The sequence below is a fragment of the Mustela putorius genome, unplaced genomic scaffold (genome assembly GCF_011764305.1).
Source record: "Mustela putorius furo isolate JIRA1106 unplaced genomic scaffold, ASM1176430v1.1 tig00003899_pilon_pilon_pilon, whole genome shotgun sequence".
Taxonomy (NCBI): domain Eukaryota; kingdom Metazoa; phylum Chordata; class Mammalia; order Carnivora; family Mustelidae; genus Mustela; species Mustela putorius.
Window position 1 is genome coordinate 1348832 of NW_025422048.1, and position 133945 is coordinate 1482776.

At 57.8% G+C, this 133945-nt stretch overlaps 7 protein-coding genes across 21 annotated transcripts in view; 3 read left to right on the forward strand and 4 right to left on the reverse strand.

The window, feature by feature from the left end:
* Positions 1 to 7885: 7885 nt before the first annotated feature.
* PDZD4 (PDZ domain containing 4) lies at positions 7886 to 35566 on the forward strand. Of its 3 annotated transcripts, none has more exons than XM_045067986.1 (8): positions 7886 to 8390; positions 29241 to 29494; positions 30469 to 30559; positions 31008 to 31106; positions 31964 to 32026; positions 32406 to 32507; positions 32772 to 32882; positions 33019 to 35566. In XM_045067986.1, the coding sequence occupies exons 1-8, from the start codon at positions 8331 to 8333 to the stop codon at positions 34534 to 34536; spliced, it is 2298 nt and encodes a 765-aa protein (XP_044923921.1). In that variant the 5' UTR covers positions 7886 to 8330; the 3' UTR covers positions 34537 to 35566. The 3 variants fall into 3 exon arrangements, with proteins under 3 accessions (XP_044923921.1, XP_044923922.1, XP_044923923.1); XM_045067987.1 differs by having other exon boundaries at positions 29241 to 29476; XM_045067988.1 differs by lacking the exons at positions 29241 to 29494; positions 30469 to 30559 and having other exon boundaries at positions 7890 to 8390.
* A 1945-nt stretch (positions 35567 to 37511) lies between these two features.
* On the reverse strand, positions 37512 to 41376 carry SSR4 (signal sequence receptor subunit 4). Of its 2 annotated transcripts, none has more exons than XM_004780668.3 (6): positions 41224 to 41376; positions 39216 to 39334; positions 38436 to 38510; positions 38186 to 38275; positions 37849 to 37914; positions 37512 to 37681 (listed from the first exon to the last, which is right to left on the reverse strand). In XM_004780668.3, exons 1-6 carry the CDS (start codon positions 41288 to 41290, stop codon positions 37577 to 37579), a joined length of 522 nt encoding a protein of 173 aa, XP_004780725.1. In that variant the 5' UTR covers positions 41291 to 41376; the 3' UTR covers positions 37512 to 37576. The 2 variants fall into 2 exon arrangements, with proteins under 2 accessions (XP_004780725.1, XP_004780726.1); XM_004780669.3 differs by having other exon boundaries at positions 39216 to 39331; positions 41224 to 41373.
* Positions 41377 to 41580: 204 nt separating this feature from the next.
* Positions 41581 to 50906, forward strand: IDH3G (isocitrate dehydrogenase (NAD(+)) 3 non-catalytic subunit gamma). 2 transcript variants are annotated; one of them, XM_004780671.3, is made up of 13 exons: positions 41581 to 41738; positions 45472 to 45576; positions 45913 to 45924; positions 46117 to 46214; positions 46666 to 46778; positions 47991 to 48051; positions 48149 to 48281; positions 48420 to 48553; positions 48873 to 48975; positions 49065 to 49211; positions 50161 to 50255; positions 50338 to 50398; positions 50707 to 50906. In XM_004780671.3, exons 1-13 carry the CDS (start codon positions 41658 to 41660, stop codon positions 50806 to 50808), a joined length of 1245 nt encoding a protein of 414 aa, XP_004780728.1. In that variant the 5' UTR covers positions 41581 to 41657; the 3' UTR covers positions 50809 to 50906. The 2 variants fall into 2 exon arrangements, with proteins under 2 accessions (XP_004780728.1, XP_004780729.1); XM_004780672.3 differs by having other exon boundaries at positions 41582 to 41738; positions 45538 to 45576.
* Positions 50907 to 50947: 41 nt separating this feature from the next.
* On the reverse strand, positions 50948 to 55618 carry SRPK3 (SRSF protein kinase 3). 2 transcript variants are annotated; one of them, XM_045067989.1, is made up of 15 exons: positions 55545 to 55618; positions 55326 to 55456; positions 55058 to 55166; positions 54838 to 54925; positions 54557 to 54644; positions 54071 to 54177; positions 53826 to 53991; positions 53696 to 53721; positions 52888 to 53017; positions 52527 to 52766; positions 52312 to 52412; positions 51831 to 51938; positions 51693 to 51762; positions 51520 to 51612; positions 50948 to 51378 (listed from the first exon to the last, which is right to left on the reverse strand). In XM_045067989.1, the coding sequence occupies exons 1-15, from the start codon at positions 55601 to 55603 to the stop codon at positions 51194 to 51196; spliced, it is 1701 nt and encodes a 566-aa protein (XP_044923924.1). In that variant the 5' UTR covers positions 55604 to 55618; the 3' UTR covers positions 50948 to 51193. The 2 variants fall into 2 exon arrangements, with proteins under 2 accessions (XP_044923924.1, XP_044923925.1); XM_045067990.1 differs by lacking the exon at positions 51831 to 51938.
* A 1483-nt stretch (positions 55619 to 57101) lies between these two features.
* Positions 57102 to 72926, reverse strand: PLXNB3 (plexin B3). 8 transcript variants are annotated; one of them, XM_045067978.1, is made up of 36 exons: positions 72805 to 72926; positions 71228 to 71310; positions 68750 to 69797; positions 68174 to 68353; positions 67407 to 67535; positions 67218 to 67318; positions 66597 to 66726; positions 66257 to 66413; positions 66053 to 66161; positions 65859 to 65973; positions 65634 to 65759; positions 65439 to 65555; positions 65069 to 65162; positions 64816 to 64985; positions 64473 to 64624; positions 64070 to 64175; positions 63385 to 63515; positions 62974 to 63150; positions 62670 to 62865; positions 62279 to 62518; positions 62000 to 62161; positions 61755 to 61906; positions 61496 to 61596; positions 61178 to 61416; positions 60888 to 61066; positions 60618 to 60684; positions 60104 to 60431; positions 59790 to 59893; positions 59610 to 59703; positions 59103 to 59281; positions 58758 to 58918; positions 58399 to 58546; positions 58138 to 58202; positions 57987 to 58062; positions 57802 to 57876; positions 57102 to 57520 (listed from the first exon to the last, which is right to left on the reverse strand). In XM_045067978.1, the coding sequence occupies exons 3-36, from the start codon at positions 69782 to 69784 to the stop codon at positions 57416 to 57418; spliced, it is 5700 nt and encodes a 1899-aa protein (XP_044923913.1). In that variant the 5' UTR covers positions 69785 to 69797; positions 71228 to 71310; positions 72805 to 72926; the 3' UTR covers positions 57102 to 57415. The 8 variants fall into 8 exon arrangements, with proteins under 8 accessions (XP_044923913.1, XP_044923914.1, XP_044923915.1 ...); XM_045067979.1 differs by having other exon boundaries at positions 61193 to 61416; positions 71228 to 71331; positions 72805 to 72925; XM_045067980.1 differs by having other exon boundaries at positions 57815 to 57876; positions 71228 to 71331; positions 72805 to 72925.
* Positions 72927 to 89797: 16871 nt separating this feature from the next.
* On the reverse strand, positions 89798 to 107497 carry ABCD1 (ATP binding cassette subfamily D member 1). 2 transcript variants are annotated; one of them, XM_004780661.3, is made up of 11 exons: positions 106154 to 107497; positions 103264 to 103444; positions 97795 to 97937; positions 97531 to 97699; positions 97067 to 97161; positions 94143 to 94288; positions 93566 to 93711; positions 92267 to 92413; positions 91484 to 91568; positions 91145 to 91270; positions 89798 to 90997 (listed from the first exon to the last, which is right to left on the reverse strand). In XM_004780661.3, exons 1-11 carry the CDS (start codon positions 107051 to 107053, stop codon positions 90787 to 90789), a joined length of 2349 nt encoding a protein of 782 aa, XP_004780718.1. In that variant the 5' UTR covers positions 107054 to 107497; the 3' UTR covers positions 89798 to 90786. The 2 variants fall into 2 exon arrangements, with proteins under 2 accessions (XP_004780718.1, XP_004780719.1); XM_004780662.3 differs by lacking the exon at positions 92267 to 92413 and having other exon boundaries at positions 106154 to 107495.
* Positions 107498 to 107819: 322 nt separating this feature from the next.
* The window catches only part of BCAP31 (B cell receptor associated protein 31), a 28901-nt gene continuing 2775 nt past the window's right edge, over positions 107820 to 133945 (forward strand). Inside the window, exons 1-5 of one of the 2 annotated variants that reach the window (XM_004780666.3) lie at positions 107820 to 107926; positions 108925 to 109060; positions 110823 to 110923; positions 116190 to 116337; positions 133311 to 133446. In XM_004780666.3, the coding sequence (XP_004780723.1) occupies positions 108969 to 109060; positions 110823 to 110923; positions 116190 to 116337; positions 133311 to 133446 (477 nt within the window). In that variant the 5' untranslated portion in view covers positions 107820 to 107926; positions 108925 to 108968. Of the gene's footprint in view, positions 107927 to 107968; positions 108050 to 108924; positions 109061 to 110822; positions 110924 to 116189; positions 116338 to 133310; positions 133447 to 133945 lie in introns of those variants that run through there. The other variant, XM_013050109.2, reaches the window with a different exon arrangement.

A 133945-nucleotide genomic window follows, 5' to 3' on the forward strand; every position in this document is an offset into this window, starting at 1 on the left:
CACTCGTTCTGATAAATAAATAGATACAATCCTTTAAAAAATTTAAAAAATATATATGAGGTTCTGATCCATACTACAATATGTTGCCAACATTATTGAGAGAAATCAGTTATAAAATGACAAATACTACATAAGTCCTCCTAAATGAAACATCTAGAATGGGCAAAGTCACACAGACAGAAAGTAGGTAAAGATTGCCAGGGGTTGGAGGAGGGGAATGGGGAGCCAGCGCTGAATGGAAACAGACTTAAGGGGTGATGAAAAGGTTTTGGAAATAATGGCAAGAGTCATTAAGAATGTACTTAATGCGTCCGAATTGTGCTTAAAAGTGGTGAAAATGGCAAATATTTTCTTATACATATTCTATGGCAATTTTGAACAAGCAAGAGAATGATAAATCTTAATCCAGGCTATTGGTCCCTGTGGTTACGTGCCAGGGCCAGCTGGTAATTTCTCGGGTGTTTTTCATTTCGTTTTGGTTTTTCTTTTAATGATTTTATTTATTTATTTGACACAGACAGAGATCACAAGTAGGCAAAGCAACAGGCAGAGAGAGAAGGGGAAGCAGGCTCCCCACTGAGCAGAGAGAGCCTGACATGGGGCTCGATCCCAGGACCCTGAGATCATGACCTGAGCTGAAGGCAGAGGCTTAACCCACTGAGGCCCCCAGGCGCTCCTATTTCACAGGCATGAATTAGCTTATTTTAAAAATAAACAAAATGTAAGTGGGCCTTGAATGGACAAATTTTATGGGTAGTGGATAATCTGATGCTCTGCATTTGTATTAAAAAAAAAAAAACTGGAAAAGGAAACACCCATGTTCCCAGGAGCCAAGGTAAGTTCTCCTACAGAGCACGAGAAGCGCCCTGGGTCTTGCGTTTGCTTGCTTCATGCCATCAACAGGGCTTTCAGTGTGGCCAAATGGAACAGCAGGAACAGTCCCTTACACATGCTGTCAACTGAGCTTTGACAGAGGAGCAAAGGCAGTTCAGTGGAGAAAGGGGCAATTTGTTCAACAAATGGTGTGGGAACACCTTGGGCATCCACATGCAACTAAATGAATCTGCACATGGACCTCACACACTTCACAGAAATTAACTCAAAATAGATCATAGACCGAAACATAGAACACGAAACTATAAAATCTCAGAAGATGATAACCTAGGGGAAAGCCTAAATGACCTTGGGTTTGGCGACGACTTCCTTGGACACAAAGTTTCTGGTGCAGTTGCTGGTGCCTTTGGAGTGGGCAAACTCAACATTTAAAGAAAGGTTGGGGGGCGCCTGGGTGGCTCAGTGGTTAAAGCCTCTGCCTTCGGCTCAGGTCATGATCCCAGGGTTCTGGGATCGAGCCCCGCATGGGGCTCTCTGCTCAGCAGGGAGCCTGCTTCCCCCCTCTCTCTCTCTGCCTGCCTCTCTGCCTACTTGTGATCTCTCTCTGTCAAATAAATAAATAAATAAAATCTTTAAAAATAAAAAAAAAATAAAGAAAGGTTGGACAGAGTTTCTGGGCCACGGTCCGGCCTCAGCTTCCCTGAGAGATTCCTTCCGGGGAAGCCAGTGAGGAAGGTCGTGAGTGACTAGTGGGAAACAGGGCTCCCCAGATGGGCATCTGGCATGGTGGGGATGTGGACCAGCAGCCACATCCAGGGGAAAAATAAAAGAGTGAGCTCCTGACCTCTTCGCACAATCAAGGCTGGGGTGAAGTGGAAGCCTTCCATAGGGCGGTGCAGTGTCCTCAGGAGATCCAAGCTTCAGGGCATGGACGGAAGGCAGCACAGGGTCGTGACAGGACCAGCCAGATAAGAACCCAGGTGAAGCCCACCTTGGCATTTGTCTTCAGGCTAAACAATGCTACAATGGCCATGACAGTCGCGGTGGAGACAGCCCTCCTGCTATGCTGGAGTGGCCCGCAGTCTCTTCCTCCTTGCTGAACTCTGATCAAAGTAGCTACCCCTGGATCGACTGACTGTCTCTTGAGGTCTTCCTCCCCCACACTCTGGGAAGGCTTTGTATTTGTTAGGATTTTCTTTTCTTTTCTTTTTTTTTCCCCAAAGATTTTATTTACTTATTTGATAGACAAAGATCACAAGTAGGCAGAGAAACAGGCAGAGAAAGAGGGGGAAGCAGGCTCCCTGCTGAGCAGAGAGCCTGATGTGGGGCTCGATCCCAGGACCCTGAGATCATGACCTGAGCCGAAGGCAGAGGCTTTAACCCACTGAGCCACCCAGGCGCCCTCCAGAGATTTTGTTTATTTACTTGACAGAGAGACAAACAACAAGAGAGGGAGAGAGAGAACAGAAGCATGGGGAGTCGGAGAGGGAGAAGCAGGCTTCCCGCTGAGCAGGGAGCCAGACGCGGGGCTCCATCCCAGCACCCCTGGATCATGACCTGAGCAGAAGGCAGAGGCCCAACCACTGAGCCACCCAGGCGCCCCTTTTTTCTTTTTTTTTTTTTTTAAAGATTTATTTATTTATTTGACAGACAGAGATTACAAGCAGGCAGAGAGGCAGGCAGAGAGAGAGGGGGAAGCGTGTTTCCTGCTGAGCATAGAGCCAGATGTGGGGCTCGATCCCAGGACCCCGGGATCATGACCTGACCTGAACGCAGAGGCTTTAACCTGCTGAGCCACCCAGGCGCCCCTTTTCTTTTCTTTTTAATTGAAGTATTTTTATTTGATGTATAATGAGTTAGCATTAAGGTAGGTATCTTGGATATCTGCAGCTAAGGTAGGTCTCTTTGATGACCTTTTCAAGGAAGTTCACATAATCCAACTTAATGAAGCCCGTGTTCTTTTTGTACTGATGGAGACAGTGGGGGCAAACATTGAGGCCGTTTTTCCAGATCAGATTTCCTCAGACGGTTCCAATAGCGTTGCTAGTGACCCATCTTGCTCTCGGAGGCAAAGAAGAAAAGGGCTGTTAGGACTTTTTTTTTTTTTTTTTTTTTGATTTTCTGATTGCAAAAAGAAACAGACATTAACTCAGGCAAGAAAAGGGGTGTATTTGGCATGATGTTGAGTAGATCACTGAAATGGTGGCTTGTTTGATCGAGCAGGTCTTGGGATGCACAGGCATGACCTGTTTTGCGCAGGGCCCAGAGCAAGGAAGTGTCCCGCCGAAGGACAGGGCTGCTGTGCCAGCGCTCAGCCGTCAGAGCCTAACAGGGCTGACCTGAAGGCGGGCGGGGATCTGTCCATGGTAGATAACGATGCTGTGAAGAGTCCGTGGGAAGCCTCTATAGAAGGATCCAAGCACAGACTGGTGAGGGTCTGGAGCAAGGCCGGAGTCCTGCAGCAGAGCTCCTTACTATTCAAAAAGCAGCTGCCGTCACGCTGCTGGGCTTTGGTGCAGACGTGGAAGCCCACCACGGGACATCCAGTACCCATGTGACTGGAGTTGCCCATCATGAGCTAAGTATTGGCAGACTCACCAAGTCATGTGGCCAGGCAGGCACAGAAGCAAGATAGTGAAGATGGCACCTTCAGGACCAGGCCCATCTGGAATCAGAAAGAGGCTTAAGTCAGGTTCGAGGACCGGTAGTCCAGACCCCAGGTCACCTGGCTCCATGGTGCTGGTTCTCCCCCTCAACTAGCTCATACCTGTGGACTCCTGAGCGGTGCGAGAGGGAGTCATTGCGACTGACCAAGGATAGGGAAACGCTTAGACCTGGCTCATTGGTGGGTCATGTTATTACATTGGTACTAGTAAAAACAGACTGTTGCCTAGCTCCAGTCCCGCTCAGGGTGATGACCGAGAAATCCTCCCAGTGAGCAGCACACTTGGTTTTCCCCTTGGTGGAGAGAGATAAATGGCCTGAGATACAGATGTCCATGAAAAATGACTTGGAAGATTGGTCAGGGACCCAGGAGGCATCAGATTGGAAGGTCAGTAAAAAACGTTCTGTACCCAGTGCCAGTGTGTGTGTGGTGGGAGGTTTCTAGAGCACCAAGCGATTCCTGTCCACCATGCAGTGTCCGAAAATTTAGCTCGATTCTGTGTAGCATTTGTCCTTTTAAGACCTCACCCCACCTCAGACACCAGTCTCAAATCCAGGTCGTTTCTTGTTTTTTTTTTTGTTTTGTTTTGTCTTTAAGATTTTATACATTTATTTGACACAGAGAAAGAAAGCACATGAGCAGGGGAAGAGGCAGAGGGAGAAGGAGAAACAGTCTCCCTGCTGAACAAGGAGCCCGACTTGGGCTCCATCCTAGGACCCCGAGACCATGATTAGAGCCAAAGGCAGATGCCCCACCGACTCAGTCACCCAGGCACCCCTCAAATTCAGGTTTTTGCTTGTACCTCTTACCAACTGGCTATAAATCAGAGGTTCCCAAGACCCCCTCTGTGGGTTGGATTATGTGCGGGAGCAGCTGAAAGGATGCAGAGACACTAGATCTTTGATTTATTATAACTCGGGAACAGCCTGATTGACAATGCATGGGGGAAAGGCACAGAGCTTCCATGTTCTTTCCAGGCACGCCACTCTCCCGTACCTCCAACCCAGGTCTCCAAACCCTGTTCTTTTTGGGTATTACAGGAGGCTTCATTACAAAGGCATGCTTTTTAAAAAAGATTGTGTTTACTTATTTGAGAGAGAGAGAGTGAGCCAGAGAGCGGGGCACAGGAGCAGAGGCAGAGGGAGAGGGAGAAGCACACTCCCCACTGAGCTGGGAGCCTGCCACGGGCCTCAATCCCAGGACCCCACAATCGGGAGCTGAGCAGAAGGCAGATGCTTAAGGACAGCCCCCCAGGTGCGCTCATGAAGGCATGACTAGTCAGCTCACTGGCCATGGGCCATCGATTCCACCTTCGGTCCCTCCTCCCTCTGTGGATGTCAGGAAAGGAGAACTGAAAGTTCCAACATTCTAATTATTCGTTTGGTTCTCCAGGCAACCAGCCCCCATCCTGAGGTGTGCTCCCAAAGTCACCTCATTCACATAACAAAAGACACGTTTATTGCTCTCCTCACAGGAAATTCCAAGCATTTCAGGAGCTCTGGGCCAAAAAACAGGGACAAAGACCAAATATATACATTTTTTCATTATAAATCACAATGCTACAGTCAGAGACCAGAAGTTTTGGAAAGGTGCGTGGACACATCTAATGTGCCTAGGGCGGTGCATAAAAAGGGTACGTGGATTCCTGTGTCTCTGCCAGGGGCTCCCAGCAAAATGGCAACTCCACCTCAACCTCCCCGCAAAGAGAGGGAACCCCGCGGTGGGGCCCAGCCGGCTTCTCCCCACAACGGCAACGGGTCCGTGAAGGCAGTGGTCTTGGTGCAAGGGCTGGAGGTTCTGCACGGCCCGGAAGGAAGAGTTTCTTCCACCAAGGATGATCTCGATACTGCCGCTACTGAATGCCTAACCGACCCAGCAGAGATCAATGCTGAGCAATTGGTATGATGCCCGTTTCTCAAAAGGACCAGCCAGCCATTTGGTAGCAGGAAGGTTACATCAGGATTCCTTCCACGCTGTGGGGGTGGGGGGGCAAATTAGTTACACTTAGGATGCGGATTTGCCTTCTCTATGTGCAGCATCTTTGCGAGCAATCCATCCGAGGGCGCACACAGCCCCTGCTGGACTGACATGCTGTGCCACACACTACTTCAGGGCGAGAGACTCACGGTGAAGTGTTCTGTTGAACTTGAAAGAGAAGTTAGCATCTGGCCCACCTAGGCTCCTTGTGCCCGTGGACCATCCAGCCAAGAAAAGATTGTTATACTGATGGGGCAGTTGACCCGGGGGGGACATCAGGAGTGGCACTGCTGCTCTCTAAGGACAGCAAAAAGAATGCCTGCAACGGAGAGCATTCGATCGGGTGTCTTTGTGTTTCGTAAACAGACACACAACTGTGGCCTGACAAGGAAGGTTGAGACCTATGTGGGATGAAGACACAGTTGAAGCCTTCCGGAAAAACACCCAGACCAGTGATGCTTTCCAGGGACAAGGGAAATTCAGAACTGGTGATGGAGGTATAGTCGATCGTAAAATGGCCACGGAGTCCCTACCATTCGCGTGTTCGAAGACATTTACATTCCTATGCTATATGACTTTGTCACTCCTCCCATCAAGAAGTGGTCTATACAGTCCTTGAATCTGGACTTTGCTTTGTGAGGTGAGTAGAACGATGTCCTCCAAAATGTTCAAGTCCCAATCTCTGGTATCTGTGAATGCGATCTTATTTGGAATTAGACTCCTTGCAGACGTAATCATGTCAAGAGGAGGTCATGCTGGAGGAGGGTCAGCCCTAAGTCCAGTGGTCCGTGTCCTTATAGAACAAAGGAAAATTGGAAACACAGAGGAGACACAAGGGGAAGGCCATGTGAGGATCTGCAAACACTGGAGAGACATGGGAAGAGCCAAGGAACAGCAGAGATTGCTGGGAGCCACCAAGAACCTAGGAAGAGGTAAAGACCGATCCTCCCCCAGAGCCTTCAGAGGGAGCATGGACCTACCAACACCTTGATTTTGGACGTGGAACTTCCATAACTGTGGAAAAGCACGTTTCTGTTGTTTTAAGCCACCAGGTTTGTGGTCCTTCAGTGTGGCAGTACCTTCTTTGGGTTTGGGGTAGACAATTCTGAGATGCTCTCTATCCAGCTCCCAGCAAGGTCAAGTCTCAGCAGCTCCGAGTGCCCACCAGCTTGAGAATGTACCCTTGAACTGGCTTTCATCCCGAGACCACTGTCCAGCACAAGGAACCTATACACCAGCCCTTGTCTCAAGGTCTGCTTTTCCACTCATCTCTTCTGCAGACTGGGAGCAGGCCCACTGTTCCTGATTCCCAGCCTCTCACCCAGCAGTCAGGGAGGGGAAGGGCTTTGGAGGGGCCTTCCCCAACCGCCGCTGTCTAATTAAACAGCTCCTAGTGGTTAATGATTCGTCATTTGCCAAAGCATGGAAATGAAGCGTGCGGCAATTTAATCAAGCGAACTTCAGCCGGGGGTGGGGGGGTGGGGGGGGCTGGGCTCAGCAATTCTCCCGGGCACCCCATGGGAAACCAGCTCTCAGTCTGATGCTGCTTTCCAGGCACAGGCCTTCCCTCTCCAGGCCTGTCTGAGAGGAGAGGACAGGCTGTGGGGGAGAAGGAGATGGAGGGAACTTCAAAGCGGGGTGCCTGAGCGTGGGCTGGGGCTGAGACACAGGTAGGCAGCAGACCCAGGTGGGTCAGCCCTGCACATGCGCAAGGGTCCCAGGGCACCCCAAGCCATGTGGCGTGGCGGGCTCTCCACCACCTCTTCTTTTTATCTTATTTTAACAAAGGTGTCCGTTTAAACGACAGCGGGGGAACGGCCGAGTCGAAGGGGAGAAGCAGTTATTAAAGGGAAGTCGGAGGGAGGGGCAGAGGTAGTCGGGCTGCAGCGTGGAGGCCCTGGGAACCGGGCTGAGACCGCGACCCCCTCCCGAGGCCCCGAGCTCTCTGGGGGATCCCGGGGGACGCTTTTCTAAACCGGACCCCTGCCTCCTGGGCCCGCAGAGCCTAGGCGGCACGTCCAGAGCGGAGAGCCAGGAGACTCGACGCCGGCGGGAGCGGGGCGCCAGGCCCCCCACCGCCCCAGCCGAGGCCCCGCCCCCCGCTCTCCGCGCCCGCTCCCGCGGCCCCCGCAGCTCGCGCTTGCACCCCGCCCAGCTCCCCTCCCCCGCGCGCGTGCGCCCCGTCCCCGCGCCCCTCCCCCCCACCCCCGCCGCCGCCGCGGGCGCGCGCGCGTGCCCGTCGTCCCGGGCGGGAGCCGGAGACTGCGGGGCCGACTGCGGGCCAGAGAGCGGGCGCCGGGAGCGCCGGGAGCGCGGCCGGGCGAGGCGGGAGCGTGGGCGCGGGCCTGGCCGCGGGCGGGGGCCGCCGCCGCGCCGCCGCCCCCCAGTCGGCGGGCCGGGCCGCGGCGCCGAGCGCGAGGGCCGGGCTCCCGGGGCCGATGGCCATGGGTGGGAGCCGGAGGCGGCAGCGGCAGCGGCAGCGGCAGCGGCGGGCCCCGCAGGCGGGGAGGCGCGCGGCCCACGGCCCCTGACGGCCCCCGGCGGCCCGGCGCGCCCCCGCGCCTCCTGGGGGGTCGTCGCCCAGCAACGCCCGGCGCGCCCGCCCATCCCCCGCTGCCCTTTTTCTCCCGGCCGGTGTGAGGGAGCATGCCCGCGCCCGGCCTCAGGCTGCCCAGTTAACCCGAGGGGCGTGGAGCGGCCCCTCCCTCGGGGGCGTCCCCCCTCCCCCGCTGAGCGGCCCGCCCCCTGCGCTAGGGTATGGCCCCCGGCCCCGGCCCGGGACCCGAGGTCCCGCGCTCCGGCCAGTGAAAGGCGTTTTCCCGTTCCCGCCCTCCTCCCCTCGCTGGCCAGCACCATGGGATGTAATATGTGCGTGGTTCAGAAACCGGAGGAGCAGTACAAAGTGATGCTTCAGGTAGGGGCCGCTGGGGCGGGGGGGGGGGGCGTGGGTGCCACCTGGGAAAGCAGCGGGCGGCAAACCTGGGAGGGCTGACGGGCTCGGAAACGAACGGTAGGGAGCCATTCCCGCCCTCGATTTCTGGGGCTGCTGGGTGTTGGCGCTCCGTGGGAACCAGTCACAGACGCGGGAAGCTGCGTGGGGATGGGGTGCAGGGCGCATCCCTTGGGCGCCCGGCGTAGGTGGGGACGTGGATCCTGGGTGCAGATCGGTCTGGCTCGGGAAGTTGGGCTCGGCCTGCTCCGGCGCGCTTGCACCCCGGGCCCGGGAGTCCGGAGGCGCGGTGCTGCCGGCGCCGGCGCGGGATGGAGGTTGCATAGCAACGGGCTTCGTTCCCTGCACACGCTCGCGGGGCTGGACCCAGGGCGGGGGAGGGAGAGGGGCCCCCGCGGCGCGGGGGGCGGCCAAATCGTGGCCCCCGAGGACCAGGGGCGCAGGAGCGCGCGGGCGGTCTGGGGCCGGGAAGGTTATCCCGGCCCCCACTCTCCGCTCCGGCCTTGCCCAGATGGCGGGCTCCCAGACTGGGGTGCCGCGGGCTCACCGAGCGGAGGGCGATCTGCAGGCAGCGGTGCCCGGCTCGCTCTCTGCCCTGCAGGGCCTCGGGTCCGGGGCCGCGGGGGGGCGTGGACCGAGAAGTGCTCGGCGGGGCCGGAGGGGATACGCCCGGCCGCGGTCTCGGAACCCAAGCCCAGCCCGGTGGCCCGGAGCGGGGCTTCCTTGCTTGTGCGTGGCGTGACTTCGTGAGTGCGTGCTTGTGCCCCGTCTGTGTGTGCGCGGAGGCTCCTCTGGCCTCGCGTGTGTGTACTTTCTGTGTGCGCTCAGAGAGGTGTCTAGGGAAATGTCCCGCATGGTGTGGCCTCAGACGCCCCCGGGGCTAAGTGGAGGGAGTTCCAGGTCGGAGGGAGTCGGGATCCAGGGGCAGACCCAGCGCGGACAGGTATGCACTTCGATCCGGGTTTATGGGTCAGGACTGGGGAGCGGGCGCTGGTCGGTGCGGTGTTGGCTGGGGGAATAGGGTCTCCTTAGAAGAATGGGGGAACTCCTGTAAGCATCCGCGGGGGCGCGGTGTGTGTGGGGGTGGGGGAGGCATCGGAGGCCGCGGGAGCCCTGCTCCGGGGCTGTGAGCCCGGTTCTGGTCCCGGTGAGCGGGAGGCGGCGGGAGGGCGACTCGTGCTCTGCCCTGGCCGCGCGGCTCGGCTCCTCTCCGAGGCCCTGGCTCCCCGGGCGCGCGCGGCCCTCCGCTTTGCCCGCTCGCTACCCCTCGCCTTTCTTCCCATTTTCTCCGTCCGCCCCCGGGCTATGCCTCTCGTCCTGTTCCCGGCCATTGTCATTGCCCGCTCGTGGAATCGGGCTCGGTAATAACTCGCGCTGGGACCGGAAGGCGGCCCCTCGGAATCCCACCGGCGGGCACCGGGGCTGCGCTGGGTGGTGGGTGACGCCGTGGGATCCCACCCTCGCTCCTTCCTTTCTTGGAATTATTTCACCAAATGGCAAGCGATTCCAAAGCTCTTGGCTCTTGACTAACTCAGAGAGGGATTGAGGCCGTATTTCGTGTAAGACCGATCTCACGGGGGTGCGTGGAACAAGAAGGGCCACCTGCGCCGCCCTGCAGGCTGGAGACGAGCGGCAGTGGACGGGGCAGCGCGAGGTGACCCTTCGGGCTCCCCCTGGCAGTGACGGAGGGGAGGCTGCCGCAGGGGGGCAGGCACCGCCGTCTGGGAGGCTCCGTGTTGGGGGAGGGCTTGCGATGGACCTGGGCAGGAAAGTTCGGAGCCGGGCTTTCCTGGAGAGAGCGCTCCAGGCCGTCGGGAGAGAAGTCCCCAGAGGAGGGGCCCGAGCCGCCAGCGGCCCTTTGCCATTTCCTGGTCGGGGTTGCAGCCGTCGCAGGCCGGTCTCTGGGGGCACTGCCCCCTTTTAAAGCTCCTGAGGAAGTTTGGGCAGAATCAGACCCTGGATGCGCTTTTAAAAGAGGAATGACCCTTTAAAAATGAAGGAGCCGCCTCGAGGCGGGGCGGGGAGCTGGGTGGCTCGGCCTCTTACTAACACCGACCCTCCATTTTGGCTCCGGTCCTGATCTCAGGCGGGTGAGATGGAGCCCCAGCCTGGGCTCGTGTGCTGGGTGTGCAGTCTGCTTAAGATTCTCTCTCTCTCCCCCCCTCTAAAATAAATAAGTAAACAAAATAAAATTAAAGGGAGACAAAAGAAGATCGAATAAAAAGGAGCTGGAAAGCAGGGGAAACCATTGGTAGGCCCCGACGACCCTGTTGCTGGGGCTGGAGGCCCAGGCACAGCACGGAGAGCATTTGCAGGCCCCGTCCAGTCCTCTCAGAGCAGAAGGAAGCTTCTGTCCCAACAGACCAGTCAGAGCCCTTGCTTGGCTCCCGTACTCCCCTAAACCCTGGGGAGTAGTGTCGGTGGTGCTGACACTAGCGTCCGTGGTGCTTCTCCCTGTCCTGTCTTTGCCTGCCTGTGGCCTCTGCACCCGGCAAGAGTGAGGGACCTGGGCGGGGCCGGCGCAGCCCAGAGGGACGCTCGCGCGGGCCTGCACCGCTTGCCCCGGTGCTTCCATGTGCCTTCCATCCCCCAGCCCCCAGCTTGAGAACCCAAAGTTGTCTCTTCTAGCCTCGACTTCCAGGCCCTTTTCTCGTGGTGGCTCGCAGGCATGAGACTGGCTGCAGCTTTACTGAGCCTGCCCTGAGGAAGTGTGCGGTTGCTGGTCGTGATATGTTGGGAGCTGTGCAGCCATCCTGCTGTCTCCTCCCAGAACAGTCATAGCTCCGGAAAGAAAGCCCGTCTTTAGCAGTCCGGTTTCCCCTAACACCTCTCAGCCCTTGGCAACCACTCACCTTTTTATGGATTTGCCGGTTCCAGACATTTCATCTTAATGAACCTTATGAACCATACAATATGTGATTTTTTTTTTATGTGTGGCTTCTTCCATTTATCATGTTTTCTTTCAAAATTTTTTTTAAAGATTTTATTTATTTATTTGACAGAGAGAAATCACAAGTAGATGGAGAGGCAGGCAGAGAGAGAGAGAGGGAAGCAGGCTCCCTGCTGAGCAGAGAGCCCGATGCGGGACTCGATCCCAGGACCCTGAGATCATGACCTGAGCCGAAGGCAGCGGCTTAACCCACTGAGCCACCCAGGCGCCCTAAAAAAAATATTTTTTAAGTAATCTCTACCTCCAACGTGGGGCTCAAATCAAGATTTCCGCACTCTTCCGACTAAGCCCTACCCAGGCACCCGCTGGATTTCTTTCTAGTGCTGAATTATATACCCCATCGCATCACTGTGCCGCATGGGGTGGATGGACACTGGGGTTGCTTCTACCTTTTCCCAGTTGTGAATAATGCTGTTGTGAACATGGATATACAAATATCTGAGTCCCTGCTTTTATTTTATTTTATTTTTTAAAAGATTTTATTTATTTATTTGACAGACAGAGAACACAAGTAGGCAGAGAGGCAGGCAGAGAGAGGGGGAAGCAGGCTCCTCGCCTAGCAGAGAGCCCGATTCAGGACTTGATCCCAGAACCCTGGGATCATGACCTGAGCCAAAGGCAGAGGCTTTAACCCACTGAGCCACCCATGCGCCCCCTTTTTTTTATTTTTTAAAAGATTTTATTTTTAAGTCCTCTCTGCACGCTCCCTGGGGCTTAAACCCACAGCCCTGAGATCAGAAGTCACAGGCTCCACCTACTAGGCCAGCCAGGCGCCCTCAGTCCCTGCTGTGAATTCTCTTGGGACTGCTGGATCGGATGATAATTCTGTTTCATTGTTTGAGGAGCTGTTGATCTCTTTTCGGTGGGGGCTGAGCCATTTTACATTCCTACCAGGAAAGTAAGAGGGTTCCACTTTTTCCATATTCCCCCAACGCATGTTTTTTAGACAGCGAGAGAGGGAGCACAAGCAGGGGGAGTGGAAGAAGAAGAAGCAGGCTTCCCATTGAGCAGGGAGCCCCCAGCTGGGCTCCATCCCAGGACCCTGGCAGCCACTTAACGACAGACCTGACAGACCCCCCAGATGCCGCAGCGTGTTTCCCATTGTGGTCCTCCTGCTTTGCATGAGGGGTACCGCGGTTTTGATGTGAAGTTCCCGAGTCTTTTGTGTGTCTTTTCTGGAGAAATGTCGATTTGGATGCCAGTGCCACTCTGCTTTTACTATAGCTTTGTAAGTTAATCTTAGTTTTTAAATTTTTAAAAAGATTTATCTATTTGAGAGCGAGAGAGCCTGCACGAGCAGGGCGGGGGGCAGGAGAGGGAAAAAGAGTGTGAAGGAGATTCCTAGGTCAGGACCTGGGTCAGGGGCTCCATCTCATGGCCCTGAGATCATGACCTGAGCCAAAACCAAGAGTCCAGTATTACAACCAACTGAGCCACCCAGGAGCCCCTGTAAGTAAAATTTAAAATCAGGAAGTGTAAGTCCTCCCAATTTTGTACTTTTCGCCATTGTTCTGGTTATTTGGGGTTATGTTAAGTTTCTTTTTTTAAAAAAAGATTTTATTTTATTTTACTTTATTTATTTGACAGAAAGAGAGAGAGAGAGATCCATTACAAGCAGGCGGCAGGGGTGGGGGGAAGCAGGCTCCCCGCCAAGCAGAGAGCCCGATTTGGGGCTCGATTCGAGGATGCTGGGATTATGACCTGAGCCAAAGGCAGAGGCTTAACCCACTGAGCCACCCAGGCGCCCCGGTTAAGTTTCTATATGAAGTGTAGGATCAGCTTGCCAGTTTCTAAAAAGAAGGCAGCTGCAGTTTTGTCAGAATTGAATTTGTGCATTGGTTTGGGCGGAGTATTAACCCATGAACATAGGATGTCTTTCCACATGGGTCTTCCGTTTCTTTAAATGATGTTTTGCATTTTTGTTACATTTACTGCTGATTGTTTTATTCTATCTGATGCTATTGTGGGTTGAATTGTTTTCCTTTTCATTATTTTTTAAAGGTTTTTAAAATTAGATTTTATTTATTTATTTGACATTTATAGAGAGAGTCCACGCACAAGTGGGGGGAGCAGCAGAGGGAGAGGGAGAAGCAGGCTCCCGGCTGAGCAGGGAGCTGGATACGGGACTCCATCTCAGGACTCTGGGACCATGACCTGAGCTGAAGACAGTCGCTTAACCACCTGAGCCAGCCACCCAGGTGCCCCTAAAGATTTTTAAAAGTTCATTTATTTAACCAATCTGTCCACCCACCATGGGGCTCGAACTCACCACCCTGAGATCAAGAGCAGCGTGCTCTTCTGACCGAGCCAGCCAGGAATTTTTTTTTAAAAGATTTATTTATTTATTTGAGAGGAGAGGGAGAGCAGACAGACCCTGTCCTGAGCGGGGAGCCCAACTTGGGGCTCGATCCCAGGACCCTGAGATCATGACCTGAGCCGAAATGTCCTGGGGGGCTGTCCAGGGGGCTGTTTTCTGAACTTACTTTTCATCTTTCTCATTGCTACTGAGTAGAAATGCGGTTGATTTTTGTATATTGATCCTCTGTGCTGCAACCTCACTCAACTCATTTATAACGCTCATCGTTTCTTAGTGGATTCTGGAGGATCTCGAATGTGTGGGATTATGTCAAGGGCAAACTTGGATACTTTTCCCTCTGCCATTCCAACCCGGATACCTGTTCTTTCTCGTTCTTGCCCACTTGGTCTGGCTAGAATCTCCCGCAGGATGTTGAGTAGAAGGGCTGAGAGCAGGTGTTTTTGCCTTGCTGCTGATCAAAGAGGGAAGCTTCCAGACTTCCACCAGTGACTTACAACTTGCTGTAGGTTTCTCATAAATGCTCTTTATCAAGTCAGGGAAGTTCCCTTTTATTCGTAGTTTGGGTGTTTTTATGACGAAGTGTCATAGGACGTCCACTGTGTTCTGAGCCCCTCCTGGGTTTGGGCCCTTTATCCCCCTGCCCCCGCCAGCCCCACCTCTGTCTGTCCCGCTGGGGTGTCATGGGTTGTCCCCAGGCATGCACTGGGGTGGGGGAGGGGGTGCCACAACAATGAACTCTGGAGAGGTAGAAAGGTCCTGGGGGATGGGCGGTCTTGCAAGGTGCCTCAGGAAAAGGCGGGAACCAGATTCCGGAGCGTGGAAGGTGTGGAGAAAGCAGCAGCGGCGCCAAGGGCACGAGGCCTGCTGAGACCCCTTCCTGGTGCTCTTGCTGGCTGGGGGCCCGCTGTCCTTCCGTGGGGCACCTTGACCCCTTTGTCGTGAATCTAATCACACCCCACTCTGTTTGGGCTTCTCTCTGCCCCTTTGTCTTTTCCCCTGCCACCCCAGCCTTCTAGATCTTGGCATCCTCCCCCGCTACTCCATACCATCACATGCTTGCTGACAGGCCCCGTGCCTGGGAGACCTATGTGACAAAGGAAACTGGCCTCGGGCCTGCCGCCCCCATTCCCTGCGGGGCCGTCCAGACTTCCGCTCTTTCAGCCGAGTGAGTCAGGACCACCACCGGCTCCCCTCTGTCCACCTTGGGAGAGGCCACAGCCCTGCAGGTCTCCTTGTGAGCACCCCCCCCCCCCGCTGTGCCAGCCCTCAGTCCCCACGTGGAGGAGCCACAGACCCTCCCCCTCCCTCTACACCCCCCCTCCGGGCCTTTTTGTGATGGGGGAACAAAGAGGCAACAGTTGGGGAAAGCAGGGCAGAGAGCAGGGCAGCGGGCAGGGCAGCGGGCAGGGCAGCGGGCAGGGCAGCGGGCCCACAGCTGTCCCCTTCCTCCATCTTCCTCCCTCCTTGGTGGCGGCTCTTCTCCCCCTGACACGCTCCCTGCCCCTGAGTCGGGGCTTCCTGTGAGCAGGATTTGTGGGTTGCTGCTGAGGGTAGCAGGCCCTCTGGAAGCAACTGGAGAGGGCACGACCGCGGCGCTGAATTCCAGTAGCCGTCATCTGCTCGGGTTCACCATGTTTTCCATTGTCGCAACATTTTAAAATGCCCTTCCTTACCTCAGTTCCAAGGACTGCCTGAGCCATGGAGCTAGGAAGTTCTAGAGAATGCAAACTAACCTACAGTGATTGAAGACAGACGGCATTTTGCAGGGATGGGCAGAAAGAAGCATGGGTGGAAGCGAGGGGCGACAGAGGCATGGGGCTTCGCAAGGAAATGGTCACTATCGCGGCTGTGACGGTGGTGTCACAGGTGTAATTTACAGAACTGTAAAGCGTAATGCTCTGAATACGTGAATCCGATTACATGGCAACTATACCTTAGTAAGCCCTTAAAAACAAGAAATACGTGTAACACACACATACCAAAGGAAAAACACATGAGTGTACTTAACCCAACATGGGGCCCTAGTGGGGTTGGGGGTTCTTTCCTTGTTTCTGCTTCAGGGTCCCCGCAGGGAAGACAGTACCAGGTGGGAGGAAACAGTGCCTGCCACCCGCGGTCATGGCCATGGGGAAATCCGGCAGCCTTTTCTCCTAGGCCCTGGGTCCGCTGGGATCTCCTTTGGCTAGAGGGTCGAGTTGCGCCATCAGGCCATGTGGTGGGTGGTTTAGGCGGGGCAGATGGATGGAGACAGCCTTACTCGTGGCCAGGACACAGCCAATGTCCGGCGACAGAAGGACGTTCAGTAGTATTCTGAGGGTTTGTGTCATGTGAAAGAAAGGAGAGGAAACCCTCCGAGAGAGAGCCCCCAGCTGTGAAGTGGAAGGCCCGAGATTAGTGAGGACGAGGGACATCTGCACGTCTGCGAAGCAGGGCTCAGGGGCTGCTGTGCGGAGCAGCCTGCTTCTTGCCCACGCTGGCTTGGAGCAGTGGAAATGAGGAAGATCACATAGACAGTATCATTCCGGGGCGCCTGGGGGACTCAGTTGGCTGAGCTACTACTGCTTTTGGCTCAGGTCACGATCCAGGAGTCCCACGATCAAGTCCCGAATTGGGCTCCCTGCTTGGCGGGGAGTCTGCTTCTCCCTCTGACCTGTCTGCTCTCATGCTCTCTCTCTCTCTCTCTCAAATTACAAAAAAAAAGATGGGCGCCTGGGGGGCTCAGTAGTTGAGCCTCTGCCTTCGGGTCCTGGGATCAAGCCCTGAATCAGGCTCCCTGCTCAGTCAGCAGCCTGCTTCTCCCTCTGCTAGCTACTCCCCCTGCTTCTGTTCCCTCTCTGGCTGTGTGTGTCTCTGTCAAATAAATAAATAAATAAATAATATTAAAAATAAGAAAAGACTATCATTCTGGTGACTGCTGGCCTTGGAGAGGTCAGGTCAGCCCAGAGGTGGGTGGTGGATGTTTTTAGTTGTTGTGAGCTTACACCTGAAGGTTGATCCTTTTTTTTTTTTAAGGTTTTATTTATTTATTTATTTGACAGAGAAGAGCTAGTAGGGGGAGTGGCAGAGGGAGAAGGAGAAGCAGGCCCCAGCTAAGCTGGAAGCCTGAGGTGTTCTGGGGTTGAATGCCACGCAGTGCTCCACCCCCCCCCCCACCCTGGGATCATGACCTGAGCCAAGGGCAGGTGCCCAATCTGCTGAGCCACCCAGATGTTCCCCCGCAAGGTTGTTCTTGATGATAACCTCAAGAATTGTTTTTCTTTTTCTTTCTTTTTTTTAATTTTAACTTTAATTTTTTAAAGATTTTATTTATTTGTCAGAGAGAGAGTACACACAAGCAGGCAGAGAGGCAGGCAGAGAGAGAGGAGGAAGCAGGCTCCCTGATGAGCAGGGAGCCCAATGCGGGACTCGATCCCAGGACCCCAGGATCATGACCTGAGCCGAAGGCAGCGGCTCAACCCACTGAGCCACCTAGGCGTCCCTTTTTTTTTTTTTCTTAAAGATTTTATTTATTTGACAGAGAGAGATCACAAGTAGGCAGGGAGGCAGGCAGAGAGAGGGGGAAGTAGGCTCCCTGCTGAGCAGAGACCCAACGTGGGGCTCCATCCCAGGACTCTGAGATCATGACCTGAGCCGAAGGCAGAGGCTTTAACCCTCTGAGCCACCCAGGCACCCCTGCTTTGCTTTTTCACACAGGCCATCTGGGTTACCCTCCCTTCCCAGCCACTCTTCCCAGGCAGGACCCAGAGGCGCCCTGAGAGGCCTGCTTCACCTAGAATTGGGGGCAGGGCAAGTGGATCAGATTTCAGTAGACCCTGGGTGGGCCCCACCCCCCACTCAGCAGCTTTGGGGAGATAAGGACTAAGAGGGGAGAGACCCTTTGAGTCACTTGTCTAGTGTCTGAATCCCATTCAGGTCTGGGTGTCCTTCTTGGTTCCTTGAGTGCATGACCCCAGACCTAGGCCCTTGCTAAAATGTAGAACGGGAGGAGGCCAAGGGCCTGAGAGTGCATTTCTCGCAAGCTTCCAGGCCACGTCCATTGCTGCTGGTCCTTGGACCAGCCTCACTAAGAGCAAGGAGCTCAGGAAGGAGCTTGGGGGAACATCAGTGAAGCCCTGGATCACGTCAGCATCCCCCAGGGGGAGGCAAGGCCTCACCTGGGACCTACCAAATCCATTTCCAGGGGCTACTGCCCCACTGAGGTTCCCAAGGGACATACTGTGTTCCAGATAAGCAAGGCTCCTTTTCCATCACGCACATCCTCACCAACACGCACACAGCTCCCTGAGGCACCTGGACATACACACCCAAATGGCTAAAAAGGCTTTTGAGACGAAGGCCTCCCATGCTTCCTTTTCTTTCTCCTGCCCCTGCGCAAGAAGTGGCGGCCACAGTTAGGGGGTTGGATGGGCTGGTTTGTCCAGGCAGCCACGATTGGGGGCGTGCATTTGCTGGGCCAGTCACGTGATGTTGGAATGTACTGCCCAGCTAGATTCTTCCAGATAAAGACATTTCATAGCCACTGACACTATTCATTTAGGCAAGGATCCTCCTCAAATGGTAAAACCATTACTTAAAGGGTGTCAGGGTACAGGATGGTCACAGGGTCTCAAGGAGTTACCCCGGTACCTTGTAAATTAGGAAGGGGAAAGGAGAGACCTGGCAGCCGTGATTTTGACCATGTGACTGAAGCAAATTAAGAGTCCCCAGCAGTGGGACGGCCTCATCCTAGTGCCTCCTGATGCTGTTGGTCTGGAAGGGGCAGGACCCAGCAATTTGTCAGAGCAGTTAAGCTGAATCTAGTGAGGGCAGATCCAGACTCAGGCATTGTACAAGGCAGCTGCCCCAAACCTCTTCCGAGGTCAATGCCATGAAAGTTAAAAAAAGAAAAAGTGGATAGATTATTCTAGATTAAAGGATACTAGACACATAACACTAAATGTAATGTGTGTGGTTCTTGACTCTATCCTGGGTCCAGAAACCCGAACAAACGAGCTGTAAGGGCCTTAGGGGTACATTGTGGAGATGTGGGGGTGGCTGATGATGGTGGTTCTCCTGGAATGGGAGTATGGCGCTGGCATCTTGCTTGCAAAATCGTGTGTGTAGAAAGAGGAGAGCGGCGTGGGAGTGCGCACTCTGCGGGAGAGCTGCCTCCAGGGAATGTAGGGTTGCAAAGTCCCTGTGGGTTGACCATTTTCAAAATCCAGAGTTGGGAAAACAGGAGCGAGGACTTGTGCTGGGCCATTGTAAACAGGAGTGCACAGAGTCTGCCCTTGGCTCAGGCTTCCCTTCTCTGCTTTCTCTGTCCCTCCTGGTCTGTTGGTTTGGGGGTCGGCGGAACAGTTGTCTGAGGCCAGGACATACCTGTTAGCAGCGCTGAGAGCCACCCAAGGGCGCACTGATTTACCCCAAGTTGCAGAAGGCAACTTCCGGTTTCTGTTGTCTCCTTGACTGTCCCTCCCTCCATCCGCAGAGTGGGGTTAGGAGGGTCCTAACGTAGCCCCACTAGGACATTTATGTAGGTAGCCCCCTACTCCCCTTTCGCAGGCTTCCCTGGGGTCGCGGCCCCGCCCGGCCGGGCTCCTGCCGGGGCGCCTTGCCCGCGCCGTGCTCCCCGCCCTCCCGGAGATCCCGCAGCACAGCCGCCCCGCACAGCGCCCGTGGAGCCCCGCACAGCTGCGCCAGCCTGCCCAGGTCGGGGCCCGGAGGCTTGCGGCAGCCGAGGGTGGGAGCAGGAGACCATCGCCGGCCCGGCTTGCGCCGCCCTCTTTGTCTGCGGCTTCCGACTGGGGCGGGAGGGGGGGCGGGGCTACTGCGCCGGGGCCCCGCCCTCCGCCGCCCGGGGCGCCACCGCCTCTCAGTCGGGAGGCGGGGCGGGGCGGGGCAGAGCACCTTACTCCCAGGCCGCTGGCCCTGGCTGTGTTGCGACCTGCGACCGGTCACCCGGCTTCCCGCAGAGCTCTCGCCCCCGCCCCGCCTCCCCACCGTGTCCCCTCGTTGCCCCTGTGTCTCCCTCACCTGCCGCTGGTGATTCTTCTCTTCCTCTGTGTTCCCTGCGCTTAACCCATGTCCCCCAAGGCTGCGCGGCTGCAGTTTCCCCCCATCGCGCTCTTTGGCCTGAGGGCTCCCTCTTGTAAACCTCCCTTCAGCCTGCAGACCGCCCGGGTCTTGTCTCTCCTGGTAAAACCCAAAGGCAGCCCCCAGCCACTGGGACCCGATTTTCTGCCAAAGTTCCCAAAGGCTGTGTCTGTACAGACCAAGCTTCTCACTCCGCCCAGCGGTGGTCCACCCCTTAACAGGCCAGTCCACCCCTTAACAGGCCAGTCCACCCCTTAGCAGGCCAGTCTGGCTGCTGGGCCAGCCGTTCCCTCCCCCTCCATGCCGTCTTGTTCAGCTTTCCTCCTTAGCTTCTCTCTGGCTGGCTGTAAACTCTGGGTCTCTCTCTTCAACTGCTAAATGGAAGCGTCCCTCATGATCGTCCGCGGGCCTCTTCTGTCGACATTCAATCCCCCGTCATCTCCTCCATCTCATGCTTTCCTATATAACGTATTTTTATTTTAAAGTAATCTCTGGGCCCAACCTGGGGCTCAAACCCACAACCCTGACATTAACGACTGTGTCCCATCTCAGGCCTTTGTTTTTTTTCTTCTAGAGATTTTATTTAATTATGTGAGAGAGCACACAAGTAGGGAGAAGCAGGCTCGCCACAGAGCAGTGACTGGATGCAAGGCTTGATCCCAGGACCCTGGATCATGACTTGAGCTGAAGGCAGCCGCTTATCCAACTGACCGACCCAGGAGCCTTTTTATTTATTTATTTATTTATCTTCGAGAGAAAAGTGGAGGCAGAAGAAGTGGGAGAGCGCCCCCCACCCCATCTCATGATTCGGGACACATGTAGGAGGAACAGGCCATCGAGGATGTTTGCATGTCTCAGGAACTTCACATCTGAGAAAAACTTTCCATTGATAAAACATGCCCATTTTCCCTGTCCCCCAATAATAACCCTCATCTTCATGGTCTCTGCGGAGCTACGTGGCACTCTTCTATTTTGACTGCAGGAAAGGCTGGGACATCAGATTTGCCATCGGTGCCATATGCATGGGTGCCAAATACATTCGCAGTGTTGTACAACCATCGCCACTATTATTTCTAGAACATGTTCATCACCCCAAAATGGAACTTCATTAAACAAGCACTCCCCATTCTCCCTTCCCCTAGCCCCTGGCACCCACTCCTGTACTTTCTGTCCCTACGGATTTGTCGTTGCGGAATCACACAGGTGGCCTTTGCAGTCGGCCTTCGTTCACTCGTCAGGCCGTCGTCCCTTTCTGCGGGGCATAAGCCACCTTGCGGGTGTTACCACGTTGCATTGATCCATCGGTGGGCGGACATCGAGGTGGCTTCCAAGTGTCGGTGGTTACGGACAGTGCCGCTATGAACAGCTGTCTGCGCCTTTCCGTGTGGATGCCTGTTTTCTAGACTTCTCCACAGCCACTGTCCCGTTTTCCATCCCCCCCAGCGCATCAACACCTGTCTTCCCCTTCACCCCAGCCATCCTAGTAGACGTGAGTGGGGATCTCGCTGTGCTTTTGACATGCGCTTTCCTGATGGAGAGCAAGGCCAGGCATCTACTCTGTGCTTGTCAGGCATCCTTCCTCCCTTCGGGTCCCCTTCTCCACCGCCACCTCTGTCCCAGGCCAAGCCACCATGATCTCCGGTCTGGGCTGCTGTGGTTGCCTGTGGCTCCTTCCCCCACCTCCGCTTGGTCCCCTCCTCTGCTGGGGCCACAGGGGGCCGCTCCTGTGTGCGCCCGGCACTCTCCAGAGAGCACCAAGGGCTTAGCTCTGGCAGGAGCGTTCTTCAAAGTCCCTACCGTGGCTGGCTCCTTGCCGTCATTCAGGTCTTAGGTCAGGCATCCCCAGGGACGCTGTCCCCTGCACACTCCATCTAAAGCAGGCCCCACCTGAGCTTTTTCTACAGCGGAACTCAGGGCTCTGCGTGCGGTCCCAGACGGCCTCACTGGCTTGTTCCTCGCCTGGGTTCTCTGAGCACAGGGATCACGTCTGTCTGCTTCATGGCTGTTCTTTCTGTTCTTCCAGTGCTCGGCTGGAGAAGGAGCATGTGCCCTCTCCCTTCCAGTGGTTCCCTGCTGTCCGGGGACACGGAGAGTCCCTTGTGCACCCAGGACCCCTGTGGGGCCCTCATCCCCTGGACTCCCTGCCAGGGACAGCTTTGCCCCTCCCCCTCCCACCTTGGCACCAGGTTCGAAGCAGTCTGCCTCCCTGCTTCCCTGCTTCCGAGGCTCATTCTCCACTATTCTCCACTGTCCCTCCGCTCCCTGGAGAAGCCGCATGAGGGACCTCACAGGTCTGTTCTAGAACTTCGTTGTCTTCAGTCGCCTGGAATGAGAGAGACAAGTGGGTAGTGGCCCACTTGCCCATATCCATCCCCACTGTAGTCTCTGACATCCCCCCTCACCTTCTTTGCTCACTCCCAACACCCCTGATTGCTAGAAAGTTCTTCTACCATTGGAGCTCCCTCCCCACCCTCCTTTAGAACCTGGGTTGAGGTATGTCCCTGCCTTAGCTTGTATCTTGTCTCCACCCACTACCTGATCTGCTGCCCTTTGCCTGTCCACCCCCTGGTGGGAAGGGGTCCGCTGTGACCTGGCTTGCATCAAGGGGCTGGGGTGGGCCTTGTGCGTGGGTTGGCCACAAGCTTCTTCTGAAGGCAGACCTGGGGGCCTGCCTGCTCTGCCTCCCTGCCTTGTTGGCTGGTGCTTATGGAGTCAGTGCTCCCCCAGCCCCAGGGGCCTCCTGTCCTCTTCTGCTCAGACACTGGGGCCCACAGGACACCTTCTGTAAATCCCACCTTAGAGGGAGGCAGTAGGGGCCGGCCCGCGGGGTGCTGCGCCGGGGGAATGGGGAGGGTGTCTGCTCGGTCCTGCTCCCCAGGGCCTGAGACCCATTAAGGCTCACTGGGGGGCCCTTTGGTCAAGCCTGGCCCCTAGGGTGGGCGTGGGGCATGTCCCTCGCGATCACCTCCTCTACGGGGTGGGTGCTGGGATTCATCCCCCTCACCTAGAACCCTCAGCCCCCTCCCCGGGCCTCCTTCATTCCCTCTGGGATTTCAGGCTCCTTTTTGGGGACACCCCAGCAGGAAATGGAAGGCAGTAGAGGGAGAAAGCAGTGCTTCTCCTGAGCCGCCTCAGATCAGGTGTGGATGTGGAATGTGATGTGACTTCATTAGTGCTGCTCGTTTTGCCGGCACCCAGGGCCCTGAGCCCAGAAGACGCATTCCCAGCCTGAGCTGTCCTGGGGCTCGGAGCACACACCCATCCCCTGCCACAGAGCCTGAGAACGACTCCGAATATATCGGGCCAGATTGCTTTTGTGTGTTTTCTCTATGATCATAAAGGTGATGTTCATTGGAGAAAATACTAGAAAGAACAAGAGAAAAGAGAAGTCACCTGTAAATACTATCTCCCGTGAATTTCCTCCTATTCTTTAAAGAAAGTATTGTGTTAAACACATATGTGAATATATGTAACATATGCCCAGACCCATGCTCCCAGAACTGGGGTCGCCCTGCTCTAAGCAGGTCTTTTGCTTAATATTTTATCGTGAGAATTTTCCAGCAATAATGTTTTTTTTATTTTGCAGTTCATAAACATTTATTGTATTTTCAAAAAACAGTACAGGAGAAAAGGGGGGGGAAATCTCAGATTTCCTTCCCACAACGATTTTATACATTCTTTCCCAGCCTTTTTATTTTGTATGGTAATCAACCTAGTTCACATGTCATTTTATATCTTTTTAAAAAAGATTTCTTTGTTGGGGCGCCTGGACGGCCCAGTCAGTGAAGTGTCTGGCTCTCAGTTTCAGTTCAGGTCTTGATCTCAGGGTCGTGAGATGGAGCCCTGCATGGGGCTCTCCAGTCAGTGCAGTCTGTTTGAGTTTCTCTTTTCCTATCCCTCCGCCCCTCCTGCTTGTGTTAACTTGCTGGCTCACTCTCTCAAAAATAAAGAAATAAATCTTTAAAAATTTATTTATTTGGGGTGCCTGGGTGGCTCAGTGTTGGTTAAAGCCTCTGCCTTCTACTTAGGTCATGATCTCAGGGTCCTGGGATCGAGCCCCGCATCGGGCTCTCTGCTCAGCAGGGAGCCTGCTTTCTCCTCTCTGCCTCTCTGCCTACCTGTGATCTCTATCTGTCAAATAAATAAAATCTTTTTAAAAATTTTATTTATTTGTTTGAGGGGTAGGAGGCGCAGAGGGCGAGTCCCTGAGATCACAACCTGAGCAAAACCAAGAGTTCAACACTTCACCCACTGAGCCACCTAGGCGCCCCATTATATCTTTTTTGAGAAACAGGCATGTTACTGGAAGACTGTGGTAGGGCAGCTGTGTGCTTTAATTAGGTAGACACTCAGTGCTTAAGATAGTTGTGAAGTTGTCGGCCTTAAAAATAGTGCCGGTACCTGACTGAGTTAAATGTAGGAGTGTAGGGCTCAGCATTTCTACTCCTACACGTCGTACAGCCCAGAGATTAGAAAACAGGGTCTCAAACGCTTGCACACGAATACTCAGATATTCACGGTGCCACGAAGTGGGAACAATCCAGTGTCTATTGACAGATGAATGGGTAAACAAAATGTGGTCCTTCCATATAAAGGAATATTCTGGCATATAATGGAATGTTATTCGGCCATAAAAGGAATGAAGTACTAATGCTTACTGCAATATGGACTAGCCTAGAAAATGTGTTAAGGAACATCTATTACTTAGAGCAAATTTAGTGGATTGAAGGGGGTCCGGACGGAGAGTGCCTGACTAGGTGACGCGGCCAGCCAGGATCAGGGTTCGGAGGTGGCCACTGCGATAGGGCCCCGGGGCGGCCCCGCTGGCAAGGTGCTCCGGTACCTGCAGACCTAGGGCCCTGGGTGCTCTGCTGGTGCATAGACCGGGAACCAGGCCACGCCCCCCAGGGCCATGTGAGGGCCACCCGGGCCACTCTGAGCAAAGGGGTGCCTTGAGGCTTGGGTCCCCTCTCCCCACAGTGGAAGTGAAGCGGCTTCCTGCCCAGCTGGGATTGGATTAGAGCTGTGGGTTTCAGGTCAACCCACTCGGGCCCATCCGGGCAGCAGGATCGGGCAGCAGGAAATGGATCCGGGCATGGAGAGCTCCTCTGAGTAGCGAGCATGACGTCTGCCTCAGGGTGAGGCGGTGCTTGAGGTTTTGCTTGCTATGAAGCCAGCAGGATCGGCTGCCGAAAGATGGTTCCAGCTAAGGCAGGGTAATGCCTGGCACATGGGACGTGGCGGGGGGACATTTCAGGTGGGCTTCAGGCGTATGTGGAGTGTTGGAAGACACAGTGGATGTCTTCTGGAATGTTCCAAAGAAGAGAGGTTTGTACTTGAGAAGGCAACATCTTCTAATAATGAGAGTTTCTGACAATGGGCATGGCCAGCAGGTAGTGCGGTCCCTGAAGTGGAAATGACCCTTCCCACTGCGACCCTCATTCTGGATTTCTTCTGGCTGTGTGGCTCATGTATGACCTCACGGGTCTCTCGATCGAGCACCCTGTCTCACTGGGGCTGTGCTGTCAGTGGGGAGTCTGCCAAGAGAGTCTAAAAATTTTTGATATAAAAAATTAAAAAAAAAAAAGAAAAAGCAAAAGCAGGTGCCCTGGCCTGGTGGGAGAGACAGACCCAGAAGCAGAGTGGAGGCCCCTTTGGAAGCTTGGGTGGGGCCCCTGGGGCCTGGCTTCCGCTCTGAGCTGGGGATGAGCCTTTGAGCTCTGCTGGGCCCTCTCGGGCCTGAGGAGCCTGAGGAAAAGGAGCGAGGCCCGGGCCAGGCTGCTGGCCGCACTCACGCGTGCGCCGCACTCTCTCCCCGGGGGGGTCAGCTGAGCCCGCCGCAGCCCCTCAGCGGGTGTCTGCTCCGCAGCCAGGGTGACTCTGGGCACCGGCGGACACACGTGGGGACCTGTCCTTGAGTGGGTGGAGGGGACAGGAGGGGACAGGAAGGCATGAGCAGCTGCTGAGGCAGGGAAGAAGGGTGCATGGGGGGGACGGAGGAGAGGGAGGGATCCAGGCGGACGCGGGGGGGGGGGGCAGGGGAGGGAGGGGAAGAAAGGGCCGTCCAGGAGGAGAACGGGCGACCCCCACACAGGGTCGCGGCTGCTGTTGCCACAAGGGTTCCGCCCACCCTACACAGGCCACCGCCCTGCAGATGCAGCCCCTCCTGTCCTGTGCTGGACGCGGTTCTTGGTGTTGGCAGGTCACTTTCTCCCGCCGCTCCGGCCACCCGGGCCTCCAGCGTACTCCGTCCCCCTCCAAGTAGGGGACTGGCCTCCCCTGCCCCTGGCTGTCCCCGTCCCTGTCCGGCCCCCCCACCCCCGTGCGACCGTCCTGAAACATTTCTCAAGTAACGAAAGGTATCGCGCGTCCTCCTGGCATCGGGGCGTACCGCCTCCAGCCTGGGTCTCCGTCTCAGTGGCCTCAACATTTATCCCTTAAGGAGGCAGATTTGAAGCCGCCTGACCCCAAGCCTGTCCTTCCCTCGCCTGAGGGCTAGTGAGGTGGTGGGGCTCCTCTGTGAGTGCGGGCTTTTCTACTGTCACTGTCGTCTGTTTTCTTAGGGTTTTGTTGGAATTCTTTACGGAGTATTTTGGATAATCTTTTATCAGTTCTATGCATTGTAAGGATCCTCTCTTAGCCGGTCATTTCACTGTGTTTCTGTCATTTGTTTGGAAGTTTTACCATTTAGCATAGTCAGATGTGTGTCTTCCATTCCTGCTGGCCCGTGTCCATCTTAAGAATTCTCTGTCGCAGCATCGCGGACATTGCCCCTCACGTCCAAGGTAGGCAGTTTCGCTTTGTCCTTTTAGGACTTTGGTCCATTTTGGATCATGGCTAACGGGGTCTTGGAGGCATTAGGGGAGGGCGGTGGAGAGCAGGAAGGAAATTGGTCTCAGATGTCTTCCTCCCAGGGGGCCCCTGGGGACATTTGCATGTGACTGGGGAGTCGCAGGGCGTGGAAGGGCAAGCTATCCTGGGTTCAGACAGGTTGAGGCTGGAGCAGCCCCCCCCCCCCCCTCCGTGGTCTTTTTGGAACTCATGGTGGGAGGACAGGCACAGGTGTTTGCAGAGCACTTGGTCGGTACTGTGGGCCTGGCCGCAGGCCGCTTTGCTCATCCCCGCGCAACCCCCCCCCCCACGCCCCAGCTTCCCCACCTTGTCTGGAGCCCACACCCAGTCTGGGAGGGGCTTGTTTCTAACTTGTCAGGACCCGTCTCTGCCTCACTCCTCTTCCTTAGCTCAGGAGCACCCACTGACGGAGGAAGAGGAGAGAGGAAGCTGAAGGCGCGTGGGTCAAGGGGAAGCTGCTGGGTGCCCCAGGCCTCACTGTGATGACCTCACCTCTATGGGCACCCATCCTCCTCCTCCTCCTCCTCCTCCTGTCCCAGCCCAACCAGCACTCTCCTCCTCACTGTCTGGACCCAGTTTCCATAGCAACGGGGTTGCAGGTGAACCAGTGGATTCAAGGGAGAAAGACCTTCCTGCATTTCTCAGTGTCCCTTGTGGCCCTCACTTGTGGCCCTGCTCGGGGCACACCTAGCCTTTGACAGCCCAGCCCTTACACATTTTAGGGAAGCCCTTGACTTAAGGGCAGTGGGGAGCTGGCTTATGTCCAGGACCAAAAGCCCTCGTTCGAAGCTGTGGCCGATTTCCGTGGCGTCACTCAGCCCGGGAAGAGACACACAGGCACACGCCAGACACACTAGGCACCGGTCACGCTAACGGTGCTAACAGGAGAGTGTAGTAGAACTAGAAAGTCCTGAGCTTGGAGTACTTACTGCCTTTGTTGTTGTTTTCTTTAAGATTTTATTTATTTATTTGACAGAGAGAGAGATCAAGAGTAGGCAGAGGCAGGCAGAGGGCGGGTAGTAGGCTCCCCGCTGAGCAGAGAGCCCGAGGCAGGACTCGACCCCAGGACCCTGGGATCATGACCTGAGCCAAAGGCAAAGGCTTAACCCACTGAGCCACCCAGCTGCGCCTGCCTTTGTTTTTAATATAATTCGTTCCATTGTAAGATTATTGATGATGGCTGTGTTTAATAGCTGGCTCGCAGATTTCCCGACAGCTTCACACCCAGCCCTGCTAGGGTCTTTGAGGACATGCTTGATGTTTCCTCTGTTCACAGCCTTTCCGGCGCTGCCCTGCCCACAGTTTCCCGAATTTCTCCCGTGCCCCCTGCCCCCCACACTGTGGTCTCTCCGGTGGTATTGACCACATTCTCGCACTTACCTTTAGTTGGCAACTAGTAACTTCTTGGCAGATTTCTGTGTTCTTCTTATGGTTTTCTGTATTTTTCAAATGTTCTACAATGAACCTGTGTTTCTTGCCTAAGTACACCAGATTGGTTAAAAAAAAAAAAAATGTTTTCTGACCAGGGAAAGTTTGTGGAGCCGGGAAACATCAATACTGAGCTTCTTATCTACAAGGACAGAAGGAAGTAGTGGATAGGTAATTGTTTGCTTTTCTGACATGACCGTGACCCCGGAATGACATCCAGGCGTTGGTCTGTTCCATAGCAGCCGGGAGATGCTCTTTCGCAGTCGGACGGGGCGTGTCTCTGCAGAGCTCCCATCCCCGAGACCCCCAGAGACGCAGATGGCACTGTGGGAATTCGGAGACTGGGACAACCTGGCCACGGTGCCCAAGTGCGGCCCCTGTCCCCTCATCCTGCACTCCTCGTGCTGACTGGTGGGGACTCTGCTTCCGCCTGCAAACACGCCTCCCTTTCTCCCTTCCCCTGAGGCCGGCCAGGTGCCCCCTGCTCAGGGAGCCTTCCCCGGAGGCTTCTCCCCAGCTCCTGCCACTCTGCAGCCCAGCTTGTGACCTTGACTCACTCACTCCCTTCGGTTTGCTGGACTTCGGTTTCCTCAAGGGCACAATGGGGCGTTGGGGTCAGGGTCTAGGGGAGACACATTGGGCGCCCAAGAAATGGCAGTTGTCTTACGAGGATCACTTGATTGGCACCTCCCTTAGGTTGTCTTGGCATGTGAGGGGGCTCTGTGGGGGTCACCCTTTGTCTTCAGTGATTCTGTCATTGGCTTGAGGACAGATCCTGTCCTTGACGTCTGCGTGCTCTTTTTGACCCTCCTGCCTGAACCTAGTTATGGACTGACTCCACTGGGAGAGGAGTCCAGGTCTTCCTCCAGCCCTGATGTCAGATGAGCACGACAGAAGTGCTGTCGTTGCCAAGGGGGCCTCGCTGCGGGTCTCCTAGAAGCTAGCTCTGGCCTCTGTGCTGCCTGGAGGAGAAGCAGGTCCTCAGGAGCACTGAGGACCGAAGCCTGGGGGGGCTCCTGCTGGATGACGTTCTAGGGTGGGGGTGGAGTCCTGGGGGCTCCCTCAGGCCCAGGCAGCACCATGTAGGGGTAGGGCTGAGATGTGGGGCTCCCCCGGGCATGAGGGTGGAGAGCGCACTTGGCCATGGAGAGCCGAGCGGGCAGGTTCTCACGGGGGCGTGTCTCTGCTGCAGGTGAACGGGAAGGAGCTCTCCAAGCTGTCTCAGGAGCAAACCCTGGAGGCCCTCCGCTCCTCCAAGGAGCCTCTAGTGATCCAGGTGCTGAGACGCAGCCCCCGCCTCCGGGGGGACAGCTCATGCCATGACCTGCAGCTGGTGGACAGTGGCACTCAGACCGACATCACCTTTGAGCATATCATGGCGCTGGGCAAGCTGCGCCCGCCCACCCCGCCCATGGTCATCCTGGAGCCGTACGTCCTATCTGAGCTGTGAGTCGCCCTCAGGAGGGCCCCGGGCCCTGCCTCCAGAGAGGGCATGCCACCCAGAGGCTACGTCGCCGCAGCTCTGGGCGTGGCAGGGAGACCCTGCCTGGCCTGCCCTCTTGGGCAGGAAGCAGGCTGCTTGGCCTCCAGAGCCGACTGGGACGTCCAAGGGCTCAGCAGTCTGTAGGCGTCTGCGGCCTCAGGCTGGACAGCAGCCGGTGCAGGGACCGGGGAGGCTTCACACACAGGCTCCCTTTGGTATCTCCCCTCCCCCTCCCGGGACCTTGCTCCTGGAAGGTTGGGGGCCTCCGCTCCTCCTCCTCCACCTGTCTTCTCTGCCGTCCATCGTCTTCTGCCTCTCAAGCATCCTTCCTTGAATCTTCTCACATCCTTATCTGTCCCATACTTTCCCTGCTCTGAACTTCCTCCATCTCTTCGGCTTCTTTCTGGCCCCTTCAGAAGAAGGGCATCTCATCCAGGCCGGGTGGCTCATTCCGCTAATCTAAACCCGTGCCTCAGGGCGGGGGTCCCGGGATGCCCTCCTCTGCAGAGAGTGAGGCCCCTGGCCGCTGGCAGCCGCGCTTAGCCTTTGGGGCAAGGAGGGCTGCCCCTGGAGGTAGAGTGGGTCCTCCTCTACTCCCTAGCAGTCCTCTGGGGCCTGGATAACTCCTGGGGGCGTTGCATGGGCGGGACCAGTGCCGGGGTGGGGTGGGTGACACCTGCAATTTGGAGAAGTGGGTACCCTGCCGGCTGGGCTGGGCGACAGGGCGGGATGGAGTGGGGAGAGCGAGGCATGCCCTTGTCCTCTGTGCAGAGCCCTGCACACTCCCGTTCAAGAAGCATTCCTGGTCTTTGCATGGATGCATGTAGCTCAGAACGAGGGGCTCCATGCTGAGCTCAGTGGGAGCGGCCAGCCCAGGAGCTGGGGCTAGGGCACTAGAGGAGCAGATGGCTGGCCTGACCTCACTTCTCCTGGGCAGCCCCCCCATCAACCATGAGTATTATGACCCGGCGGAGTTCATGGAGGGCGGCCCGCAGGAGGCAGACCGCATGGACGAGCTGGAGTATGAGGTGAGCCAGCTTCAGGAGCCGGCCCCGGGACGGCTGTCCGCAGCCCAGCTCAGGCCTGGCTCCCCTTGTCCCCAGCGGCCAAGATGCACGGCTGCCTACTCCGGCTCACGGGCCAAGGCGGGTCAGATCGGGCTGAGTCGGGGAGGGGCGTGGGCGAGGTCCCTTAGTCAGTCTGTGTCAGTGAGTCTGTGTCCCACGCATGTCTGTGATCTGTGTGTCCCGTGCGTCTCGCGTGTGTCTCGGGCATTTCCTGGCAGGGGAGACCGCGGCACACGTGCGCCACTTGGGATGGTAAGAGAGACCCTCTAAGCTGGAGGCTGGAAACTTGCTTCCGGTGGCGAGCTGCCGGGGTTGGGGCTGGGCCGCGGCTGCCACCCGCTAGCATGCCTCCGTGCTCACCGGTTTTGGGGGCTTTCTCCCTTTGCTTCCCCCGCGCCCGCTGTGGCAGGAGGTGGAGCTGTATAAGACCAGCCACCGGGACAAGCTCGGCCTGATGGTGTGCTACCGCACGGACGAGGAGGAGGACCTGGGCATCTATGTTGGAGAGGTACGGCGGCGGGGCGTGGGGGCGGGCCCTCTAGGAGGTGGTGGGGCTCCAGGCCTCCTCCTCAGGCGCCGGACCCCCAGGCTGCACTTGGCACCCGCAGTGGGGAGGGCGGGGCATCGTGGTGGCAGGTGACACGGCAGCCCCATGAAGAGTGCCCACACCACCCCGATCCCTGTGGCATTTCCATGCGGTGCGGGGCTCTAAGGCAGCCCGCAATGCCCTGGCTGCCAGGGGCGGCGCCTGCTCAGTATCATGGGGCACGTGTTCGGCCCCCGCCATCCTCCCCTGGAGACTCGGACTGGGAGCGAGGCTGAGGTCTGGGCCTGGCTTTGCTCTTCTTCCCACAGCCCGCAGCCAGCGCCCCCTGGAACTCATAGGGTTGTTCTTCCCCACCTGTCCTTGGTGGACATGGTGCATCCAGCCGCCCGCATTCTTGTTAAGTCAACCTTTGCATGGATACCTTCCTGCCCATTGAGCCCCAGAGCTGGTGTGGGTGGGGCCAAGTGCGGGGAAGTGTTCAGCTTCCTGCACTTGCATTGCCTGCATTTGCCCGGCCTCTGGCGTGGAAAAGAACAGGTTTCCACGCACGAGAGTCTACGAGAGACCGCTGGGGGCCTGGGCCTGGGCCTGGGGAGCTTTTAGCTGGCTCGTGCTGGGGAGAGGTGACTAGCCCAAGACCCACTGTTTTGTCCCTGCCTCCTGGAGCTCGGAAGCTTCCAGTCTGAGCTGAAGAGGGAGCAAGCCAGGAGATTGTAGTTTGGCTTCAGAACCCCCTCCCCAAGGTGAGGCTGCCCCTTGCTCCCAAAAGGGAACCCGAGTGAAGGATGCCAGGTCCCCATGATGCATCTGCCTTGCAGGTGAACCCCAATAGCATCGCAGCTAAAGACGGCCGAATCCGCGAGGGGGACCGTATCATCCAGGTGAGTGGGTGCGTGCGGGCGGTGCGGGCAGGCCTGACCATGGCCCCGATGCCCTGGCCGCCCACTGACCTCTCCCTAGCCAGTCCCAGCTCTCTCCTGCCAAGAGCCTCGCCCGATGGCTAGACATCCTGCTGTGCCTGAAACCGGGGCTGGGTCTTCTCTCTCTCCGGTCCGGCTGCCTTGGGAGATCTGCTGGCATCGAGTGTCTGTGCTGCTCTGGCACGAGGACCCCTTCCTCTCCCTGGGCACCTTCTACTTCATTTCCATCCTGTCAGAGCTCAAGAGCCTTTCCTAACCCAGGACGCTCCACTAGGGTAGGGCCTGCCCCAGAGCCAGCCCTGGCATTCTGTGTGATGGTCCCTTGGCTTGTTGCATGCAGATCAACGGTGTGGACGTCCAGAACCGGGAGGAGGCGGTGGCCATTCTGAGCCAGGAGGAGAACACCAACATTTCCCTGCTGGTGGCCCGGCCCGAGAGCCAGGTGTGTGTGCACCCGGCAGGGCCCTCCGGGACCCCTGGCATCGGGCTTTCTGTGGGGGCTGCTGATGGAGGGTGGGGCGTGTCTTTGGGGCCCATTTCCCCTTCCGGCCTCTGATGACCAAGTGTGCTGCGGCTGCCCTCTCGCCTGGGTTCATTCAACCTCCCTGAGACCAGGAGACCGGGTATGGTACTTAAAGGCAACCACTGGGGTTGTGTCCTGGGCGGTCCTTAAAGCAGTGGGGACAGCAAAGTTCTGTGTCTGCAGCTGGCAAAGCGGTGGAAGGACAGTGACCGGGATGACTTTCTGGATGAATTTGGCTCTGAGCACGAGGGGGACCTGCGTGCACGGAAGCTGAGATCCCCCCCTGCCCAGCAGGTGAGGAAGGAGGCAGGGCGGGTGGGGGGGCCAGGGGGCTGGGGCATGTGGTAGATGGGCTGGACCCGAAGGCCCTTCTGACCCCAAGCCTGGCCGGCGGGACCCATACCAAGTGGGACTCCTCTTTCTGCCCCAGCTCGGCCATGAAATGGAGAAAGGGGTCCCCGATGTGGGCACGGGTCTGAGCAACAGCCAGGAGCTGGACAGCGGTGTGGGCCGCACTGATGAGAGCACCCGCACCGAGGAGAGCTCCGAGCACGACCTTCTGGGGGACGAGCCCGCCAGTGCCGCCAACACCCCTGGTGCCCTGCGTAAGAGCCGGGACCTGCACTTCAGCATGGACTCGCTGCTGGCAGAGGGGGCGGGGCTGGGCGGAGGCGACGTCCCCGGCCTCACCGACGAGGAGTACGAGCGCTACCGGGAGCTGCTGGAGATCAAGGGCCATCTGGAGAATGGCAACCAGCCGGGCCTGCTCTTCCCCCGTGCTGCGGGTGGCAATAGCGCCCTGGACGTGAACCGCAACGAGAGCCTGGGCCACGAGATGGCCATGCTGGAGGAGGAGCTGCGGCACCTGGAGTTCAAGTGCCGGAACATCCTGCGGGCGCAGAAGATGCAGCAGCTGCGGGAGCGCTGCATGAAGGCCTGGTTGCTGGAGGAGGAGAGTCTCTACGACCTGGCTGCCGGGGAGCCCAAGAAGCACGAGCTGTCAGACATCTCCGAGCTGCCCGAGAAGTCGGACAAGGACAGCACCAGCGCCTACAACACTGGGGAGAGCTGCCGCAGCACCCCACTGCTCGCCGAGCCCTCGCCGGAGAGCCCCCTGCGGCGGGCTGCTGCCGGCAACTCCAACTTGAACCGGACCCCTTCCGGCCCCGTGGTCAGCGCCCACCCCAAGGCACCCCCCCTGCAGGGGAGCCCCGCCAAGTTCCGCTCTCTTTCCCGGGATCCCGAGGTGGGCAGGAGACAGCACGCGGAGGAGCGTGTCCGCCGAAGCCCCAAGACGGGCGCGACCCTGGAGCGCGTGGGTCCCGAAGGCAGCCCATACCTGTCTCGGCGCCACCGCGGCCAGGGCCAGGAGGCCGAGCACTACCACAGCTGCGTACAGCTGGCCCCGCCGCGCAGCCTGGAGGAGCTGGGCCAGGGCCCCCTGAGTCTGGCTGCAGGCCCTCGCGTGGGCGGGGCCGCAGTGGCCCCCGAAGCACCCCGCATGGAGTGGAAGGTCAAGGTGCGCAGCGACGGGACCCGCTATGTGGCCAAGCGGCCCGTGCGCGATCGCCTCCTCAAAGCTCGGGCCCTGAAGATCCGCGAGGAGCGCAGCGGCATGACCACGGACGACGACGCGGTGAGCGAGATGAAGATGGGCCGCTACTGGAGCAAGGAGGAGCGGAAGCAGCACCTGATCCGGGCGCGGGAGCAGCGGAAGCGGCGCGAGTTCATGATGCAGAGCCGGCTGGAATGCCTGAGGGAGCAGCAGAACGGCGACAGCAAGGCTGAGCTCAACATCATCGCCTTGAGCCACCGCAAAACCATGAAGAAGCGGAACAAGAAGATCCTGGATAACTGGATCACCATCCAGGAGATGCTGGCCCACGGCACACGCTCTGCTGATGGCAAGCGGGTCTACAACCCTCTGCTCTCCGTCACCACCGTCTGAGCCCCGCCGCACTCCGGGGCGGGCCCCCCGACCCAGCCCAGGTCCAGTGAGCCTCCCAAGACACCCATTCCCTGCTCTCCCTTAGAATCTAGTGTGTGTCCGTGCGTGCGCACAGGACTTTGTGACCAGAGAGAAACCCCCAGGAGAAGGGACGCTTCTCTCTGTCGGCTACTTCCTGCTCTCCGAGTTTGGTGACCGCGTCAACAGTAGGCATGGTGCAGGGGCAGGCCTGTCCCAGGCCCCCCTTCAGCTTCGTGTGGGCCATTTGTGCGCAACACAGGCCCAGGCACATATACGCACGCACACGCGCACCCCCCAGAGCTCTCAGCGTGGGTGCTTGGGGACAGGAAAAGTCCAGCTAGAAATCAGAGGTCAAGAGGACTGTCCTAAGCACAAGAGAATGCCGGGCTTTGAAGCTGTGTACAGTCTCGCCCCTGCCGGAGGCCTTGGTTATTTGTAGACAAAGGCACCCCTGAGTTTTGTGGGTTTGTTTTTTCCCCCTTTTCTGTGCTTGCCAATTGTTGTCTTTTTGTTTTGTGGACCTGCTGGGGTGGGGGGCTGGCAGCTCCTTCAGGCAGCCTGATGAAAGTGGAACCCCCAGTGATGGCTGGGAAGGAGGTGGGGGGGGAGGAGGAGAGGGAGGGCTGGGGCAGGGGGAGGGAGAGGGAGGGGGAGGGTAGGAGAATAGGAAGCAGCTTTCTTGGGCATCTCCGCCCTTGAGGTGTGGGGATGGGGAGCCTCCGATGTGGCTTGTGTGGCCGGCCCTGGGGGCCACTTACTTCCCCGATGACCTAGGGAGAGCTAAGGCATAAGCAGCTGGGGAAGGTTTTGGTGACAAGACCCATGGTGAGCTGCGGGAGAGGCCTGGACCCGAGCGCCGGGCCCTGCGGGCTGGGCTGACTGGGGACCCGCTCTGTACCCCGCTGCCAAGTGTGTAACTCGGAGAGCCTCAGCTGGAGGCAAACAGGCCGCCCTCCCCCACCCCGCATCGGCATTGAGAGAATAAAGCAAAGCTGCCTTTCTAAGGTGACTCTTGGCCTCTCTGTGTTCATTCTCACGGGCTGGAGAAGAAGAGATGCCAGTTGTGGTGGGGTGGGAGGGCTGGGGTCAGTTCAAAGCTCTGCATCTGTGCTTTCTCTATCACTGCGGAGCAGCGGGGTCTTCTCAAGTCCATCTTGTGCTCTGAGAGGAGGTGTTGACCGTCACCGGGATCGTTTCACAAGAGTGAGGTCACAGAGTGATGGTCAGAGGCAGGCCCTGCCATCAGTGCTCAACCAGGTCTCTGCCATGTGGAGGACAACGCTGGTCTAGTGGAACCCTTGAGAAGCGGGTTCTGCCCTCCTCCGCCACTTAGCAGATGCCCTGTGGTTTGCTGCACTGCATGGAACCTCGAGCATTTGGCTGCAAACGGTGGGGCATCTGCTAAGTGCCAGGAAGCACGCTAAGTGCTGGGTGGGGCCCTGGGGTGTGTGCGCGTGCAGCGCCCCCTGGGGTGGGCAGTACAGCAGCGGAGGAGCGGTCTCCTGACACGCCACTGGAGCCAGCGAGGATGCGTGAAGATTCCACCGGGAAACATCAGCATAGTCCTGTTGCTGATCTCCCTAATTTGCAGTGATTGGCATGAGTGAGAAATCAGAGCGAGTGTTCCAGAAGCCAGCTGCTCTGCAGGGAAGGCTGGGCCCTGAGGGCTGGCCCCATCTGTGAACTGTTGTCTGAGCAGCCGGGAGGGAAGGCCCAGCACATTGCAAGGCAGCCCTGGAACACCAGCAAGCCGGAAGGCAGGAAAGCGCTTGGTGGTGAGGGGCACATGGGAGCTCAAGGGGCTGGGGCTCGTCCTGGAGCCATCGGCTGCCTCTGCCCTCCGGGGACCCTGGAGTCCAGCACTGGGCACATCTCTTCCTCTGGAGAGGACACCTGGGCCCCAAGCGGGCCCTGTGGGGACAGATGGGGATCCAAGGACTCAGTCCCTACTGCAGGAAACTGGCTGGAGATCAGTTGGAGACCGAGGCTAACCCGTCTCTGGGTGACTTTGTGGGCACTAGGGGCACTCCAACCTTGCCCTGGGAGAGAGGGGAGCGCTGGAGGCCCAGTGCTGGATGCGGGCCCGTCAGCCGGTGTCCCTTGCCCTGCAGAAGCCAACACTGGGAGAGGAGGTACCAGCAAGGCCGGCGACCCTCAGCTGCTGCTGCCCTGGAACAATGACTTCATGTTGAGCACAACCAAGAGCCACTCGGCCAACGGCTGCCACTGTCCACCCTGCCTGCCCTGCAGACCGTTGGCAGGACGTGGGGACCCACCGCCTTTCACTTCTTGGCAGTGAGGGGTAGCAGCAGGCAGCCCTTGAACTCCCACCGTGGGTCTTTCTCTGAAACCCAGAAAGCCCACCCACTAGTAGTCCCAGCCTGGTCTGATCCTCAGGGGACTGACCGCAAGTCTCTGGCTGGAGCCCCGGCCTCGGCAGTCAGGAGCCAGCTCTTCTGAGGGTCTCCCCGGGCTGACCAGTCTTTACATCCCCCCCCCCACGTCCAGAGGAGTGAGGGACAAGGCACAGGGAGAGGCTGGTGTTCCCCAGTCTGGAGGAGGTCCCCAGGCAGGGCCAGGTCACTAGCCACCCTCTTGGCGCAGGACGGGGCGACAGAGCAGGAGCGAGGCCGAAACTGGAAGAGGGTGGCAGCTGGCTCCTCAGAGGTGGGGGGGGCATGTCATCTTGCCCATGTCTGTGCCTGGGGCAGTCATCTCTGTCTGCTGATAGGACGGCCACCCGGAGAAGATCATACAGCTGGGAGGACAGAAGGCAGACACGGCGGGGCGGGGAGCAGCAGGCAGGGAAGGCTGAACCGGGGGCCAAGGAAGGAGAACCTGTGATGGCAGAGCGTGGAGCAAACACTAACCCTACACTGCCCGGTGGGTATGGGCACCGGCCCCCCGGCTCTGCCCGTGCGCAGAGGCAGGACAGTGCGAGTCAGGAGCCCACGTCCTGAATGCCGGTCAGAGCCAGCAACTGTTTATTGAAAGTAGCCACAGCCCCGGGGTGCCGCCTTCAGGCCTGGATGTGACTCTTGGCACTGAAGGCCAGGTAGTAGATCACCAGGCCGATGGCAGCAGCCAACACCTCGGTAGAGACCCAGGGCCCGTTCCAGGTGCCCTGCAAGAAAGGAGACCGGAATCAGGTCGGGGGAGAGCCGGTGGGAAGCCAGCCAGTCCAAGTCCCTCTCCCTCCAGGGTGCGCGGCGCTGGCCAACTGTGGCTTCATCCCTTCCCTCGGAAAGGGCAAGGCTTGCTGAGCCCGGGCGGGGTCTCCGGCGCACTCACCCGGTGGTCCACACGGACTGTGAACAGGGGCGGGATGACGGAAATATCCTCATTATTTCTCTGAGCCTGCAAAGGGAAGGCTGGGGTGGCGGGTCCTGCCGGGTAGGGTAGGGCGGGGGTTGGGCAGGCAGGAACATTGGCCTGGGTCATGGGAGAGGAGAACCAGGCGAGAGAGGAGCACGGGAAATGCCCACCCGGCCGATTTGCTCCCCGAACTCGAGGTCCCTATTGGCCTGGAGCCACGGTGAGGGGGGCTGCAGGGCAGAAGCAGCTGTGAAGTGGGGCACGCCCCCCCCTCCCGGAGGCCAGGGCAGGGCTGCAGGAGGCCGACCCTCACCTTCCTCAGGAGGCTGTAGGACTCCTCATCGAAGAATCTGACCTCGTAGGTGCCTGCGCGGGCGCTCTTGTGGTCTACGCTCCAGGACACCTGGGTTGGGGACGTTCGGCCCTGGCTGGAGCTGACAGTGCCCCCCACCAGCCGGCCACGCCACAGCACCTCAGTGCTCCTCCACTGGGCCACCCCCAGGGCTTCGGAGTCCTAGTGAGCGGGTGACCTCCACTCAAACGGCAACCGCAGCATCCCTTACCTGATAGCGTCCCACGTCCTGGCCCCGGGTGACAGGAAACTGCTTTCCACTGACATCAGCATAAAGAGCCATGTTCTGGGAGAGGGGACAAAGACAGTCACCTTCCCCACTCTCTGGCGGCCAGCAGAAGCCCCACTGTGCTGCCCACAGGGACTGTGGTGTGTCTGCAGGGGGTATGACGGGAGAACCAGGGCCATGCCATGAAGCCATCGATGCGGTCACTGCCTCTCTGCGTGTCTCCCCATGTCGGGGGAGGCACATCCCCCCTGTGGCCTAGCCTCCCTAACCCACAGCAAGCCCGTTAACTGTGGATAGAGACAGGTTGACTCAAGTGTAGTCATTATGCCTCTGAGCCCAGAAGCGGGCACTGGGGTCCAGGGTTATCCAATGAGCCGCCCATGGAGTGTTGCAGTCACACCAGAAAGGCCACACCATGGCAGACAACAACCAGAGAAGGGACACAGGAGCCCTGGGGCTACAGCCCTGCTGTTTCTCACTTCGTTATACACTCTCACCAGGCACAGCAAGACGTCTGCTCATGGTTTCGCACCCAGGCAGAGCAGACTAAGAAAATGTTTGTGTAACACCTGCTTTAAATGGTCTGGCCTGGCTGTATCCTGAGCTCGCTCTCCTACACCCATCCGTTGGAACCCTCGCTCTCCCTCCGCCTGCGTGGGTAGGTGGGTCTGACCCCATCAACTGCCAGTGAGAAACGGCTGCCCCAGGCTCGCTGCCTACTTCCTGCCCCAGCACTTCCTGGCTGAACCCCTGCTGCCTCACCTGGACCCTGTTCTTGCACGTCAGGGAGATCTCTACGATGAAAACAGTCTCAGTGGAAATGACAGCATCCGAGGTGGTGTAGTAGGAAGGGGTGATCTGGGGTTCCACGCAGGCCTCTGCTGTGGGGAGGAGGTAGAAAGGTCTACGCAAAGCCTAACTTGTGTGTGCTGGGCTAGGGGGCAGAAGGGGCCACCCAGACCCACTTCCCAGACCTTGTCAGTTGACATACAGGGCCCTTTGCAACCTGTCAGGTGGGGAGGTGGGAGACGGATCCAAATGCTTAGTCAGAAATGCAGTGGTAAGGGGAGGCAAGGCGGCATGGCCGTGAAGGAAGGCTGGGGAGGTGGATAGAAAGGCTCTGTATAGGTGAACCTAAATGTGAGCGCAAAAGAAGAGCAGGGGAGACGGAGGGAGAGAGAGACACAAAGAGTGCGCGCGCTTATTGGGGGGAGGGGCAGCAGCAACGGGAGGAGTTCACTGCACAACTGCTACCTCTGCCCGGACGTGCAACGGGGAAGCCATGCAATGATTTGGGGCTGCAGGCTGCCCTGGACAGTTGACAGAAGGCACCCTCTGCAGGCACCAAGCATAGCGCTGCTTGCAACGCATGAGGCCTTGAGATGAAGGGTCTCTGCCTCCAGCCGCAGCTGAGAGAAAGCCAAGACCGGACCCAGTGTTGCCCAAGGAAAGGAAATCAGCACATCTTGTCCCCTTTAACAGGGCTGTCTGGACAGAAAGGATGCTGCTTCAGCCACCTCCACACTGCTGAAGACCTAACTTGTACAGGTTATAGGAAGCGCACTGCCTAAATCATAGGGTGCCAAGCAGATGCTACCAGTGGAAAGTTCTCTGGCAGCTGCTCTCCGAATGTGTCCTGGCACAGCCATGTGTTAGACTGAGACAGAGAAGCTTTGGGTCTGGGCAGCAGGAGGAAGCAGCCTGGGAACATCTGTGGGGGCTGGTTCTCAGGAGTCACATCTGTGTCCCACTAAGCTTGGCCATTGTCCTATGGACCCTGTGGCGCACCAAAGGATTTTACTGCCAGGTTTGTCCTTTCCAGACCTCAGTGGCTACACTGTGGCTAATTCCCAAAGGGCAGGTGAAAAGGATGCAGGCAAGAAACCCAGTTAGGCTGACGCGACACTCCAGGCACCAGGGGCTCTGAACTGAGCAAGGCAGGTAAAGTGAATGTACATATGGGATCCCGGACCCAGTCCAGGCACCCCAAGCCTAGCGCTGTTCTGGCAAGGACCTCCTCCTAAACACACTTCTAGACTCCAGTTTGAGCTCAACCCTGCCACCAGGTGTTAAGAATCTCGCAAGAATGCTCACTATCTGACTGTGGTTCAGCTCTCCTGAAAAGCCCCTTAATAATACCCCAGGGCCTCAGGGAAAAGGTGAACAGTCCGGCCTGGCACCCAAGCCCTCCCCTGCTCCCAACCCGTTTCACCCTCCAACCCGCCCCCCCCCCCGCCTCTTCTTCTGCTCTTGTCTAACTTGCCGGAGCTCATGGTCCCTCTGCTTGGCACAACCCTGCTTCCCCCGTTCATTTACAGCTCCCTGCCTGGGGAGGCCCGGTCCCACCTCGGCGGGTCAGGTGCCTGCTCTCCCACCAGCCTAGTTTCTCACTCCTATCACCCCGAGCTGCACAGTTTTGCTCTTGTCCGACCCCCCTCCTCGTCCTCCGGGACTGGGAGCTCCGGAAGGGGAGCAGGGACGGGTGTCACTCTCCCTGCTGGAGCTGGGAAGCGGGCGCACAGGACAGACTCTGGGGCTCTTCCTCGCGGGAGTTGTCAGAGAAAAGCTTCGGCTGTTTCTCCCAGCAGCTGCTGGGTAAACGTGTGTGGTGCGGGAGCGCGTGGTGGCCTCGGCCGCCGCGCCCCGAGGCCACCTGCCTCTCGGAGAAAGAAGGCCCAGAACCCTGCTTCGCCCGCACCCCTCCTCCCCCCACGCACCACCAGTCGTGGGAGAGAGGCTCGCCAGAAACGAGCTCCGGCCAGGCCGCTACCTGAGCAGCAGGAGAGGCTGGACAGCAGGAGTAGCGCCAGGGCGCCGAAAGATGCCAGCGCCGCCATTGCCTCTTCTCTGCCGAGGGAAAAAGAGAGCGACTCCCCTGAACATGAGGGGCAGAGGAGGAAGCGCGACGCGTAAGCAGCAGTGGCAGCCAATCAGGCGCCGGCGGGCCGGGCGGGCCTGTGACGTCGCTGGCGGCACTGACGTGTCCCCTCCCCAGACCAGTGGCCCAGGTGGCCGCCCCATCAAGATGGCGGCGGCGGCGGCGGCGGCGGCGCTCTCCGCGCCGGAAAAGGGCTTGGGAACCGGCGCGGCCGTGCGCGTGCGCACTGCCGGGTCCGTGCCCACTTCCGGCAGTTCCCACCCTGCCCAACTCTCGCGAGAGCGGTGTCTGCGTTTCTGGACGTGCGGCTGCTCTCACTTTCCGTCATGGCGCTGAAGGTGGCAGCGGTCGTCGGTGGCGCTGCAAAGGCAGTGCTCAGACCTGCCCTCCTTTGCCGTCCTTGGGAGGTGAGAAGGGGCAGTGGGCAGCGGGACAGCCGCAGCGCTCGCTGGGCCGGTCCGGAGACAGCAGGCTTGCGGAGCGTCTTGGAGCCCGATTGGCTGTGGGCCCCTCGAGGGGCGGAGAGTGGGCTACGCGCCGGAGTTGATTGGCTCCCTCCGCTGTCAGTGAAGGGCTTAGCTAAAGTTGACTCTCGTCCGACTTCCCCAGGGGTCTGCATCTTGAGCGGGTGGGGGGAGCTACGGACCGGCGTGGTGAGTGGGCAGCAGCGGGCCCAGTGTCACCTCCCTAGTGTCATTGTGAGAGCCCTTCTGAGGCGGTCACGTGTCCCGGCCCTCCTCGTTCTTGCCGCCTTTGGATTCTGGTTCCCAGCCCCCATTCGTCCTCGGGTTTTTCTATGGCGGACCGCTTTGTCACTTACCCCAGTAGAGCTGGAGAACCAGTTCGCCAGTACCCCCGATACCACACCCCAGCCCCAGAGGTTTTTATAGCCCAGATGCCTTTTCCTTGCTGCCTTCTGGAATGGGACAGTGCTTGATTTCCTGAGACTGGTGAGGTGGGAGGCCGTGGGGACCATGCTTTCTCAGTTCTCCGTTCAGGATCTTGGTTATTCGGGTCTCATTCCTCTTTCTTTACACACTTAAGCGAGAATAACTTAGTCCCTGGGTGGATGGGAAGCCATCCGAAGCATTAGAGAGCAGGGACTTGCTCTAGGAGTCAAGAGGTATGACCTCCAGGTCTGGCTTCCCGGACTGATCCACAGTATGTCCACCCTCCTGTTCTGGGCTCCAGTTTCCCCTCTGTCTTAAAGGATCTAGCCAACCCTGACCTTCCAGAAACCTGTGACTTTGCTGACACTACTTGTAGACGCATCTGATATGCTTCTGCCTGACTCCTTAGGAAGTGTACACTGTGACAGCTTACGCTTTATGAAATTCTCATTTCTCCGAGCATGCTGATCAGGAACTTGCCAGAGGCCCGGCGGCTCTCGTGGGGTCTCGGTGAAGACATTTGTCTCCTCCCTAACCTCTTCCATGTGTGCTTGTGTCCATGTCGGGGTGGGGATGGGCGCAGAGGACATTTGGTAGCTGGGCAGTGCTTTGCCCTGAGACTGGGTGTCCTGGATATGGGAAGCTTTGGAGATGGACCCCAGATCTTTGGTCCCTATGGAAAAACATGTGGAAAAACATGCAGCCATCATTGGCACTTGACCTAACAGAACACGCTGACGAAAGAAGCCTCACTAAGGTTTGGAGTGTGTGAATCCTTTGGCAGGAACACGTACCACTGTGGACTCCTTTCTTTCTGTGGTACTATCAAAGGATGACTGACAGTCTACCCTCCTGCTTAAGGAATAAGCAGTAGGCCTGTGTGTGTAACCCACCCTGCTTTAAACTGGGCTTTGATGGGTGGCTTCACAGAGCAGCCTAGGTGTGAGGCAGAACCTTTGTAACCCCGTGAAGGAAGAACGTGCCTGTGTCTGTCCAGAGCAAGGTAGGGAAGTAAGTAAGTCTCTGGGTCTTTGAGTAAAGCCTGAAGAAACATCTCGCACAGGGACTGGGTGGTGGAGAGGTTTAGCTCAGGTGATGATGTGTTCCGAGGGAAGGGTTAGGGGTGGGTGCCCAGATACAGAGCTAGTGCAGGCGGTCACCACCACGGCCGAGGTACTTGCTTAGGGCCAGTGGACTCCCAGGAGGAACTACTCCTCGGAGCTGTAGGGGTCTACCCAGGATCAAATACTGGCGTAAGGAGCTGGTGGGACCAGGGGTGGTGTGTGGGTGGGTGTGCCTTGCTGGGGACCAAATGGTTTGCTTCCTCCTCCCAGCAGCCACATAAAGTGCGTATCTCGATTCTGTGGGTTTTTTACGTGAGGACAAGAAGCTTAGCAAGCTTAAGCTGTTTGCTACCAGAAATAGTGGATGGTGGATTTGGACTGAGGCCTCCCTGGCCCCCAAACCCACCATCCCTTCCTCCATTTTCCTTTGTGCTCACTAATGCGGGAAATGTTTCTTATGTCTAAGCTCTGGACCAGAGATCCTGCCGGGTTTCGCGATGACAGTAAGGAGCTGGACAGACAAGGCTGCCACTCTCAAGAGTTTAGGGTGGGAGAGGAAGCAAGGCAGGTACTAGGGTCAGCCTAAGGAGCTTGTGGATGGTGGGGAGGGAGTAGGTAGGGCTTTGGGAGCCCAGGGGGACCCACAGCTCAGCCTTTAAGGCAACACAGAAGGCTTCCTGGAAGAAGGCCAGTGGAAGTCTCCGTCCACAAGTTGTACCAAGGACCGACAAATAAGATGAATCCAGATACTGACAAGTGCTGGACAGAAAAATAGGAAAGCCACGAGTGGGTGGGCCTGTCGCCGTGGATCCAGGGGCCACATGGATGAGCTGAAACCTGGAGACTTTTGTCCTAGTGGTCAGCCCTCCCCACCCCCCACCCCCTGGCTTGGGCAGGTGACCGGCACACCAGTGCTGCCTGAGCTTGTGCGGGCTGGTGCCTCATGAGTACCAGCCACGGAGACCCCTAGCGGGTGGTCATTCTCTGTCTAGACTTCTAGGAGGAAGGTGTGGCTCTTCGCCAAACAGCTGCGGTGACGGTGCTCTTGGCCAGAGCACTCTGTACCGTCCCGGTAGGCAAGTGGCAGGGCATCTCCAAGGGACAAAAAGGACCTTGGCTCTGTCCCTTCCTCTTTGGGTTGAAGGACACCTGGGTGTGTTCCCAGGTGGGGCATAGCAGGGAGGAAACTGTGAGGACCTGCAGCCCCACTGCAGTGGCGCCTCAGACACAGGCTTTTACCTCCGGGATAGCGTGGGGGCTCTGGATGGATCACTTCTCAATGCCGGTCCCCTTTGGCTCGAACAGCTTTTACTCTGGAGCTGTCAGACGTGGCTTTGGTGTGGCCAAATGTGGTTGTTTCTGAGTCGGGGTTGGGGGATACTCATCTCCCATGCAGGGCACAAGGCACTTTTGCAGTAACTCATGAAAGCCTTCCAAGAGATCGGTGCCTGTTTCTCTTTTTAAAATGGTTGGATTTTCTGTGCCTCGTTTGCTTCGGGCTTGTGCTTCCAGAGGGCCGTTCCCCGCCATGCCAGCAGTGACTGCCTCTGAGTGGGCAGGGACCTGGGGGCTATCGTCTTCTTCTGATCTCCATGTTAGGACTGTATGCTGCTTTTGCAATAAGGAAAAAAGATTTAGAAAACGATAAAATGATTGTCGTGATGGCCCTGTGGTTTGTTATGATGGACTTCTCTGTTGTGCCACGTTCACTGTGTTAAAAACTTTTACATAATCGCAAGTTAGTTATAAAAGTTATACCTCAGAGCAGGAATAATTGCTGAAAAAGAATCAGACAACAGGGGCGCCTGGGTGGCTCAGTGGGTTAAAGCCTCTGCTTTCAGCTCAGGTCATGATCTCAGGGTCCTGGGATCGAGCCCCGCATCGGGCTCTCTGCTCCGCAGGGAGCCTGCTTCCTCCTCTCTCTCTCTCTGCCTGCCTCTCTGCCTACTTGAGATCTCTGTCTGTCAAATAAATAAATAAAATCTTTAAAAAAAAAGAATCAAACAACAAAGAAGGGGGAGGGAGACGAATGCTTCTTCAGCTGCTGACTTGCCGCCGCCCTGCATGGTGCTCTGACTGACTGCGCACTGTGTGCTCCTCCCCACGTGGTGCTGTATGGTGGCCATGAGGGGATGACACGTGGGACCGGTCTGAGTACGGTGGGAATGGTCCCTCTCCCCTGCCAGGACTTCAGCTGGCCTTTGCCGGATGGGCTGGACAGCAGCCGTCGGCATCTGGGTTCTCTTTGCCAGGTTCTCAGTGCCCATGAGGCCCCCCGGAGGAGCATCTCAGTAAGTACCTGCCCAAGCGTCGTGTCCGCGTGTCTGCGGGTGCTTACACGTGTGTCAGCACTGTCGGCGTGTGTAGCCTGTAGGTGTGTGTGTGTGTGAGCATGTGTGTGTGCAGAGGCGCGTATGTTTGTGTATATGCGTGTGCGCTGTGCCTTTGTTGCCTGGCCCCCCGCGTCCTGCCCTCTGCGGCACGGTCTCCAGGGATGGCCCTCCCCTGCTCCTTACCCGAGCTGTACTGCACGCTGTCCCCAGGGACAAGGCCCCGTTCCCTGGGCGCGGCCTTGTCCCTCCAACCTTGGCTGACAGGTGTCTTCTTCCTTCCCGTTCCCCCTCTAGCAACAAACAATTGTGAGTATTCTTCTCATCTGCCTATTAGGTTTTGGGGCTTTTAGTTGCTTTGGGAGTGACCCAAGTCCAGGCACGGGTGGGGATGGCTGCTGGGCTCCTGACAGGGGTGGGGTGGGGGGGTGCTGCGGTAAGGTACCCCGAGCTGGCCTCTCGTGGCCTGCCGAGCCCATGTGCACTCTCCCCTCCTTCCAGCCTCCGTCGGCGAAGTATGGTGGACGGCACACGGTCACCATGATCCCGGGCGATGGCATAGGGCCAGAGCTCATGTTGCACGTCAAGTCTGTGTTCAGGTACACAGCCCCTCGGCCCACTTCCTGTACCCCTAGGGGAGGTTGGACCCCAGGCCCACCCTGGGGGGGGGGCGGTTTGAGAACTGTGCCAAGAGGGGCAGGAAGCCCAGAAGCCCGCTGGTTGGGGCTTTGCCTGAGCACCCAGTGCGCCAGCGGCAGGAGGGTCGTAAGCCCAGGCGTTGCATCCCAGTGCCTGGGATCCTGCCAGACTGGCCTGGGCGAGGGGAAGGTGCTGCCGGTCCTGCTAACTGTCGTAGAGTTCAAGTACCCGCCCCGTTAGTTGGCGCCGGTGGTCCCAGTCTCCTGTCAGTCAGACCCAGGTCAGGGTGGGCAGCAGCAGTGGGGGGGCCTCTGCACCCCGTGGTCCGTCTGGGCTTCCTAGAGGCCCCTAGAGGCACCCCTTCCATGGGGGATGCCTGGGGCCAGCCACTCTGACCCAGTTCTGCCACAGGCATGCGTGTGTGCCGGTGGACTTTGAAGAGGTGCACGTGAGTTCCAGTGCTGATGAGGAGGACGTCCGCAACGCCATCATGGCCATCCGGCGGAACCGCGTGGCCCTGAAGGGTGCGTCCGGGGGCCCAGAACGGGACACCGTACTTGATTCCTTTCCCTTCCAACCAACACTTGTCCCTGGGGCCGCCCAACTCTGACTTCAGGCCTTTTCTGGGTAGGGAGGACCCTTGTGCTTAGAGAGTGAACAGAAGCTTCTGGGGTCCTGTGTGTGCTGCGATTCTGAGATTTTGGTGGCAGTAGGCTGTGTGGGAGCCTGTTCAGTAAAGGGCTTCCTCCCACTGCCTTCTCTCCTGGGGCAGCCCTCTCTGCTGGGATCACCTTTGACTCTCAGAACCTTTTTCACGAACCAGACGTCACAGAGATGTCGCAGTTTTAGCCGTCTGCCTGCTGCCTTGGCTCCAGCCAGCACAGTTGTGGGTGTCACGGAAGGAATTCTAGCCCTTCCTGAGTTTGCCTTGGTTTTATATTACCCACTGTCTCTGAGCAGAGCTGACCCCAGCTAGAGCCCGAGGCACTGGCAGGCAAGAGGAGGAGCAGCCGTGGCAGCTGCAAGGTGCCCGAGGCGCACTGGGCTAAGGCGGTGTGGGCAGGGTGTGACTCGGAGGGGCGATGGCCCCGGTGGGCCTGGAGATAGGCCTGCTCTACTTGGCACCCTTGGACGGACCACCTTTTCCCAGTGACTGCTGGCCCCCGCTGTTCCTGTTCTTTTTGCCCTGGGTCCAGGCGGCCCACACCTGCCCCCGAGCCAGGGCTCATGTGGTACCTCGACGTGAGGCCTAACAGTGACACTGGCCAAGGTCACATTGCTGGCGCCAGCCTGGCTGGCCTGCCCGTTAGCAAGCAGGAGTCGTCACTTTGCATCCAGCCAGACCCTGATCTTACCATTTCCTGCCCAGGGGCTGGCACGCTCTCCTGGCCGGCTGCCAGCCCTTGTTCATTCATTTGTTCGCTCGGTCAGTCCGTCCATCAGTCAGTATCTGTCAAGTGCCTGCTACGTGCCAGGCGCTGTTCCAGGTCCTCGGAAGCCATCAGGGAAGCCAACGCGCTTGCACCACCGCCCCCATCCCTGCCCTCACGGGGCTTACAGTGGAAGCTACACTCAGCCACTCGGCCACCCTATGAGGCCTTTCTGCTATGGGAAGCCATCTTGTCCCCGGGTCGGAACCGCCTTCCACACGCGTTTTCCTTGCTCAAGAAGGGGAACATGGTGGCACGGCTGAGCCTGGGGTCCCCTTTCCAGCCTGTCTTTTTTCTGTCTTGCAGGCAACATTGAAACCAATCACAACCTGCCTCCGTCTCACAAATCCCGAAACAACATCCTTCGGTGAGCAGCCGGGGCACGGCGTCGGCGCTCCGTGCAGGCGGGGCGCGCTGGCAGCGGCAGCGGCATTGACCGGCTCCTCTTCTCTCTGTGTCCCCAGCACCAGCCTGGACCTCTACGCCAATGTCATCCACTGTAAGAGCCTGCCAGGAGTGGTGACCCGTCACAGGGACATAGATATCCTCATCGTCCGGGAAAACACAGAGGGCGAGTACAGCAGCCTAGAACATGAGGTGGGTGAGATCCAGACTGTCCCCTTATCCCCTTGGGTCATGGGGCCATGACGAGCCTGGCCAGGGTCTACAGTAAAGAAGGCCAGACTCAAAGAAAAACCTGTGCCCGAGGGTCTCTTCTCCCTGTCCCTGTCCCAGAGTGTGGCTGGAGTGGTGGAGAGCCTGAAGATCATCACCAAAGCGAAGTCCCTGCGCATCGCTGAATACGCCTTCAAACTGGCCCAGGAAAGCGGGCGCAAGAAAGTGACAGCCGTGCACAAAGCCAACATCATGTATGCCCCAGGCCTGCTGTGCTCCCACCCGTGCTGCAGGCGGTCCGGAAACAGCCGAACCGAACACCCTCCTTGGGCCTGTTCTCAGGGACTTGGGGCCCACCGAGGGGCCATGCTCAGGGCTGTGCCCCTTTGCCTGTTTCCCAGATGCGGGTTTACCACAATGCACACTTTGGGGGCGGGGTAGAGGGGGCTTGTGCCTGTCTCACAGACGGGGGCCGGTTAGAGGCTACGACCCGGCTTCTGTGGCCATCTGCATGCCCCATTCCTCCAGCTGACTATGAAAATGGCCAAACTGGTGTCTTATGCCCCCCCCTAGGAAACTGGGCGATGGGCTCTTCCTCCAGTGCTGCAAGGAAGTGGCAGCCCGCTATCCGCAGATCACCTTTGAAAATATGATTGTGGACAACACCACCATGCAGGTAGCCAGCCTGCTGGGCTCCCCGGCGGCCTGACTTAGGCACTGTGGGCTTCCGGTGCTCAGGCTCCTATCTGTGTCCTTGTCCCGTAGCTGGTGTCCCGACCCCAGCAGTTCGATGTCATGGTGATGCCCAATCTCTATGGAAACATTGTCAACAACGTCTGCGCAGGACTGGTTGGGGGCCCTGGCCTTGTGGCCGGGGCCAACTATGGCCACGTGTATGCTGTGTTTGAGACGGTGAGTGGCCCCGGCGGGCCAGGGCTCCCGGCCCCTCCGTGCTGTGTAGCGTGCATGTCATCGGGTCCCTGAAGGTGGAGGACTTCCGTGGTTTAGGTCATTCAGAGTTTTGCAGCCGTCACCGCTGTCTCACTCCCAAGTGTTGTCATCCTCCCAAAAGAAAATCCTATACTTGCTCGTTGTCCCTCCCTGGCCACCACTCACCTGCTTTCTGTCGCTGTGGATTTGCCTCTTATGGCCGTCTTTTATAAATGGAGGTGGTTGGGTGTTTCGGATAGATCTTCTAGACTGATTGATTTTAGAGAGTGAGTGCTCCACGCTCAGCACGGACTCTGCGTCCCCCTCCAAGCACAATGGGGGGCTCCATGCCAGGACCCTGAGATCCTGAGCGGGACTGGAGGCAGAGGCTTCACGGACTGAGCCCCCCAGGCACCCCTCCCCACGTGGGCTTTTATGATGAGCTGCTTTAGCTTGGCGGAGTCGGGTTTCGTTTCTGTCTCTGTTTCTTCTTTCTTTGCTTTTGTACCTCAGTGTGGTATTTTTAAGGCTCACCCACACTGTAGCACAGCTCAGAGCTTCGTTCCTTTTATGTCTGAATAGCATTTCATTGTATGGAGAGACCACATTTTGTTACCTATCGGTTAGTTTCTATTTTTAGAGCTTTTCTTAAAAAAAAAAATTAGGGCAAAATTTACATAACAATGAAACCACTTAAAATGAGCGATTTAGGGGTATTAGGCGCACACACAGTGCTGTGGAGCCATCGCTTCTGTCTAGTTCCAGAGCACTTCTGGTGCCCCGAGAGGGGACCCCAGCCACATTAGCAAGCACTCCCAGCCCCAGCCACTGGCCCCCCCACTGCTCCGCTCTCCATCTCTCTGGATTATACCAATGGCCTCACATACCCTCCATTCAGACCTTCCCCCTGCCTTTGTCTTGCCACTTCTAGGCCACGAGGAACACGGGCAAGAGCATCGCCAACAAGAACATCGCCAACCCCACGGCCACGCTGCTGGCGAGTTGCATGATGCTCGACCACCTCAAGTAAGCAGCTTCTGGACGCCCGGCCGCCCGCGCCCGGCCAGGCCCTCGGAAGCAGAGCCTGAGAGCCGCTCTCCCTCTCTAGGCTCCATTCCTATGCCACATCCATCCGTAAGGCCGTGTTGGCGTCCATGGACAACGAAAACGTGAGGCTCCTCTTCTCCCCTCCCCTGCCTTCCGCCTGAGCCCTGGCCCCGTTGAGGGTTGGGCCACTGTGCCCCTAGAGGGCCTGGAGGTGGGGGGGGCCTGGCGCTTCCCGCTGCCCCCAAGAGGAGGGTGGGACCAGGGCGGGTCGGTCTTTCTGGGCAGGAGCTGGTACCACTGCTGCCCTCCTGCCAGCAGTTTAGCCCCCGCAAGCTATGGGAGACCATGGGCGGCCCCAGACCGCCTGCAGCGTAGGGCTCAGGTGTCGGTGGGCCCCTGGCATGTGCGCCAGCTTGTGTGTGCCCCGCAGATGCACACCCCAGACATCGGGGGGCAGGGCACCACATCGGAGGCCATCCAGGACATCATCCGCCACATCCGCATCATCAATGGCCGCGCCGTGGACGCCTAGGCCGTCCCCCGGGACCGCCTCCGTGCATCCCCTCTGCCGCCCCAGCTTTTTCGCCGGTTTGGTGGGCAGCCCCGGAATAAATCCGCTTCCCTCCCTGGTCTCAGCCTCGGTTGCTGTGCTCCTGTCACTCCAGGATGCCTACGTTTCAGTTCACACTTTATTAAGAAAAGAAATGCGCACGCTTCCCACTGGGGGCCCTTGGTGAGGGTTAGGGGCAGAATGAGTTCCGAACCATGGGCCTGGCTCCAGCATCTCTCTGCCCTGCGGTGGGGCCGGGAGGAAGCTGACGCCTAGTAGCGGGGAGGAGGGCAGCTGGGGGTAGCAGGAGGTGTCCCGCTTTCCCTGAAGGCACTGGGAGGGGCTTGAGGGTGAGCCCGGGTGGGGCCTAGGGGTTGAGCCAAGGATGCTGGAGGCAGTCGGCGGCGCTGGCCCGCTTCTCAGGGATGTACTCCATCATGGGCAGCAGGAAGGCGCTGAACTGTGTGGCCTGTTCCAGGGGCCACTCGTACTTCTCCATGAGCACCTCGTATAGGCCCCAGTGCTTGAGGTTGTGGATGTGCCGCAGCTGCCCTGGGGGCGGGTCCACGGGCTGCAGGTTAGGCTCTGCCAGGGAGGCCTCTGGCCCTGGGATGCAGTCCTCCCTCCGCTCGGGAGCCTGTGCTCCCTGACCTGTCTCCTATAGCCCGGTGGACTAAGCCTGCTCGGCCCTACCTCTCCGGTTGAAAAACTCCCGCGAGTAGCGGCCCGAGAGGGCGAATGCTGGAGGGATGTCTCCCAGAAGCTCCACAATGTGAGCGATGTGGTCTGTGGACAGAGAGGCGGCTGGGAGGTGGCCGGGCAGCCGGGAGGCCCCGAGGATGAGCCCAGGGCTGGCCTCTGCCTACCCTCGTCACGACTGTAGTCCTCTCCAGAGTGAGGCTCGAATAGGTAGTCACCGGTGGCAAGCTCGAAGGCCTGGAAGGGGGAGAAGGTGAGGCTGCTGGCCGGCGGGCCGGCCCGAGGCTGGAGCAGCCGGGGCGTACCATGCACGCTGTGCTCCAGATGTCGGCCGGGGGCCCGTACTCTGCTCCGATCAGCACCTCCACCGCCCGGTACTGGCGAGTCTGGATGTCCTCAGTGAAGTGCTTGTGCTGGAGGCAAGGGCAGCCCTGGGGAGGAGCTGGGGACATGGCTGGCCTGTCCCCCGCCGGCCCCCACCATCTCCTACCACCTCTGGGCCGTCTACCCAGGTTGCTCAGTGAGGTTTGCTCTGAGCCTCAGGGTCCCCAGAGGTCCCGAGAGGGACCGGCCTCTTCCCAGTGATCCCGCCCCTTGCCGTGGGTTCAGTTCTGCTGACTGGATGGGACCGATGCCGGTCTGGGCTCAGTCCTGGGTCTGCGTCACGAGGCGGACCCTGGGGTTGGTCGAGTGGCATTGTAGGCCACAACGGGCTCCTTGGGGTCTGGCCCGCGCCCCTGCCCTTACAGCAGGGTGCCCGGCTCTGCTTTCTGGGCCAGCTCATACCACCCAGCAGGCGTTGCCCAGGTCTGCGATCTTGATCTTGATCTTGTCTGCATTTTGGGGCTCTAGGGGATTCACCAGGAGGTTCGAGGCACCAAACGGTGCTGGAGAAGGAAGAGAAGTGTGGAGAGAGTGAGCTGGCCGGGCACCATCACCCTGCCTGCCAGCTGCCTGCCCACCCCCCAAACCAAGCCGGCTGCAGGCCCTACTCAACTTACTGCTGGGCGACAGGAGGCCCCCGGTCTCCCGCTGGTTGGAGGAGCCTGAGAGGATGGAACATGAGGCAGGAGAGAAAAGCGAGCCGGAGAAACCTGAGGTCTGGGAGCCTGGGCTGAGGCTGCGCTCTCCCGCCGCGGCAGGGGAGGAGGAAGCAGGGGATGGGCTGGCCCTGGCCCCTCCAGGATGGCAGCCGGAAGAGGAGGTGGAGCCGCTGCCCCCCTCTAGCCTGGAGCCTGCATCTGCAGAGAGGGGCAGAGGCACCGTCTGAGCTGACAGTCCTCCTGGCCTGCCAGCCCCGGGTGGGGGGACTGCGCTGGCCCGACGGGCGATTCCCGCTTCCCCCCCACCCCGCCAGCTCACCCTCCGACTGGGCTGCCGCTTCCAAGGCCTCCAGCCTCTGCAGGTCCCGCAGCCGCTCCTCCAGCAACCGCTTCTGCTGCCTCCGTTTGCGCCGCATCTTTTTCCTCTTGTTTTTTGACAGCTTACCGGTCTGCCAGTAGAGCCAGGGTCACCCCGGCCCTCCCTCCCAGCAGGTCCCTTGAGTAGCCCAAGCCTCTGCCTGTGGCCTGCCTGCCTCATGGGGGCCCAGGCTTCCAGGCCCCAGAGCTACTTTGTTTTTAAAGATTTGGTTTATTTATTTATTTGACAAAGACCGAGCAGAAATACGAGCAGGGAAGGGGAGAGGGAGAAGCAGGCTTCCCCCTGAGCCGGCAGCCCGATGGGCTCCATCCCAGGATCCGGAGGTCATGATCCAAGCGGAAGGCGGTCGCCCAACGACTGAGCTCCCCAGGTCCCCTCCCCCGGACTACTTGGGATGACCATACGCGGTGCCACCCAACTCCAGCCCACCTCCTGTCTCCCTGCCCCCATTCTGCTCCCCAGAGCTCAAGTTTGGGGAGGAGCCAAGGGACCTCCCTCTGGCTGGGCGCTGGCCTCTCCTGGGGGCAGCCTGGGCCCTTTCTGGCTGAGACACCGTGTCTTTGTGCCAAGACAGTGACAAACCCAGCAGCCCCCAGCGGCAGTTCAGGGACTGTGACCCACCCCGCGCATCACCTGCATCCCTGAGCGGGCAGGGAGGTAGGGAGGCAGCAGGACCAGAGAGGCCGAGGAGGGAGCTCTGAGGAGATGGGGAGATGAGGCCCAGGGAAAGAGGGGCACCCCAACTTACCAAGACCTCCTGTGGGGCAGTGCTGACTGGAGGGGCAGGTTGGGTGTTGGGGGAGAGAAAGGAACAGAGACTCAGGCAGGGGCGGAGGCCCACAGTGCCCCCCCCATCCACCCATGCAGGCTGCTGCTACCTGTGGAGCGGGATGGGGGCGAGGCCCCCGCCTGCTGCCACTCTGTGGCCTCCGTGGCCAGGCGCCTGATGTAGGCATCGCCCACGCACAGCAGGATGTTCTCGGGCTTGATGTCCGTGTGGATGATCTTGCACTTGGTGTGCAGGTAGTCCAGGCCGTGCAGCACCTGGGGAGAGCCCCTCCCGCACCTCAGCGGCCGGGCGGCTGGCGTCACGCCCTGCCTCTGCGGTGCCCCTGGCGCTTACCTGCCTCACGATGCTCTTCACGCATGGCACGGGCAGGCCCTGGTAGTTGGACTTGATGATCCACTTGAGGAGCTGGTGGCCCAGGACCTCCAGCACCATGCACACATCTGGGGCCAGGAGTGAAGGGTGGCCGGCGGGTCCACAGCTGCGGTGCGGGCCCCACCCACCCGAGGCTCTAGTGTCAGCACAGTGTCCCTGTCCCTCTCAGGTGTGCCCGTTGGGATGGTGCCTCCTGTGCTCGTCTCTGAGAGAGGACACCGCCGCCGCGGCAGCCCGATGGGTAATCCGTGTCAGTCTGGTCATCCAGCCCCCGCTCCCCCCAGGCACATGAACACAGGCCCCCAAAGCGGTGGGCTTTTGTAGACTAGTGTCCCTGGGAGGCGCAAGCCCCCCTCGTGTAGGTCGGGGGGACGGAGGCCCTAGCGGCAGGGATGGCAGGAGCCGGTGCTCTTGCTGCCGCACGACCCGTCCATCGTACAAGGATACGGACTCCGTTCACCCCTGAGATCCGGAAGTCATCGATGAGCTGGACAATGGTCTCTCTCTTGGGGTCACTGGGGTCACTGTCTCGGACCTGGAGCAAAGGGGCCCTGAATAGCTCCAAGCTGCCCATCAGCGGCTGCTCCCTTAGGCACCCCTTGAGGCGCTCCCGCCCGCCTCTCCCCCTCCCTGGCCTGCTGTGGGTCCTCCCAGGCGGCGCCAGCTGGAGCCTGCCCCGCCGGAGCTCCGCCTCCGCCCTGCCCGGGAGCCGGAGGGCGGCGCCTCACACATTTCAGGAGCTTGATCTCATCCACCGCCGTCTCGGTGTAGTGCCCCGCGCTCTTCACCACTTTCAGGGCCACGAAGCGCTTGCGCCTGCGACACCAAGCCCTGTGTCGGCTGCCGCCCCGGTGGGATCCCTGGGGCATCACGGTGGCCCCAACCAAGCCCAGGGGCAGGCTCCCTGCGGGCCCTGGGCCCTGGGGGGTGGGGCGAAGGGCCACTTACTGGATGTCCCAGCAGAGCCAGACTGTGGAGAAGTGGCCCCAGCCCAGCTTGCGCACCACGTGGTACCGCCCATTGAACAGGTCCCCGATCTTCACGGGATAGTAGCCGCCTGGGGAAGGGAGTCCGGACGGCAGGGTGGGCGGTGGAGCCTGCCTCGTTGAGGGGGGTGGCCCGGAAGAGCCCAGCCCCGCCGGCTCCCTGGCCCACGTGGGCCGGCCTCAGCACCCTCCTCCTCCCGGGCTGCCCTGTGTCCGGCGGCCTGCCTCACCCTTGCAGTAGTCCTTGGGGTCCTCCTGCTCCTCGTCATCGGAGCCCAGCAGCCCCTGCAACATCCGCGGCGCCGGCGCGGCGGGGGCGAGTTCGGAGCCCGAGGACTCAGGCCCGCAGGAGGCCTGCGAGCTGCGGGTGGGGTGAGCGGGCGGCGAACGGCCAAGGCGGCCGAGCCCCCCTACCACCCTCCGCCCCGGGCGCCCGGGCCAAGCCCTACCTGCTGCTGCTGCCGCCGCTGTCCCCGCCGCCGCCGCCGCCACCCGCGCTGGCGCTCATCCCGGCCGCGCGGCCCGCAGCTCCCGCGCCCCAGGCGGCTGCTCCTGTGGGGCCCGGCTGCGGCCCCGCGCATTTATAGCCTCGGCCGCTGATCTCACCCGCCTTTATAAATAGCCTCCCAGCTGCTCGGCTGTGGGCAAGGTATGTGGCGGGGAGGAGACGGTGCGGCCACCATGGTGCGGCCACCATGGCCCGGGACAACCTGTCCCCCAGGACCAGCCGCCTCCCAGCCGCCCCCCAGCCGCCTCCGCCCCGGGGCTGGCCTAGGGGGCCGTGGTGGGGATGAGTACAACCGCTCCGTGCTCAGCCCCCCCCCCCACCAAGGGGGACACCAACTCGAGGATGTAGCAACCCAGGCCCTAGGCTAAGCCCCTGTGGCCCAGGGGTGGCAGAGGAGGCCTACTGAGTGGGGACGTGTCAGCAACGTGCTTCCCAGGACGAGTCCTCACCACTCCAGAGCTGGAGTCAGCTGAGGGGGCAGTGGAAAACCTGGTCCTCAGGTGGAGCCCTCCTCGGCCCGCCCTGCATATGCCCTACAGCACCAGTGACACTTTTGGAACAGTATCTGGCTTCTTGCTTGGCCCTTGTGGTACCCTTTCCAGAGGTGACTCTTCCCATTCCCATGGGTACCCCATTCCCTGCCCCATGGTCATTGACCCATTAGACAGGCAGGTCCCTGTCTTCTCCCTGAACGTGCTGTCACTGGGGATTCTGGATGAATGAGTCAGGGACATGAGCTGAAGGCAGCTGGTCCCTCCCAGCAGAGGTGCCTGAACAGTGTCAAAGCCTGGGAACCTGCCCGCTCAGGACCCTAGCGCTGACACCGTGCGGCCTCCCTTCCACCTCCTTGTGGGAGGCACAGGGAACCATGCACCCTGGGCCTGTCCTCGGCGACCCAACAAGCCCACGGCTCTAACATGGGGCCAGGAAGACTCGGCTCTCCAGAAAGGGGGGTGAGCTTCTGGGGTGGCGCAGGGCGTGGCTGGTGCAAGGCCTATAGCCTGATGGACCGGAGACCTCTTGGGCCACAGAGTGGCTGGGGTTGGGGGAGAGATGGGGAGGCCTTGGGCAGCTGCGGGTCCTACCCAGCGCCCATCGGCACTGGTGTGAGAGAGACCCATGAAGGCTGAGGGGCACTTTTCTCTTTAGAAAGAGCGCTCTGGCTGTGGCCAGGAGGGAACGGAGGACACAGTGTGGAGGCAGGAGGCCAGCTGGGGACTGTCAGGGAGTCAGAAGCAGAGGGGCCTTGGCAGTGATTGTGTTTAGCCCAAGGTAGGAGATGCTTGGTTCTGTCAGCCCTGGGCCAGGAAAGAACTGGTCGGGTGGGGTGGGCATACATGGAGGGGGTGGGCCAGGGGAGGAGAGGGGAGAGGGGAGAGCAAGGCCTGGGAGCGCCGGATGACTCCTCTTCCTCAGGCACAAGTCGTAGCCCTGGGGCGGAGGGGAAGGCCAAGCAAGGGAGCACTGCGCAGGCAAAGGCAGGGGCTGGGCACTGGGCTTTTTCTAAAAAGATGTATTTCTATTTTATTTCCAGATGTGATTCTCTAGCAAGCAAATAAATACAGTGGGGAGGTGGGGGGAAGAGGTGAAGGTTACTATAAATCAGAAAGTAGTCCGGGCGGGGCAATGCGGGGTGAGGCGCAGATGGAGGGGGAGACCTCAGGGAGACCCCTGGCGGGCAGCGCCCCAGCCGCTCTCCTCAGCCCCTCCTCAGCTGCCGGCTCCCACTGGGGGTCCTCAGGCACTGCGCTGGGGGCTCCTGCTTGCTCCTGCTGGGGCTGCTGGGCCTCAGGTGTCCGTGCGGTTCGGTGTTCACAGGTCAGTCACCTTGTTCTCCACCAGGGCAGCGACCTGCTGCAGGCGGCAGGCCAGCTGCATCTTCTGAGCCACGGGGTCCTCCTCCAGGGCACTGATGATCTGCCCAGGGCACAGAAGGGCGCCCTGTCTGAGACCTCTGCCCTCAGCCTGTAGCCCAGGGCTGGGCAGCCCTGGACCATCTCAGCAGTGGCTTAGGGATCGCTGGGGCCGACCCAGCCCCGCCCCCCCCCGCCCCCCGCATCTGGACGGAGGCCGCAGCTCTTCCCCCACCTCTTCTGCCCACAGGGGCCTAGACACCTCCTTCCAGCCCCAGGGAGATTCCGGGGCCTCCCTCCGGGCTCATGGGGCGTCCCCTCCCCCTCCCGGCCGCCGGGCCTCACCTGGTCATAATACCTGTGGATGTGCTTGTACAGTTCCTGCAGAGCCTCCAGGCAGTGGGTAGCAGAGGCGTAGTTCTGGGGACCGCACATTGGAGGGGTGAGGCTCAGCCCCGGACCTTAAAGCCCACCCCCACCCCCGCGCGCACCGCGAGGCGGAGGGCTGTGCCCCCTGGGCTATGCCTTACGCCGGAGAGCTCAGCCAGCGCCGAGTTCATCTCCTGATAGCTCGCGGCCGAGCTCTGGCGGATGTCGGAGTAGTATCTGGCGGCGGAGACCCGGTTAGGGGCGGGCAAGGCGGGAAGCCCCGCCCCCCAGCCCCGCCGTCCCAACACTCACCTCTCCACCATCTGCTTGTAGCGAGGGATCTCGCGGGCATAGAGCAGTTTGTTCACCGGGGAATCCTGCTCCGGGTAGGAGTGGGCCTGAGCGGGGAGGCGCGGGGAGCTCCGGCCCTGCCCCCCTGACCGCACCGCCAGTGCCCCGCGGCCCGCCCACCTCCCCAGCCCGGCTCGGGGAGTTCTGTGGAGAGATCTGTGGCTTCCTCCCTGAGCCCTTCCTCCTTGGGCCTCGGGCTGCCGATGCCAGCTCTGCGCTTACCCTGCCCACTTTATGCTCGGAGACGGTGCACGAGTCGATGAAGGTCTGGGCGATGACGGCGAGGACGGCGTCCACGTTGTCCGACACCCGCACGTCGAAGATGAGCTGTGGCTTCTTCAGGGCGTTCACCCAGAACCGCAGCAGCAGGCTGGGGACACAGGCCCGCCGCGCGCATCATTGGCCGTGCCGAACCCGAGTCCCGCGGGGGGCTGTCTGACATGTCCATGTCAGAAACGCAGGGCGGATGCCACCAAGCTTGGGCTCCCGTCCTGGACCTGTGGCCCCGCCCCCAGCGCGGCCGGCCTTACCCTCCCGGGCTCCGCCTGTCCTTCGAGCTCCGCGCACGCGCGCGCTGGTACCTGTTGGTCTTCCAGATGTGCAGGGTCTCCGGGTCCTCGATGCCGTGCTTGCCCGCCAGCTCGTCCAGGAGGTCGAACAGGTACTTCACGGCGATGGGCACGGGCCTGTTCACGCTGAGGATGGCCTGGAAGGTGTCATCCACGAACTTCTGCAGCGTGCCCTGGAAGGCAGGGTGCGCGCTGTGGGAGCCCGGTGTGGGCCAGGGCCACGCTTCCCCGGGGACTCAGGCTACCACACTAGCTCTCAGGACCACACCCTCCCCCCAGCTCAGTCCCAGCCCCCATCCCCACGGGCCCTCCCAACCAGGGGGCTCCCCTGCAGCGCAGCTCCCCAGCCACACCAACCTTCATGGACAGCAGGCGGGTGAGGTAGATCTCCGGGATCGCCTTGGCCCGCGCCCGCTCCCGGTCCCGCTCCCGCAGGCTGCCTCGCCGCGCCTTAGCTCCTTCTGGCTCCTCGGCGGCTTTCACCAGGTGCCAGAGGCGGACCCCACCCTCCTCACCGTCCTCTAGCATGGGAACGTCTGAGGGCCCAGAAGTCTGGCCTCAGTCCTCAGCCCCTGTCCCCTGTCCCACACCACTGGCTGGGGACGCCCAACCCGCTCACCTAGCCGGGCGAGGCAGGGCAGCGGGAGACGTGGAAAGCAGGGGCGAAAGAGCTCAGCTCAACACCCCGGGGTCCCAGAGCTCCCCAACCAGGTCAAGCTGCTGCCCTCGTCCGCCTCAGGTCCCTGGCCTAGCCTAGAGGTTGTGCTCGCCCCCTGGCAAGATGTGGGGGACACCCAGGCAAGGTGGACAGCAGGACTGGGACTCCCACCTGCCTGCTTTGAGCCCTGGGGCCATAAGACTCACTCTCCCCCAAGGGGCAGCTCTGGGCCAGGCTCTGGGAGACGGCACGTCCGTTGTGCAGCTGGGGGATGAGCCCCACGGTGGCTCCGTCCGGGACCTGGAGGGAAGGCGAGCGGAGGCTGGGCTCCTTCCCTGGCTGATGCGGAGGCGGGGGCAACCCCCCAGCCCCCGGCCGCCCGGCACCTTGTAGTGCTGCAGGGTGTTAAGTCTCTTCCAGCGGTTCTGGGTCACCGAGGTCAGGTCCTCATCGGACAGGGTTAGGTGGCCAGCAAGGCCCGAGCGCCACTCTGGGGGCGCCCGGGGAAGCCAGTGAGCCTTCAGCCTGTGCCCCGAGGCTGCACTGGTGGTGCATTCAGGGTGACAGGGCCCAAGCTCCCCTCTTTCCCCAACCACCCCTACCCCCAGCCTCCCTCCCCCTCCCTGCCGGGGCAGTGCAGGGCTGAGCACCTGCAGGTGGGGACAGCCCCAGGCAGGGATGGGCGGGTAGGTTCTCTCACCGAGATCTAGGACGTGCACTGAGGGCCTCTGAGAGAAGGGGGTGCCCTTGTAGACTTGGTCCAGCACCTTCTCTTTGACCTGGGTGATGGTGTCTGTGTCGAGAACCCGCGCGGGCACGCGCTGCGTGGCGCTGCTCCCTGCTGCCCCGCTGGCCCCGGGGCCCACCAACACCATCAGCGTCAGGGGCCGGAAGTCCACGTCCTCCCGAAGCAGGCGGCTGTCGTTCAGGGTCCTTTTGGCCTTGCCCGTCACGGCGTCCACAGGGCCCTTGTCCACCTGGTACTGTATGGCCCGCAGGAGCAGGTACAGCGGCTCCCCGGCCACCTCCTGCAGCGGGCACGACGGGACAGGCTGCTCGCAGGGAGGACGGCCGGCCCAGCCTCACACCCAGCCCTCCCGGAGGGCTCACACCCCAGGGCCCCTGGGGGGACAGGGGGCCCAGGTTAGTGGGACTACAGGTGGCAGCTGTGAAAGGAATTGAGGGGAGAAGGCGTCAGCTGGGCTGACCCCCACCTTCAGGAAGGCGTAGAGGCAGATGGACAGCCAGTTGGTCAGCAGCTTTTCCACCATGGTCTCCGTCCTGACGGGAGTGGGCCCCAGGTGAGAGAGCGGGTGCTGCAGGGCCCCCGCCCCTGGGCTGAGCTTTCCCACCTGTCAGCCCTTTGTGCCCCCTGTTCATGGTAAGGAGGCCCGTCTACCTCCCTCCCACCCGCCCCACCCACCCCTGCTCCGTGGGGAGACCCCCCCACCCCGCTTCTGGAGTGCATGGCAGGGCACGCCAACCTGCGCAGCATGAGCTTGGGGTTCCTCTGCACGTAGTGGGCGGCCAGGTCACTGAGCAGTGTCCGCAGGATGTCGGTCAGGTACTCCAGCTTCCCGTGCAACGCCAGGGACAGCAAGGAGGCCACGTGGCAGCGGTCCCGCTGGGAGAAGCCAGGCTGCCCCTCCAGGGTGCGGATGAGCTGGGGGGCAGGGCGCGGGCACTCAGGGGCGCCCCACGCAGCGCCCTGCCTTGGTGCCCACCCAGCCCCACCGCACGGCCCGGCCTGCACCCCTCCAGGCCCCCCGCCCGCCCGCACAGCCCTCACTGTGAGGAGGAAGAGCTTGCTGTTGAGCAGGTTGGAGAGCTGCGTGAGGCCCTGGCGCACAGGGACACGGCGGGCGTCTTCCCCAGGCCCCTCGCGGGCAGGCTGCAATGGGCAGCTGCCATGCCCTGGGAAGAAGACGCGCTCGGCATAGGTGTGGTAGTCCAGGAAGGGGATCCCACTGGCCTCCAGGTCGCTGCTGAGGTCAGTCATCTCGGTCATCAGGTCTGCGGACCAGGAGACACTGATGTGTGGGCTCAGGCCCAGGTGGGTCCTCTGTCCCCCTCCCTGTTGCCCTCTCCCCACCTGTGAACTCCTTGCGGCACTGGTCGCCCACACCGATCTCTAGGTTCTCCAGCTGCACCAGAACCTTCTGATAGTCCCGCAGGGCCTGCTTGCTCTTGTGCCTGCGGCCCAGGGATCAGGTGTTAGCCACAGGCCCAAGCCGGCAGGGAGCCCGAGGCCACCAAGCCAGGGTGGCTGGGGCATGGAGGCCGGCCTTGGTGCACCTTTCTGAAAGTGAGGAGGCTGGTGGGCACAGGCATGACGGGGAGGGGCCTCTCACCTGTACATGAGGCTGAGCAGCAGGACGGCGGCGATGAGCACGGCAGCGCCCATGCCCAGGCCCACCTGGGCCTCTATAGGGAAGGCAGACAGGGCGGGCTCGGTCTCGTACTGGACAGGGCCCAGGGCCAGGCGCACGTTGCCCATCTGAACCTGGGGCGGGGGGTGGGCAGGGCTCCTGAGTGGGGGGGGGGGCTCTGGGGCTCTAGTGCCCAGCCACCTCTGTGCCCGGAGCCCCCCCCTCACCACGAACTGCGGCAGGGTCCCCGAGCCGTTGGTGGGCTGCGGGGCCCGGGGCGGCGGCTCACAGTACAGGTGGGTGAGTGTGAGTGTCTTCACCAGGCACTCGCCGTCACCGATGCGCACGCGCACTTCCTCCTTGCTGATGCCCAGGTTGAGGCCCTGGCCCTGGGACAGAAAGCAGGGGCCTGAGCGGGGGTGGGGGGGCGGGGGGAGTGGGGGGGTGGGGGGGGTGCGGCCCCTGCCCGTGGTCCCCACGCAGAGGCGGCCCGTAGAAGCGCTCACCTCCACATCCAGGACGTTGCCCGGCTTGACACGATAGGGGCGGGCGGGCTCCTCGCGGCTGAGGGGGGCTAGACGGGGGTTGGGCTGGTACAGGAAGTCCTGGCCCCCGCTGGCTCTGGCGAAGTCTATGTGCACATTGTCCAGGGCGAAGAAGACCCGCCGCAGGCGCGCCCCGTCTGGCACGGCGGGGCTGTGGCACACCAGGAGGCTGGACGAGTTGACGGAACAGACCGTGGAGCACTGCGAGGCAGCGGGACCCGGGATGAGGAGGGGTGAGCTGGGGCTTCCTCGCTCGCTCCCGGGGGGGGGGGCAAAATGGCCCCCCATCTGCACCCCGCGCCCCCGCCCCCCAGGCGCGACCGGCCCCGCTGCCTGCCGGTGGGGTGCTCACCTGCAGCAAGCCCCCCTCGAGCGGGATACAAGCCTGGGGGGCCGCGGCAGGGGCCCCGCAGCTCCTCCTCGGGCTGGGATCTGGGGGCCGGGCTCCCCGCGCCTGCACCTCTGCTGTCGCCTCCAGCCACACGGACAGCAGGGGCTGCTGCACCACGTCCAGGCCGGTGCCCCTGACGCGGATCAGCCGCCCGCCCCTGCGTTGGGTCGCAGTCAGCAGCCAAACGGGTGGCAGGCAGCCCGGCCCAGCCCCACCTCCCCGGGGAAGGAGCAGAGGCCGCCTGGAGCGCCAACCCGGTCCTCACCCCCGGAAGCTGACGCTCGGCTCGGCACCCACAAGCTGGGGGTTGGCCGTGTACTTGAAGGGGCTGGCCAGCAGCGTGCGCTGGGCGTGGCCGAAGACCACGCGAACCACAGCTTCTCCTGGGCTAGCCTGGGACATGGTGTGGCACACGATGGCTTCAGGACACACCGGCTCCTGGCTGCGGGGGCAGGGGCGAACGGCTCTGGCATCTTGAGCTCTAGCCCAGGCCTGGCTACCCAACCAGAGACCCACGTTGCCTCCCTCAGTGAGGGCAGAGACTATTAGGGCACAGTGGCCGTTTCTCTTGGACTTTGGTGGGGGCCTTAGGGAGCCCTGAGCCCACTGCCTCCATGTACACAAGGGGGTCATGAGGCCCCCAAGGATAACCCCAGCTGACAGGAGAGATACTCACATGGGACAGGGCTGTTCACCCACGAAGGCACTGATGTCGCCCCCTGTCTGAAGGTGCTGCCCGTGGATAGTGAGCTGGGTACCCCCCGCCTGGGGGCCCCACTGGGGACTCAGGCTCAGCAGGATGGGGTCCTGAGGGACAGAGCAGGCTGGGGGGCCGGACACTTGCTCCCTTAGGCTCCGGGCCCCAAGGTGCAGGGGCTTTATCCCGTGGGCCATGGCTGACCGCACCCTCCTCCCAGAAGCCTCGAGAGGGGCTTGTCTCTCCTCACCGCGTCTCTGCCCCTCAGGACGGCTTCTTCCTCTGCCACAGCTTACTCCTCCCAGCCCCCCCGCCCCGAACTCTAAATCCTGAGATCCAATGGCCAACTTGGGGTGCTGCCGGACTCCTGGCACTGCTCTGCCCTGCCCCCCTGCACTTCCCGGCTTCGGCCTCAAGGTGTCCCCGTTCTCCCTCGGTCCCACCCGCCTGCCACACTGGCTGCTTCCACTGCCCCACTGGTGTCCGTGGCCTGTCCTCCACTCGGTGGCCGGGATGATCACTCAGACAGATCACCTGGTTTTCCTTCTGGACACGTGCCAGCTCTTCCTGCTACCTGGGGCCAACTTTGAAATCCTCACTTCGTTTCCCTCCTCCCCCTCCCTCCTATGTCCCGCGTGGGAACCACTCTGGGGTGGGTGCTGACCTGGTAGGTGAAATGCTGGGTTGAGATGCCTGGTGGCCGGTTCTTAATGGCCACTTGGATGGGCCCTGTGGTGCCACTGGGGGCAGGAGCCGTCACACACACAATCCTGGGGAAGGGAGGCCTGGGAGCTGCTCAGGGCTCCTCCCGTGGACCAGGCCCGTCTTCAGCAGGAGCTGGGGGCCACCCGCCCACCAGCCACCGCCCAGAACTCCCCCCTCTACCCCGCTGCCACCTCCTCTCACGGCCAGCCCCCACTTCCTTCCCCCGGCCCATCTTCCCTTGGCGCTTCTGACCCAGGCCCACATTTCTTGGCTGCAAGCTCCCCTTCTCTGGGTAGCCGCTCTGTGACGGCTTCCCCGGGCGGGAGGGCGTCCCTCAGCTGCCGGCAGCTTGGATGGCTCACCGGGCAGAGGTGCGGTAGAGAGAGGGCTCCGGGCTGCAGGGGCGGCCAGCCACCTTCACGGCATCTTGTACTTCAGCAAAGTCCCGGCCCAGGTTGGAGCCCTGGATGGTGAGGGCCAAGCCGCCCTCGGGGGGCCCGGTTAGGGGCTCGACCTGCAGCAAGGAAGGGTGGCCCGAACCCACATCTGCTCTGCCGTGGGGGTACCCCACCAGCCAGCCTGGGGCGGAACTGAGCTGCCGGGGCCTGGGGGCCTGAGCAGGTGGGTCTGACCCAGGTGGGGTTAGTACAGTGGGAGGGGGAGGGGCGGGGCCGATGGGGAGGAGGTAGGAGGCTGGGGGCTCACTGTGTCAATGCTGGGAGTGGGACACAGCAGCTCCACGGCCCCAGGGGGGCACAGAGGACCATAGCGACAGGAAGGCTGGCCGTGGCTGCACCACACGCAGCCCAGACTCCCACTGGCCGCCTGGCAGCGGCTGCAGTCAGGGTGGTCCATGGCGCAGTCGTACAGGGTCACTGAGGAAGGTCAGGCAGGGCGCTGAGGCACCGCCCCCTGCCCCACACCAAGTCCTACCCGCCCCTGCCGCCCCCAAGCTCACCATGGAGAGTGTGGGCGTTGTCCAGCCGTTGGCCCTCGCCCCGGGTGACATAGATGGGCACCGGGAGCTCCCGCTGCGCCATGGAGGGGCGGAACTATGGGCAGAGGGTGGGGTCAGGCCGAGCCCAACTCCGGACAACCCTGACCCCTGCCTCCTCCCGACACTCCTCCCGGAATGGGTGCCCTAGTTCAGTGCCCACGTCTCCCACCGGACTGCAAGCCTAGGGCAGAGGCTGGGGTGCACAGAGCCTGCCTTGTGAGGGGCGACAAGATGTGGAGGGCAAAGAACAATCTGGGAGGCAATAGGTGTGGGGGCATGAGGGCCGCAGAGAGCAGCCAGGGGCAGGAGAGGCTGCTGGGCGGCCACACACCTGCTGGGCCTGGCAGTGGATGAGGCCCACGTCCCCCGCCATCTCCTCCAGAGAGGCCGGCAGCCTTCGAAGTTCCCCGGGCAGCTCCAGCCAGCAGTGGTAGGAGGCAGGCGGGCTCTGGGAGTGGGCACTGTCAGGAGCCTGGACGCGGTCAGCGCCCCCCACCAGCCCTCCCTATCTGCACCCCCCGCTCACTCCGAAATGCTGAAGGTTCCGCACACGCAGGGCCAAACGGCTCTCCCAGCCCACAGGCACTAGGAGGGGACCGGCCAGGCCCTCCACCCGGGGACAAGCCCCTGGGCCACGCACCGGGACATCCACCTGCGGAAAGGAGACACTTTAGCCCTTTGGCAGGAGAAGGGGCTGGGCAGGGCACACATGGGGTGGGTGCGCGGCGGCAGCGGGGCGGGGCCCACCCACCTCCTGGACACTGTAGATGGTGTCCTCGCCCTCAGGGCAGTGCTCCCCATACACACAGCGGCTGCTCTGGGAGCACCAGTGGCAGCGCCAGAGGCTGCCCACACAAGCACGGCACCTGGAGGAGCAGGGGGATGCTCAGGCCGGGTGCCCTGTGGGCTTGCCAGCCCTCCCCAGCCGCCAGGCCCAGCACTCACGGGGCTGCCGCCTCTAAGGCCTGGACGGCACTGCAGTCATAGAAGGAGAAGTTGGTGGTAGCCACGGCCACATCCTCAAACATCAGAGCCAGGGGCAAGGTGACGTGGTCTGGGAGGGGACGGTGGTGGCAGGGCGGGTCACGGGGCTCCTGCCCCTCCAGCTCCTGCCCCGGCCCCTGGCCCCCGGCCCCAGGGGCTCCTCACCTCTGCCTGGAGGGTTCAGCGGCAGCTGGTCTTCGGGAGGGGTGACGCAGGCTACGTGGGGCCCTTCCACGTGAGCCAAGCTGTCATAGTCCCCAAAGGCACAATGGAAGTATTCATCCATGGCCAGGGTGGGCAGCCGGGGGACAGACAAGGTGACCTGGGACACACGTCAAGGAAAACAGAGCAGGCAGAGGCTCCTCGGTAGGCGGATGTCGTGGGTGTCAGCAAAGGAGAGGGAGCTCGGGCACAGCGGGGTAGGAGCAGAGGCAGCGGGAGAGGAGGAAGGCGACGGGGGCAGTGTGTGGGCGGCCCCCACAGGTGGGCAGCAGTGGCAGCTCACCTGGCCCTGCTCCTGGCGGGGGCGGTGGGCTGGCAGCAAGCTCTGGACGTGCGGGCAGTGGCCGTCCTCGTAGCTCCACAGCCACTGGTTGGCCTGGGCTGCCCGCCCACACTGGCCCTTGGGGGTACACCTGTAGGGCCAGGGGCCATTGGGTCGGCATGTGGGTCTCAGGCTCCCCAGGCAATGGGTGGCGAGAGGGCCGGGAGGGTGGCCCAGCTGGAGCACGTTACCCGGGTATGGGGGACAGAAAGGGTCAGTGCTCGTGAGGGTGGGGCCAAGCAGACAGGGCCTCGCGGCCGAAGTGCGGGCTTTGGCCTGGACCGTGAGTAAGAGGAGGGCCGCTGCTGTGGAGGGGAGGGTCGCCATAAGGGGCTCCTGGAGCAGAAGTGGCATGGGAACACCTGGGAGAGGCGGCAGGGGCCTGACCAGGAAGTGGGGCCGGGTAATGAGAAGACAGCAGCTTGCGCCGTGTGGGGCAGGACGGAGGGGCTGCGGCAGTGGCCCTGTACCTCCATCTCTGGAAGCCGAGCTGGCCTCCGGGCAGGCCTGAGGCTGCTTCCGGGGCGCCCTCCCCTCATACCCCACCTGTTGGCCCAAGTCTGGACCCGGGCCTGTGCTCACCTGCCTTGGAGGACACACCAGCCGCACAGCGGGTCTCGAGCCTGCAAGCAGCTGGCGCAGTCAGGGAACTGGGGGCAGGCAGCCACAGGCACCCGGTCCACCTGGATGGGCAGCGAGGGGCAGAGGTAGTAGGCGCTGGGCCTCGGGCCTCCTGTGCCCCCCACCCTCACCCCCAGGGACAAGCCTCACCTGCTGGGCTGTCAGGACATACAGGTGGTGGCCACTGCTGTCCACCAGCAGGTCTGGGCTGATGGCTGAGCCCGGAGGCCCCACTTGCTGGGAGTGGTACACTTGGCCTTGGGAGCCATTGAGAAAGACCTGGAGGGACGACAAGGCCTGCTCTCAAGAGTTGGGGCATGTGCCCTGCTCTCGGTTGGGGCTCCCGGGGAGCCTCCTGTGCCACAGGGCCAGCTCTCCTTCCTGCTATACCAGGGAGGCCAGGCTGGGCCCCAGAGGGTGGGGCAGGCCCCTAGGCCTCCCGCATGTCTCCCCTCCCCTCCCCCATTTGCCGTCACCCAGCCTCTCTGGGTAAGGACCTCAGAGCCGGGGCAGGAGGGCAGCTGCAGGGAGCTAAGCAGGGCAGAAGGGGGCAAGGCTTGGCCTTGGAGAGGCTTCTGGGGCCAGACTGGCTCTGGGACCAGGCACTGTCCACTCCCCCCCTGTGGCATCCCTGCCCAACTTGACCGTCGGCTCCCACCATCGGCTGGAGCCCGGGCAGCCCTCCTAAGTTCTGCAACTAGGAGCCCCAGGAGGTGGCACCCGGCCAGCCACCCATGTGCGGCATGGCCTTTCGACCAGCTGGCACGACACAGCCTGAGAGGTCAAGGTACCTGGGGCTTCCCCGAGCCGCCGCAGGGCCGGGCCATACCCGGTTAAAGCAGCAAGGGTGGGCCCTGCCCAGCAGCCTAGAGGCCTTGGTGTTGGGGTCTGGGACCAGGGCAGGCCCCTTACCTTACCTTATGCAGCTGACCCTGGGTGTCCCCCAGGAAGGCAATCGTGTGCCCGTCTGTCTGGAGGCCTGCCACAGCGCTGATGGGCTGCTCGAGCTGCAGCACGGGCTTGGCCTCCAGGGGCTGGCGGCCAGCGATGGGGCTAGGGGTGTGCTCATCACCGCAGGGGTATGACTCTGGGGAGTCCTGGATGGGCAGGGAGGGGAGGATCAGTCCCGGCAAGAGGCAGGAGGTACCTTCCCCGGGGCAGAGAGCAAGCCCAGGCCAGAGGGTAGGGCCGGTGAGCCTTGCGGGGGGCAGGGCAGATTGGTCAGGGCGCCAGCCTCATGGCAGAACAAGCAGACGCTGCAGAGACAGAAAGACTAAAAGAGCCGCTAAGAGCCGGCTCTGCCTTGACATCCTCCGACTAGGATTGTCAGCCGGCAGTGCCCAGCCCCCCGCAGCCCGGGCTAACAGATAGCAGTCCCTGCCTCGGGCGGAGACATGGTGCAGAGAGATGGGGACAGAGAGGCAAGCCAGGCCGGACGAGGCCGAGAGAGACAGCAGGAGCCGAGCGCAGGGTGAGCGGGGGTGAGCACTCACCGCAGGCAGGGCGACGCAGCGGGACGTGACCCCGTACTCCACGGTGGCCTCCTCCAGGCCGCTGGGGCCCCGGCCGCCGGCCGTGTAGCACAGGCGCCGCGCGCGCTCCATGCTGCCGTCCAGCTCGGCCAGCGGGAAGGCACACAGCGCGGGCCGGGCCCCGCCAGGGCCCGCCGCGAAGGCCGCCAGCAGCGCGCTGGGTGTGAGGGAGGCGGCCTGGATGAGGCCCTGGCCCCGGCAGGCGAGGGGCACCTCCACGTAGGAGTAGAGGTTGGCGTCCCCCAGGCAGACCCGGGCCACGTACGAGCGGTACTCGGCCTGCGCCCGGGCCCCGCGGCGGCGGAAGACGAAGTAGGCCGAGCGGGCGTCGGCGAAGGCCGCCACGTAGCTGTTGTTGTAGTCGGAGAAGTCGCCCACCACGAGGCGGCCCAGGCCCTCGCTGGAGAAGGGCTGCGGCCCGGCCAGCTGGCGCACGGTCAGGGGCGGCACCCCGCCCGCCAGCTTGCCCGCCAGGCCCCTGGCCACCAGCAGGAGGTCCCGGCCCGGCGCGGCCACCACCAGGCCCACCGTGGCGACGCCCGGGGCGTTGGCGGCCACGAACTGCCCGTCGCCGGGGTCCTCGGCCTGGTACAGCACCCGCGCCACGTCCTCCAGGCCGCGCTTCTCGCACACGCCCTGGCGCGCCTGGCCGCAGGCCACCAGCTCCTGCGCGCGGCCGCTCACCAGCAGCAGCTGGTTCGTGTTGTCCGTGAGCCGCGCCTGCGGGCAGTCGGCCGGGTCGCGGAACGGCACGCAGTCGGGGCTGTCGAAGACCGGCCCGGTGACCGCCACCGCCTGGAGCCGCAGCTCGGGGCTGAGCTGGAAGAGGCGGTTCACGGCGCCCACGTAGAGCGTGCCGCGGCCCGGCGCCAGCGCCAGGTGGTTGAACGTGGTGTTGGGGGCCGAGAAGCGGTGCGCCCGCGGCGGGGGCGGCAGCGGCAGGCACAGCAGAAGCACCTGCAGGAGGCGGGGCCCCAAGGGACACCGGGGAGTCATCGCGGGCGGGCACCTGCGGGGGAGAGCGGAGCCAAGGGAAGAGCGGGTGGAGAGAGCCCGAGGGAGGGAGGGAACGATCTGGAAGCGCAACAGATCCGGAGGGAAGGGAGAGGACGGAGAAAGAGACCGAGGGAGACCGAAAAGGAGCAGAGAGAGAGAGTCCAAGGGATGGGGGGAGGGGCACACAGGTGCCCAGGGAAAGAATTGCTTCCATCTCCTTTTCATACGTCTAGATTGTTGGACGGGGCAGACCCTGAAGAGCCGTGGGAACACGAACAGAAGGACTCCGAGGGACAGAAGGGCAGTGCCAGAGACGGGAAAGGGCAGGGGAGGAAGACAGCACAGAGGAGAAGCGGGAGGCTCTGATGGGGGGAGACAGAGAGGTGGGTAGCCCCCAGGCGAGGGGGCGGGGGGGGGGCAGGACAAGGGCGAGGACAACCATGAAGAGGCGCAAGGCCACCGTACAAGGGGAGGGGGACACCCACAGCCCAAGGGACATGAAGGGCAGGGAGAGAAAACTTGCCCTGGGCAGGCAGGGCCAGCTGTAAGGAGGAACCAACGCCGCAGGGAGAATGAGTGCCGGGGAGGGAGAGAGAGCCAGGGAGAAACTGAGGCAGCCAGAGAACGGTAGGCTAGAGGGCTGGGAGGCAGTCAGAGCAGGGGCTGGGGGAGACCTGAGGGCCAGCGGAGTGGGGACAGGGGGAGGCAATGGGGGGGGGCATGGACAAGCAACACAAGGTGCAGGGCGAGCGGCAAGCCTGGGCCCCAGCCCCTGAGGGTGTTGGTGGGGTGGCAGGAGAGAACAGAGGGGGAAGCCTGACTAAGGAGAGGACGGTCAGGGGGAGGGAGCAAGCCATGGGCACCCCCGCCTCTCCACGTGGAGCCATTCAGAGCTCAGACTAAAGGTATCTGCAGAGGGCCAAGTGGGGGCCCCAAACCTCCTGAGAAGGCTTGAGCGGGGCCCCTGCGGGCCACATCCCAGCCAGGAGCCATTAGCCGCGGCACCTGCTCGGCACCCTTGGGCCCCAGCTGGCTGCCGAGGTGACCAGCACAGAAAGACACCCCACACCGGGCAGGGCCCCTGGGTACAGGACCACAGAGAAGGGGACAAAAGCCAGGCCCTCAGTAGAGCTCGGGTTAGCCTTAGGCCCGCTGTCACTCAGGGCCCTGCAGCTTGGCAGGCTGGAGGCAGAGCCCTGACGGAGGCCCAGACGGAGGCCCCAAGGCCCCTTATCTTGGGAACACAGACAGGAAGGTCAGGCCCAGCTTGGGGACGGGGGCATTTCCTCTCAACCCGGGATATCGGCAGCAGTTTCTGAGGGTTGTGGCTGAGGGGGTAGAAGTACACGGCACCAGGGGCCCCAGATTCCCTGGGACTGCCTGGCCGGCCTGGCCTGGCCCCTCCCAGGGGCGGCTGTGCAGATAGGGGCCCCGGGCACTTACCACCTCCGAGGGGAGCAATGGAGGGGTCTCCTGGGAGGTGTGGCACCAAGAGAGGCGCTTCTCCGTTCAGCGGGCCCAGGGCACTGGTGACAGGCACAGGACGGCTGTGGGGGGCATTGTCCAGAGTGGGAGGGAGACTGCTGAGGCTTGGCCCCGGGGGAGGAGGGAGGCCAGGGGGCCAAGGGCTGGGTGGCTGGGCTCCCCCACAGCTGGCAGCTTTGTCCGTGGTGGCTGAGCCAAGGCAGCCCTGCCTCCACCCCGACAATGTCCTCTCTGTCCGCAGGCCGGGGCCGGACTCACTATCTGGTGCTCTTAACCCCACCCAGGCTCTTCTGGCCAGGGGGCTATTTGCCTCTCCCCACCCCCAGAGAGACACCCTCTGGGACCTGGGGACAAAGGACATGGTTTCTTCCAGCCAGAAAAATGAGACCCACACAGCCAGCCCCACCCCACTCCCAACCCGTGCCAGCCAGCGGGCTCCTCTCTGTGTCCCTCCCCCCACCCCCGTCCCTGTGAAGGGCACAGGGTAGGCCACTGAGGCCCCCCCGCCGGGAAGGTCAGGATGCTGAGCCCCTGCAACGCCAGCTTCAGCCTTGGTAGCCTTGGTGCCCGGTTGAAGTGCCAGTCCTGGCACTCAATGCCTGCCTTTGTCCAGGCTGGGGGCGGGGAGGCGCTGACAAAGGCAGCCCGTCCAGGAGAACTTCTTCCCCCCATCCCACATCCTTGGCCCGGAATATGACTGGCCAGAGAGCAGGCGACCTGTCTCCATCCAGTCCCGCCTCAGGGGACTTAGAAAGTCGTGCCAGGTACGGCCCTGCTCCGGAGGATGCTGCTGGATGAGGCCCTGGACGGGGTGAGGGGCGTGGCCCCCAGGAACCCTGCGCTTGGCTGAGGCATGGCAACTGGCTGCCATCTGTTCCCTTCCCCCTCCCCCCGGGGAAACACCATCCCAGGATGGGCCTCAGGCTCCCCTCTCTGCCTGGGGTGCTGACGGGGATGGGGAAGGGAGTGGCGAGTGGCGAGTGGCAGCTGGCTGTCCTGCCCACCCCCCAGGGCACCATCTGCACATGATGCAGGCACAGCTAGGGTGCCCTGGCCTGGGGTGCTGGGGCAGGTGCACTCGGGTTGGGGTCGTGCTTTCTCCATGGTGCATGGCTGTAGCAGGCTCCAGCATCAGGCTCTGGGCTCCAGGGTGAGGTGGTGGCAGCCGTGGGGCTCACTGCCACCTGGCTGGGCCGGTTGGGTGGCTGTGGGGGTGGGGAGCCAGGCGGGCCTCCTCCCTACCCTGGGCCGGGCCCCTGGCCCCCAGCCCGGCCAGCTTTCCCATTTGGGGTTAAAAGCCTGGGGGGTCCTCCCTCCCACCTCCAGGGCCACAGCCTCAAGGGGGAGCATGTCCCTAAGGCATCAGGAGCTGGGGTCTCAGGGCTTGGACTGGTGCCTGAGGGCCTTTGCTCTGTCGGGCAAGTGGGCTCTGCAGACCCTGGGCTTCTCCCAGGTCCCAGCACGTCCCGAGGCAGCGCCCCAAGATCCAGCGGCCCTCGCACCCCGCACCCTCGCCGACCCCAGCTCCTGCCTACCTGGGTGGGCCGCTGGCAGGGGCTGAAGAGTAGCTGGCAGTGCCAGAAGTGCGTCCCCGCAGAGCCCCAGCCTCCGTCCCCACAATGCAATCGCGCCCAACCCGACTTATCCTGGCGGGCCCTGCAGGGCAGCCCAGCCCCTCCCCGCCCGCCCCTTTGCCTGACGGTGCAGGGCAGGGCGCTGCTGCCCTCTGCCGGCCATGGTGGGCACGACGCAGGGCCAGCCAGGCACACCTGGCTGGGACAGGTGAGAGCGGGGTCGCACCCCGCAGCTGGGCAGGTAGGGTAGCAGGGCGCTCCCTAGCCTTCCACTAAGTGCCTTTCGGTGGCAGAGAGATGCAGCCCACCGCCACCTGATTCAAGAGTCTCCGGGGCCTCAGGGGCAGAACTGCTTGCCAACAGATGAGGCTCCATGGCCAGAAGAGCCCACCTGTGGAGGGAGGACATAGGGGCGCCCCAAGGAGGGGAGCCAAGTCTCAGGGAGAGCTTCACAGAGGAAGTGAGATTTAAGCTGACCTTGAACCACACAGTTCTGCTCCTACTGATGTCTTCCTGGCAACCAGGGCTGGTCTAAGTGTTTTGTGTACGTGAACTCATTCACTCCTTCTGATGACCCCGGAGGGGGTACAGTTATTTCCTCCAGTTCACAGGTGGGGACACCGAGGCACGGGAGGTGGGGGGAAACCTGCGCAAAGTTGCACGGCCTATTAGTGGCCAGGCTGAGTCGACTGCAGGGCCCCTGCACTTAACCACCAGGTGGTGTGGCCCTGAACCGTGAACCAAGGCGGGCACTGGGCAGGAGAGGAGAGGGCTTGCAGGTGATGGGCTCATGGGTGTGTGCCCTGCCTGGAGCACAGCCTTGGTCAAGGTGTCAAGGTGGGTGTGGAGGTGAGCAAATGAGGGAGAACCTGGACTCATGTCACCATGACCTCGTAAATAGCTTTGAATTTGGACAAGTGTAAGCTGGTGGCCCTGGGCGGAGGCGGCCAAATCCTGGAGACCTAGTGTTGGGTGGGGTGGAGGCAGCGGGGGCGGGGGTGCCGGTGGGGGTGGGGGTGGGGGTGGGTGGCGCAGGGAAGGACAGGAGGACTGAGGGGTCCATAAGGCAAGAGGAGATGGCCAACGGAGTTGTTGGGTTCTTAGCATGAAAAGCACAGCCCGGGGTGACTGGAGCACTGGAACGAGAGTGGACTAGAGGGGACCTGGAAGGGAGACCAAGGGTGTCGGGGGAGGTGAATGACCCAGATCCTGAAGACCCAGGAAATGTGGACATAGATGTGACTGTCTCCATCCATGCACCCTCCAAGGGGCCAAGAAGCGGCATGGGAGGGATCTAGAAGCTCCTGGAGGGACAGACTGTTGAGGAGGGGGAGGACTCCTCCGCTGTGGGGTGGGGGGAGGGGGGAGGGACTCTGGACCATAGGACTGGAAGGACCGTCCCTCAGCAGCCCCATAGGCATCTGGCCCTCTTTCCCCAACCCCATCTGTCCATCCAACTCTACACCTAACACGCATGTGTCCTGGTGACCTTAGGAAAGACACGTCTTCAAGCTCAGCAGTGAGAACATTTTTCCTACCTTGAAGAAAAGAAATCCTTCTCCTCCCCATGGCCCTGTGGAGATGTATTTGCGTCGATCCCCACAGATCTCGCATTTATCAGGGTCTTTGGGGAGGGCGGGGAGGCAGCCTCTGCTGGTCTGAGCCCCCGGGGTGCTGTGCTGACGCTGACTGCTTGCCGAGCGCAAGGGTCCTAGACGCTGGAAGGAGGCTCAGGGGGTCCCCAGGCCGTGTGCACTCGGAGTCTGCTGGGCCTGGAGGGGGCTCGTGTTCCAAGCTGGTGTCCCACAGCAGCCAGCACACAGACACTTACTTCTGTTCACCCCATCTTGGCCGCCGCACGTGCTTCGGGCTTTTCCTTAGTCCTTCCCGTCAATTCTGTGGGTGTGGGATGGTGACATCCCACTGGGCATTTCACGGGTGTCCCCGGGGCTACCAGTGGTTGGGGCTTCTTTTTTTTTTTTTTTTAATATTTTATGTATTTATTTGACAGACAGAAATCACAAGTAGGCAGAGAGGCAGGCAGACAGAGAGGGGGAAGCAGGTTCCCTGCTGAGCAGAGAGTCTGATGTGGGGCTCGATCCCAGAACTGATCCCAGGACCCTGGGATCATGACCGGAGCCAAAGGCAGAGGCTTTAACCCACTGAGCCACCCAGGCGCCCCTTCAACGAAATTTCTATCTACCCCTTCAAAGAAATCCCAACAGACTTTTCCCCAGAAGCTGACAAGCTGTTTCTTACACTTTTAAGGAAAACTAAAGGCCCTAGAGTAGGCAAGATAATTTAGAAAGATGATGAGAAGGAGCAGCAAACCGAGGGGGAAGCAAGGAGAAGGAAGAGGGGAAAGAGAAGAAAATGAAGCTTTAAAGCTTTTGTAAGTGTGCCAGGGGCAGACAAAGACACCAAAGGGACAGAGGAGAGAGCCACCTGGCCGCCTAGGCCCGGGACAGGGCACGGGACCAAAGGCTCAGAGCACCTCAGTGGCTGGATAGGACGACAGCCCCCCACGCGGAAAAGGAGAAAATGTGAGCCCTACCTCACACCACCTGCACCAAACCCACTCTAGATGGATTGAAGAATACGTGAATATGGAAATTTTTTGAAAAAATATTTAGAAAAGAGACCCAGGAGACAATTTCTATGATCTTGGCAAGCAGGGAGCTTGCTTCCTCCTCTCTCTCTGCCTGCCTCTCTGCCTACTTGTGATCTCTGTCTCTCTGTTAAATAAATAAATAAAATCTTAAAATATTGCTTCCCGATCTATGAACATAGTATCTCTCTTTCTTTTTTTAAGATCCTTTAAATATATTGTTTCCCTAGAGGACGGGCACCTCATTTGTTAGACTTATGATGCCATGCTAAATGCTGACTGTCTTCTTTCTCAGTGACCTTCTGACTGTGTCACTGGTATGAAGTCTAATGATTCTTTTGGAATTCCTTTTGTGGATTCTGTTCCTCTTTCTTTCTTTCTTTCTTTTTAAAGATTTTGTATTTATTTGTTTGATGGAGAGAGAAAGCACAAGTAGGCAGAGCAGCAGGCAGAGAGAGAGGGAGAGGCAGGCTCCCCACTGAGCAGAGAGCCCGATGCGGGGCTCAATCCCAAGACCCCTGGATCATGACCTGAGCTGAAGGCAGACGCTTAGCTGATGGAGCCACCTGGGCGCCCCTCTGTTCCTTTTTCTGCTTACACAATCATCTCATCTACCACTAATGGCTATTTTGCTTTTTCATTTCCAGTCCTTTCAGCTAGTTTCTTTTGTTATTGTGTTCAGTTGTCCGCCATAGTGTACATCACTGATTTTTGATGTAGTTTTCAACGATTCATTAGTTGCAGATAACAACCAGTGCTCATCACCACGTGTGCCCTCTTTAATACGCATCACCCAGCTATCCCGTCCCCCCACCCCCGCCCTTCTGTAACCCTCAGTTTGTTTCCTGGAGTCCAGAGTCTTTCATACTTCATCTCCATCTCTGATTTCTTCCCATTCAGTTTTCCCTGCCGTTCCCTGTGGTCCTCTGCTCTATTCCTTATGCTCCACATATGAGTGAAACCGTATGATAATGGACTCTCTCTGCTTGACTTACTTCACTCAGCATAATCTCTTCCGGTCCCGTCCATGTTGACACAAAAGTTGGGTATTCGTCCTTTCTGATGGAGGCATCATACTCCATAGTGTATATGGACCACATCTGCCTTATCCATTCATCTGTTGAAGGCCATCTTGGCTCTTTCCACGGTTTGGCTATTGTGGACCTTGTTGCTATGAACATTGGGGTACGGATGGTCCTTCTTTTCACTACATCTGTATCGTTGGGATAAATACCCAGTAGTGCAATTGCAGGGTCATAGGGAAGCTCTATTTGTAATTTCTGAAGGAACCCCCACACTGTTTTCCAGAGCGGCTGCACCAGTTTGCATTCCCACCAACAGTGCAGGAGGGTTCCCCTTTCTCCACATCCTTGCCAATAATACATGTTACTTTATGTCTTGTTCATTTTGGTCATTCTAACTGGTGTGAGGTAGTATCTCACTGTGGCTTTCATTTGTATTTCCCTGATGCTCAGTGATGTTGAACATTTTTTCATGTGTCTGTTGGCCATTTGGATATCTTCTTTGGAGAAGTGTCTGTTCATGTCTTCTGCCCATTTCTTGACTGGATTATTTGTTTTTTAGGTGTTGGGTTTGAGAAGTTCTTTATAGATCTTGGATACTAGCTCTTTATCCATAGTGTCATTTGCAAATATCTTCTCCCATTCCATGGGTTGTCTCAGTGTTTTGTTGACTTTTTCCTTTGCTGTGCAGAAGTTTTTTTATCTTGATGAAGTCTCAGGAGTTCATTTTGCCTTTGTTTCCCTTGCCTTTAGAGACATATCTTGAAAGAAGTCGCTGTGGCCGATGTTAAAGAGGTTACTGCCTATGTTCTCCTCTAGGATTCTGATGGATTCCGGCCTCACATTGAGGTCTTTCATCCATTTTGAGTTTATCTTTGTGTATAGTTACTCTCAATGTGAATAGGCCAAATGCTCCCATCAAAAGGCAGAGGGTTGCAGATTGGATAAAAAAGCAGGACCCATCCATATGCTGTCTACAAGAGACTCATTCTGAACCTAAAGTCACCTCAAGATTGAAAGTGAGGGGATGGAGAACCATTTATCATACCAATGGACCTCAAAAGAAAGCTGGGGTGGCACCTCTCATATCAGACAGATTTTATTATTTTTTAAGATTTTTATTTTATTATTTACTTGGCAGAGATCATAAGCAGGCAGAGAGGCAGAGAGAGAAGAAGGGAAGCAGGCTCCTTGCTGAGCAGGGAGTCCGATGTGGGGCTCGATCCCAGGACCCTGGGATCATGACCTGAGCCAAAGGCAGAGGCTTTAACCCACTGAGTCGCCGAGGTGCCCTGACAAATTAGATTTTAAACCAAAGATTGTAGTAAGAGATGCAGAGGGACACTATATCATACTTAAAGAGTCTATCCAACAAGAAAAATCTAACAACTGTAAACGTCCATGCTCCCAACAAGGGAATAGCCAACTACATAAACCAACAATTAGCCAAAATAAAGAATCATACTGAGGGGTGCCTGGGTGGCTCAGTGGGTTAAGCCTCTGCCTTCGGCTCAGGTCATGGTCTCAGGGTCCTGGGATTGAGCCCCGCATTGGGCTCTCTGCTCAGCAGGGAGCCTGCTTCCCTTCCTGTATCTCTCTGCCTGCCTCTCTGCCTACTTGTGATCTCTGTCTGTCAAATAAATAAATAAAATCTTGAAAAAAATAAAAAGAATCATTTGATAAAGAACATTAATAGTAGGAGACTTCAACACTCCACTAACAGCAATAGACAGATCATCTAAGCAGAAGATCAACAAAGAAACAAGAGCTTTGAAGGACACATTGGACAAGATAGACTTTGTAGATAAAAACAAAACATTCCATCCTGAAACAACAGAATACTTGAGTATACATAGAACATTCTCCAGAATAGACCACATACTGGGTCACAAATCAGGGCTCAACTGATACCGAAAAACTGAGATTATTCCCTGCATATTTTCAGACCACAATGCATTGAAACTGGAACTCAACAACAAGGAAAAATTTGGAAGGAATGCGAACACTTGGAGGTTAAAAAGCATCCTGCTAAAGAATGAATGGGTCACCCAGGAAATTAAAGAGGAACTTAAAGAGTTCATGCAAACTATGAAAATGAAAACACAGCTGTTCAGAACTTATGGGATACTGGAAAATTGGTCCGTAGAGGGAAGTAGATAGCCATCCGAGCCTCTCTCAAAAAATTAGAAAAATCCGGGGCGCCTGGGTGGCTCAGTTGGTTAAGCAGCTGCCTTCGGCTCAGGTCATGATCCCAGCGTTCTGGGATTGAGTCCCGCATCGGGCTCCTTGCTCGGCAGGGAGCCTGCTTCTCCCTCTGCCTCTGCCTGCCATTCTGTCTGCCTGTGCTTGCTCTCGCCCTCTCTCTCTCTGATAAATAAATAAAATCTTAAAAAAAAAAATTAGAAAAATCCCAAATGCACAAGCTAACCTTACACCTAAAGGATCTGGAGAAAGAACAGCAAATAAAGCCTAAACCAAGAAGGAGAAGAGAAATAATAAAGGTTAGAGCAGAAATCAATGAAACAGAAACTAGAAAAACAGTAAAACAGATCAATGAAACTAGAAGCTGGTTCTTTGAAACAATAAGATCAATAAACGTCTGGCCAGACTTATCCAAAAGAAAAGAGAAATGGCCCAAATTAATAAAATCATGAATGAAAGGGGGAGAAATCATGACCAATATCAAGGAAATAGCAGCAATTACTAGAACTTATTACCAACCGCTATGTGCCAACAAACCAGGCAATCTGGAAGAAATGGACACATTCCTAGAAACTTATAAACTACCAAGACTGAAACAGGAAGAAATAGACAATCTGAACAGACCAAGCTAGCAAGGAAATTGAAGCAGTGTTCAGAAATCTCCCAAAAAACAGGAATCCAGGACCAGACGGCTTCCCAGGGGAATTCTACCAAACATTTAAAGAAGAAATCAAACTTATTCTACTGAAGCTATTCCAAAAAATAGAAATAGAAGGAAAGCTTCCAAACGCATTCTATGAGGCTAACATTACCCTGATCCCCAAACCAGATAAAGACCCCATAAAAAAGGAGAATTACAGACCAATATCCCTGATGAACTTAGCTAGAGTTTCTTTTTTTCACTTTGCTTTCCTGGATAGTGCAACACTGAATTAAAACAAAGCGAGAGAGCCAGGGTGGCTCAGTGGGTTAAGTGTCTTCTTTCAGCTCAGGTCATGATCCCAGGGTCCTGAGCTTGAGTCCTGCGTCGGATGGAGGCTTGCTCAGTGGCAAGTCTGCTTCTTCCTCTCCCACTGCCCCTTCCCCCATGTGCGCTCTCTCTCCTCTCTATCAAATAAATACAGAAATAATCTTCCAAAAGAAGCAAAGGTGGGGCACCTGGGTGGCTCAGTGGTTAAGCCTGTGTCTTCGGCTCAGGTCATGATCCCAGCGTCCTGGGATTGAGTCCCACATCGGGCTCCTTGCTCAGCAGGGAGCCTGCTTCTCCCTCTGCCTCTGCCTGCCTCTCTGTCTGCCTGTGCTCACTCTCCCCCCGCAAATAAATAAAGAAATAAATAAAATCTTAAAAAAAAAAAAAAAGGAAAGGGAATCTTCCCAATGTTTAACCATTAAGCACAGTGTTTGTTGGGGGGTGGTATTTGGTAGATACCTTTATGAGAGTAAGGACTTTCCCTGTCAGTCCCAGTTTACTATGTGTGGAATTTTATCAAATGCATTTTCCCAGTGCATTGAGATGGTGACAGAGATTTCTTCCTTTCATTCATTAATATGGCAAATTACATTAATTGATTTTCTAATGTTAAACCACCTTTGTATTTTCTGGGCTAAACTTAACCTTGTCATGGTGTATTTTTTTCATCCATAGCTCTGGCTTGGCTTGCTTGCTTGCTTTCTCCCTCCTCCCTCCTCGCTCCTCCCTCCTCGCTCCTCCCTCCTCCCTCCTTCCTTTCCTTTCCTTCCTTCCTTCCCTCCTTTCTTCCTCCCCCCACCCCCTTTCTCTCCGCCTTGTATTACACTTGCTGAGTTTTGGTGTAGAGACATCATAAAATATGTTGGGAGAGTGTTCTTTTCCCTTTCTGTTCCTGGAACAATTTATCGGACAGGGGGTTATTTCCTGAAGATCTGACAGAGTTCATCTACAGACTTTGGTTTTGCAGTCTCTTGCCCCTCTATCCATACATTTTAAGCTAACAATCCAATTTCTTTAATAATTATAGGACTGTGCAGGTTTTTGAAATTTTTTCTTGAGTCCATTTTTTTTGTGGTAAGAAATTCATCACATAAAATTTCCCATCCTGACCATTTTCAGTGTACAGTTCAGTAGTGTTAAGTATGCCTATACTGTTATGAAACCGATCTCCAGAACTTTCATTTTGCGAAGCTGAAACTCAATACCCGTCAGGCGACTCTCCTTTGTGCCTTCTCTCCGGCCCTTGGCACCTCTTTTTTTTTTCCATCTTTATGAATTTGACTACTTTAGATACCTCAGAGAAGTGGAGTCATAGTATTTGTCATTTGTGACTGGCTTTTTTCACTTGGCATAATGTCCTTGGGGTTCTTCCATGTCATAGGGGCATATGGCAGGATTTCCTTCCTTTTTCAGAAAGAATAACATCCTGTTGTGTGGCTAGACCACATTTTGTTCCACCATTCATCAACTGATGGATGCTCAGGTTGGCTCTTGTGAATATTGCTGCTGTGAACTTGGATATATAAATGTTTCTGCTTTCAAACTGCACATTCAATGCCATCCCCTACGAAATACCATCAACACGTTTCACAGAGCTGAAACAATCCTAAAATTTGTATGGTACTAGAAAAGACCCTGAATAGCCAAAGGAATGTTGAAACAAAACAAAACAAAAAACAGAATCTGGAGGCATCGCATGCCAGATTTCAAGCTCTGTTACAAAGCTGTAAAGCATCAAGACAGTATGGTACCGACACAAAAACAGACACATAGATCAATGGAACAGAATAGAGAGTCTAGAAATGGACCCTCAACTCTATGGTCAACTAATCTTCGACAAAGCAGGAAAGAGTAGCTAATGGAAAAACGACAGTCTCTTCAACAAATGGTGTTGGGAAAATTGGACAGGCACATGCAGAAGAATGAAACTGGACCATTTCCTTACACTGCACACAGAAACAAACCCAACGAGGTGAAAGACCTCAATGTGAGACAGGAATCCATCAAAATCCTAGAGGAGAACACAGGCAGCAAAGTCTTTGACCTTGGCCCCAGCAACTTCTGGCTGGCCTAGTCTTCAAAGGCAAGGGAAACAAAGGCAAAAAAGGAACTACTGGGACTTCAAGATAAAAACTTTTGCACAACAAAGAAAGCAGTTGATAAAACCAAAAACACACCGAAATAGAAGAAGATATTTGCAAATGTCTTATCAGTTAAAGAGCTAGTATCCAAAATCTACAAAGAACTTAACAAACTCAACACCCAAGGAACAAATAATCCAATCAAGAAATGGGCAGTAGACATGAACAGACACTTCTCTAAAGAAGACATCCAGATGGCCAACAGACACATGAAAAAATGTTCAATATCTCTTGGCATCAGGGAAATACAAATCAAAACCACAATAAGCTACTACTTCACACCAGTCAGAATGGTTAAAATTAAAAAGCCAGGAAATGACATGTTGGTGAGGATGTGGAGAAAGGGAAACCCTCCTCCACTGTTGGTGGGAATGCAAGTTGGTGCAGCCACTCCGGAAAACAGCATGGAGGTTCCTCAAAAAGTTGAAAATAGAGCTACGCTATGACCCAGCAATTGCACTACTGGGTATTTACCCTAAAGATACAAATGTAGTGATCTGAAGGGGCACGTGCACCCCAATGTTCATAGCAGCAATGTCCACAATAGCCAAACCGTGGAAAGAGCCAAGATGCCTTTCAACAGAGGAATGGATAAAGAGGATATGATACTCAGCCATCGAAAAATGAAATCTTTCCATTTGCAACAACGTGGTTGGAACTAGAAGGTGTCATGCTAAGGGAAATAAGTTAATCAGAGAAGGACAATTATCATATGATCTCACTCATGTGTGGAATTCAAGAAACATGACAGAGGATCATAAGGGAAGGGAGGGGAAAATAAAACAAGATGAAATAAGAGAGGGAGACAAACCATAAGATAACTTTTTTTGGGTAAGATTTTGTTTGTCAGAGTGAGAGAGAGCACAAGCAGGGGGAATGGCAGGCAGAGGGAGAGGGGGAAGCAGGCTCCCGCTGAGCAAGGATTTCAATATGGTGCTGCCTCCCAGGACCCTGGGATCATGACTTGAGCTGAAGGCAGACACTTAACTGAGGGAACCACCCAGGCATCCCCCATAAGAGACGCTGAACTCTAGGAAGCAAACTGAGGGTCGCTGGAGGGGAGGTGGGTGGGAGGAGCGACAACTGGGTGACGGGCCTTAGGAGGGTAGTTGATGAAATGGTCACTGGTTCTATACGCAATGAACAAATCACTAAATTCTACCCTTGAAACTAATAATACACTATATGTTAAATTAATTGAAGTTAAATAAAAATCTAAAAACCAAAACCCCCACAAATCTCTCTGCTTTCAACTCTTTAGGATAAATATATCTCCATAAGTAGGATTGCTGGATCAGATGGTAGTTCTATTTTAAATCTTTTCAGGAACCTTCACACTGTTTCTGTGGCACCCGTACCATTTTTTATCATTCCCAACGCTGGCCAGGTCGCCAGCTTCTTGACATCCTTGCCTACACCTGATATTTTCTGTGTTTTTTTTTTTTTTTTTAAGATTTATTTATTTGAGGGGTGTCTGGGTGGCTCAGTGAGTTAAAGCCTCTGCCTTCGGCTTGGGTCAGGATCTCAGGGTCTTGGGATCAAGCCCCGCATCCGGCTTTCTGTTGGGCAGGGAGCCTGCTTCCCTTCCTCTCTCTCTGCCTGCGTCTCTGGCTACTTGTGATCTCTGTCTGTCAAATAAATAAATAAATAAATAAATAATTTTGAAAAAAGATTTATTTATTTGAGAGCGAGTGAGCAGGCATGGGGCAGAGAGAGAGAGAAAATCCTTAAGCAGACTCCCTCACAACCCTGAGACCATGACCTGAGCTAAAAGCAAGAGTCGGACGCTTAACCGACTGTGCCCCCTAGGCGCCTTTCCCGCCCCCTGTTCTGTTTTTTTGTTTGTTTGTTTTGTTTTGTTTTTTAAGATTTTATTTATTTATTTGACAGAGAGAGTTCACAAGTAGGCAGAGAGGCAGGCGGGGGGTTGGGGAAGCAGTCTCCCGGCTGAGCAGAGAGCCTGACGTGGGGCTCGATCCCAGGACCCTGGAATCATGACCTGAGCTGAAGGCAGAAACTTAACCCACTGAGCCACCCAGGCGCCCCCCCCCTTTTTTTAAAAATAGTAATCATTTTAATGGGTGTGAAGTGGTATTTTATTGTGGTTTTGATGTACATTTCTTGATGATTAGTGATATTGAGCATCTTTTCATATACTTGTTGGCCATTTGTAAGTCATCTCTGAGTAATAATATCCATTCAAGTCCTTTGCCCATTTTTTAATTGGGTGATTTCATTTTTTTAGTTGTTGAGTTGTAGGAGTCCTTTACGTATTCTGGATATTAAGCCTTTCTCAGGTGTATGATTCGCAGATGTCTTCTCCCATTCCACGGGGGCCTTGCACTCTGTTGGTTACACAGTTCTCGGTTGCACTAAAGTTTCTCAGTTTGGTGTGGTCCCATTTGTCTACTTTTTGCTGTTGTTGCCTGGGCTTTTGGTGTCTTTTCCTGGAAGTCATTGCCAAGTTCAATGTCATGATGCTTTCCCCCATGTTTTCTTCTAGGAGTTTTATAGTCTTAAGTCTTTTTAAAAAAAAAATTATTTATTTATTTGACAGAGAAAGAGAGAGAGAGAGACAGTGAGAGAGGGAACACAACAGGGGGAGTGGGAGAGGGAGAAGCAGGCTTCCCGCTGAGCAGGGAGCCCAATTCGGGGCTTGATCCCAGGGCCCTGGGATCATGATTGGAGCCGAAGGCAGATCTGCAACACTGAGCCACCCAGGCGCCCCTATAGTTTTAAGTCTTATGTTTAGGTCTTTAAATGGTGTTGAGTTGACTTTTGTATGTGACCATTGAATGGTCTCGGCATCCTGGTCAAATTTCATTTGACTGTATACATTGGGATTTATTCCTGGGTCTCTACTCTGTTCTATAGGCCTGTTTGTCTGTCTTCATGCCAGTACTGCACGGTCTTGGTTCCTGAAACTTTGGAACATGTTTGGAAATCGGAAGTGTGACTCCTCCAACTTTGTGCTTCCTGTTCAGAATTGTTTTGGCTATTTGGGGTCCCTTGAGATTCCATATGAATTTTTGGATGAGTTTTTCTATTTTTAGTAGTTTTTTTTTTTTTTTAAGAATTCATTTATTTGTTAGATAGAGAGAGGAGGGAGCACAGCCCGGGGAGCGGCAGGAAGAGGGAGAGGGAGAAGCAGACTCCCTGCTGAGCAGAGAGCCCAGTGCAGGATTTGATCCCAGGACCCAGGGATCATGACCTGAACCAAAAGCAGACGCTTAACCCACTGAGTGCCCCAGACGTCCGTTGAGTTAGTTTTGATAAACAGTATTTTCTTAGGATCATGTGCATTTCATCACAGTTTACATTTATTAGCCTATAGTCTTTTGGTTTTATTTGATTATTACGAAATTTGGTAGGTCAAAAGGTGGGTGAAACTGCTTAATAGTCAGTTATTTTGAGCTAGAAAAATGGCAGGTTCATTTTATTCAACCACACGCATCCACGAGAGCACACAACAGTCCCACAAATTGTCTAGGGTTGGGTGCACTGCACCTGTGTCCCCGTCATAGGCAGGGCGGCAGCACTCCAGAGCCTCCGGGGCCTCTGTGTTCCCTCCTCCCCCGTCAACAGAGGCCACTCTACCCTTTCCTTGTTCTTCTTTATACTTTTACCAAATAGGCATTGTCCCTAAACAACATTAGTTTTGCATCTTTTTTTTTTTAAGATTTTTCATTTATTTATCAGAGAGAGAGAGGGGAAGAGAGCGAGCACAGGCAGACAGAGAGGCAGGCAGAGGCAGAGGGAGAAGCAGGCTCCCTGCCGAGCAAGGAGCCCGATGTGGGACTCGATCCCAGGACGCTGGGCTCACGACCTTAGCGGAAGGCAGCTGCTTAACCAACTGAGCCACCCAGGGGTCCCAGTTTTGCATCTTTTGAACTTCGTATAGAGTCATACCAGACATGTGTTTCTCTAACTTGCTGCTTTAATTCCACATTGCGTACTTGACCCACTCTTACTGCAGAGAGCTTGCTTCGGCAGCCAGGGTACGAAAATCGGAATGATACAGGGGAGATGGCCTGTTTCTAGGTTTGGTGTATTGTAAGTAATGCTTCCCTGAACTATTTGTGCTCGTGATCTCGTTTATTTGTAAAAGACCTTCTCTAGGATGTGCCCAGGAATGACACTGTTAGGTCATAAACATGTTCATCTTCGACTCTACTAGATAATGCCAAATTGTTTTCCAAAGTGGTGATACCACTTTCCAGAGCACTGCCCCCTCCCCCACAATGTACTGGTTTCTGCAACTCCGTATCACTGCTGATACTAGGGATTGTCAGACTTTTTCATTTCTGCCAATCAGTGGGAATAAAAGGACTTTTCACCGCGACTTGATTTGCATTTCCTTAGACCTTTTTTTTTTCTTTGAAGATTTCTTTGTTACATATAGAAAGAGACAGAGAGAAAGGGGCAGAGGGAGAGGGAGCAGCTTAAGCAGACTCTGCACTAGGCGTGGAACCCGACATGGGGCTCAATCCCACCATCCTGGTATCACAACCTGAGCCAGAATCAAGAGTCGGACGGTTGACCGACTGTGCTGCCCAGGTGTTCCTGCATTTCCACAGGCCTCTCTGTTCTCACTTGATGGAGAGTACAGTCTGGTCTTCTGCAAGACGTAGGACAAGATGTGAACATCTAGGGGCGCCTGGGTGGCTCAGTGGGTTAAGCCGCTGCCTTCGGCTCAGGTCAGGATCTCAGGGTCCTGGGATCGAGTCCCGCATCGGGCTCTCTGCTCAGCGGGGAGCCTGCTTCCCTCTCTCTCTCTCTGCCTGCCTCTCCGACTACTTGTGATTTCTCTCTGCCAAATAAATAAATAAAAATCTTAAAAAAAAAAAAAGATGTGAACATCTAGCAGCTTGTGTGTGTGTGTGTAATCTAGCAGCTTCTTGATCAGATTTTCAATTAATTCTCCTGTCCGCCCACCACCGCCAGACATACATACTTTCTTCTGAGGTACCTGGTGCTTCCAGCTCTGGTGCAAGCCAGCCCCAGGTCCTGGCCGCTTCCTCCCTGCTCTGGTCTCCTACATCCCTTGTTACTCTTCCACCCGTTTTCCAGCTCGTAAAACACTCTCTCAGAAGCACAGACTACATGGGTGCTCGAGCGCCCCCCCCCCGCCGAGCCTCCCATTATACTTGGCTCAGCGGCTACCCCTGCGACTACCCCCCCTCTTCTTCCTAGCATGGCTTAGTCGCACATTCTCTCCTTTCATTCCTGCCAGAAACTGGTTTATTTTGTTAATTTCAGAGAACAAACATTTGGCTTTATTGATCTTTTTTTTTTTCCCATTTCATTAATTTCCTGCTCTGTGATTTCCTTTTTTTCTACTTTCTCTGTTTATTCTGCTGTGGGTTTTCAAACTTCCTGAGTTGGTGCTTGTCTTATTCTTTTCAAAGCTATACATTTCCTCCTAAGCACTGCTTGAGCTACATCCTATATGGTTTTTTTTTTTTTTTTAAAAAGCTTTTACTTATTTGAGAGAGAGAGAGAGAGAAGAATGAGGGGGCCAGCACGAGTTGGGGGGGAGGGGCAGAGAGAGAGAGGGGGAAGCAGGCTCCCCACTGAGCAAGGAGTCTGATGTGAGGCTCGATCCCAAGACCCTGGGATCATGACCTGAGCCAAAGGCAGATGCTTCACTGACTGAGCCCCCTAGGTACCCCTATTCATTTTCATATTTCATTTTCTGTTGTTAGATTTTCGTTATAATTCCTCTTGCACCAGCTACTTATTTGGAAGTGTATTTTAAAATTTACATTTGACTTCCAAACACACAAGACGACTTAATTTTAGTTAAAATTAGGATTTTTTCTATCACAGTTTGAGAACATATTTTGTATAATACCCATTCTTTTAGTATTTGTTGAGATTTGTTCCATGGCCTGGGACACAGTGAGTTTTACTAAATGCTCAAGGTAAACTTGAGAAGAACGTGTGGGCTCTAGTGTGGGGGTGTCCAGCGATCAAGCTTGTTCAGTTTTTCCTGTAGCAAGAAGTGGTGCCACTCATTGCGGCAAATGTATTAATTAATTTTTCTTTTTACTGCAACTTTTTTGTTTGACACACATTTAAGTTTCTACCATTAGGCAGGTGCACACATTTTAATGGTTAATGCTTTCGAATGAATTATTTCTTTAATCATTACGCAGTGACCTCTTTTATTCCTAATAATGATTTGTGCCCTGAGGTCTACTTCGTCCGAGGTTAATTTCTCTCCACTAACTTCCTTGTGGACAGTATCTGCCAGCTGTGTCTTTCCATCTGTATCACTTGCAGTTTGGTGGCAGACCACAGAACCCTTCTAACTATGTAAGTTAAAAAAAAAAAAAGGATTTATTATCAGGTAAGAACAACGTCAACAATCTTGGGAAGAAAAGAAGGGACAGCTCCTAGCCCTCTAAATTCGCCACCTCTCCTGGAATCAAAAACAAATCCAAGCCCCGAATTCAAGTAAAATGTAGGCTATTGTCCTTCCCCCCGCAAGGAACCCCGGGCACGTCCTCCCCAGGTTGTCTCTCTGTGACTTCAACCGCCACCTGACCCTCCTCCAGCTGACGCTGCCATTGCCCACCTGGCCACCTAAGCCAGGGCCCGAGGGTCACCTTGACTATCCCTCTCCACTCCCCCCGAGTCTGATCCCCTTCCCACGCCTCCTTTCTTTTTGTCTCCAATATGCCTGGGATTTCAAGCCTCAGCACACCTTGCCTGAGCTGCTTTAAGTGGCTGTTCTCTCGTCCGCACCTCTATCGCCTATCCTCTCTCTGTGTGTATCATCTCGCTATTATCTAGCAATCACGTGTCATCTAGCTGTCATCACTCAATCAATGTACCTGTCATCGATTATCCATAGCTCTATTTTTTTGAAGTGAAATTCACATAACATGAAATTAACCCTTTTAAAGGGCACAATTCGGTGACATTTAGTACATTCCCGGTGTTCTGTGACCATCACCTCTATAGTTCCAGCCATGGCAACAAGTGCTCTGCTTTGCGTCTGTACAGATTTGCCTATTCTGGATGTTTCCTCCCAGGGAAGTCGGTGTGTGTGGCCTTCCTCCCCTGTCTGGGTTCCTTCACTCAGTGTCACATTCTTACAGTTCCTCCAGCTTTGTAGCAGGGGTCAGAACCTCACTCTTTTTTTAGCCGAATGGCATTCCGTTGTATAGAGACCACATCTGGTTTCTCCATTCATGCTGATGGACTTCTGGGTTGTTTTTGCTTTTTGATTACCACCAATAGCCCCGCTACGTACATTCACATCTAAGTTTTTGGTTGAACACCTGTTTTCAGTTTTTGGTTGAACACCTGTTTTCAGTTTTGGGTTTAAGCCTAGGAGTGGAGTGCTGGCTCCTGTGGGGACCGCACACGTAGCCTTCACAGCGGCTGCTCCGTCTCCCTTTCCACCAGCAGAAGAGTGAGGACCGAGCTGTGTGCTCTTGCCTCCCTGCAAACCGTCCTCCACACCGGCGGCCACAGGCGTGACTGCGTGCTGTTTCCATCCTGCCCAACACCCTTTGGCAGCTTCTCCTTGCCTCTGAAGTCAGTCCCGGCTCCCTGGCACAGCCCCAGCCCTTCCCTTCCTCTGCCTTCTGCACCACACTGATGACTTGTGTCTCGCTCCTGATGGGCTCCTGGGCTTTTCTGCCAGCGGTCCCTCTTCCAAGAAGGTCTAGAACTCCTTCTTCCCTGCTTCCCTTTGCCCCATGGGGTCCGGACTCCTGCTTCTCTGGGCCTGTCCCCCAGCCCACTCTGCTGCTCGCCCCACGGTGGCTCTCCGCAGCAGGGACTGGGCCCAGGATTGGTCCCGAGTCCTAACTGCACTCAGCCAATGTTTTCATGAGATGTTGTTAAATCTGCCTCCCCACCGTGGGCTGGAGAATATGCTGACTTGTCTTTGGGTGGGGGCAGGGGCTGAGGTTACTCCTTCCGCCCCAGGCCACCTGCTGCCCCTCCCCATCCCCGCCCCCCAGCCCTGCCAGACAGAGAGGCTGGAGGCAGGACGCACTTTCCACAGGAGGCTTTTACTGAGGGGTCGAGGGGTGCTCCCCGGCCAGAGGGCTGAGGACCTGGAAAGGCACATGCGGTGGCTGTGGTGGGGTCTCCCTCGTGGGTGGGGGCTGGCTTTGCAGAGACAGCTCCCCTGGCTGACCCCTCTTTGGCACTAAGCTGGGCACACAGGTGCCCTCATGCCCGGCAGCCCTAGCGCCCGCTTCCCCCTTTGGTGGACCTGTACCTCCCCCCACCCCACGGAGGTGGCTGGCAGTGTAGGCTGGCGGGGCCACAGGCTGCCAGGGATTGGCTCAAGGGCAAGGCCGCCCGTGGGAGGACCAGGGCCCTGGGCCGCCTCTCCCTTGCTGGCAGGGTGCTCCTATTGGCAATCGAGATGGCTCCAAACAGGAACCGAATAAATTAGCTTGTGGAAGGAGAGGAGGCTGGGGGCCAAGACGGGCAGGGGCTACATTCTTACCATGGCTCGCTAAGAAATGCTGTGCAGCCCTTTCTCCCGCGGGCTCCTGGAGACAACTGGCGGGAAGAGGGGGGGCACGCAAGTGGCCTGCCCCCGGGTCCTGCCTGGTGGTTTCTACAGTGGGAAGGGGGGTCCCACGGGGTGGGAGCCTTGGTGGGCCGTTTGGGTGGTAGCCACGTGGGGTCTCCAGGGACTGAAGGGAATAAGGGGGACTAGGGCGTCAGGACAGCAGAGCCCCCCATGCAAGGCTCCGCACAGACTGGGCTGGTGGTGCGAGCTGGGGGGCTCCACTCCACCCCTCACCCCTCCTGGAAGAGAAGAAAGGACCACCTGCCCCACCCAGGGAAGCCCCCCCCCCACCCCCCGAGAGGCACGTGGTTTTGCTGGAAGTCCTCTGGACAGGGCAGGCCCACCGCCAGGAGGCCTGTGAGGGAAAGGCATGCAGGGTAGGCCTGCGGCAGTGCCGTGCCAGGCGCAGGGGTGGGTGGGCGAGTGAGGCTGTTTCCTTCATGTGATCCCAGGGCTCAAGGGAGAGGAGCACCCTGGAGGACTCCGGGGCCTTGGCCCAGGATCTGACAGAGCTCCTGGAGGCGCCGCTGCATCTTGGGAACGCCCGCCAGCTGCTGTTCAAGCCGCTGCTTCTCCTCGGTCAGGCTCAGGCGGGCAGCAGAGTCCAGCTTCTCGAACTTCCAGCCCCCCTCCCCGTCAAACTGTAGCAAGTGCGTGTGGTACTTCCTGGGCCGGGGGTGGAGGAGCAGAGGCTGCTCAGATGGAGACCTGGAGACTCAGCCCAGCCTCCCCCCTACTCCCGCCACGCCCCAGCCACCCAGCAGGTGGGGTGCTCCCTCCTCTCAACTCTGGGCGGGAAGGGAGGGCACGTACCATAGGGAGGGCCGGTGGGTGATGGAGAGCAGGGCAATGCCGGCGTCCTTGGCCGCCTGGAAGATCTTGCCTTCTACGTCAATGCTCACAGCGCTGGTGCACTCGTCCAGGAGGGCGTACTTGGGCCTGGGCGCATGTGGGGTGCAAAGGCGCTAGGGTTGTGTGCTCTCCTTCACAGAAGCCTTGGCCCGCCCCCGCCCCCACTGTGGGAACCCCTATCTGCACACTGATTCTGCTTTTTCTGCCCAGTGCTGGCTGGGCCCAAGCCGGGGTGAGGCCCCCTAAGGGCCATAGGGTACTTGGCTGTCCCACTTGGCCTCCTGGGGGCCCCCAGCTCACCTGTGGTAGAACATGCGGGCCATGCCGATTCTCTGCTTCTCCCCCCCTGACAGCACATCCTTCCAGTCGCACACAGCCTCCCAACCTAGGCAGGGGCAAAGGGCTTCGGTGTGCTTCAGCAAGGGCTGGGGCTGCACCTGCAGGGGGCCCAGACCCAGGCCCAGCAGGAGGGCCTGAAGAGACCAGTGAGAGCGGGACACGGGGACCTATCGGACCCTGGAGAAGGCTGGGTCCACGCACCCTGGACGCTTATCTATCTGGAGGTGATCTTGATCTTGACTTGCAAGCAGAATTGTGGCCCCTCCAACAAAAGACACATGGGCATCCTGAGGCCTGGGACCACAGAACATGGCCTTACTTGCTGACACGGGCTTTACAGAAGGGACAGTTGTCACGAGGTCATGAGGGGGGGCCCCGTCCCCCAGGACCACGTCCCCACGTAAAGGGGAAAACTGGAAACAGACACGCACAGAGGGAAGGCCACAGGAAGACACAGGGAGAAGACAGCCAGGCCTGGGGTGGCTCCACGCCCCACGGCCCTCAGAGGGGACCGACCCTGCTGACTCCTCGCATGGGGACGCGGCACACTTCAGGTGGCTGAGCTGCTCAGTTGGGATGGCTGAGCTGCGGCAGCCCCAAGATGCTCGCCAGACCCGAGAGCCAGCCAGCGCGTCCATCCACGGGCAGCGGCGGGTGTGGCAGAGCCCCAGGGATGGCCGATGGGGTCTCCCCAGAAGGCTTCTGGCCCGCAGTGACACAAACACCTGGTCCCTTGCACCCTACCTCCACTCTGTCTTCCCACGGGACTGGAGGTTCCCTGCCAAAAAGGCTGTGTGCTGCAGCTTGTCTTGAGGTGAAGTATCACCATGGAACCGAATTCGGGCCAATACGATTTCAGTATGTTACACATGCGCCAGCTTCTGGAGCTTTCTTCAAAAGAGAGATGGCAGGTACCCTTGGTCTTTCCCCCTTTCTCCATCCCATGGCCTGGGGTGCGATGTGACAGCCCGAGGAGCTGTCTTAGATCAGGAGGTGACTTCGGGAAAGGAGGCCACAGAGAGCTGAGCAACCTGAGGGGCCTTCACAGAGCTAGGCTGCCTCCGTCCATCGTCGCCTGCTTTCCTCACAACTTCGATGTCACAGGAAGATAAACTCGTGAATGATTTGAGCCAGTGTTGGGGGGAAGGGGCTGTGTTACTCCCAGCTGAACTCAATGCTAATAGGCACTCAGGGTGCCCGTGAAGACAGGCGTGGGGGGGGGGTGCGCTCCTGGGCACAGGGTGCCTGGTCAAGCGTCCCCTAGTGATGGAGGCAGGAAGCGGGACCCTGCTTTTCAGATCTCACTAAAAAAATTGAGTGCAGCCCCACCTTGGATCCCCCCTGCACCCGGGCTGCCCTCCCCTCCTCCCCCATTCTGGGCACAGCGAGCATTTGTGGACACAGCTGACAAGCCCTGACCAATGCCTTCTCTTGCTACCGGCCTGTCCCTCCAGTCCTGCAGTCTCCTTCCCAGGGGATGGCACCTCCCAGGCTCAAGCCAGAAACCCACGTGCCCCCTCCGGCTCTCTCCTGCCTCCTGTGTTAGAGGCCCTCTGCACACACACCCTGGGCTCACCTTCTCTGCAGCTGACTGGCTCACGCCTGGGTCTGTCCTCTTGTTAAAATGAGACACAAACCCGTCACTTCCCTGCCTAGAGCCTTCCAAAGGCTTCCTTCACAGTCAGGGAAAGCCAGGGCTCCCCACCTGGCACACAGGGCCCTCCCGGCCACTGAGCCCCAGAGCCTGGAGAGGGTGTCCAGAGCGGAAAGTGAGCGCCTACCCCATCCCCCGCTGGATGCCTCCTGCTGTGCCGGGCCTGCCTTGCCCAGTGAGCTCTGGGGCACCCAAAGGGGTGGCGCTTTCCAGGGCGCCTAGCTCTCTGGACTCCTGGATGTCGGAGTTCTCTTCATCCCTCAGGGACCAAGAGGGAGTTGGGGGTGGGGGTGGCAGCAGCTCCCCAGCTGAGTCTCGGAACAGAAGGCAAGCGATGGACAGCTCCCTCTCTGGCGCTGACCAGTGACATGTGTCACGTCCTCCCCTACCTCCTTCCCGCTGCAGGATGTGGTTCAGGTGCACGATGTCCAGGATGGCTTCCAGGTGCCGCTCTGAATAGCCTTTCCTTCGCATGTCCTCCACAGAGTCTGGGTAGATGACCTGATCCCTCAAGGAGCCCACCGGCATGTAGGGCCTGCGGGTGCGCCGCCTGTCAGGACGGGCAGGCCTGGCCCTGCCTCCGGACCCCTTGCGCCTGGGCGGGCTCGGTTTCGGGCCGGGAGCCGGGCATGGGGTGCGCTCAAGGCCCGCGGATCCCCGCCACCGGCCGCCCTGCACACACACCACGCACTGCACACACGCTGTGCCTCCCACCCCCTGCGCGTACGGGTGCGTGCGCACCTCAGACACGCTCACGCACATGCACCAACACACACCCACACCGCTCCACCGGGGGGCGCATGCGCACCACACCGCCTTTCTGCGCGCACACGCACCACACGGACGAGTAGGGCCAAGGCTGGGGGGGGGGGCGGCAGGGGGAGGAGGCGTGGCCCCTCGGGCTCTGGCGGGGGCAGGTGCCCCAGGTGGGAAGGGGTAGAGGCTGGGCTCCCCACCTCCCCTCACCTCTGGGGGATGTAGAACATGCGTTGCGGCGGGGGCTTGTAGAGCACGCCGCCGTACGTGGGCCAGAGGCCGCCAAGGATCCGGAAGAGAGAGCTCTTGCCGCAGCCGTTGGGGCCGGTGATGAGCAGGTGCATGCCCTCTTCCACCTGCGGGGAGCGGCAGCCGCGCTGGTACCTGGGGGGCCATGCCCACCTCCCTCCTCTCCGCTGGGCCCCGTGCTGGGGTCCACGCCCGGGCTGCCGCTCCCCTCAGTGAGGGGCAGTGGGGCCTGAAGGCGAGGTCCAGGAGCCAGGGCCCTAACCACACACCTGTTCTGGGTCCTGGCCTGGCCCCCCAGCCTCTGACATGCACCACAGAGCGTGGGGCCAGCACGAGGAAGGCCCCAGAGAGCTACTGTCACCCTCTTTCCCTGCCGTCCTGCCTCTCTTGGACTAACCAGGACAGTTCCCGTGTCTTCGCTTCCCCAGCAGAGCTGCTTTCCCTTGAGGAACTGTCCTGGGAAAGGTGCTTCCTTTCAAGTTCTAGGGGGACAGAAGAAACCTCCAACTCTGTCCCTAATGCCCTGCCAAACCTGCTGCCCCTGTAGGCCTCACTGTCTCTGCGGGTGCTAGGGCACTGGGCAGATGCCTCTGGGACCCCGGGGTTCAGCAACAAGCAGCTCAGGATGCCCAGTTAGCCCATTATGTGGTGCCTGCTGGTCTTAAGGAAATGCCTGCTGGGGGAAAGAGGCCAGCTGAGCTGGGGGCAGGGAGTGTGCAGAAAGGAGTGGGTGAGATGGCAGGACCCCTGGGGCGCAACCCCTGCCCCCCCATCGCCATGTTGAGCTCTGCTCTCTCACAGTGTGACCTAGCAGGGACACTGCTGTGCAGTCCCCAAGAGGTCTGAGTGAGACCGTGTTATGGATGGAGCGGTGCCCCCTGGGACACACATTGGAGTCCTAACCCCCAAGGCCTGAGAATGTGATCTAATTTAGAAAAAGACACTTTGCAAATATAATTAGTTAAATTTAGATGAGGTCAGCCTGGAGTGGGGGGCCCGTAATCCAGTGTGACTGGCATCCTTAGTAAAAGGGATCATTTGGACCCAGAGACATGCACATGGGGGGAAGGCCATGTGAAGAGGAGGGCAGAGCTCGACACGAGGCTTCTGGAAGTCCAGAACCCCACTGATGGCCAGTAAAGCACCCAAACTGGGGGAGGCCTAGAGCAGACCCTTCCACAGCCCCCCGATCTGGCCTCTGGCCTCCAGAACCCGGAGAGAAGCCCCTCCTGCTGCCCCAGCCCCTCCCTTTGTGGTCCTGATAGACCGTAAATGCCCTCACAGGTCCGGGGGTGGGGAGGCTGGGCCTCCCTCCTCCACAATCCATGTGCAGGGGCCAGTGTGTCAGGCCTGGCTCTCCCCCAGTCAGCACCCTGGAGTCTCCCTGGGCCCCTCCCTGGGCCTCTCCCTCTTCTGCCATCCTTCTTGCCCCGCTGCCTGGGAACCGCTCCTCCCAGCCCCGGAGCCTGGCTTCCACCTGGCCTCCACCTGGCCTCCACCTGGCTTCCACCTGGCCTCTACCTGGCCTCCACCTGGCCTCCACCTGGCCTCCACCTGGCCTCCACCTGGCTTCCACCTGGCCTCCATCCCCACTCTTGTCCCAGTCACCCCTCCTCACCTGGTCTTGCTCCCTTGCCAGCTGCGCCCTGCCAAGCCAGGGCCCCTGCCCTTTGCCTACTTGGCTGTCACTGGGCCTGCAGGGGCAGTTGTTTGCCTTGGAAAAGCCAGGCATTTGTGGCTCCCTGCCACACCCCAGGAGTGACCACGGCCAGGGACAACAGGGATGATACCACTGTCCCGTGCTGCTTGGGATAACGAAATGTGCCCGGCCTCCAACTGGCTCTCAGGGCCCCTCTCAGCAGATCAAGGAAAGGAGCCTCCACTAGCACTACCAGGCCCAGAACCCCCACCTGCCTCTTCCCCGTAACTCCCTGCCCAGCTGTGACTCCAAGTGACCGGGCTCTGCAGCCAGGAACATGATGCCCCAAAGTCCCCCAGCTCTGCACTCCTGCCCCTTCAGTGCCTGTCATCTGCCTGTCCACTGGGAGAGGCCCTCTTCCTCCTGCGGCCCATCCACCCTGAGGCTCCTGGGGTAAGCTTCAGGTGACCTCTACTCACCTCACACACAGGACCACCCTTCCTGTGGCCCCTACAGGATCCTGGGCAGCTAACTGGGGACATCTGCAATACTTGAGGCGACCCAGTGTGGGGCCTTCCTGAGGGCAGTGCCCTTCCAGCTTATCCTGGTTTCCAGGGCCCGGCCTGGGGATGAATGAATGACTCCATCTCGTTTCTGGCACTGACCCCACCCCCACAGTTCTCGCCTTCATTCTACCACTTCCTGACCCTGTCTGAAGCTCTGGCTAGGGATCCAGGTGACTGGTGGGGTTGGCTACTTGGACTTGCTTTTCACAGACGGCCTCTGTAGAGGCTGAGGGCCCTCCCAGGGGCCAGGGGTACCCAGCGCACACCTACACTGGGGGCTTCTTGAAGCAGATGGGTGGGGCCTTAAGCTCAGGTCACTGGAATTGAAACCGAGTCCCCAGGTCCTGGGCTTCTCAGGGATTGGGGTGGGAGGTGGCAATGATGGGGCCAGGGCCAGGAGCCCTTGGGCGACCTTTGGCCACTCCTGGTAATTGCCACTTTCATGACTGCATGGCGACAGAACCCACAGTCAGAGCCTTCTAGGTGTTTCGCCTGGACCTTAGCTTACCTGCCAAGGGGATCTTGGGAATGACAACATACGCAGGCCCAGTAGGCTGGATACCAAAGGCGGGGGGGCTCACAGATGCAGAAGGCCAAGCCCCAGGCCCTGGAGTTCAGCCCGGGGCTGCCAGCACTCCTGGGTCAGGCAAACCACGCCTCACCCCGCCCCCTTGACCTACCCTGATGTTGAGGCTGGCCACCACCACCTCTCCCGTGGGCGTGATGATGGGGATGTTCTCACAAATAATTCCTTGTTCCACGTCTACCACTTGGCCTGGAGGGAGAATGCAATGGACGAATGGAGGGAGCAGCAGCACCCCCTGCCTTCTTGTGGGTTCCACGCGCCCCCACCCCGCCTGCGCGCAGGTCCGGGGGCTCCCGGGGGAATATGGTGGGGCTTCCACGAGACTATCCCTGAACAGTGTCTGGTGCCGCGCTCGGGTTGGGGGGGGCAATGTCAATGTCCGCCCTTACTCTGTAAAACCCACTCTTCCTGGCACTCCTGTAATGGAGGCTTGGATGCCTGGGCCCCTCTTCCACAGCACCCTGGCCCCTGCTGTGGTCTGGAAGTTTCCGTTGCTGCCCACATCGGACAGTGAGCCCCTCTACTCAGGGACTGCATCTCTTTCTTTTGTGCCCTTACCTCGGATTTGCAGGGGCCCCTCTATACGGACTCCAGGCTTCGCCACAGCCCCAGGCCCCGCCTGAGTGTCCTCCAGCTCCCCAGGCCTCTTGAAACGGCAGTGCTGGACATCTTCAAACACCTGGAACATCTCGTGTACTCGGGCTGTGTAGCCGGCCAGCTCCGTCACCTGAGGGCAGGGTGACCCTGGCTCAGATGCCGCCAGCTGGGGGACAGGGGACAGGCACGGTGGGAGGGGGCGGCGCTGAGCTGGGGGGGGCTTGCCTCCTTGTAGGATGACATGATCCGCTCGATGGCATCTGCGGCGGCTGTGAGGAGGTTGCGGGCGATGGTAAAGGCTTCTGTGCGCTCGCTCACGAGCTCCTCCTCCTTCATCTGCAAGGCCGCCTTCTTCACTGCCTCGGGGTCTGCGGAGCACAGTGGGAAGGAGGGAGCCGTGGAAGATCAAAACAGACTCACGAGGGGAAGGGAGAGTCTCTTCGGCAGACAGTGCTGGGACAGCTGGGCATCCGCTTGCAGAAGACACCCTACCTCACACCACCTACAAAAACTAACTCTCGTGAGAGCTTAGACTAGAAAACTCTGGGAAAAGAGCAGCCATAAGTCTTTCTGAGCTGGGATTATGTATGGCTCCTTAGATACGACACCGAAGGCACAGGCAACAAAAGAAAAACAGTAAATGAGCTTCACCCAAGGGAACCATGCAAAAAGCAAAAAGACAACCTACAGGTTGGGAAAAAACACCTGCAAATCATGTGTCCAATAAGGGTCTCATATCCAGAATATGAAAAAAAAAATCACTTTTCCCATTTAACAACAAAGAAAACCCAAGGAAACCATGGGCAAAGGATGTGAAGAGAAAATTCTATGGTATTTCCTAGATCACCAAGTGGCCAGCAAGCACATGAAAAGGCGCTCAACATTTTTGGTCATCAGGGAAACATAAATCAAAACCACAATGAGCTACTACTTCTTCCCGCCCACGAGGATGGCTGGTGTTGCAGAATGGCGCAGCCCATGTGGACACCAGTCTGCTGGTTCCTCAAAAAGTTCCACAAAGAGTTACCATGGGCCCCAGCCATGCTGTTCCTGGGTATGCATCCGCGAGAAACAAAAAATGCACGTTCACACGAAAACCCGTACACAAATGATCATGGCAGCACGATTCGTCACCAACCAAACACATAAACGGCCCAAGTGTCCATCAGTGGATGGACAGCTCAGGAAACTGGCACGTGTGGATAATTTGGCTGTGAAAGGCAGTGAAGGGCCGATTCAACCTACAACGTGAATGACCCTTGAAAACGTGATGCTAAGTAAGAGAAGGCCAGCACCGAAGGCTGTAGATTGGGTGATTCCCTTCACGGGAAGGGCCCACAAGGGGCTGATCCGAAGCAATAGAAAGAAGAGTGGGAGCTGGGGGCGGGGAGTGCTGCGGAGAGCGTGATCGCTAATGAGTCCAGGGTTTCTTTTTGGGGTGATGACGATGTTTTGGACTTAGTGGTGATGGTCGTACAATTTCACTGATATGTTAAAAACCACTTAATCATACACTTTAAAAGTCTCAATTGTATGGGATGTTAATTACATCTCAATGATCTGGATGAGAAAATGACCCATGAGGCAGCGGGCTTTCTTTGTCGGCGGGACCAGCTCCTTTCCCCTGAACTGCCCTCGCTTGGTGCCCTCTACTAACGACGGCAGCACCTCTCGGGCCACACCTGCACCTCACCGTGCAACGCCTAGAGCTGTTGGACCCCTAACGCTTTCCAACATGAATGTCCCTTTTGGACCTCCAGTGCTACCCCCATTTCTCCCTCATCTCATCCCTCGACACTGTATTCTGTGGTCCCTGATGGCCCTGTTTCTCTTTGGGAGCCTTTTTCTCTCTCCCGACCTCCTTTTCTGTTTCAGTCTAGACCCTGTGGCTGCTCACTTCAGTCATCTTCTGTCAGTGGTTTTAACTCCCATGACCCTTAGAGTTCCCAGGAAGGCAGGGCTTTTACACAAGGAATGTTCTGGAAAAGGTGATGGGGAGCAAGGGGGCGGCGGACTCTGAGGGTCCTGAAGTGTGGGAGAGTGAGCAGTGCCCACTGGGGTACTCGGGGTAAGCTGAGCCTCCTGGGGCCAAAGCGGTAGGAAGGAAGGTCCCGTGAAAGGCCCAAGGACTCTCTCCAGGGGCCTATGTCACTTCGAGGTGGAAGCCTTAGGGATATGACGGCAGGGGTGGGGTGGGAAGGAGCAGGGAGCCAGCTCGGGGCATATGGCTTCCAGGGCAGTAGCCGGTGGAAAAGGCATGGGATGGATGGCCTGACTGCCCCGCACTGCCTTTTCTTGGGCCTGGCCCAGGAATCTCCGGAAGAGGACAGGGTAGCGGGGGCGGGGGGTGGTGACTAATCCTGGCAGTCTATGGTCTTGGGCCTGCCCTTCCACCATGCCCCCAGGGACAGAGCCCCCAACAGGCAGGGGAGGCATAAGCTATCCTCCCTGAACGTCCTAAAAGCCTGACAGCGGATACGCACAAAGGGAAAGGGTTTGCAGTTGCTGGGGGGCATGCTGGCACCAGCTGGCACCCCCTGGAGACAGAACTGATCACCCTCTGCAGGTTCCCTCGGAGGCTCGGGCAGCCAAGACCAGCGCCTGGAGGCAGGACACCAGGCAGCAAGGCTGTCCTTCCTCTGGGCCTTCCAGCCTTGCAGCTCTAGCAGGCCAGAAGGGCACAGGGACCTAAATTTTCCCCAGTTGGTCAATGTCTGCCTGCTCCCATAGGTCCCCAGGGCTCTCAGCTTCCTCGAAGCACCCAGAGCCCTCACGAGCCTCCAGGTACCGGGGATATAGCAAGGACAAAACAAACAAAAATCCCTGCCTCCACTGAGCACAGCAGCCTAAAGTGGCAGAGCGACAAGAGACGAAATGGGGAAGTGGACCAGATGGGGCGTTGGGCGTTGGGCGTTGGGAGAGCAGCGAGGCGGGGGCGGGGAAGAGGATGGCGGGGGCGGTGGTCGCATCAGAGGAAAGAGCATTCCCGGCAAAGCGAGCAGCACTTGCTAAGGCCTGGGGGCAGAAGCCTTGCTTCAGGGGAAGAGCAGGGAGGCCAGTAAGATAGTGGAGTGAGCAAGGCAGGCTGGAGTGTTTCACATTTTCACAGTAACTAACTATAAAGGGCCACAAGGCCAGGGACAAGAACTCATGCTTCTTTGAATTGCCCACAAAGTCTGGTGGAGCAGAGGGTCCAGAAAGTCCTAGGCTTTCACAGGAAGGAGGGGCCTTGGGTATGAGACGGGCTCCAACGCCAGCGATGGAGGAGAGTAGTGGCAGGTCAGTTTTGTCGTGGGTGGATTTGCACATGCTCCAGGCCGGGGTGCCGACTGGGTCTGGTACCTGGATCTAAGTCCAGGCCACACTTTCTGAAAGGCTTTTGTGGTGGAAAGTAATAAGCCCCCTCCAATGAGATCCTTCCCCAGAGAAGGACAGCGACGGTACAGAAGCCCCAAGGTAGAGACACAAATAGGGAGAGAGTCCAAGACTTCAGCTCTGAAACAAGTCAGGCTCTCTCTCATATGCAGTCGAAAACCCTCTTGCTGAGCACCTGGGTGGCTCAGTCAGTTAAGCGTCTGCCTTTGGCTCCGGTCATGATCCTGGGGGCCTGGGATGGAGTCCCACACTGGGCTCCTTGCTCAGCGGGGAGCCTGCTTCCCCCTCTGTCTCTGCTGCTCCCCACTTGTGTGCGCGTGTGTGTGCACTCTCTCTCTCTAATAAGTCTTAAAAAATAGAAAACCCTCTTACTACCAAATTGCATAGAATATAACACCTTTAGTTTTTTTATTAAAAACATTTTTTTTTTAAAGTAACCTTTAGGGACGCCTGGGTGGCTCAGTTGGTTAAGCAGCTGCCTTTGGCTCAGGTCATGATCCCAGCGTCCTGGGATCGAGTCCCACATCGGGCTCCTTGCTCAGCAGGGAGCCTGCTTCTCCCTCTGCCTCTGCCTGCCTCTCTGTCTGCCTGTGCTCGCTCTCTCCCCCCCGCCCTGATAAATAAATAAAATCTTAAAAAAAAAAATAAAGTAACCTTTATACCCAACATGGGGCTCCTAACTCACAACCTGGAGATCAAGAGTTGCACGCTCCACGAACTGAGCTAACCAGGTACCTTGAAGTGTAACACCTTTTCAAGCAGAGCTGTGCTCCAAGGAAAGGAAGGGAAATTTCAGGAACACAGAGAGAAGGCAGCCATTAGGTACTCCCGTGAAGTCTCCAGAGATGGGAGAAGACGGAAGTTTCTCTTATGCTGCCGGCCCTCTAGGTGCTCAAAACAAAAGGTCTTCTCTAAGAATCTATAATTATGTGTCTGGAGTTCAAATTAATACCGCCTCCAAGTTCAGGAACCCCTTTTCCCCAAGCTGAGAAGCTAAGGTAAAATGGCCTTCAAGTGGTTAATTACCTGCGCGGGCATGTGTGGCACCCCCAACAAAAGCAAATACAGACCGCGCTGGGGAATAACCCCTCGGGTTAAGCCACTCAGGGTTCCCATGGGAGTCTGGTTGCAAAACCCACAGGGAACCAGTTCACTGTGAGCGAAGAGCAGCGGACAGAGAATAAAGCCTAGATTCCCGAGAATTCTGATAATCAAATAGTTGGAGAGAGACAGAGACCACGGAGTGTACAAAGGAGCAGTCCAAATGATGAGAAAATCAGACACGAAAACAGTTTAAAGTTTCTATCTGAAAAGAAAAATGTCTGTCTTCACATTTCTGTGTGAAAGGGAAGCAAACGGAAGTTATAGAAATAGTCACTGAGATTTAAAAATTAAAATAAAAACAACAAATCAGATGCAGCTGAAAAGAAAACTCATGGATGAGCGAGCATAAAAGATCAGTGGAGAATTTTCCAGAATGTTGGAAAATCTGAACATATGAAGGCCATACAACAAATCTCAAGCAGGACAAACAGAAACTGACTGGCAAACACTTCGTAGGTTAACCGCAGGATGCCAGAGAAGAAAAGTCGAAAAGTGACCAGAGGGACACAGATGCTAAAGACAGATTGTCCAACAGAGACAATTATTGTCGAGGGGCTGAGAGAAGGTAACTGCCTGCCTCGGCTTCCACACCCAACTACACTTTAGTCTGAGAAAAGAGTAAAATAAAGATGGTTCAGACAACAAAATAGTCTCCGTGTTCCCATGACGAAAAGTCTTGCAGAAAGAACTTCCAGAAGATCTCTATCTGTAAGAAGGTAACTAACTGGGCTGTGGAAAAGGACTGGTGAGCCAAGAAATCGGTAACCAGAGGGGTGAATTTAGACACACATGGACCCGATAAAGCAACAGCCAGGCAACATAAACAACAGGAAAGCAAATTTGACGCTGAGCTCCACCAGACACCAGCAGGGCTGGTCCCTAGAATGTTCTCAGGGCTAGGTGGGGGAGGAGCTCCATATTAACAGCGACTCTGCCCGAGGACGTGTGTTAACCTTTCAGAGGGCAGCCACGGGAAGACTGCAGGAGGACGAGACGGGAAGCCCCATGACCCACCAGCCAAAGTGACAAGCAAGGGAGCGTGACCCTTGCTGAGCTCGGGATACTGGCTGGGCCTCAGGGCCCCAGCAGAAGGGGGAGGTGGGTCGGCCGGGCTCTGGGGCTCCCCAAGCCCAGCAGTTAGTGACCCGGGCCGGGGGGGGGGGCGGGGGGAGGGGACAGGAGAGGGCTTCGCCCCCATGGCAGTCGGGCTCTCACCTGACTCTGCATAGCCGGTGGCCGTGATGATAGGCACGGCCACCATGAGCAGGCCCGAGGCGCTCCACACGTACTTCATGAGGAACTGCTCCAGCGTGATGTACCACAGGCGCTCCAGCAGGATGAGGTGAATCTGCGAAGCCAGGCCCTGGTAGGACTGCTGAAGGAGGGCTAGCTCCACCTGTGGGGGCCCGGGGGGGACAGTGAAAGACCATGGGGCTTCGTGGTAGCTCCCATGGAGGCCATGAGAAGCTCGAAGCACCACTCATACATGCCATGCTATTGGACGGCCAGGACAAGGTCAAGGGCTGAGGGTAACGACGGGGCCATATTACACGGAGGCCGGCTGTCAAAATTCGGGACTGCCTGACATCATAGTCCCAGGGGACCGTCGCAATGCAGAAGGGACTCCCCACCCCCACCATCCCTTCCTTCCACCGCACCTCTCTAGTCGGGACACTTACCGTGCCCCTCTCTTTGCCCTGTGGAGCTCCGGGACATCCTTGGGCAAATGCTGGGGGGGGGGGGCGGGTACTAGCTTGAGCTAAGCAAAGGGCAGCACAGGAAAGCAAAAGGCAGTACTTGGTTTTGAGGAAGTCGGGTCCAGAGTGTCTACTTTGACCTCGCCTCCCCAACCTGCTCAAGGTTCCCCTGGATGAGGACCATATGCCGCGATCTCCCACAGAAACCTGGCGGGCAGGCTCCCAAGCCAGCCCTGCCCTTGCCTCCCCATTCCTGCACTGGCCACACCACCCGTGACCTCAGGCTGCCCACGGCTGGGCAAAGGGGCGCCCATGGGGTCTGGATGAGGGGGCGCCAGAGGAAATGGAAGGCACACCGGAAGCGCCAGGAACTGGGTCATGGCAAGGCGGCCATTAGGTTGGGGGTTTCTTGGCTCGTTACTTGCGGCAGGGGGGGGCATGCCCCAGCCCTGCCTCCAATCCCCAGCTGACCACAGCTGCCCAGCATGGCACCATCTCCTCTGCCAAGTACTTTCACACCTGACTTTCCACTTGACTTTCATCACCTACAACAGTTATGTGTACTCTCAAGCCCACTGTACTGGGGACACCAAAGCCCAAGAGGCAAAGGGACCTGCCCAAGCTCAGATAGCTTGGGGGTAGCCAGACGTGTGCAATTTGGACCACATGCTGGCAGAGTCATTAGGAGAGAACCAGATTCTCATAAATGATGCTTTGACCTACTTGTTCTCGAACCAGCAAGAGTTTGTACCCATGTGTGCGCGCGCGTGCGCATGCGAGTAAAATCTGAACGAGCCTCCTCCACGAGATCTCAATGAGAACAGAGCACTGATGTCTGCCCTCTAGCCAGTCACCTCCGCCCTAACCGGTCGAATGGAGCCTGGGCTAGTGTCCCTAGAGACATCAGCTGGTGGAAGTGGGGGGAGCCACATGCCTGCACAGTAAAGGCAATCACGAGGGCCCGTCACCCCACACCACTTTCTAGCCCTTAAGCTGAGGTCAAAAGAGACAGGCTGTGGACATACACCGGGGCCGTCCTGCCCCCACTGTCCAGGTCTGGCCCATTGATTGGCTTTGCACTGAAGCCAATCCTGGTTCCTGAATCGAGCACACCTCCTCTGAGCACCCTGGCAATCCCGGCTCGTGCTGGGAGCTGGCAGGGGTGCCAGCCGGGGCCGATGATGTAGCTGCGGGCGCCTCACCCAAGGCCGTGGCAGTCCGCCAAAGCCCTGCAGTCCGACGTGTGGGAGAGGAGATGGGCTGTAGCTACACACCAGGCATTTTCTCCTAATCTGGAGCCTGGCCTACACGCGGGATGTCCCCTCTGCAGAGTTTAGGGACAAGCCTTTTTTTAAAAAAAAAAAAAAAAAGATCATGGCCTCTGCCCAGTGAGCAGCCAGTGAGACCAGGTCCGGGCACAAAGGCCACTTGACACAGACAGGACAGACAGGCCTTCAGGAGGTGGATACCATTATGCCCCTCCCTTGGGAAGCCCTCGGGAACCGAAACTGGAGTCGCAGAGAGCAGGGCCGGAGGCAGCTGCAACCCCAGGCACGAGGAAGGGGAGGGGCTGAGGCATGATAAAGGGAGCAGTGGCCCGCAGTAACCTTTCCAGCGCCAGGCTCCCAGCAGGCTTGGCCTGCTGGGGAGCTGCGCGCCTGGAACCCAGGCGGAAGGGCGGCCAAGGGGCGGGGGGGGGGGGGGGGTGGGGGTGGGGCTGGTGGGGGGGGCAGGGTGGCTGCTGGGCTGGCAGGAAGTGCGTCCTGGTCCTTCCGCGGTGGCGGCCGGGGCCAGGCATCCCTGGCCGGGGGCCTGTGGAGGAGGCTGAGCAGGTAGCTGGGTTGGCCTGCGGGCTCAGGCAGGGGAGGCTTTGGGCCGCCACTGTTGTGGCCGCCGCGCTGGGTGCTGCTCGTTAAGCCCCGCTTGGGCTGAGTCACGCCCATAATGCCAGCCTGCCTGGCCCACCAGCTTGGCCAGATACCGGCCTTCAAAAGCCCTGGGGGGCCCACGCGGGGCCAGGCAGCAGGCTGGGTCCCACTGTCCCTGCTCCCAGGTGGCAGCAGCCTCCTCCCGGCTGGCGGCAGGAGTGGAGCAGGCAGGGAGCTCCGGCATGGGATACCGCTAGGATCTGCGGCTCCGAGGCCCAGACAACCACCCCGAGACGGAGAGGAAGCAGAAGTGGCCTGGTGCAAGCCGGCAGCCGGCCCAGGGCAGTCCCCACCCAGCCTTCCTACTTCTCCATTTCTGAGCCCAAATCTGGGCAACCCCAGGACCTGCCATCCCCAGTCTTCGTCTTCTGTGACCTCCGTGCACATCTGGCAGGAGCCCCAGCCAGGCCTGGGCTTTGCCCCCTGTGCACGGCTATTTGCCTCCCCCTCCCCCGGGCCCAGTACCCCGACCTGCCCCACCTCATGGCCCCCATAGAAGGCGATCTCCTCGGAGTTGGCCACCACGCGAGAGTGCATGTAGCGCAGCTCTCCTTTCCTCCGCGCCTCCTCGGCCACCAGCTCGCCAAACTTGGGTGAGAAGGCCCGCAGCACGTTGGCTGTGAGGAACACGACGAGGCCCGCAATGGCCGAGGGCCAGGCTGTGCCAGCCCCACGGGAACGGGCCGCGCGAAGCAGGGTGTAGGCGGTCACGGCAACGTCCAGGAGTGGCTTGGTGAGGTTGGAGTACAGGTGGGCCACGGAGGCGGCAAAGGCCACCACGTCCTCTGTCAGGGACTGGTCAGGGTTGCGAAGCCGCCCGTCCATGTTGCTGACTCTGTAGTAGGTCTGCTGGGAGAAGTAAAGGCTGTAGGCATGGGCCACTAGACGGCTGCGGAAGGACAGGGCCAGCTGGCCCTCTAGGAACCGGATGGCACTGTTGATGAAGGTGGCGGGGAGGGCGATGAGGAGCCACTGCAGGAGCTGCCAGCCGAAGGCCCGGGGGTCCTTGCGCACGATGCCGCGTGCCAGCCGGCCGTCCAGGCGGGCCACGTACACGGACAGGAAGGTCCTGCTCACCAGGGAGGCCGAGTGCAGCGCCAACAGCCCCGTCTCCCGGCACAGGGTCCTGGGAAAGAGCAGCCGCAGGAGTCCAAAGAGCCGCTGCAGGAACACCCGGTTCACGCTGGCCTTGGCCGCTGTGGCCCCGGACACCTCCTGAGTGGACTCCCCGGCTGGTACCTGAGGGCCCCTGGTGGCTGCCAGGTACTGCCGCAGCAAAGGGTAGACTTTGTGGGCTCCATAGGCCGTCAGGGCCAGGACCAGAGCTGTGCGCTTCAGCGTGCTCACCCGCGAGGACCGGGGGGTGGAGAGGACCGGCATGTCACCTGGGATGGACGCACAGGGCTGGGGCTGGTGCCTGGGCAGAAGTCGAGGCAGGTGGCTGGAAGGGTTGTTGCTCTGACCCCCGGCTCCTGGTCTAGGCAACTGGAAAACTTGCAGTGGTCCCTGAGATGGTCGCGTTAGGCCACTGGGGCGGTTCTGGGGCCCCCAGTGCGGTGGGTTCAGGACCTCCAGGGTAGCGGCCTCTCCACGCAGCCAAGGTGGAGAAACTTGGCAGGTCCCTAGCCCCTGGGGTCAGAGCCTCGGGGGGAGGGGGAGGTGTCGGCAAAGAGGGAGTCTCTTCCTCTCCACCGCCTCCTCGTCCTCTCCGGGTGGCGCCCCTCCCCGGGGAACCGGGCGCGTCCGTCCGCTCCGCAGTCTGGCTGAAGCCGACAGTCACTCCACCACCCACCCCTTCCCAGGGGCGAGTCGAGGGGAAGGGGAGGAGGCGGAGGAGGGGCGGGAGGCGGAGCCTAGGAGCGGCGAGCCCCACCCCGTTCTCGCCCCACGGCTGGGCCCCACCCCTTCCCCAGACCACTGAGACGTGGGAGGACCCCGCGGGCCAGAGAAGCGGGCCCGGGCTTTCCCGCCAAGGCCCCGCCCGTCCTGTCCGCGCGCCCGAGGCGTCACCGCCCAGCCTCCAGGAGCCTCTTCTCCAGTCCTGGGCTTCGGAGCCTCGGCTGGGGGGCGGGGCGAAAACGGCCGTGGGCGGAGTCGCCGGGGCCTGGGTGCGGTTGGGAGCTGGGAGCGGGGTCGGGGCGCGGCAGGTGCTTCCGGTTTCCGGCCGTGGGGGGAAGGGGCGGGGCCAGGGCTGCGGTGGGAGCGTTTGGTGGCGGCGGCCGCGGGGCGTGTGCGTTGGCTGTGGGAAGCTCGGTGAGCGTGCTCGCGCGTCGGGCTGGGCTCTGCCGTCACCCAGGTCGTCCGGGCCTTTGACGGGGGGCAGCGGCGGGTAGTGCGGAGAGGACCCGGGGCGCGGGGCCGAGGACCGAGCCGGGAGTACGGGGGCACGGCTAGGCTGAGGGGAGTCGGGGCGGTGGCTGGAGTTGGGCCCCGGGGGCGTGAGGGCCGGCGACCGGCGGTGGCGAAGCCCCTCGGGCGGGGCTGCCGGGGAGGGCTTGGCGGCCTGGGGCCGCGTCGAAGGGCCGCGCGGGTGGAGCGCTGGGGGGGACTCGAGCCGGGTGGGCAGCTGTGGCAGACCCGCGCAGTCGGGAGGGGCTCCTCTGGCTTCCGGAAAGACCGCTTTTTCTAGAACTTTCCCTGGATGGGGTCATGAGGTGCTTACTCGAGACCCGCATTTGGCCCTGACTCCCTCCCGGTAGGAGTCGCTCTCGTGGGCTTTCTGAGGTACCCCGAGTTCTTCCACCGCGTCGGAGGCCGATGCGGCGGCGTCGGAAGGCTTTTTTTTTAGGCTGTAGGTTTTCTCTCGGCTCCTTGGGAAAGGCTCGGGAAGGGCCTCCTGGTTTCCCCAGGAGGGGGGTGTGGGGGCGCTGCGGCTCTCGGAGAAAGTGCGTTACCGAAACACTGCCGCCCTGGGGCTGACTGGGCCCAAAGGATGTTGAGAATTTTCTCCCGTCTTTATAATCTCGCCTAACGCTTTCCCAGTTGAGCATAAGGAGTTTGCTGAACTCCATCCGGAAAGGAATTCGCCGGGAAGGTGGCTCTTAATGCCCCTTCCGGAGGGCAGCGAGTAACTCCGTGCTGGCAAATGGGAGTTTGTCAGGCCTTTGAGCACGGTTGGCCGAGTCTCCCCGCTGAGCTGAGCACGGCTGCAGCCACTGGCTCGAAAAGACTGGAGTAGCGTGCTGGGGTAGAGGGTAAAAGGTGGCTGCCCGGCTCTTACAACAGCTTCTGTCCCTTTTGTGTCGTGTCAGGAAACAAGCTCGCATCTCACTGTTGGAAACCTTCTAGCAACACGATGAGTCTGCAGTGGACTGCAGTCGCCACCTTCCTCTATGCGGAGGTCTTTGCTGTGCTGCTTCTCTGTATTCCCTTCATTTCTCCCAAAAGGTAGGGCCTGTGGAGCAAGCAGGCAAGCAGAATGGTGACTGTTGCCGAGCCCGGTAACTTCTGCATGCAGGGTTGGTAAGACCCTGGAATTGGGGCCAGGTGGAAACTGGCAGAACCTGTCTGGGCTTGAGGTGGCAGGGGTTGTGTTTATTATTATCAACCTTCCACACAGTTTTGCTTTGTCATATCTTTTTTAATTTCTTTCCCGTGCATGCTGCCTTCTGGCCTCCAGGATGCTCCAAGAGGGAGAAGACTTATCTCTAGTTATTTTTCTGGGAATGCTGCCCTCCGCCCTAGGGTTCAGGGGGTGGCAGTCTGGTGTCTGGAAGGCTTGCACCATGGGGTTATGTTGTAGCTGGACTGGTGACTTCTCTCCTCCCAGCCAGTCCCACTGGCATTGCATAGTGGCCTCATGAGCATTATTCAGCCTGTGACTGGTGAAGCCATGTTCCTTTTAATGAACAGAGAATCTGTTCAAAGTTAATTGGAAATCAACTTTTAATTACACCTAAAATGTGGACACATTCTGATTTTAATTAGAAAATTATAAATAAGGCTGAACCTTTGTCAATCGTTTTAAAAACTTTTTAAAAATTTTTTAATAAAGATTTTTATTTATTTGCCAGAGATAGAGAAAGTACACACAAGCAGGCAGAGAAGCAGACAGAGGCATCGAGAAAAGCAGGCTCCCTGCCGAGCAAGGAGCCCAATGCGGAACTCAATCCCAGGACCTTAGGATCATGACCTGAGCCGAAGGCACTGGCTCAACCAACTGAGCCACCCAGGTGTCCCCGTTTTAAAAACTTTTTAAAATAAAAATATAAATCTCTGATAAGATAAAATAGGAAGTACATGTAATTATCTAAGAAGTACACTTGCCAAAAGCCAGATCTGAACCTCTTCAAGCCTTACACAGTTTAGAGGAAATGTAGAGGAAGAGGCCCTTTCAGAGCTGCAATCTGGGCAGCTTTGTAGGACAAAACCTGGTTTCTGCAAAAAGTAGATTCGGCAAGAAGACAGGAGAGGGCGAGGAGAGATTGAGGCTGCTTCTCAACTAAATGCACAGTCAGAACTCTTGACGGTTCTAATTCACACAAACCAGGTGTTTAAAGAAAAATTGCAACAGTTGGACTTTGGAACTCTGGCTCCAGTAATGACGGATTCTCTTTCATTTTCTTGAGGTCTGCTGATACCATTGTGATGGTGTTAACCATTTCCAAAGGCTCTTTACTGACAGTTACATCCTGAAGTATTTATGGAAGGAAATGAGGGAAAGTCTTGGGTTTGCTTCATAATAATCCAGGGCGGTGGGGGTCTAGATGAACCCACATGTGTCATGTGGAGAAACCGTTGGAAGAAATCATGTGTATGTGGCAAGCATTTTGAACATTATGTCGAGGAATGCAGTGGGAAGCTTTCCGTCTCCCTGCCCCTGAAGCTGTAGGACTCTGTGTGAGAAGTATCCTTGAATGGTAACATGAAGGAGCATTTGTGTTTCCCTCCCCAGAAACTATAAGGTTTTTAAGAGTGTAAGGTTTTGGGGTGTGTGTGTCTGTCTGTCTGTGTTATAGGCATTTCTGTGCACAAACAAGCATTTTTCCCCCGCACTCTTGAACCGATGTAAATTGGAGAACCGCAGGCACTTGCCCCTGAGTCTGTTCAGGATAGCCGTTGCAGAGGAGTGCAAGACTGGCTTTGTGTTCTTGGGGCCCTGGGTCCGAAGTAGATATTTGTTTCTTCAGCTTTTTTGTTTTCTTCACAGATGGCAGAAGATTTTCAAGTCCCGCCTGGTGGAGTTGGTAGTTACTTACGGCAACACCTTCTTTGTAGTCCTCATTGTCATCCTTGTGCTGCTGGTCATTGGTGAGTGAACCAGGGCTGAGGGCAGCTATGTGCCCCAGACCCTTTGCCACAGCATGGCCTCTGCTGCAAAGCCCTGTGCCGTGTTCCACGTGTAACCTACGAATTGGACTTCTCAGAGACAGACCCCTTCAGTGTCTTTGTCTTCCTGGGAAGAGGGTCCCTCATCCCCGAGCAGAGTACTGCTGGCTGCTGGCCCAGGCCTTTACTTTGACCAGCAGACCTTATGCACCCTGTGATGACCACTTCCCTTTCCTGGGCTGGCTTCTCACATTCTAGAACTGAAACCAAGAGAAGATGGGTCCATGTTGATCTCAGTTGAAGCAGTACTGCTATTCAGTCACGTGAGCAGTCTGTGCATAAGGGACTGAGCGACCAAATGATTAGGGAGCGGGGCTGAGTAGGAAGCTGCTGTGTCCTGTAGCATAGGGGGACCAAGAGGCCTGGCAGCATATCCCAGAGCTCTCTGGATTGGGTCAGTCTCCAGGTCTTTCTGGGTCCTTCTGGCTGTGACGTTCTATAAACACTAGGTGGAGGTGCACACCAGCCAAGCTTGAAAGATAAGCTGGTCGCAGGGTATGGTCATAGATTTGTGCCTGGGCCCTCATGGCATTAAGATGGAAGGCAAGCATTTTGTGATGTGGTGGTGGTGTGATTGGAGACCAGGGGAAGCAGTGCAGCTTTCCTGTGGCTGTTGAACATCTGCCGTGCTAAGTGGTCTGTGTCCCTCAGTGTGGACTCCAAAGTAGTGGCTGGTTCTGCTGCAGGCTGTCGTCCTGTCTCTGCGGTGTCAATGCCTGCTTAGGAGCGGAGTGCTCCTTTCTGCCTGAGTCTCCCGCGGAAATGTGCCATTGCGTGGGGGCGGGGGCGAGGAGGCTATATAGTTCAGGAGGAATGTGCAAGGCACCAACCGCTAGCTGCAGCATTAGGCGTTTTTCCTTCTTCATGTCTTGGCACCTGATGGGATATGTTCAAGCAGGACTTCTCTGAACAGGCCAGGAGCAGCCTACCCTTTCCCAGCTGTGTAGGGTGGGTACCAGCTGCTCACGTATGTGTGCTGTGCTGTTCTTGAACTACTTGGCAGGGCCCCAGGAAATAGCTCCTTCCAATTAGGGTTCCTTCTCTGAGCAGTCCCTGAGCGAGGAGGGCATAGGGAATGTATGTGTCATCCTTTGGGCCTTAAAAAACTAGGCTTTAGAGTTTTGGGATGGAGTATGTGTGCTTTTGTTTTTGGGTGTAGGGTAGGAGCAAAAATTGGGGTGGGGAGGGGCTGTGCCGGGGTGCTGCCTCAGGGCCTTGCTCCTCTGTATAGCCCCCATGAGCTTTGCCCCTCTGTACAGCCCCCATTTCCTAGCATAGCCGATGGGCCACGGAGGTCCTCTGCAGAACCCAGGAGTTGGCAAAGGTGCCATTCTTCTTTTTGAGGTCAGGGAAGCTCTTGAAGTTCTAGAGAGACACCGGCTTTGATGACTGGCTGCTTCCTACCATGACAGTAAGAAGCATAATCTAGAGAGGTCTGTTGAGACTTCTTCTGACATAAATGTGAGCTAGCAGGAGATCCAGGTAAAACGTGGTGGGTGTAGCTAGAGCTGCAGCCCTGGCTTGCCCCCAGCCTTTACTGGGAGGAGTCTGGGGCAGGTCTGAAGGGGTGCTGGGAGGGTGGGCTTGAGCATCCAGGGTCTGGGTCCTGGTCCAAAGGTGGGAGATCCAGAGGGCAGCACTGTGTTGTGTGACTTGGGCTAGTGCGGCCTAACACCCCTAGTCCCCAGTGTGCCCCCCGCCATTGGCCAAGGTGGTCCTTAGGGTGGTGGGGTTCCTGGATGCAGATGTGAGTGTGTAGAAAAACATGTTTTTATTTTATTTTTTATAGATTTGTTTACTTTAGTGAGAGCAAGCATTGAGCTTGGTGGAGGGGGGAGGGAAGAGAGAGAGAGCGAGTCTAAAGCTAACTGCACTGAGCTTGGAGCCCGATGTGGGGCTCGATCTTACAACCCTGAGATCATGACCTGAGCTCAAACTTAAGAACTGGGCGCTTAACTGCACCTTCCAGGCGCTCCAGACATGTTTTTTTTTTTTTTTTAATTACAAAAATAACACGTTTTTAAAAATTCAGAAATTTACCCCAGAAAGTTAATGTCCCCCCAAATCCCATGTCCTTGCTAAAACCGTCCTTGATACTTCATTGTATGTGTCCACGGGCACTTTTCTATGCAGACATTTTTACTAAAATACTATTTCCAGTTTGGGATTGGATTCAGAGTATAGTACACACTATTTTGGATTGTATGTTTTCTGTTTACAGAAGTCTCATCCTTTTTAAACGTTGGGTGGTATCCTGGGGCACCTCCTTCAGCTCAGGTCATGATCTCAGGGTCTTGGGTTTGAGCCCCTGTTGTGCTCCGAGTTCAGCGGGGAGTCTGCTTCTCCTTTTATTCCACCTGTCTCCCCACTCGTGTGCATGCATGCGTGCCCCCCCAAATAAATAAAATCTTTTAAAAAATGTGTGACGTTGTAACACGTGGTTTTGCTGTAATTCCATTTTCTTTATAGGCATAGCGGTATTATTGTACATTTACGCAAATATTTTATGTGGGATAAGTTCATAGAGGTGAGATTGATGCGTCCAAAGGCATGACTGTTTTAAATTTTAGGTCTTATACTGCGCTGCTCTAACAAAAATATCATAGACTGTTGCTTTAACAACAGACATTCATTTTTCACATTTCTGGAGGCTAGAAGTCCAAGATCAAGATGCTGGCAGATTTGGTGTTTGGGGAGGGCCCTGTTCATTGTTCATAAAGCTTTCTTGCTTTGTCCTCACATAGGGAAAGGGATGAGAGAGCTCTGTGGGGTCTTTTATAAGGGTACAAACCCCATTCATGAGGGCCTTGCTTTCATGACCTAACCCTCCCAAAGTCCCCACCTCATAATAACCATTGCACTGGGGGTTAGGTTATCAGTATAGGAATCTTGGGGGTTGGGGGGCCGGAATACTTCGTTCATAACAAGTAGGCCTGTTGGCCTGGTTTAGACTTCTAAGAGTAGTGGAGATGCTTGCTTCATGATACGGATTAACACGAGGACGCCAGGAACGGGAGGCAGATTTTTTTATGATGTGAGGTCAGCTTAAAAACCAAGCAGTCTCAAACTAAGAATTAACCAGACAATGTCTGTGTAGTGGCACCTTGCTCCTCGCTCATCGGGGTCTCTTAAGAGACCTTTCTAGGTAGATCTTTATGTACTGACGTAAAAAGATGTCTTGGGTGAGGGGGGGCTGCGGAAAGCAGTAGATGGTTGCGTTTGCACACTGTAGACAGACAGATGTAAACATATGTGTAAACCAGAGAGCTGTGCCTTACTGGTGCCTCTTGGGGGCAGAGGCTGCTTGCGAGGCACTTACCTGCACAGCCCATGCGCCCGGAGCTGTGCTGCGCCCGGGACATGACAGAGGAGATTCCTTCTCTTGTGGTTTGTAGTCTGATTCAGGGAGGATGGGCAGTAAACCTGTAATTAGGGCAGTTTCAGCTTAGGGTGCGTATTACGGAGAAAATGGGGTAATAGGGCTCAAAGTGGCCGCCTTAGGTAAGAGACTGAGTGTCCCGCGCTTGCTGGAGGTGCTTATGTCATAGGTGCTTATGCTCTTTAGATATTTCCAGTGTATTTGAATTTTTGATGATCATGCATTTGTTTTATAATCCGAATAAGGCTGTTCTTTGGCCTTGTCTTTGATTTTTGTTAATCTTTTCCCTGTTCTGAAGGTTGCCTTTTAGCTTTGTTGATTGCTTCTCTCATTGCAGAAGCTTTGTATTTTGATGCACTCCTAGTAGTTTGGTGCCCTCGCCTCAGGACACAAATCTAGAAAAATGTTGCTACTGCCGATGTCAGAGAAATTACTGCCTGTGCTCTCTCTTCAAGGATTTTGATGGATTCAGGTCTCACGTTGAGGTCTTTCATCCATTTTGAGTTTATTTTTGTGCGTGGTATAAGGAGGTGGCCCAGTTGCATTCTGCTGCGTGCAGCTGTCCAGTTCTCCCCACACCATTTGTTGAAGAGACGGTCTTTTTCCCATTGGATATTCTTTTTTTGTTTGTTTGTTTGTTTTTTAAAGATTTTATTTATTTATCAGAGAGGGGGGAGAGAGTGAACACAGGCAGACAGAGTGGCAGGCAGAGGCAGAGGGAGAAGCAGGCTCCCCGCTGAGCAAGGAGCCCGATGTGGGACTCGATCCCAGAACGCTGGGATCATGACCTGAGCCAAAGGCAGCTGCTTAAACAACTGAGCCACTCAGGCGTCCCTCCCATCGGATATTCTTTTCTGCTTTGTCGAAGGTTATGTGGCTGTGTAATTGTGGGTTTGTTTCTGGATTTTCTGTTCTATTCCGTTGATCTTTGTGCTTGATTTTATGCTAGTACCATACCGTTTTAATTATTACTGTTTTGTAATATAATTTGAAATCTGTAATTATGATCTCTCCTGTTTTGTTTTTCATGATTGCTCTGTTTGGGGTTTTCTGTGGTTCCGTCCAGACTGGAGGATTGTTTCAGCTCTGTGAAAACTGCTCTTGGTATTTTGATAGGGGTGGCATTGCATCTGTAGACTGCTTTGGGTCGTGGGGACATTTTGATGATCTTTATTCTTACTAAGGCAGTTTATGTTTTTTGTTTTTCTAAAGATTTTATTTGACAGAGAGATCACAAGTAAGAGGGGCAGGCAGAGAGAGATGGGGATGCAGGCTCCCTGCTGAGCAAAGAGCCTGATGCGGGACTCGATCCCAGGACCCTGAGACCATCACCTCAGCCGAAGGCAGACGCTTAACCCATTGAGCCACCCAGGCGCCTCGATGAGGCAGTTTAAATAGTGAAACCCATTACGAAGCTTAGAAATGGAAAAGCTTGTCTTGAGAAGGCTGCCTTGGCGTCTCGGCTGCTGGGCCGCTCATGCCGCCTCGGCGCCAGCCTGGCTGGGGGTGCACAGCGGACACCGGGGGCCCTGCGGGCCCCTGCCAGCAGCACCGCAGACTCGGGTAGCGAGTTTGTGGTCGGGATAGAAGGGGCCGGGGAGGGACATGAAAAAAGCCAGAGGAGAGCAGGTCTTAGGGCAGAGCTCCTGACTAGGCGTCCCCCCCCCAAGGCGTGTGGAGCAGGGGAGACACCTGGGGTGACAGACCTGAGGGAAGCGCAGTCAGCTTCACCCAGGCTGGCTGCCTGCCGCGGACAGGCGCGGTGTCGGGGCGGCGCCGGAGCTAACGCCCGCGTGTCTCCCGCTGCAGACGCCGTGCGCGAGATCCAGAAGTACGACGACGTGACGGAGAAGGTGAACCTGCAGAACAACCCCGGCGCCGTGGAGCACTTCCACATGAAGCTTTTCCGCGCCCAGCGGAACCTCTACATTGCCGGCTTCTCCTTGCTGCTGTCCTTGTGAGTGAGGGCGGCGCCCCCCGGCTCCCCAGTGCTTTTGACTCTCGCTGTCCGTGGCCTTGAATTGGAGGCCGCGATGTGCGCGGAGGCCTCTGACCTGGCTCCCGGCCTCCAGGGCCAGTGCTGTGAGCGGCAGCCAGGTGACTGGGGCGCTGGAAGACTTGGGTCCCGGCTCCGCCGAAACTGCCGCCTGCTCTTCAGGGGCAGGCGCGTGCCTGGCTTGCTCTCTGGGTGGAGGCTGGAGTGAGTGGTGAGGCCGTGCGCTCCGGGAGAGCGTCTCTGGGGGCCGGCTTAAAGGGATCAGCTGAACAGGGGCCTTTCGGGCCTAGGGACCTGACCGGAGAAGAGTGGGCAGAAGCAGTGGCACAGAGGGGCTGAGGGCGTGTCTGTCCACAGTGTAGACCTGTTGCGGGAGCAGCCTGTCTCTGGTGGGTTTTTTGGTAAGACTGAGTGCCTCCATCTGGGGCAAGGGGATGGATAGTTGGTGGAGACTGAAGTGGTAACAAAGCCCGTTTGAGTCCGGAGGCCACTTTGCTGCTTCTGCTCGTGGGGCTTGTCGTCCGTGGGGCCTGGCTGCCGTTGAGTGTGCCGATGGGCTAGCAGTGAGCGTCGTGCTCAGGCCAAGGGCTCTCAGAGGTTGGCAGGGTGGCATGTGAATTTTCTAGCTGGGCTCTTCTGCCTCTAGTCACTAGAATGTCTTTCTTCACTAGGCATTAGAATGTCTGCCTCCCTGGGTTTCAGGTTTTCAAAGGAAAGATGAGCTGTTCAGGTGACCTTGACCACTCCCAGTCCATGCCGGAGTGTAGCAGAGCTGGAGCTGCAAAGGGCAAAGCTTTCCCGGGGTGGGGGGGCTGTTGGGTCACCGACGGGGTCCACAAGCGAGCTGGCTTTAAACTGGAGAGGCAAAAAAAAAAAAAAACAAAAAACTGGAGAGGCAGGCAGTGAGAAGGCCGGGAGGCTGGGTGCCCTGGAGTTGGAGGGTTTCGGGAAGCTCCAGAATGCGGTGTGATTTTGTGGTCTGAGACTGAAAGGGAGGCACACGCCGAGGACTGAGTCCCAACTGCAGCTGAACCCAGGGAGCAGGAAGAACTCGCTGTGTTCACAGAGCCTGCAGAGGGGCACCTGCGTGGGGCCGTTAGTTGGATGTCCAACTCTTGGTTTCAGCTCAGGTCGTGATCTCGGGATTGTGGGATCATTGGGCTCCAAGCTCATTACAGAATCTGCTTCGGGTTCTCCCTCTCCTTCTGTCTCTTTGTGTGTGCATGCGTGTGTGCATGCGTGTTCGCTTGCTCTCATCTTTAGAAACAAGAAAGCCTGTAGAGGCTTGGGGGTGCATTGGGAGGGGACTTTCCGGCAAGCTTATGTTTTATCTGAAAGGTAGGAGGGAAACTGGGGACTGCAGGGGAGTGCACGGAGCCCGTGAGGAAAGCCGCGTCAGGAAGGCAGCGGCCTGCTGCAGGCTCTGCGTCGTGGAACACGGTAAGAGCCTGGAGAAGAGGGAGTTTCCCTGATGCGTTTCCGTGAGGTAGGGAAAGGGCCAGGAAGTCAAGGGTGGAGAAAGCCCTGGGGTGAGAGAACGGGAACCCCAGGGAGGCGGTGTAGCTTCCAGTCGCATCGTGGCCAGGGGCTCTGGCCATCTTCTGGAGCGTGGGAGGAGGCTCTGACTCTGATCTCCGTCCGTGTTCTGGGAAGAATACCCTGGACCACTTCTCGGCCTCTCGGCTGAGTGTAGTGTCTGTCCCCGCCTGTTTCCTATCGCACCAGACAGGTCTCTGGGGCCTCTGGGGACAGGACAGGAAAGGGGTTCTCAAGCAGGAGCACCGCCTCTGGGGTGCTGTGCCTCCCCTCGAACGAGCGAGTGCAAATAGCTTGTGTGGCTTCAGAGAAGAGAGAGGGCTCGGCGGCGGCGGAGTCCGGGAGAACGAGCTCTGTCCGTCCCAGGCCGGCTTCCGTCTGTGCGGCGGGCATGCGGCTGCCGCCGGCTCTGCAGAAGCGGCTGCTGAGGCGAGGGCAGGCTGCCGGCCTGGCGCCGGGTGCGCGGGTGGGGTCCCTGTTCCCGTGGGCGCCTGCCGGGAACATGCCCATGCTCCCCTGCCCATGCTCCTCTGCTGAGGACACCTGTGGCCTGGCCTAGGCAGCGGCCACAGGGAAAGACGGTCCCGAGGAGGAGTCAGAGGCGGGCGGGTTAGCTCCTGTGGGGGGTGTGCGGCTGCCGCGGGCTCATCGTGGGGGCCTGCTCTCGTGGGACTCACCTTTGGAGCGGGGCTGCCTGTGCACGTGAGCCTGTAGGGTCACAGAGGGCCGCAGAGACGGACCCGCCAGGGACTGGGACTGTCGTGTGGTTGTGGCTTCCTGTACCCTAGCGGCATCCGTGGTAGTGGAGCAGCTTGTGGCGCCCAGCATGGAGGCTGGGCTGCCAGGAGGGCGCAGCTCGCCCTTTCGAACTCTGTGTCCGTGGCGCGCCACCTGGAGGGCTGCCGCAGGGACCCTGCCTCTGGGGAGACGCCGGGGGACAGCAGATCGTGAGTCCAAGGCGGCTGTGGTGGGCAAAGCTGTGCGCCTTCTGCACTTGTGTCTGTGAAGTCATTCTCCTGCCTCTTCTGCTTTCCTGGTCTCTCCCAGAAGGATGCCTCCGGGGCAGATGTGCTGGGTAGCCGGGCGTGCCAGGGAGCGCGTGCTCGACTTAGGCCTGCTTCTGTGACACTGTGCACCCGGGTGTTCCAGCCTCATTCCCGCGGGTGAGTTGCTAACGGTGACGGTACAGTCGTGTCCAGTTCTAGGAGTGTTTCGGCAAATGCAGAGTCGGGTAACTCTGTCACCGTGAGGGTGCAGAGCAGTTGGTGGTTTCCTTGTTCAGACGCCATGCTGTTCCCAAAGGACGCGTGAAAATTAGAAGGGAGTGAAATTTGGGCGCGCCTTTCTAGTCTGTTCTTGCGGCCGCACTCCGTCCTTTGCCCTGCTGGCTGCCTCCCCGCTTTGCTGTGACCTGTGCCTTTCACAAGCACATAGCACTGGGTTGAATTTCGTTTCACATGAGTCAGACACGATAAGTGGGTGGAGTAGCTTTTGGGCCCTGCTTGCTTCAGTAGCCACAGCTCTCCCTCTGTTGTAGCCAGATGCTTTGCCGCGCCCTCCTGTGTCCCTGTCCAGTAGCTGATCCAAAAACGTGTGAGGCTAGTCTCGTGCAATTTCTTAGGAAAGGAAACGGTGACCCCAGGGGTCAGTGTGGATTCACCAGTTGCCCTGCAAATGATCTGTTGAATCGTTTCTGGAATTTTCCAGAAATACATACTCCTCTCTACTCCAGGGCTCAGATCTTACATGGTGGCTGTGGTTCTTGAGCAACTTCTCTTTTTGCACAACGTTAGCCGTGGAAAGTTCTTGTCCAGACTGGATGGCTACGCAGCCTGTACGTGACTTGCAGGAAATAGTTCAAATAAAAACAGAACTGTAATTTTTGTTGCTCTGATTACAAAGTTATTCCTGCTCATTGTAAAATAAAGAAAGGCCCCTAAACTTCAAATAATGCAGGAGTGTTGGGCACAAGAGGAAGTGCTTTGTCTCATCCCCAGAGATGGGTAATACTGGGATGTTTCCGAACTCTTCCAGACCTGTCTTAAGTAACGTGTAACTTTTCTTTCACAAGTGCCGTGGGGTGTTTTTTTGCTCTGCTTTGACTTGCCCTCTTTAGAGAATGATGTGTCTTGGTGATTTTTCCATGACTCATGCAGACTGCTCGTTTTTTGTTTTTGTTTTTGTTTTTGTTAAGATTATTTATTTATTTATTTGAGAGCGAGAGAGAGAGACAGAGTCAGAGAGAGACAGAGAGAGAGCATGAGAGGGGATGGCAGAGGGAGAAGCAGACTCCCCATGGAGCAGGGAGCCAGAACTCTGGGATCATGGCCTGAGCCGAAGGCAGTCGCTCAACCAACTGAGCCAACCCTAGTGCCCAAACCACTCTTGTTTTTAATGGTCATGTAGTCTGTCATGTGAGGGGACCATTGTGTGTTTAACTGGTGCCCTGTTCTCAGATATGTGAGCTGGCTTTAAATTTTTACTATTAAAAACTGCTTTCCCACCTCAGTACTCTGAGGCATTCTGTTCCTTTTTGTCTCTTAACTCTTTCTCGTTATTAGGAATGGATCAGTGGAGTCCTGGTCCCTGGGAGCCCGCTGCTCTGATGAGCTGGAGGCTTATTGGAAACACGGTCCTGCAGACCATCCCCTGGTGCCCTGGCGAGCAGGCTGCAGGGGAGCCCCCTGCCTGGTTGTGCTCGGAGGGTGCTGCTCTGCCGCCTGCCCCCTGCGAGCTGCCCTGGAGGCCGGCCGAGGGTGACAGTTGTGGCAGTTCAGGCGTGTTGCGGGCTCTTGCTGCCCAGCACAGGATTCCTAGCTAGGTGTGGATGGAGTAGAGTCAGGTGCACGTCAGACGCTGGGAGCACTGTCTCACTCTCATTTACCTCCTTGGTTCAGGAATTGTGTCTGCCCTGGAATGTTGGAAGCACATTCTCTCTTTGAAGAATGTCTTCTCTCACCTGTCAGTGAATACTCCCTGCCCTGTGTGGAGGCCTCCTTCCTTCTTTTGTTCTACGTGTCTTTGCTTTTGGGACTGTCTGAACTTTTTAAAAAAATTTTTGTTGTTTCTTAAGTAGTCTCTACACCCAGCGTGGGGCTCAAACTCACAATCCCAAAATCAGGAGTCACACGCTCTACTGACTGAGCCAGCCAGATGTCCTTCTTTGAACTTTGAAACAAATGAGCCACTTGCTTTTTTTTTTTCCTTTTAAAGATTTTATTTATTTATTTGACAGAGAGGAGAGCATGTGTGCACACAAGTAGGCACACAGTAGGCAGGCAGAGGGAGAGAGAGAAGCAGGCTCCCCGCTGAGAAAGGAGCCCGTGCGGGACTCCATCCCAGCAGGACCTTGGGATCATGACCCGAGCCGAAGGCAGCTGCTTAACCGATAGAGCCACCCAGGCGTCCCTCGCTTTTTTTTTTTTTTTAAAGATTTTATTTATTTATTTATTTGACAGAGAGAGAGAGAGAGATCACAAGTAGGCAGAGAAGCGGTGGGCGGGGAGGCAGACTCCCTGGCCTGATGCGGGACTTGATCCCAGGACCCTGGGATCATGACCTGAGCCAAAGGCAGAGGCTTAACCCACTGAGCCACCCAGGCACCTCTCGCTTTTGTTTTTTAAAGTTTGTTTATTTATTGAAATGATCTCTATCCCCATCGTGGGGCTTGAACTCACAACGCCAAGATCAAAAGTCACGTGCTCTACCGACAGAGCCAGCCAGGCACCCCTGAGCCAATGACTCTTGTTATCCGCATGTGAGAGATGTCTGTCTGTCTATTCTGGCTCAGGCTTGCTGATGTTCTGATAGCTGCTCTGTGGGGTCCCACTTGTAGTCTTAGCTCGAGGGACATGTGAGTACCACTCAGTATGGGTTGTTGCCGCAGAAAGGCGACAGTCGTCGGCGGAGATGGAGGAGACGTGCACACGAGTAGCCCTCACTGCCCCGTGTTGGGGTGATAGCAGAGACCAGGGGTTTGGGGGGCGGCTGGCTCCACCACGTCCGGGCGTGGCTTTGGGTAGGCTCCTCCCCTCTGGCATTAAGTGTTCTCACCTGGTAAGGGCTTAGCTCTGGGGCTGCAGCCCTGTGGCCTCACCTCTGCGCGTGAGCCGTTTGTGTGGTTTGTTTGGTAGTTTTAGTTCTGTTCAAAGCCAGTAAGAACTTGAATAACCTGCGTAGCTCTGGAGGGCCTTGTGAATGGAGGAGGGCAGCTGAAGAGAGATGGAGTGGCCGTGCCCAGGCTCACGCAGCAGCTGGTCCGCGTCGGTGGGAGCTGCAGTGCGCGGTGGTTGGTTTTCAGGCCGCCTTCGACTGTAGACCAGAGAGCGGGCTCTTGTGTTCCCTGAGTAGTTACTGCCTGGCTTTTGGGAGAAAGGCTCCTGTGCTGTCTGTAAGCTCGAATCTACTCTTCTGCGTGTCCTCATCGTCGATCTTGGTTACGTGAGTCCCATGACTAATCTTTTAGATGACTCTGTCCGTTTTCATACACCTGAAGGTGGTCATCGGGTAACAGTCTTTGGAGGAAAATAAGGCTTGAAGTGAATGAGAAAGTTAAGTTCTTTGAAATGTTATTGCTATCCTAACGCTGCTGACCTGTACCTTTGCTGCGTGTCTTTCTAGAGCTTTCTACATTTAATAACAGCTACCGCTTGTTAGGTGTTCCATATGTTAGGCACAAAATAATTTTTGTAGTAGTTTGCAAAGAAGAAATGGGGGTTCAGAGAAGCTCAGAAACCCCTCCCGAGTCCCCAGAGCTGCATCTTGGCAGAGCCGAGAAATCAAACTTAGAGTGATGAAAGCTCCATGCCTGGGTTCTTTCCCTATGGTCTGCTTGCTTCTTAGAAACAAGGTCGGGGGCGCCTGGGCGGCTCAGTCGGTTAAGCATCTGACTCTTGATCTCAGCTCAGATCTTGATCTCAGGGTCGTGAGTTCAAAGCCCCCACTGGGCTCCACGCTGGGCATGGAGCCTACTTAAACAAAACAAAGCAGACAGGGTTAAGCAGTAGCTCCCAGGTGGGAACTTGCATTTTCTTTGAGTTTACTTCGATTGTCCTTCTGGGACAACCAGTCTGCCCCTCCGGCATTCCTGTGTGTCCAGCCAGCCGCCCACTCGTGAACACCGAGCCTGTCCTCCCGTTTTTCTGGTCATAAACAGTGGAGAACCTCCCTCATTTGCCATTTTGTGTGCACGGTGGCTGGGCCTGGTGCTTTGGGCCTCCCGATCCTGTCTGACGCATCTGCCTTTGTCACTCCGGTACACATGGCACCGGCGGGCACTGGCACGGTCCCTGAGGACCGGGAGCTTCTGGCTGAGTGTGGGGAGGGGCCGTCGGGGCAGGGTGGCTGGGCCAGGAGAGGGGAGAGCTGGGGTGGAGCACTTCAAGTGCTGGTTCCTGAGTTCAGCCTGACCTCCATGCAGCGGAGCGCTGACTTGTTCCGGGGGCGCTGCGCCTGGCTGGGAGTTGCGTGTGATGCTTGGCAGTGGCCAGAGGCTGGGGTGGAGCAGGAGAGCCCCGACGGAGGGAGGCGAGTCGGAGCTTGCTGGAGGGAGAGCTGCTGGTGGCCTGAACCAGGGCATGGTAGCAGGGGGGCAAGGAGCAGGGCAGAGGGGTGCTGCCAGCGGGAACGCCAGGGTTCCAAGGCTGCGGTACTGTGGTTCTGCTCGGGGCATTTGTGGAGTGGCAGTGCTGGAAGGACTGTGCATAGGAGGGACGGGAGCCCGCAGAGCTCACCGGAGGGCGGCTGGTCAGCGGGACGGCAGGCCGTGGGCAGCTTTGTGGAAGGATGGGGCTGGCAGCTCCGCTTCCCTTGAGTTAGAGGGGAAAGGAAGCGTGTCAGGAGAGGTGAGACTGGGGTAGAGACCTAGACACAGCAGGTGAGCGGATGAGGGGACCACAGAGGAAGAGCGGCTGGTGGTAGTACCGGGTCATGGTGGGGCCTGTGTCAGGAGTGTGCTGGGTGGGGTGTAGTTGAGCAGGTCCCCCCAGTTGGAGAAGGTTGCCTTGGGCTTGAAGAAGGCCTGGCGGCCTAAGATGAGCCTGCGCTTCCCTCTGCTGGTTGGCTTCAGGGGGTGGGAGCAGGGTCTGGGCTTTTGTCCTGTCTGTAGGCGTGGCAGCCCTGGTGTGGACAGTTTGTTCCCTTCCTGGGTCCTTGTGTTTCTTTCTCTTTAGGCCGGGCCACCGAGTTTTGAGAACTGCTCTCCCAACCCAGAGGCCTGGGAGTGCTTTATCCTTCTTCCTTGTACCATGTGATCTTCCCCTGTGGGTTTTTTTAAATCACGGTAAAATTACGCATAACAGGGGCGCCTGGGTGGCTCAGTGGGTTAAGCCTCTGCCTTCAGCTCAGGTCATGATCTCAGGGTCCTGGGATCGAGCCCCACATCGGGCTCTCTGCTCAGCGGGGAGCCTGCTTCCTCCTCTCTCCCTGCCTGCCTCTCTGCCTACTTGTGAGCTCTGTCTATCTGTCAAATAAATAAATAAAAATCTTTTTAAAAAATTACGCATAACATCAAATTAACCATCTGAAGCATTTTTCAGTGTCCAGGTGGTTCTTTTGTACACCCAAGCTCCAGAACTCTTTGCACCTTACAAAACTGAAACTGTCGTGGTTGCCAGCCTTGGCTCTGACCTCCTGAGCCTGCCTTCCTCCTCGTCCTTGGGATCACTGCCATGGTGGGGCTGCCATTGTCCCAGCTGGGCTTCCTGATCCCGTCTTGGCTCCCCCAGCCTGTCCCCCCTCGCCTCAGACAAGTGACCTTCTTGACAGGGAAAACTGATGGTGTTACCCCTGCTTCCAGTGCTTTCCTAGCACCGTTGACACGAAGGCTTGATACCCAGGTCCTTCGGGATGTGATCCCTCCCTGCGGGCCTCTGTTGTCTCTGCTGCAGTCTCCCCATGTCACGAACTGGCCATGTGGGTTCCCTTCCCCAAGTATTTCTCTGGCCTCTGCCTAGAAACCCGTTCCCCTCCCCTAGTGGCCCAGCTAACTTCATCTCTTCCTGCTTCCCTGCGGTTTCTCTCCTGATTTTGCTCCATGAGGCCCATGCTGTGCTGTTAACCAGCCCAGAGGGCTGTCCTCCGAGGCCCCAGGCAGCCTGTGAGGTACGGCATGGGAACCTGGCCTTCTCCCCTGTAGGCCGATGAGCTCTTTGCCAGGGTTCTGGGCACACTGAGGGCTGCCTAAACCTTGGAGACCAAATAGGGGGATGTAGGCAGATGGAGACAGCGTCAGGCCTGCGTCCGGCTTGTACTTGGCAGACTGTCGTGCTGGGCATCATAGAAGCCCATCATGGAAGCCCAGCTCTGCAGGTCTCCCGTGCTCCCGCCGTAGGGATCCCAGGGGTGTTGGGAAGAAACAGTGTCTGAACCCCCAGCAGGTGCACACTGGGGGACTGTGGTCTGGGACAGGGCTTGGGACAGGCTGCTGCCGAGTGCAGATTCGGGCAGCTGTGGGCTCCGGCCAGTAGATTACTGTTACGCCCCCGTTTCCTTGGTTTCTGCGTCCTGCTTGGAGTCTGGCAGCTGGCTGTCGTCCTTGCTGGGAGTGTGGCCACATGGCAGCTCCTCCCATGCTGTCTCGAATGTTCAGAGGGCCACAATGTTTTCTCTACTTTTGCTAAAAATGTCAGTCAAGCTCAAGATAGTGCTCACCGTCCAGACCCAGGAAGGTCCACCCCTCTGTGTGTATTAGTAACCCAGATTTGATCCACAGGGGTGGCTGCTTTTCTGCCTGTCCCTCTGGGCTGGGTGCTGTCACTGCGGTCTGTCCCGGCAGTCAGATGGGGCTGCTCTTGAGCCGCTCTGCCAAGTTCCTTTCCTTCACGGCCAGTGACCTGGGGGCTGGGTTGTCTGTTTGCGGGTGATTGAGTCCCTCCTAACCCACAGGGTAGAATTCATCCAGATCCTCTGAGGCAAGCAGGGGGTTCTGCTTTGCCTTTGGGTCATCCCTGCTGTCCACCTCTGCAGATGGCTGGTGCCTGTGTCCTCACCGGGGGGGGGGGGGGGAGGGTTGCGTGCGCGTGCGTGTGTGCGTGCCAGGCAGGGGCCAGCCGCCAGCCTGGGCTCTGTTGTCATGCCCTGACCCTGGCCGCTTCCCTGTCTCCCCCGTAATGACCCACGGAGGCAAGCTGACGTGACCATAGTGGGATTTGGAATTGGGTCTGGGTTTGGGTCCTGGGTCTGCTATTGGCAGTTTGGTAACCTCAGGAAAGTCACTTAACTTCCCTGTACCTTTCCCTGGATCTGTAGAGTGTGGGCGGGGATGCTTGCCTGGTGTTTTTGGTGTGAGGATTGAGGCGATTCAGGGGATGTTCTCCACGTCATTTCCGGCACGTAGGGAGTGTTTAGTAAGTGGTAGCCGTTCTCAGTATCACTCCGAGTAGCGATAAGAGTTTTCTGGGCTTTTCCGCACTATGTGGTAGGCTGGGCCAAGCTCAGGCAGGAAGTCAAAGAGAAGGCCCAGGTTTGGCCCTCAGGGGTCTTGTGCTCTGGGCCAGGCACGCGGGTGGTGGAGGAGAGTGGGATAGGCCGTGCGGCGGGGACACAGGGTTGGGAGATGCGCAGCCTCAGGACACCCAGTTAGATGGTGCTTGGGGGCTCGCAGCACTGGCCAAGCCCTGGAATCACCTGGGGCTGCTGCTGGCTTTGTTGATGGAATAGCGTGACCGAAGGACAGCTCCTCCCACGTGACGTAGCTTCGGCAGTGGGAGTCCACTGGCCACTTTCATTTTATCTCCTCACCTCCACGGTCTCCTGGATGGGGTTTTTTTCTTTTTAAGATTTTATGTATGTATGTACGTACAAGAGAGAGAGCACGCGTGAGCGCCCAAGCCCGGTGCGGTGGGGACAGAGGGAGGGAGAGACTCTCAAGCAGACTCCACACTGAGCAGAGCCCCGCGCGAGCCGGTCCCAGGGCCCCGCGATCATGATCTGAGCTGAAACCGAGGCGGCCGATTAACTGACTGAGCCACCCAGGCGCCCAGGTTGTGGATTACTGTGAAGCCAATCCCAGATGTCATGTTTACAGGCAACAGGAAATTTCGGTTTATCTCTTTGAAAAGAGAGGGACTTTTAAAAACATCATAAGTAACATCTGATCTTTAAGAACTTTACAGTAACAGGTTAGGGTTTTTTAAAAGGGTATATTTATTTATTTCACAGAAATATAGTGAGAGAGGGGACTTAAGCCGGGCGAGTGGGAAAGGAAGAAGCAGGCTCCCTGGTGAACAAGGAGCCCAGTGCGGGGCTTGATCCCAGTTCTGGGATCAGGACCCGAGCTGAAGGCAGATGCTCAATCATTGGGCCACCCAGGCGCCCTCCGGTAACAACTTAGGAACATAAACTTGTGACTACTCGCGTTCCCTGATTACCGTGTAGGTTTTGGGTTTTATAGTTTGTTTAAATTGGTATCGAGATAAGGTACCTAAGGGCTTTTTATTTTTTATTTTTTAAATTTATTTTTTAAAAGATTTTATTTATTTATTTGACAGAGATCTCAAGTAGACAGAGAGAGAGGAAAGGAAGCAGGCTCCCCGCTGAGCCCCGATGCGGGGCTGGATCCCAGGACTCTGGGATCATGACCCGAGCCGAAGGCAGAAGCTTTAACTCACTGAGCCACCCAGGCGCCCCTCCTAGGGGCTTTTTAAACTCCTGATGCTCAGGCCTGTTGGAAGGTAGAGCGATGTGGGTGGAGGTCAGGTGTGGGTTTGGCTTTCCGGTCCACTGGGTTTTTCGCCCCATCTGTGGCTCTGTTGGCTGTTGTCGTTAGTTTCTAAGAGTCGGGCTAGAGCAGCGCTGCAGATCTAGGCACTGGGTCAGTTCCTTATGGAAGTCGTTTTTGCCCCAGGTCCGCTCACTGCATTGGTCGCAGCCCCCGGGGTCCTGTGGGTACTGGGCTGCGAGGGGCTCTGATGACGGGATGGCCCCAGAGCAGGGTGGGGGTAGTTCTTTACACACCGTTCAGGAAGGACCATCGGATGTGCGTCAGAGCAAGCGCGGACTTCTAGAGTATGGGTGGTTCAGCTGTTTGATTTGGACAGAAGAACTGTCTTCGTCATGCTCTAGAAGCAGATGGTGAAGGACCTCCTCCTTTGGGGCAGGGGTGCCAAGCAAGCAGAGATTCCTTCTTCCTGACTCCAAGGTCGCTGAAAGCCTGACGTTCCAGGAGGGCCCCTTTCTGAGGCCGAGTGTGGGGGAGTGGGGAGCAGGGTTCTAGGTGGAAAGGGACCTCTGGGGCTCCCAGCCTGCGAAGGAGCACGCTGGTGTCGCTGAGGAGCTGGGCCTGCCATTTAATGTAATTTTAATTCATTTAGACTGAAAAGGACACATGTGGCTGGTGGCCTCCACATCAGACAGACCGTGGCTGAAGCCCCCTTTCATCCTTTACTTTGATACCCTGGTCCGGCATGTTGCCCAGGCTCTGAGCATGGCACGTGGCCTGCCAGAGGCACTGCCTTGTTTCCTTTGGACTCAAGTTACTACCATGCTGGGCACACCCAGGCCTGATGGCTCCTTTCTCCCGCTCCCTCAGCTGCTCCGGTCACCAGGCCACCCGCATATTTGAGTCTGGCTTGTCTGCCCTCGTTCTGTTGCGCTCTGTCCCCAAAATTACACAAGATCTCTCTGCTGGTTTCAGGAAGGCAACAAGACAAAGCCTGGGAAACATGGCCCGCTCCTGTGCCCTGGTTCTCTTTAGTGCTAGGGGACGGGTGGCTGCGTGCTTCTGCTCGGGTCCCCTCTGGCTACCCTCACTGGCTTCAGGGTGGGCGCGCACGTCTGGCCATTACCTGTAGCTGCTGGGGCCTTGGCATTTACCCTGACCCTAGTCCCCCACTTCCCTATTTTATGCTAAGAGGAGGGCCAGGCCGTGTGTGTTGGGGCGGGGGGGCTGTACTCAGGGCAGCCCTTTCTGGAGACTTGCCCTGGATCTTCCTGTGTAAAACTCTTCCTGTGATTGCAGACTCTCGAAGGGTGTGTGCTTCCTGGGGTCGCTTCTTCCGTTATTATCATTCCACTTTGCCCAAAGCCTTTCCTGGCGCATCAGCTGGCTTTTGGGTCCTTGTCAGGGCGGCCTTCTCCGCGTCCGCCATGTTTTCTCTTGGACAGGTGGGCGGGGCTCACCCAGAAGCCGCCAGCAGCCCTGCACACCTGTTGTCTGGCGCAGGGCACGGCCAGCCTGGAGAGTCAGCAGGTGGCACTGTGGCACTAGCTTGCAGGGCAGTGGGTTAAAGGGGACTTGCCGGCCTGCTTTTCCCTGTGTGGGGTCCTCCTGACTCAGTGACCCCACTCACCTGAGGGCATGGTACCCAAGAGGTGCCTGGCAAATGCTGAGTGGGCAGGATGGGCAACAGTGTTGGGTGAGAGCTTGCCAGAACCAGAGGAAATCGAGGTCGGCGCTTGGGAGAACCCTCCCCTTGCTTTTGCCCCACATCCTATTAAGCCATTGTCTGCCCCCCACTTGCCTGCAGGAGGGAGATGGAATTGCTGCAAAGCACACAGGAACCGTCTCCCCCACTTGCTGTGGTTGGCACTGTTTCTTTAGTGTCCACATAGACAGTCTGTTTCTCCTTCCTTCTGATGTTTACCCAGCCTTCTGCAAAAGCACGAGAGCTCCGCTCAGTGTCCAAGAACATCTCACAAGAAAGCTGAGTTGAATTCCCGTATTTGGGGATGACCTTTGTCTGCCAAGGACACATCTAGATCTTAAGGTTCGCGCGTTGACTTTTCCCATTATCACTGGACCCAGATCCTGGGCCTCTCTGTCAGCCTGCTGCCTTTGGGAAACCGCTATGGCTCCCGGGTTCTCCTCTGTTGTCCAGAAATGGATGGCTGGAAACAGTACCTGCATAGTAGTACTCGGGCGGTAGAGCAGAGTGTGTGATGGAGGACAGAAGAAAGGCAGTACTTTAGCCTTTTCTCCAGGCTGACATCTGGGAGGCAGGTGTAAGAACTCGGGGCTCCGTATGTGAGGGGCAGCTCCAGAAGCCCGGCTCCTGGGCTCACTGCTCTGGGCTTGGCCCCGGGCCCCTGGCTTTGGTGGTGAGTGATTCCCCCTGCCTCTTGGCTGCCACTGCGGTCACAAGCCTGACTTACTCGTCAGCACGGTCTTACGTGGCCCTTCTCTGCTGCTGTTTCCTGTCACCCTGTTGCTGCCCGTGTCCTCGGGGAGAGTCAGGGCCCCAGGGAACAAGTGACAGCTTGGAGAGAGGTGGTAAGGGGGAGCACGGAGTGAGTGCAGCGCAGCTGGCCACGTGGGGGTGTGGCAAGGTGCTATGGGAGAACCAAGAAAGGGGGGACCCGGGAGGGTCAGGAAAGGGTTTTTGGGGAAGGTGTTGATTGAACTGGATCTGAGTCACTAGAAGAGGAGAAACTACCGCAGACCAGAGTGCGGGTGACACGGAGACCCGGTGAGCGAGAGCCCAGTGTGTTCCAAGAGAGGCCAGCCGTCCGGTGTTGCTGGAGCAGAGCGTTGCATGGCTGGTGAGGCTGAGGCGGGACCAGCACCGGAGGGTTGAAGCTGAGGGGTGATGTGGTCAGACTGTCTCAGAAGAAGGTCGCTCTGGTTTGCTTTCAGAATGTGGATCGCGAAGATGTGTGGTCAGGGGTCAGGAGGAGGTTCCTGGGAGCTGTTACCCAGCTAGAAGACAAGTACTGAGGCCATCCCCATTGGCAGTGGGGATGACCCGCCCGGGAGATGGTCTGTGTGGTGGTGACGTGGACAGAACTGGGTGGGGGCTGGGGGCAGGAGGAAGGGGGGCAAGGGGGTGTGCACGCGGAGTGCCTTCAGCACAGTGCGGTGCGGGGACGGTCCGTCCACCGACAGGCTGAGCTGGACTGGGCTTGGGGACCCCCAGGGGCCAGCCTTGAGTAGGCAGTAGATGTGAGGGTCTGGCCCTGTTGGTGATGAGATGGGCGGGCGGTGAGGGTGGCTTGAGTTGGGCGGGGAGTCACGCGAGGAGGGTGGCCTGTCGGCTGTGCCAGGTGCTGCCGAGTGTGCGCCCCGAGGATTCCAGAGCCCTCCTTGGAGTGGGATGTTAGGCCAGCAGTGGTCCTGCTAGTGACTTAGCCGGGCAGGCCCTAGCTTGGATGCCAGCTGGAGGGAGGCAGGACGGGCCAGCAGGAGGGAGAGCTCCTTGAGAACAAGTTTCCTGGGGGGAAGGATTGCCAGAGTTGCCCAGGGAAAGATTGGAGGAGTAGGTCTAACAGGAAGGCAGAAGGTGTGGACTCGGGGCTGGGGTGGGTGGGGGGTGCTGGCTGCGGTGCTGGCTCCTGTCCCATACTGCGGGAGAGATGGTGAGTTTGGGCTGTGAGCCCGGGCCAGGGCGCCAGAGTGGGCTGCGGTTCTGGGAGGCTCCCCGCACAGCTCTGGTGCTAGTGTCCGTGCGTCTGCCTGGGCTCGTGGTGGCAGCCCTGGCGCTCCATAGCTGGGGATGGGCTGGCTTGGGGGCAGTGCTGTCACCATCGCCTCCCTGGGTAACCAGGGGGACAGCTGTGGTGGCTTCCAGCTCTGCTGCGGTCCTGCTCACGCCAGCCAGCCGGCTGGCCCTGTTGTGCTGGGGTCACTCTTGGGCTTACTTGCCCCATCTTTGCCTGCTGGGTCCAGCAGGTGGCACACGTGCCCTCCCCCCAGCCTGTCACCATCTGGGAGGAGGAGCCTCTTCCACATTACAGGGATCTATGCCGGGCTGCCCAAGCACTTGAGCACTCAGAGCGTGGAGGTTTGGGAAGTTGGGGCTTAGTCAGACTTGCCTTTCTTCCTGGGTCCCTCCAGTGACTTCTGCCCTGCTGACCTAAGGCAGGTGTGTTGCTTCTCTCTGGCTCCTGGGGTGCGTGGGAGCTCCTTTCACTTCCAGGGCTCCAGCCCAATGTGGGGCAGGCTGGTGTATAGTCAGGGGCTGAGACAGGGAAACCTGAGCCCTGGGCCACGAGGTCTGGCTGCTAATTTTAGAGAGCACATGTCATTGGAAACTCTCCCTTCCTGCCAGGAACCAGCAGCCTGGCTTTCCCCATACTGTCAGGGGCTCTGGATCCTCTCCGCAAGCAAACCAGGAAGCGTGATGGGCATCTGAGGGCCCCTGTGTGCCTGCCTCCTCTACCCCTCCCCCCCAGGGACTTGTTCCTCACAGGGACTCCGCCAGGGTCCACATGGTGGGCGGGGTGGGGGGCAGTGCACACCATGTTTCTTGCCCCGTGCCCTCGGGCCGTCTCAGAGGCAGGTGTCCACAAGAACTCTGGGAAAGCTGGCAGACCTTGGGAAGACTGGCCTGGGAGCAGGCATCCAAGGCTGCTTTGTCTCCTCTGAGCAAGCACTTTGCTCTGCAGACACTCAGCACGAAGCAGCGTCTTTCCCTGCTCCCCAGGGGGTGCCTTCCTCATCTGTGGCCAGCCTGAGCCTCTGTCTCAGGTGTGTAGGGAAAGTGCCCGCCCTCCTCCCCCACCCCAGTTTTCACTGTTTGAGCTGTACCTTTGTCCGTTACCCTGTCTTCCTACCTGGCAACAGCTCAAGGACAGGGCTGGCTGTCGGAATGGAGCAGCAGGTGCCCCCCTACCCCTGGCTGCCACCTGCTTGCCCCTCGTGACTGGTCTGCACCTGAGATGTACGCCTGGGCCCTGGTTCTTCCTTTTCTGCTCCCCCAGTGTTGGAAGAGCTCACCATGGCGGTGTTGTCTAACAGCTGCCTGTAGACCGTGTTTAGGGAGGGGGCGGGGAGAGAAGAGTCCTTTTTTCTGTTTCTCGTTGCGCTTAGGAGCGCTTCCCTCCAAGTGGAGAACGGGTGGTGGTTGCAGGCTTGGATCCTGGGTTCATACAGACCGCAGTGGGGATTTGCCTTGGCCGTTTTTGGCTCTTGACCTCTACCACTTGCCTTAGCCAGTTTCCCCTCTCTGACGTGGGCAGCAGTCGTGCCTCCCCTATCAGCTAGGCGTGAGGATTGGGCCCAGAGATCGGAAGTGTCCCCAGATGCTAGCTGCTCCTCTTTACCAGGGCAAGCCTGATGTCGCAGCTAGGAAGATGGTGCTGTGGCTTCTTTGAAACATCTGGGTGCAGGCCCTCAGCTGGAAAGGACTAGGTTTGGGGTCCTCTGGCTATAGCTAGGCCTGGTCTGGGGTGTCTCGTCAGTGTGTTGCTTCCTGTGCCTTTGGGACTGAAGGACAGCTCCAGAGCTTTGGGCTGCTGTTTTGGGCCAGAACTAGTCATTCTGGTGGCAGGAGGACAGCTCTCAGGCTCCGCCTTTTCCCTTCTGTTGCCAGACCCAGGCTGGTGGCATCTTGCTTGGCTGCCCTGGCAATCTAAGAGGACAGGTCTAGGCTAGAGGCAGGGTTGAGAAAGGAGCGATCCAGAGAAGTTCCTGCCAGCCGTTCCCCGCTTCCTGCTGCTCAGTTTTCCTCCTTTTCCCATTGTAGCCTGCTTAGACGCCTGGTGACTCTCATCTCGCAGCAGGCCACGCTGCTGGCGTCCAACGAAGCCTTTAAAAAGCAGGCAGAGAGCGCTAGTGAGGCGGCCAAGAAGTACATGGAAGAGAATGACCAGCTGAAGAAGGTGAGTTCTGCCTGTGGGCCTCGGCTGTGTGACGTTCCCTGTGGGCCTCAGGGCCACTGTTGGCCTGTTGGGCTGGGAGTGCGTGACGCTATGGCTGTTGGCCAAGCTCAGGGGTTGGGTAGAAGGTGAAGGGGTGGTTCTTGGGAGTCTGTAGGGGAGCGATCCGGGGACTCGACAGGGAAGGGGGTACCATTGGTGCTCCCTTGTCTCTGTTGCTACATCTGGGCCAGACTCTTGCTTGACAGAGCTGACTCTCCAGTGAGCAGAGCCCTGTGCTGTGAGCCATGGGCTGGTTAGCACAGAAGAGTGCAAGATAAGGCCTGTGGTCTCCTAAGGCTTGTATCAGCTGGAGACAGTAGGGACGGGAGGTGGCCAGTTTCGGAAGGCTTGTGTGAGGAGGTGAGGTGTGAGCTGAACTGGGAAGAAGGTGGGCGGACGGACCGGATTCATTCATGGACGGGATAGAGTTGCACGGGCAGGGATGACTTTCGGTCTCCTG

What these genes read in the sequence shown, in the direction of transcription:
- PDZD4 (XM_045067986.1), top strand. Translation starts at nt 8,331, where the DNA reads ATGGGATGTAATATGTGCGTGGTTCAGAAACCGGAGGAGCAGTACAAA. An exon ending in TGGACGAGCTGGAGTATGAG is followed by an intron (nt 30,560 to 31,007) that starts GTGAGCCAGCTT and finishes CCGCTGTGGCAG; the next exon opens with GAGGTGGAGCTGTATAAGAC. An exon ending in TGGGCATCTATGTTGGAGAG is followed by an intron (nt 31,107 to 31,963) that starts GTACGGCGGCGG and finishes TCTGCCTTGCAG; the next exon opens with GTGAACCCCAATAGCATCGC.
- SSR4 (XM_004780668.3), bottom strand. Translation starts at nt 41,290, where the DNA reads ATGGCGGCGCTGGCATCTTTCGGCGCCCTGGCGCTACTCCTGCTGTCC. An exon ending in CAGCCTCTCCTGCTGCTCAG is followed by an intron (nt 39,335 to 41,223) that starts GTAGCGGCCTGG and finishes TCCTCCCCACAG; the next exon opens with CAGAGGCCTGCGTGGAACCC. An exon ending in CAGTCCGTGTGGACCACCGG is followed by an intron (nt 37,682 to 37,848) that starts GTGAGTGCGCCG and finishes CCTTTCTTGCAG; the next exon opens with GGCACCTGGAACGGGCCCTG.
- IDH3G (XM_004780671.3), top strand. Translation starts at nt 41,658, where the DNA reads ATGGCGCTGAAGGTGGCAGCGGTCGTCGGTGGCGCTGCAAAGGCAGTG. An exon ending in TCCTTTGCCGTCCTTGGGAG is followed by an intron (nt 41,739 to 45,471) that starts GTGAGAAGGGGC and finishes CTCCCCTGCCAG; the next exon opens with GACTTCAGCTGGCCTTTGCC. An exon ending in GTGCACAAAGCCAACATCAT is followed by an intron (nt 48,554 to 48,872) that starts GTATGCCCCAGG and finishes GCCCCCCCCTAG; the next exon opens with GAAACTGGGCGATGGGCTCT.
- SRPK3 (XM_045067989.1), bottom strand. Translation starts at nt 55,603, where the DNA reads ATGAGCGCCAGCGCGGGTGGCGGCGGCGGCGGCGGGGACAGCGGCGGC. An exon ending in AGCGGCGGCAGCAGCAGCAG is followed by an intron (nt 55,457 to 55,544) that starts GTAGGGCTTGGC and finishes CCCCACCCGCAG; the next exon opens with CTCGCAGGCCTCCTGCGGGC. An exon ending in CTGCCCCACAGGAGGTCTTG is followed by an intron (nt 53,018 to 53,695) that starts GTAAGTTGGGGT and finishes CTCTACTGGCAG; the next exon opens with ACCGGTAAGCTGTCAAAAAA.
- PLXNB3 (XM_045067978.1), bottom strand. Translation starts at nt 69,784, where the DNA reads ATGACTCCCCGGTGTCCCTTGGGGCCCCGCCTCCTGCAGGTGCTTCTG. An exon ending in GCTGCGTCGCCCTGCCTGCG is followed by an intron (nt 68,354 to 68,749) that starts GTGAGTGCTCAC and finishes CTGCCCATCCAG; the next exon opens with GACTCCCCAGAGTCATACCC. An exon ending in GGAACCTTCAGCATTTCGGA is followed by an intron (nt 65,556 to 65,633) that starts GTGAGCGGGGGG and finishes GCCCACTCCCAG; the next exon opens with AGCCCGCCTGCCTCCTACCA.
- ABCD1 (XM_004780661.3), bottom strand. Translation starts at nt 107,053, where the DNA reads ATGCCGGTCCTCTCCACCCCCCGGTCCTCGCGGGTGAGCACGCTGAAG. An exon ending in TGGCCAGCCTCAACATCAGG is followed by an intron (nt 94,289 to 97,066) that starts GTAGGTCAAGGG and finishes CGCTCCCCGCAG; the next exon opens with GTGGAAGAGGGCATGCACCT. An exon ending in ATGTTCTACATCCCCCAGAG is followed by an intron (nt 93,712 to 94,142) that starts GTGAGGGGAGGT and finishes GCGCACCCGCAG; the next exon opens with GCCCTACATGCCGGTGGGCT.